The sequence below is a fragment of the Macaca fascicularis genome, chromosome 1, assembly GCF_037993035.2.
Source record: "Macaca fascicularis isolate 582-1 chromosome 1, T2T-MFA8v1.1".
Classification (NCBI taxonomy): Eukaryota; Metazoa; Chordata; class Mammalia; order Primates; family Cercopithecidae; genus Macaca; species Macaca fascicularis.
This window is the reverse complement of record NC_088375.1, coordinates 202,971,302-203,094,077: the sequence shown is the minus strand read 5'-3', so window position 1 is coordinate 203,094,077 and position 122,776 is coordinate 202,971,302. Positions and strand designations below refer to the sequence as shown.

The window sequence follows — 122,776 nt, the reverse complement described above, 5'->3', positions numbered from 1 at the left end:
GTAGTGCGATCTCGGCTCACTGCAAGCTCCACCTCCTGGGTTTACACCATTCTCCTGCCTCAGCCTCCCGAGTGGCTGGGACTACAGGCGCCCGCCACCACACCCGGCTAATTTTTTGTATTTTTAGTAGAGACGGGGTTTTACCGTGTTAGCCAGGATGGTCTCGATCTCCTGACCTCGTGATCAGTCTGCTCAGCCACCAAAAGTGCTGGGATTACAGGCGTGAGCCACTGCACCCAGCCTTTCTTTTTTTTTTTTTTTTAAGACAGGGTCTCACTTTGTCACCCAGGAGGGAATGCAATAGTGCAAACATGGCTCACTGCAGCCTCAACCTCCTAGGCTCAAGCAATCCTCCCACCTCAGCCTCCCAAGTAGGTGGGACCATGGGCCTATGCCACCATGCCCAGCTAATTATTTTTTTATTTTTGTAGAGATGGAGGTCTTGCCATGTTGCCTAGAACTCCTGGGTTCAAGCAATATTCCCACCTTGGCCTCCCAAAGTGTTGGGATTATAGGCATGAACCACTACACCCAGCCATTGTTACCTTTTATTAAGCATCTACTCTTTTCCAAGTCCTGACTGAAATGTTTTCAAATGTTATCAAGGCCCAACACAGTGGCTCATGCCTGTAATCCCAACACTTTGGGAGGCCGAGGCAGGTGGATCACCTGAGGTCAGGAGTTTGAGACCAGCCTGGCCAACATGGTAAAACCCCATCTCTACTAAAAATATAAAAATTAGCCCAGGGTAGTGGTAGGCGTCTATAATCCCAGGTACTCAGGAGGCTAAGGCAGGAGAATCACTTGAACCCAGAAGGCGGAGGTTGCAGTGAGGTGAGATCGCGCCACTTCACTCTAGCCTGGGCAACAAGAGCAAAACTCTATCTCAAAATAAATAAATAATAAAATAAAATCTATTATCAAGTTTATGATTCAAAATTACCCTATTAGGAAGGTACTATTACCCCCATTAAAAAAGAGAATCGGTCAGGCGTGGTGGCTCACACCTGTAATCCCAGCACTTTGGGAGGCCAAGGCAGGCGGATCACGAGGTCAGGAGTTTGAGACCAGCCTGGCCAACATAGTGAAAACCCATCTCTACTAAAAATACAAAAATTAGCCGGAAATGGTGGCACCCGCCTGTAGTCCCAGCTACGTGGGAGGTTGAGGCAGGAGAATCACTTGAACTTGGGAGGCAGAGGTTGTGGTGAACCGAGACACTGCATTCCAGCCTGGGCAACAGAGCCAGACTCTGTCTCAGAAAAAGAAGGCCAGCTGCAGTGGCTCATGCTTGTATCCCAGCACTTTGGGAGGCCAAGGCAGGTGGATCACGAGGTCAGGAGTTCGAGAACAGCCTGACCAACATGGTGAAACCTCGTTTCCACTAAAAATACAAAAATTAGCCAGGCGTGGTGGTGTGCACCTGTAAACGCAGCTACTTAGGAGGCTGAGGCAAGAGAATCACTTGAACCTGGGAGGCGGAGATTGCAGTGAGCCGAGCTGAGATCATGCCACTGCACTCCAGCCTGGGCAACAGAGTGAGACGCTGTCAAAAAAAAAAAAAAAGAAAGAAAGAAAGAAAGAAAGAAAGAAAGAAAGAAAGAAAGAAAGAAAGAAAGAAAGAAAGAAAGAAAGAAAGAAAGAAAGAAAGAAAGAAAGAAAGAAAGAAAGAAAGAAAAAAGGAACCAGAGGCTCAGAGAGACGAAATGACAGAAACAGGATTCAGCCCAGGTTTGTTTGCCTCTGAAGCCCAAATAATCATGATATTCGTTTCTGACTTCAGTCAATAACTGGTGTCCTCAGGATAAGCTGGAACCCCTTGTGAAATATCTGCCTCTGAGACAGAAAGGTCCTAAACCATGACACCACTGCCACATTCTCTTACCCCCTCTCCCCCCGACAGCAGAGAGATGCTCTCACCCCTGACATCCAAATGGCTTCCCACAGAGGCTGTAACGTGGTCTTACTCCCTCCACACCTCAAACAGATCAGAAACTGGGCTGCAGGTGCCTTATTACAGCAGGAACCACCCCTAGCAGTGAGTTTCACGCATAAGTGCTCTGAGTTTATCCAGTGCTTTTGCTGAAGCATTCCAAGTGCCATTCACTGATTAATCTTCCCAGTGCCCCTGTGGGGGCAAGCTGGCAGTACTCTTGGCTGATTTTACAGAGCGTTAGCTCCTTGAGAGCAGGAGCTATGTAGGCCCACTACACACAGGGGTTAGAAAAACAAGTAATGGTCTGCCGGGCACAGTGGCTTATGCCTGTAATCCCAGCACTTTGGGAGGCCAAGGCAGGCGGATCACCTGAGGCCAGGAGTTCAAGACCAGCTTGGCCAACATGGCGAAACCCCATCTCTGCTAAAAGTACAAAAAAAAATTCGCTGGGTGTGGTGGTGAACCCCTGTAATCCCAGCTACTCGGGAGGCTGAGTCGGAAGAATCGCTTGAACCGGGGAGTCAGAGGTTGCAGTGAGCTGAGATTGCACCATTGCACTCCAGCCTGGGTGACAGGCAAGACTCTGTCTCAAAAAAGAAAAGAAAAAAAGTCATGATCGTAATGGCCGGGCGCGGTGGCTCAAGCCTGTAATCCCAGCACTTTGGGAGGCTGAGACGGGCGGATCACGAGGTCAGGAGATCGAGACCATCCTTGCTAACCCGGTGAAACCCCGTCTCTACTAAAAAATACAAAAAAACTAGCCGGGCGAGGTGGCGGGTGCCTGTAGTCCCAGCTGCTTGGGAGGCTGAGGCAGGAGAATGGCGTGAACCCGGGAGGCGGAGCTTGCAGTGAGCGAGATCCGGCCACTGCACTGCAGCCTGGGCAACAGAGCGAGACTCCGTCTCAAAAAAAAAAAAAAAAAAAAAAAAAGTCATGATCCTGTGGCAAAGAAACTGAAGCCCTCGGAAAAGTGGTTTAGACAGAGGTTGGGAACAGGTGACTGGTTCCCACCCTGGGATTTTACACTAATTCATCTGGCATCTTTGCATTGCCATTTTGTTGTTGTGTACGTAGACTTGGGGAGTTATTTCATCTGCCTGAGTCTCTATTTCCCCATCTGTAAAATGGAAAAGGTAAACCTCAAAAAAAAAAGGTTTTTTAAGCCAGGCATGGTAGCTCACTCCTGTAATCCCAGCACTTTGAGAGGCGGAGGCGGGCGGATCACAAGTTTGGGAGTTCGAGACCAGCCTGGCCTATATGGTGAAACCCCGTCTCTACTAAAAATACAAAATTAGCTGGGCGTGGTGGCGCATGCCTGTAATCTCAGCTACTCGGGAGGCTGAGGGAGGCGAATTGCTTGAATCTGGGAGACAGAGGTTGCAGTGAGCCAAGTCGTGCCACTGCACTCCAGCCTGGGTGACAGACCGAGACTCCATCTCAAAAAAAAAAAAAAAAAGGTTTTTTGAGGACTAAAGGACTTAGTGTGTATAACTCATGTATTAAACACATGTTAAGTATTCAATAAATGTTAGCTAGTATTATTTAGGTTGGTACTTGGCACCATGCAATGAATAAATGAAAAGAGCCTTGATACCACCAGTTCTGCAGTTGATTTCAAAATTACGGTTTCTGCAACTTACCATTAGCTTTGTGACCTTGAACAGATGTTGTAACTTCACAAATGAACCTTTCTCTTCATCTATGAAATAGGATGATAGCTCTAAAATGAAGACCTTGAAAATACTTTGCTTTGTAAACTGTCAAGCACTATGCAGACATTAACTATGGTTTTAGAAAGAGCACAGGCCTTGCAATATGACTGTACAGGAATCCCTGCTCTGGCGCTTAAACTTCTCACCTCTAAAGTTTTCCTCATCTGTAATATGGGCATGGTGATCACATCTGTCTTGAAGTGTTGTGACAAATTAAGTGATTAAAGACAACATATTTAAAGTAAGCTGGCACAGTGGGAGGTGGTCCATAAATGTTACTTCCCTACCCCCTAACAAATAAGTCTTGCCTTTTAAAGACCTGAAACAAAGGAAGCAGCAGGATGTGATGGGAAATGTATGGAACCAATCGCTGAGTTGATTCCTGGCTCTGCCATTGTGTGGCCTTGAGGTTTCACAGCCTGTCTGAACCTTCAGGTTCCTTCCCTCTAACACTAAATAAAGTACGCCTCCATTGCAAAGTTCGCTCAATAAATAGGAACTACTAACAAACGCACAGACAGGCCTATGAAGCACTCTTATGGAAAAGACCCAGTTGAAAAGACCCAGTTGCAAGTAACAACCAAAATTTCCGAGCCCGAAACCAGATGGAGTCATGAGCTGCGAAATAAGCGACCCAGGCTCCACAAAGTTCAGACGAGCATGGGAGGTTTCAAGCCCCATGTCTGGACGCTGCCAGTGCACCGGCCAAGAGAAGGCAAGAGACGACTCAACCCTCCCAGAGTGATAACCCGGTAGGAGGAGGCAGGGGGAGGAAGGAATGTACTATTCGCCGCCCCACCCATCCCCTGCCTCTAATCTCTCTTCCGGAATTTTACAGCCCTCTTTTGCAGGGGCGGGGCGGAGGGGGCAGGGCGTCGGTTCCAGCTGTTTGCAGGAATCCCCCGCCCCTGGCCTATCCGCTTGTGCAGGAAGCCCTGGTGTCGTACCCTGAGACGCTCCAGTTTGCACTCTATGGCCTCCTCAGGCACTAGAGCTTCCCCTGCGTCCGCCTTTGGGGGAGGGGAGGGAGTGAAGCTGTGAATTCCGGGAGAAGTCAAGGCTCGCTCAGGGCGTAGGTCCGCGGGCGGAGGGGTTCGCTGTCCCGGTGCCGGCGGGAGCTGGAAAGCTTCGGCTGGGGCCTGAGTGGACGGGAAGGCGGCTGCCTCCGCGGGATCCTTCCCGGGCCGATCCACAGTCAGAATCCCCAGCTCCACCGCCGTCAAGTGGGACTGGATTTCGGCCAGAGAAGAAAACGACTTCGGGAACTGGCAACGAGGGAGAGGGAAAAGTTGAGAAACGTGGCTCAGCCTCCTTAGTTCATCTTTCACATGGGGCAGCGGAGGCCGGCGGGGACGGGGAGCTCCTCGGGGCCTCGCTGAGCATCAGCGGGGGAACTGCAGGCCGGTAGGTCATTCCCTATCCGTAGGGGATTGACTGGTTCCAGGACCCCTGCGGATCCCAAAATCTGCGAATAATCAAGTCCCTGTTATAAAGTATAAAATGGCCCGGGCGCTGTGGTTCACGCCTGTAATCCCAGCACTTTGGGGGGCCGAGGCGGGAGGATCACTTGAAGTCAGGAGTTCGAGACCAGCCTGGCCAAGTTGATGAAACTCACGTGTCTACAAAAAAAAATACAAAAATTAGCCGGGCATGGTGGCGGGCACCTGTAATCCCAGGTACTCGGGAGGCTGAGGCACTGGAATCTTAGCTTGAACCCGGGAGGCAGAGGTTGCAGTGAGCCAAGATCGTGCCACTGCACTCCAGCCTGGACGATAGAGCTAGACTCAGTCTAAAAAATAAAATAAAAAATATAATATGGTATAGTATTTGCGTATAACCTACACACATCCTCTCTCTCGTATACTTTAAATCGTCTGTAGATTATACCTAATACAGTGTAAATGTTATGTAGTTGTTACACTGTATTGTTTACGGAATGATGACAAGAAAAAAGTACATGTTTAGTGCAGATGCTATTTTTTTTTTTCCTGAATATTTTTGATCCCTGGTTGGTTGAATTCAGAAATATGGAGGGCCTACTACACTTGAACCTCTGGCGCTGCCCTGCCATCTGGGTTCACTTCACAGCATTCTCTAATACCCCGTGACTCAGCTTCCCCATTTGGCAGTTGGAAAATAGAAAAGGAGTTATTAATAACTGAAGCTAGAGCTGTTGGAAGTGAAGCAGCAAGTCTACCTACACAATAAAGGGATTAGGAGGTAATGATGTTCATAGCTGACATTGAGCACTTACTATGTGTCAGACACTGTTTTTGTTTTTGTTTTGTTTTGTTTTGTTTTTTTGAGACAGAGTTTCGCTCTTATTGCCCAGGCTGAAGTGCAATGGCGCGATCTCAGCTCACCGCAACTGCTGCCTCCCGGGTTCAAGCGATTCTCCTGCCTCAGCCTCCCGAGTGTCTGGGATTACAGGCATGCGCCACCAGGCCCAGCTAATTTTGTATTTTTAGGAGAGACGGGGTTTCTCCATGTTGGTCATGCTGGTCTCGAACTCCCAATCTCAGGTGATCCACCCACCTCGGCCTCCCAAAGTGCTGGGATTACAGGCGTGAACCACCATGCCCGGCTGTGCTAGGCACTGTTCTAAGCACTTGATATGTTTTAACTAATTTAACTTTCGTAATCCTGAGGGTTGGGAATTGTCATTATCCCCATTTTACATCACTATTCCTAGTATTACCGTGTTATTCCCATTTCGTGGAGAAACTGAGATAAATAACAGTGAAGCCACTTAACCAAGGTCACCCAATTGGTAGTATATGACAGAGCCAGGAGGATTTGAACCCAGCAAATATATTTCCAGGGCCCCACTTCCTCAACCACTGTGTGTCTGCCTCTCCTAATAAGAATGTGGTTACAATCCACCACATTCTGGATGTTGGTCTAACAGTGTGAACTCTTTTCATTTTATCAACCTCTTCTGGAGTAACTTAGATTATCTGTGCCTGTATAAATGTTTAATATATGCTATCTGACCGGTGATAATGTTTCTACACACTGAAACTTCAAAGTACTAGCTTAAACGGGGCAATTAAGGTCATATGTGAAATTGAGAGGACTGCTTCCCCAATGGTCCACAGCTTTCTTAATTCTGCCAATTGCGATGGCCAAAATTTTGACTTTCCCACCCATAGTGGGTCCCATTTTACCTAGTGGCAACCTTGAGTACCTTCCTATCTCCACATCAATGATCCAAACTTCCTATCTGCTGCTGTGTTTTCAAGGATGCTGAAAAGGTTGTCCTGCCCACTCAAACATATCCCTTACCCCTATATGTGTAGAAACTGCACAGTTGGAGGTTTCCGTCTTGGTTTGAAGCCAAAAATGATAGTTCATCTTTTGTTAAAATGCAAACATCACAAGAGAGAAAAATAAACTGGGCCTCATCAGCTATTTTCATGTAATGAGAATGAGATTACCAGATCCTGGCCAAGCATGGTGGCTCATACCTGTAATCTCAGCACTTTGGGAGGCCGAGGCAAGAGGATCACCAGAGGTCAGGAGTTCGAGACCAGCCTGGCCAATGTGGTGAACCCCCGTCTCTACTAATAATACAAAAAATAAAAAAATAAAAAATAAAATTACCAGATCCTTCCTAAGAACAAGTTTTAGTAGGAGAGAGACCAGGACTATCAACTCACCCCAATTAGTACCTGAAAGAACCTTAGAAGTCATCTAGTGGAACCCCTCCTTTTATAGGCACACATAAAAAAAAAAGAGGTGGTGTTTTTGTTTTTGTTTTTTGTTTTTTGTTTTTACACAGTGTTTTGTTCTTGTCTCCCAGGGCTAGAGTAAAATGGCGTGATCTCAGTTTACTGCAACCTCCGCCTCCCAGGTTCAAGCGATTCTCCCAACTCAGCCTCCCCAGTAGCTGAGATTACAGGTGCCTGCCACCACGCCCAGCTAATTTTTGTGTTTTTAGCAGAGATGGGGTTTTGCCATTTTGGCCAGCCTCGTCTCAAATTCCTGAACTCAGGTGATCTGCCTGCCTCAGCCTCCCGAAGTGCTAGGATTACAGGCATGAGCCGCTGTGCCTGGCCTAGAAAAAGAGTTTTTAGGCCACTCAGGGATATTGAGGGTCTGAGAAGGGGCTGAGGGAAAACCATTATGGGGAAAGAAACAGAAGGGCAGGCAAAGGGACAAAAGATTAGATTAGCCTCAATGTCAGAACCCTTTCCTTCTCAAACTCCTGGGCTCAAGCAATCCTCCCACTTTGGCTTCTCAAAGTGCTGGGATTACAGGCGTGAGCTACCATGCTTGCCTAGAAACCTTTCCTTCTGGCTGGGCCCAGTGGCTCACGCCTATAATCCCAGTACTTTGGGAGGCCAAGGCAGGTGGATCACGAAGTCAGAAGTTCGAGACCAGCCTGGCCAAGATGATGAAACCCATCTCTACTAAAAATACAAAATTTAGTGGAGCATGGTGGCAGGCACCTGTAATCCCAGCTACTTGGGAGGCTAAGGCAGAGAATTGCTTGAACCCAGGAGGCAGAGGCTGCAGCGAGCCGAAATCATGCCACTGCACTCCAGCCTGGGCAACAGAGCGAGACTCCATCTCAAAAAGAAAAAAAAAAAAAAGAAAGAAAGAAAGAAAGAAAATAAACCTTTCCTTCTATTTGTGTTTTTTAAAATCTGACCCTGGCCAGGCACTGTGGCTCATGCCTATAATCCCAGCACTTTGGGAAGCCGAGGTGGGTGGATTGCTTGAGGCCAGGAGCTAGAGACCAACCTGGCCAACATAGCAAAACCCCGTCTCTACTAAAACTACAAAAATTAGCCGGACGTTGTGGTGATTTGCCTGTAATTCCAGCCTCTTGGGAGGCTGAGTCACAAGAATCACTTGAACCCTGGAGGTTGCAGTGAGCGGAGATCACGCCACTGCACTTGAGCCTGAGCAACAGAGCAAGACTGTCTTAAATAAATAAATAAATAAATAAATAAATAATCTGTCCACCACCACTGTAAAGATGATACATGCATTTTATGGCATGTAAATTATACTTTAATAAAACTGCTAAAAAATAAGACACGCTTCTCACACAGTTTTTAAATTACAGAGATGGATGCTTAATAAAGCAAAAGTCTTCTGTATTCCTATCCAGAAAAAGAACCACTTTTTTTTTTTTTTTTGAGAAGGAGTTTCACTCTTGTTGCCCAGGCTGGAGTGCAGTGGCACAATCTCCGCTCACCACAACCTCCACCTCCTGGGTTCAAACAATTCTCCTTCCTTAGCCTCCTGAGTAGCTGGGATTACAGGCATGCACCACCACATCTGGCTAATTTTTGTATTTTTAGTAGAGGCGGGGTTTTGCCATGTTGGCCAGGCTGGTCGCGAACTCTCCCAACCTCAGGTGATCCACCCTCCTCGGCCTCCCAAGGTGCTGGGATTACAGGCATGAGCTACCATGCCCGGCCAAAGAACCACTATTAACAATTTGGATTATATTGTTCTTCCAGATTTTTTCTGTACATTCACATTTTTTCTGTGTACTTAAATGTATGTGTGTGTTTAACAGAAGTAGAATTATTTCCCTTAACAGTATGTCTTGGACAGTTTTCCATGTCAGTACGTTTAAATCTACCTTGTTCTTTTTAAAGGCTACCTACACAGTATGACTGAACTGTTATCCTTTTTTTCTTTTTTCCCAGACAGAGTCTTGCTGTGTCGCCCAGAGCTGGAATGCAATGGTGTGATCTCAGCTCACTGCAACCTCTGCCTCCCGAGTTCAAGCGATTCTACTGCCACAGCCTCCCGAGTAGCTGGGATTACAGGCACACGCCACCATGCCTGGCTAATTTTTGTATTTTTAGTAGAGGTGGGGTTTCACCATGTTGGCCAGGCTGGTCTCAAACTCCTGACCTCATGATCCACCCACCTTGGCCTCCCAAAGTACTGGGATTACAGGCCTGAGCCACTGTGCCCAGCCAACTGAACTATAATTTAACAGGTTCCCTGTTGGTAAATATCCTGGTTGTTTCCAATTTTTTGCTATTGGAAGCAGTACTGCAGTGGACATTTTTGCACATACATCCTAATACATCTTGGAGCACTTTTAGGGAAATTCTGTAGGATAAATTCCCAGAGAAACTTTCTTTTAAAACAATATGCTTCATCAACTATAATTTTCATCTTATTCCAAATGTCCTGACATAAAAGCCTGTTCCTGATCAAACTTGAATAAAATGCTTAGCATATAGTACACATGAAACAAATATCAATTTCATGGCCATTGTTACCATTGTTTCATGATATCATTAATTCAGTGGATAGAAGCTCATTCCTTCAGTCAACAATTATTGATGAGCTTCTGCCATATAATAGGTCTGAGGCCCCAACAGTGAACAGACATAGACCCTGCCCTCAAGAAGTTGACAGTCTAGAAACTGATGGATGTCTCAACCAGCAATTACAACATCATGAGATGAGTACTACAAAAATGCTAACTAGCCAAGCGCTGTGGCTCACACCTTGGTCTCAGCTACTTAGGAGGTAGAGGTGGCAGGACTGCTTGAGCCCAGGAGATGGAGGTTGCAATGTGCTATGATTGTACCACTGTACTCCAACCTTGGTGACAGAGTGAGACTCCATCTCTGAAATAAATAAATAAATTAATTAATTAATTAATAATGTGGTAACTGCCTGCAGGGGAAATAAGGGAACACATAAAAGGGACATCTAACCCGCCTGAAGAAGGAAAGGAAAGGAAAGGGAAGGGAAGGGAAGGGGGAAGGGGAAGGGGAAGGGGGAAGGGGAAGGGGAAGGGGAAGGGGAAGGGGAAGGGCTACGAGAAAGAAGTAATAGCTTGAGGCCGGGCGTGGTGGCTCACACCTGTAATCCCAGCACTTAGGGAGACTGAGGTGGGCAGATCATGAGGTCAGTAGATCGAGACCATCCTGGCCAACATGGTAAAACCCCATCTGTACTAAAATACAAAAGAAAAAAGAAAAATTAGCCAGGCATGGTGGCTCGCACCTGTAGTCCCAGCTACTCAGGAGGCTGAGGCAGGGGAATGGCTTGAACCCGGGAGGTGGAGGTTGCAGTGAGCCGAGATCGTGCCACTGCACTCCAGCCTGGCAACAGAGCAAGACTCCATCTCAAAAAAAGTAATAGCTTGGCCGGGCGCGGTGGCTCAAGCTTGTAATCCCAGCACTTTGGGAGGCCGAGACGGGCGGATCACGAGGTCGGGAGATCGAGACCATCCCGGCTAACATGGTGAAACCCCGTCTCTACTAAAAAATACAAAAAACTAGCCGGGCGAGGTGGCGGGCGCCTGTAGTCCCAGCTACTGGGGAGGCTGAGGCAGGAGAATGGCGGGAACCCAGGAGGCGGAGCTTGCAGTGAGCTGAGATTGCACCACTGCACTCCAGCCTGGGTGGCAGAGCGAGACTCCGTCTCAAAAAAAAAAAAAAAGTAATAGCTTGAACTATCCAAAGAGGGAAGGTAGTGAGTGCTCCAACTACCAAAGGTATCCAAGCAGAGGCCAAAATACCATCTCCAAGAAATACTGGCAGGGATAGTAAACAAGATGAATGGTTCTCAAACGTCTATTCTCAGACTGGTGCTATTATGTGGAAAAAAGAAAAAAATATGTATAAAGGGGTGAATTATTTACTAAATGTATTAAGGAACAGTATTTTATTCTAAGAATGTATACGATTCCTTCCTACCTTTTTTAATATTAAAATGTGCTTTCTTTTATGAAACAGTGGTGGTACTACATGATAGTTGTGTTTCTTCTAATGTCCTTATTTAACCAAACTAAAAGCTAGCAACCATATCTGAGTCTCGCTTCTCATTTTTAAAACTTTTAACAGTTGATGACATCCAAAAGTCTGGGGACTTCTGAGCCAGATGACATCTAAGATTCTTTCCATCTCTGTGATTATAAAATTCTCTGCTCAATGGTGATTAAGGCCTGAAGCTAAATTAAGTTCAGAATCTGTGAGCCAAATCCTTTTCAACAGACCCAGGGTAAAAATAAATACATAAGTCCATGAGTAAGTAACAGAAAGACAACAATCTGATAGCCTTGAAAACACTTTTATTTTTTGGTTCCCAAACCACATAAGAGTACCTCAAGTTTCCATATAGATTTGCTCCCCTGCTCCGGGGAAATGTAGCAATGAAGAAGAGAGACCACAGAAATAACAGATAGAAGTGATATGGGAAAAAATCAATTTGGTGCAGTTTTCACAAACCTTTAAAATAGAGCAATTTAAGTGATGATGGGGTTTCATGACCAGCGGCAGCAGAACCTCTGATGGGAATGCTGGTGTTTTTCGGGCATTTCTCTGAGTGGGTGGGAAAGGAAGGAAAATGGTTTTTTTTCTCCCCTTCCACTTATAAGAAAATGGAGGCAATGAAAAGCAAAAGTCTCCCATAATGTCCCATTAAGAAAAATGAATGAAATGCAGCTCCCCTGTAGCCAGATAGCACAAACCCTCAGACAGGCACTGGGCAGGCCTTGCCTGTGGATGCTACAGAAACAAAGTATTCACCAACACACCTGCCACTGTGGTTACCATGGTGACTCCTCACCTTTTGCATTCCTTAACTTCAGGGTTGAGACTGGTTCAGGGCACATTTGAGTTTTCATGTTTCTCTTTGGCTTCTGAAAAAGGAAAGGGGAGGGGAAGGATTCTAAATCAGCTCGCATGCTGCCTTGCCCCAGCTTTTCAGCCTGCACATCTAGGCGTCTCTAGGGGAGGGAGGCCAACAGCAGGCGGGGGAAGTGGAAATGGCTCAGGTGGAGCCCAACAGACCTAGGTTCAAATCTCAATTCCTCAAGGAATCCCTTTTTATTTTTTTCATTGAAACAACCCCTGGAGGCCAGTGGCTCACGCCTGTAATCCCAACACTTTGGGAGGCCGAGGCAGGTGAATCCCTTGAGGCCAGGAGTTTAAGACCAGCCTGGCCATCATGGTGAAACCCTGTCTCTACTAAAAATACAAAAATTATCCTGGCATGGTGGTGCATGCCTGTAAGTCCAGCTACTCGGGAGGCTGAAGCATGAGACTCGCTTGAACCTGGGAGGTGGAGGTTGCAGTGAGCTATGATCACTATGATTGCGCCACTGCACTCCAGCCTGGCTGAGAGTGTTAATGTTCTCATTTAGCCAGAATAAAAGCTAGCAACCATATCTGGGTCTCCCTCCTCATTTTTAAAACTTTTAACTGTTGATGACATCCAGAAGTCTGGGACTTCTGAGCCTCTTAGCTTTTCAGCCTGCACACCTTGTGGGCGAGACTCTGTCTCAAAAACAAACACACAAACAAAACAACAACCCCTGTTCTGGGTCAGGCACTAGCAGATACACACAGATGACTATGAAGAGCTGGAATTGGCCCCCAGAGAGCCAGCAGTACAGAGGGAAGGTTGGTTCAGGAGGTGATCACAAGCTAAGACGAGAAGTGACTTCACTGAGGCAGGTGCTGGTTCTGTCACCTCGTGGGGAGCTGGGAAACTGTGTGAAGTCTCAGCTGTGTTGAGAAGGACTCTTACAAACATTCTGGCAAGCCCATAAGAGCTCGACATAAGGGCATCAAAATTAAAGGTGAGACGTGTTGAGACTTACTCTAACCTCAGGCAAGTCTGCTTACTTTCCCAAGCCTCAATTTCCCCATCGGTAAGTCAAAGCTAATAGTAACTGCATTGCTGTTATTGAGAAAATGATATTCATTAATACATAATGATGAAGCAAAGAGAAGACAGACCTAGATCCACCACACCCTAATTCTCCAATACCCAGCTGAGTGACTGGGAGAATTCTGAACTTTCATGTCTCTGAGTCTCAGTTTCCTTACTTTGTAAAAGGGTAATCACAACTCATAAGGGTGTTTCTAGACTTAGATAAGAGAATATATATATGTAAACCGCATAGCACCAGCATACAATAAAATGATAGCTGCTTTTGTTTTTGTTTTGTTTTGTTTTGTTTTTGAGACAGAATCTCACTCTCTCACCCAGGCTGGAGTGCAGTGGCATGATCTCGGCTCACTGAAACCTCCACTTCCCAGGTTCAAGTGATTCTCCAATATCAGCCTCTTGAGTAGCTGGGACTATAGGCACGGGCTACCGCATCTGGTTAATTTTTGTATTTTTAGTAGAGATGGGGTTTCATTATCTTGGCCAGGCTGGTCTTGAACTCCTGACCTCAGGTGATCTCCCCACCTCAGCCTCCCAAAGTGTTGAGATTACAGGCGTGAGCCACTGCGACAGGCCGGTAACCGGTAGCTGCTTTTTTGTTTGTTTGTTTTTGAGACACAGTTTCACTCTTGTTGCCCAAGCTGGAGTACAATGGCACGAGCTCGGCTCACTGCAACCTTTGCCTCCCGGGTTCAAGTGATTCTCCTGCCTCAACCTCCCTAGCAGCTGGGATTACAGGCACCCACCATAATGCCTGGCTAATTTTTTGTATTTTTAGTAGAGACGGGGTTTCACCATGTTGGCCAGGCTGGTCTCAAACTCCTGACCTCAGGTGATCCACCTACCTAAGCCTCCAAAGTGCTGGGATTACAGGTGTGAGCCACTGCACCCGGCCTTTTGCAAGCTCTGCCTCCCAGGCTCAAGCAATTCTCAAGCCTCAGCCTCCTGAGTAGCTGGGACTACAGGCACGTGCCACCACGCCCGGCTAATTTTTTGTATTTTTAGTAGAAATGGGGTTTCACCATGTTGGCCAGGATGGTCTCGAACTCCTGACCTCAGGTGATTCACCCACCTCGGCCTCCTAAAGTGCTGGGATTACAGGCATGAGCCACCATGCCTGGCCCCTATGGTAGTTGCTTTTAAGTATAGAAATGGAATTCCTGATCGAGAGCCTCATAGTCAGATATTATTATTGTTATTATTATTTTTTTAATTTCCCTCTTTTTTTCTTTCCAGGCTGGTATCAAACTCCTGGCCTCAAGCCATCCTCCCACCTCTGCCTCCCTAAGTGCTGGGATTACAGATGTTGGCCAACCTATTGTTAATAGTGCTACATGTATAGAGAGCCTGGCACTTGGTTGATGCTCCAAAAACTTTACCTCCCAGCCTTTTCAGACCCTTTCCTCAGGCCACCCCACCTTTGCCTTCTCTTCAGTTTTCAAATGTGTTGGCTACTTCCCTTTCAGGCCAAGGAGGTGCTGCTGGAGGTCTGTGTTCCTTCCATAGCATCTCCCTTTTCCCCTCAGCCGAATGAAGGGGAGAGGGCTTGGGCCTGACCCAATGGCCTGCCCACGTGGCTCCCCTGGAGACCGAGGTAGGGGAAAAGGCAGAGAGTGCGTCAGTCCTGATGCAATCACAGGCTTAGTGCTTGGCCCACTTCCTCCTCTTTGGGTGTTTACGGGAGCCTGGATTCCACAGGAACCCTTGGAAGTGTGCACTGACAACAGAGTTGGGGGCAGGCAGCGCACAAAATTATCCCCGCTTCAGGGACAGTTCAGGAAGAAAGTGATACTGTGCCTGCCTGGGCCTCACGTGCCCTGAGCTCGGGGACACTGGAAAGAGATACCAGGTGTCGAATCAGGGGCAGGGGAGGCGGGCAGGGGAGGCAGGCAGGGAGGAAGGAGGCAGGACAGGGGGCAAACTCCTGGCTGCTGCCAGGGCCAGCTTCCAGACACAGCTCAGGGAGGCTGTGAATAGGCCCTTTATCTAAGCTGAAATGGGGGAAAGGAGTCACAGAAGGGGGTCTCAGGTGATAAGGAGCCCCAGAACAAGCTCAGGGGATCTTGTCCCTTCCTTCTCAGCAGAAATCCTAGCAGGGGAGAAGCTTCTTTTCTAAGGACTTTGTTTTCCAGCCATTTGCCCAGGATCTTCATTTGGGAGGCCCCTCCTCAATCCCACAGGCCTTGCTGGATCACCTACAGAGGTCCTAAGAGGTGCGGTGTTGCACAGTGGTTACGGACATGGGCTTTTGGCAGTCAAGTCTCAGCCCTTCCAGTGACTGGCTGGATGCCCCAGGCAAGTCATTTCACCTAACTCTCAGCTCCCTATGTCAAACAAGGATAATAACAAGTAGTCAATCCCAGAGATAAAGCCAGGAGGCCCATAGAGCATTGCCTGGCAATGGTACAAGCACTCAATAACTGTTAGATATTGTTATTTTTATTAAGAATAAAGGAGCTGGGGCATGGTGGCTCATGCCCTGTAATCCCAGCACTTTGGGAGGCTGAGGTGGGAGGATCACCTGAGGTCGGGAGTTCAAGACCAGCCTGACCAACATGGAGAAACCCTGTCTCTACTAAAAATACAAAATTAGCCGGGTATGGTGACACATGCCTGTAATCCCAGCTATTTAGGAGGCTGAGGCAGGAGAATCACTGGAACCGGGGAGGCAGAGGTTGCCGTGAGCCGAGATCGTGCCATTGTACTCCAGCCTGGACAACAAGAACAAAACTCCATCTCAAAAATAAATAAATAAATAAATAAATAAAGGCTTGGAGAGCCTTTTTTTTTTTTTTTTCCCCTGAAGCTGGGGCCCAATTATCCTTCTTCCTTCAATATCTAATGACTGTTTCCCAGCTATTAGAAAGGAATCCAACTTCCCCTCCCCCAGAGCTGTGAAACTGAGTAGCAAAGCTTGCTCAAGCTCCTGAGTCATTCAGCAAAACCAGCCCAAGATAATCAGTGGATCAAGGAAACTAGATGCAGAGTGGGGAAAACCCAGCCGCAAAGCTGGGGCCTTCTCAAAGGGCAGTTCCCTCTGCTGGCCCCTCTGGTGAGCTTTCACTTCAGGTTGGCAAACAAGACAGCATCTTCCCAGGCCCTCCTGAACCCAGAAAGGCCTTCGCTACTCCTGAGTCTCTCGACAACAGCCAGGCGTTTCTCTGGAGTCTTGTTTGACACAAATTTTTTTCCTTTGGACAAACTCTCTCCTTTCCTCCCTATCCCAGGCCTCAGGAGAGTCGAAACCCTGTCTCCCATTCTCACTGTCCACTCATTTCTCAGTCCCCGTCATTTGACTTCTGCCTGGTCACTGAACTGTCTCTCATCACACTCAGTGATGATCTCTTCATCACCAAATCCAAAGACTTTTTCCAAGCCTTTCCTACTTGCCTTCTCTAAACAGTCAGCGCTGTTGACCACTCTCTTTTTTATTTTTATTTTCTTCTGAGATGGAGTTTCACTCTTGTGGTCCAGGCTGGAGCGCAATGGCGCAGTCTCGGCTCACTGCAACCTCTGCCTTCTGGGGGGTTCAAGCGATTCTCCTGCCTCAGCCTCCTGAATAGCTGGGATTATAGGTGCATGCACCACTATGCCTGGCTAATTTTTGTATTTTTAGTAGAGATGGGGTTTCACCATGCTGGCCAGGCTGGTCTCAAACTCCCGACCTCAGGTAATCCACCCACCTCAGCCTCTCAAAGTGCTGGGATTATAGGCATGAGCCAACGTGCCCAGCCTGTTTGTTTTTTGAGAGAGAGTCTTGCTCTGTTGCCCAGGCTGGAGTGCAGTGGCGAGATCACAGCTCGCTGCAACCTCTGCCTCCCAGGTTCAAGCAATTCTCCTGTCTCAGCCTCCCGGGTAGCTGAAATTACAGGCACCCACCACCACACGGGCTAATTTTTGTACTTTTAGTAGAGACGATGTTGCACCAGGTCGGCCAGGCTAGTCTCAAACTCCTGACCTCAAGTGATCCACCTGCCTCGGCCTCCCAAAGTGCTGGGATTACAGGCTTGAGCCACCATGCCCAGCTTCTTTTCTTTCATATTTAATTATTATTATTACTTTTTTTTTTTTTTTTTTTTTTGAGACGGAGTCTCGCTCTGTCACCCAGGCTGGAGTGCAGTGGCCGGATCTCAGCTCACTGCAAGCTCCGCCTCCCGGGTTTACACCATTCTCCTGCCTCAGCCTCCCGAGTAGCTGGGACTACAGGCGCCCGCCACCTCGCCTGGCTAGTTTTTTGTATTTTTAGTAGAGACGGGGTTTCACCATGTTAGCCAGGATGGTCTCGATCTCCTGACCTTGTGATCCGCCCGTCTCGGCCTCCCAAAGTGCTGGGATTACAGGCTTGAGCCACCGCGCCCGGCCTATTATTATTATTTTTGAGATGACATTTCACTCTTGTTACCCAGACTGGAGTGCAATGGCGTGATCTCGGCTCACTGCAACCTCTGCCTCCTGGGTTCGAGTGATTCTCCTGCCTCGGCCTCCTGAGTAACTGGGATTACAGGCACATGCCACCACCCCTGGTTAATTTTGTATTTTTAGTAGAGACAGGGTTTCTCCATGTTAGTCAGGCTGATCTCGAACTCCTGACCTCAGATGATCTGCCCGTCTTGGCCTCCCAAAGTGCTGGGATTACAAGCATGAGCCACTGTGCCCCACCCTGACCACATTCTTTCTTAACTCTCCTTCCTGAGCTTCTGTGAGGCCACAGACCCCTGGTTCTCCTCCTCCTTCTCTCTTCTTTGGTTGCTGGCCACACTCCAGCCCTTAAATATCACTTCTCATGGTTCTGCTCTTAGCCCTCTTCCCTTCCTACCCCTCATGCTCCCTCCCACTTTTAAGCTGTGCCTGTGTCTTCAACCTCTACTTCTTTGCTGGTGACTTCCCAGACTGTATCTCAACCACAGATCTTCCCCCTAAGAGCCACCCACCTGTCAAGCAGCTTCACTTGCAACCTGCCGTGTACAGCAAGCTCAACGAGGCCAAAACTGAACTCTTTATCTTCCCCCAAACCTGCTCCTCCTAGGTTCCCAATCTTGATGAATGACACCACCTTTTACCCTGTTACCCAAGCCAGAAGCTCAAATGTCACTCTTGCTTCTGCCCAGCCCCGCTCACCAATCACCATGCTCTTAATAATATCTTATAAATAAACCTCCCCTCTTCCCTCTGTCTCCACTGTTTCTTTCTCTCTCTTTCTTTCTTTTTTTTTTTTTTTATTTTTCTTTTTAATAGGGTCTTGCTCTGTCACCCAGGCTGGAGTGCAGTGGCACAATCACAGCTCACTGCAGCCTCAGCCTCCTGGGCTCAGGTGATCCTCCCACCTCAGCCCTGCAAGCAGCTGGGACTACAGGTACTTGCCACCATTCCTGGCTAATTTTTGCTTATTTTTAGAAAGATGGGTTTTCACCATGTTGCCCAGGCTAGTCCAGAACTCCTGGTCTTGAACTCCTGGGCGTAAGTGATCGTCCTGCCTCAGTTTCCCAAAGTGATTGGATTACAGGCGTGAGCCACCACACCTGGCCTGTCTCCACTGTTTCTGCTTCAGTTTAGGCTCTCATCATGACCTGAAGCCTGGATTGATACATTTTTTGGTGTTTTTTTTTTTTAAAGACAGAATCTTGCTGTGTCGCCCAGGCTGTAGTGCACTGGCGTGATCTCGGCTCACCACAACCTCTGCCTCCTGGGTTCAAGCCATTCTTGTGTCTCAGCCACCCAACTAGCTGGAATTACAGATGTGCGCTCCCATGCCTGGCTAATTTCTGTATTTTTAGTAGAGACAAGGTTTCGCCATGTTGGCCAGGCTAGTCCAGAACTCCCGACCTCAGGTCATCTGCCCACCTCGACCCCCCAAGTGCTGGGATTAGAGGCATGGTCACTGTGTCCAGCCTCTTTTTTGTTTCTCTTGAGACAGGGTCTCACTCCCGTCGCCCAGGCTGGAGTGCAGTGGCACGATTATGCCTCACTGTAGCCTTGACTTCTCAGGCTCAGATGATTCTCCCACCTCAGCCAACCAACCAGCTGGGACTACAGGCATGTGCCACTATGCCTGGCTAATTTTTGTATTTTTTGTAGAGGTGGGGTTTCACCCTGTTGCCCAGGCTGGTCTTGATCTCTTGGACTTCAGCAATCCTCCTACCTCAGCCTCCCAAACTACTGGGATAACAGGCGTGAGCCACCACACAGGCCTATTATTACATGTCTCATAAGGGGGTTCTCAGCCTCAACCTCTTTCCCCCTTGCACTAAACTCCTTTTCAAGTGTCTGCCCATCCAGACTCCCTTTCCTGAGACCCCACCATCGCCACGGGCCTTGCTGAAGAAGTCCCCCTACACTCTCGCTGACCTTGCTGATGCCTGCCCTGCTATTGCCACAGTGTTTTGAACCAGAGGTGCCCAACCTACCCACACTGGGGCTGAATTATATCTCCTGGGACTCTGAAACTGGGACATAGTGACTCTAGTTCAAACACCCCCAGGGGCCACAACAGTAATGACAATGAGTGAAACAGCCCAGTAAGAGACAACGGGGAGCCGGGCGCGGTGGCTCAAGCCTGTAATCCCAGCACTTTGGGAGGCCGAGACGGGCGGATCACGAGGTCAGGAGATCGAGACCATCCTGGCTAACACGGTGAAACCCCGTCTCTAATAAAAAATACAAAAAAAACCTAGCCGGGCGAGGTGGCGGGTGCCTGTAGTCCCAGCTACTCGGGAGGCTGAGGCAGGAGAATGGCGTGAACCCGGGAGGCGGAGCTTGCAGTGAGCTGAGATCTGGCCATTGCACTCCAGCCTGGGTGACACAGCAAGACTCCGTCTCAAAAAAAAAAAAAAAAGAGACAACGGGGAATGGCGGCAATTGTGGCAAATGGAAAGTGTGTGTCTTGGCTAAAGGTAGCAGCTGCGTCTCTGCTCTAGCAGATGGTTGCCATGGGAATATGGGCCCAGACTTGTCAGATATTCTGATTTTCCAGATTTTTGTGTGAGATTTCCCAATTTTTGAATTTGGGGCACTAATTCATTTTTGTAAATGCCACAGGCTAAGAATATTTTTTTTACATCATATTTGTCCTATAGGGCTGCCAGTTTGCAGATGGTGCCAGAGAGTCAGGTTTGGGCACAGGACTCAAAGCTGGAGACGGCCACTTTCTGCCGTGTGTATGGAGAAGCAGAGAAAGCCCTCTGCGGAGCAAGAAGAACAAAACCTGTTCCTGCTGACTGCTTGGCCCCTGGATACACCACATGTCCACGTTTCCTGGCCCAACACCTCCTGCCCTTCTTTCCAGGCCCAAGATTATGTAATAGCTAAAAGTGATGGGCGCTGAGGCCAGACAAACCAAGGTTCAGCTGCTGAGTCTGCAGCTCCCCAGCTGTGTGCTCTTTAAGCAAGTCACTTTTCTTCTCTGAGCTTCAGTTCCTTCCTTACTCTGTAAAATGGGCTACTTACCTCATAGGGTTGTTATTAGGATAAAATGAGATGCTGCTCAGAAAACTCTTAGCACAGTGCCTGGCACCCAGTAAGCACTGAATGGATGTCAGCCACTTTTATTATTACTGCCATTAGCAGCAGTATTCCTCCTCATTCCAGCCCTCTCTCCCAAAACATTTGTATAACTGCGGGCATTTACCATTTATTATTATTATTTATTTATTTATTTATTTTTTTTTTTTAGATGGAGTCTCACTCTGTCACCCAGGCTGGAGTACAGTGGTGCAATCTTGACTCACTGCAACCTCTGCCTCCCGGGTTCACGCCATTCTCCTACCTCAGCCTCCCTAGTAGCTGGGACTACAGGTGCCTGCCACCACGCCTGGCTAATTTTTTTTTTTTTTTGTATTTTTAACAGAAATGGGGTTTCACCGTGTTAGCTAGGATGGTCTCGATCTCCTGACCTCGTGATCCGCCCGCCTTGGCCTCCCGAGTAGCTGGGACTACAGGCTCCCGCCACCTCGCCCGGCTAGTTTTTTTGTATTTTTTTAGTAGAGACGGGGTTTCACCGTGTTAGCCAGGATGGTCTCGATCTCCTGACCTCGTGATCCGCCCGTCTCGGCCTCTCAAAGTGCTGGGATTACAGGCTTGAGCCACCGCGCCTGGCCCATTATTATTTTTTGAGACAAGGTTTCACTCTGTTGCCCAGGCTGGAGTGCAATGGCACAAATCAGCTCACTGCAGCCTTGACCTCCTGGGCTCAAGCAATCCTCCCACCTCAGCCTACCAAGTAGCTGGAATCACAGCCATGCACTACCACACTCAGCTAACTTTTTTATTTTTTGTAGAGATGGGGGTCTTACTATGTAGCCCAGGCTGGTCTCAAACTCCTGAGCTCAAGCGATCCTTCTCACCTCAGCCTGCCAAAGGCTATTATTTACTACTATTTTATCTGCCTTGGTATATTTTAAACTTCTCGAGTGAAAGGCCACATTTTATTTCTCTTTATATGGGCAAAGGGGAAGAAATGGGGTTGGAACATTGTTTTGTCCATAGTAGGTATTCAAGAAACATTTATTTCTTGGCACGCTCCTTGGAAGTTAAGCTCCGTGAGAGCAAGGACCTTTGTCTGTCTGATTCCCTCTTTTATCCCTGAGCCAAGCATGCTGAGTACACGTAGAACTCTCAATAATGTGTGTAGAATACAAGAATGAAAGGCATCTCTTCACCCTCCACCATGACCTTTAACATATCCTTGGATGTTATTGGTACAAATCTCAATCCACTGTTTCATAGGTTCTGGAGTCTCTGTTAATGTCCCTCCTCTACTCAATGTGGCTGACCCACCTCAGCTTGGGAATGGTCATCTGACCAAGGGCTCACCAGTCAGAGACACCTATCCCCTGGCCTTAGTGACAGGTTCAGGATGGACTTATGACTCGATCAAGGACAATCGGAGCTGGAACTATTGGAACAGGGAAATTTGCTTTCCACTGAGGAAGCCAAGTCATGAGAACATAAGCCCAGATAGAGCTGCTAATAGCAATTTACCACCATGAGGCAAAGGCCTACCTAGGAATGAAGCAAACACAAAAAGGTGTGAGAGACAGAAAGAGCTAGACAGGTTCCTTATAGGCTTTTGTTGTTGTCATTGTTTGAGACAGGGTCTCACTCTGTCGCCCAGGCTGGAGTGCAGTAGCGCAAGCTCAGCTCACTGCAACCTCCACCTCCTGGGTTCAAGCGATTTTCCTGCCTCAGCCTCCCGAGTGTCTGGGACTACAGGCACGCACCACCACGCTCTGCTAATTTTTGTATTTTTTGGTAGATACAGGGTAGAGAATGACGAAGACGCACTTATAGAAGCAGAGGCTGGAGGCCATGATTTCCCAGACAGAAAGAAACAGAGAGAGAGAGAGTGCAGCTTCCTCATTCCTCATGAGACTAATTACTTCTCCTCTTGGGTTCAATGAGATTTCTCTGGGTTTCTATAATTCCTTCTCACCATTATCCTCCACCCTATTTTTTTTTTTAAACTTAAAATAGCTCTAGTGGTTTTTTGATCTTTTGTTTTTGCTTGTAACCAAAAGGTTTTTAGACCTTTTTTTTGTAGGAACAGGTCTGCAGCTAAGCAGTTTTGTTCACTGTGCTGACAAAGACCCTGGGTCCCTGAATCGAGACCCAAACATATATTTGTTAGCTGTGTCACCTTGGCCAGAACACCTGGATTCACTGGACTGGCTTGGCCCTCTGTAAAAAAAGAATAATAGCGCCTATCTTATCAGACTGAATGACAGAAGGTGGAAATCAGAGCTTAGCAGAGTGCTGGGCACAGAGAATCCATATCACCTGTGTGTGCTGAACACAAAAGAGGGGCTATGTCCAAGCCCAGAGCATCCCCTGGTTGGTCCCAGCCGGGAGAACAGAAAAGAGGCTTAAAGGGACAACCCCTCTCCCCATCAGCAATATTTCATCTCATTTGTGCCAATATATATATATTTTTGAGACAGTCTCACTCTGTCACCCAGGCTGGAGGGCAGTGGCAGGATCACGGCTCACTGCAACCTTTGCCCCATGGGTTCAAGGGATTCTCCCACCTCAGTCTTTGGAGTAGCTGGAACTGCAGGTGCTTGCCACCATGCCTGGCTAACTTTTGTGTTATTAGTAGAGACAGGGTTTCACCATGTTGGCCAGGCTGGTTTAGAACTCCTGGCCTCAAATGATCCACCCACCTCAGCCTCCCAAAATGCTGGGATTACAGGCATGAGCCACTATGCCTGGCCTTGTACCAATGTTTTAAAAGCATTGAGGGGGAAAGAAATGGCTTTATTTTTAAAGAAGCCCGTTCTGGAACTCTATTCTAATGATATAATCAAACAAGAGAAAATACATATGCATAGGATGCTCTCTGCAATAGTGTTTACATTAGAGAAAAACTGGAAGTGACTTAAATGGCCAACATTCTGTTTTGCTTATTAAACGATGATACCTTCATACAACAGACAGTTATAAAGATTTGGAGGAGAAAGGACAGAATATTTTTAATTGAAAACAACTATTGAGCAGAATTCAAAATGTTATGGGGTACGCTGCAGAATTTGTCTGAATGTTTAAGGCGAAAGTCCAATATTTCAAAGAAGTTTCTGTTGCTCTCTTATATTCCAGACCCCACACACAGTCTCACGCACTACCTGTCTGGCACAGCATTCATCTTCTCGGCCTCCGGGGTTACTGGGTGGAAAAACTTAAGAAGCATTTATGCAAGTACAAGTTCTGAGGCCTCTAACATTAAAGGTATTTACAAAGATAGATATCCACAACATTTTCCAAGTACAAAACGCAGGTTTCAAAAATATTGCCCAAAACAGGGCAACCCACTTGGATCTCCCGTCTACGCTGTGGAAGCTTTGTCCTTTCACTCTTCACAATAAACCTTGCTACCGCTCAAAAAAAAAAAACTACCAAAAAACTCCAAAAAACAAAAATATTGCCAAAAATTTGAACAGTGGTTATTTCAGGCCACACTTCAGGAGATCTTTCTCTTCTTTTTGGTTTTTGTATTTTTGAGATGGAGTCTCGCTCTGTTGCCCAGGCTGGAGTGCAATGGTGCGATGTCAGCTCACTGCAACCTCCGCCTCCCAGGTTCAAGTGATTCTCCTGCCTCAGCCTCCTGAGAAGCTGGGACTACAGGTGCGCACCACTATGCCCGGCTAATATTTGTATTTTTAGTAGAAACGGTGTTTCACCTTGTTAGCCAGGATAGTCTTGATCTCCTAACCTCGTGATCCTCCGGCCTCGGCCCCCCAAAGTGCTAGGATTACAGGCAGGAGCCACTGCACCTGGCCTCTTGGTACTTTTATGTATTATTTGAAGTTTTTATAATCTGCATACATTATATTTATGAGAAAAAAATGAAGCTATTTTCATGAGGAGTCCACCTTGATTTTACTTTCTCCTATATTGTCCTCAAATCACATTCGACCAGATTTCCTCTAACATACCTTCCTTCTTCAGGAAGAGGAGAATTTACCTGGCTGCCCAGTCCTCTGGGGACCTACTCCAGACACTCCCTGTGCAGGAAGGGCCTTCCATGAGTCTGGCAGAAACGCTAGGCAGCTCACTACTGTCCTCTTGTGGTCAGAATAGGTCAGAGCTTGATCTAGCGAAACAGCTCACCCAGTCTACTCTGAAAGCCAAGGTCATCCCCAGAAGTGTGACCTTTGGCTAGCCCTGCGGTTAATGCGATGCACACCAGCATCAGTAGCCCAGCACCCCATCCCAAAACGGGCCATAATCAGGGCTTAGCAGCCTAAGTCTAAAGACTGCAAACGTATCTGAACAACGCTGTCTACTCCAAGCCAGTGACTTTCAGGACACACTTTTCTGACAGCTAGAGCAAGGGATGGAGAGCTTGCCTGTCCACTAGAGAGAGCACTCATGGTCTGAACTTGGGGTTTAAGACTGCAGAGAAGGCAAAGTTTCAGGAAAACAACAACAATCATCCTAATCATAAAAGCCCTTGCCCTTGTATGGTTCTTTTTACTTTTCGAAGTATTTCCCAAGGCAGTTTGGCATGTCCAAAGAAATTAACACAAGGATGCTTGCTACAGCAAACGAGAATTTAGGCTGGGCACCTGTAATCCCAGCATTTTGGGAGATCGAGGCAGGCGCATCACCTGAGGTTGGGAGTTTGAGACCAGCCTGACCAACAGGGTAAAACTCTGTTTCTACTAAAAATACAAAAAAATGGCCAGGGGTGGTGGCTCACGCCTGTATTCCCAGCACTTTGGGAGGCCAAACCGGGTGGATCATGAAGTCAGAAGATCAAGACCATCCTGCCTAACAAGGTGAAAGCCCGTCTCTACTAAAAATACAAATATTAGCCAGGTATAGTGGCAGGTGGCTGTAGTCCCAACTACTCAGGAGGCTGAGACAGGAGAATGGTGTGAACCTGGGAGGTGGAGCTTGCAGTGAGCCGAGATTGCGCCACTGCACTCCAGCCTGGGCAACAGAGTGAGACTCTGTCTCAAAAAAAAAAAAAAAAAAAAAAAATGAGGCCGGGTGCAGTGGTCCCGCCTGTAATCCCAGCACTTTGGGAGGCCAAAGCAGGCAGATCACTTGAGCTCAAGAGATCGAGACCAGCCTGGCCAACATGGTGAAACCCCATCTCGACTAAAAATAAGAAACTTAGCCGGGCATGGTGATGGGCGCCTGTACTCCCAGATACTCGGGAGGCCGAGGCAGAAGAATTGCTTGAACCTGGGAGGCGGAGGTGGCAGTGAGCCAAGATCATGCCATTGCACTCCAGCCTGGGCAACAAGAACGAAACTCCCTCTCAAAAGAAAAAAAAAAAAAAGATAAATCTATCTGGATGTGTTGGTATGGAATAATCTTCAAGATTCATTGTTAAGATTGTTTTTAAAAGAAGAAAAAAATAAGTGTTTATGTGTCTGTTTAAAATAAGAATTTGTATAACTGTAGATGTATGTATTTAGGTATGTATAGAATACATTGTAAGGAAACACCTCCAATAATGACTGCCTCTAAGAATGGAGGAAAGAGGGCATGGCAGTAGGAAGGAGAACTACTTCCTACTGGATATCCTTATGTACTATTAAATTCTTTATCATGCACATTATTACATTTTCAAGGTAAAATTTATTTAAAATTTAAAATGTACTTTCAAAAGACCGTGGGATATAATGGAATTAGAAAGACTTGGGTTCAAATCTAGACTCTGAGACTTACCAACTATATGACCTTAAGTAAATCACTTAACTACTTTGAACTCCAATTTTCTCATTCCTAAAATAGGATTAGTGGCCAAGTGTGGTGTAATCCCAGTACTTTGGGAGGCCGAGGCAGGTAGATCACGAGGTCAGGAGTTCGAGACCAGTCTGGCCAACATACTGAAACCACATCTCTACTAAAAATACAAAAATTAGCCAGACATGGCGGTACACCCAAAGTGCTGGGATTACAGGCTTGAGCCACCACGCCCAGCCGAGAAAATAATTTTTATTTACAATAGCATCAAGAAGAATAATATACTTGGGAGTAAATTTAACAAAAGAAGTATTACACAAGACTTGGACAGGCATGGTGACTCATGTCTGTAACTCCAACCCTTTGGGAGGCCGAGCTGGGCAGACCACTTGAGGCCAGGAGTTCAAAATCAGCATGGGTGATACAGTGAAACCTCGTAGCTACAAAAAAAAGTTTAAAAATTAGCTGGGCGTGGGTCAGGTGCAGTGGCTCATGCCTGTAATCCCAGCACTTTGGGAGGCCAAGGCGGGCAGATCACGAGGTCAGGAGATCAAGACCAGCCTGGCTAACATGGTGAAACTCCATCTCTACTAAAAATACAAAAAATTAGCCAGGCATGGTGGCGGGCACCCGTAGTCCCAGCTACTCAGGAGGCTGAGGCAGGAGAATGAAACCCGGGAGGCAGAGCTTTCAGCGAGCCGAGATTGTGCCACTGCACTCCAGCCTGGGTAATAGAGAGAGACTCTGTCTCAAAAAAAAAAAAAAAAAAAAAAAATTAGCTGGGCACGCACTCCTCTAGTTTCAGCTACTTGGGAGGCTGCGGCGGAGAATGGCTTGAACCTGGGAAGTTGAGGCTGCAGTGAGCCAAGATTGCACCACTGCACCCCAGCCGGGGTGACAGAGCAAGGCTGTGTCTCAAAAATAAACAAATAGATAACAAGATTCAGGCCGGACTCGGTGCCTCACTCCTATAATCCCAGCACTTTGGGAGGCCAAGGCGGGCGGATCACAAGGTCAGGAGATCGAGACCACGGTGAAACCCCTGAAATCCCGTCTCTACCAGAAATACAGAAAATTAGCCGGGCAAGGTGGCGGGCACCTGTAGTCCCAGCTACTCAGGAGGCTGAGGCAGGAGAATGGCGTGAACCCAGGAAGTGGAGCTTGCGGTGAGCCGAGATTGCGCCACTACACTCCAGCCTGGGTAACAGAGCGAGACTCCGTCTCGGAAAAAAAAAAAAAACAAGATTCAGACACTGAAAACTATAAACATGTTAAGACTTTGTGTCTGTTTTGTTTGTTTGTTTGTTTGTTTGGTTGGTTGGTTGGTTGGTTGGTTGGTTTTACAGACAGAGTCTCACTCTGTTGCCCTGACAGGAGTGCAGTGGTGCTATCACGGCTCACTGCAGCCTCTACCTCCCAGGCTCAAGAGATTGTCCAGCCTCAGCCTTGCAAGTAGCTGGGACTACACGTGTATACCACTAATACATACCTGGCTAATTTTTTTCATTTTTTGTAGAGACAAAGTCTCACTATGTTGCCCAGGCTGGTCTTAAACTCCTGAGTTCAAATGCTCCTCTCACCTCCACCTCCCGAAGTGCTAGGATTAGAGGCATGAGCCTCTGCTCCTGGCCTGTTGAAAGAAATTTAATAAGACCTAAATAAATGGGATGACATCCCATGTTCCTATACTGGAATGAACAGATGGCATTCTGGGGAGTAAGATGGCAATACTCCCCAACCTGATCTACATTTTCAGTGAAATTCCTATCAAAATTTCAGCTGGTGTTTTTTTGCTTTTTGTTTTGTTTTGTTTTGTTTTGTTTCTTATGCAGAAATTACCGAGCTGATCCTAAAATTCATATAGATATGCAAAGGACACAGAATAGTCAAAATAATCTTGAAAAAAAAATAGTTGGAGGACTCACTGATTTCAAAATTTATACGTAGCTAAAGTGATAAAGACAATATGGTACTGACATAAGAATAAATATTATAGGCCAAGTGTGGTGGCTCACGCCTATAATCCCAGCACTTTGGGAGGCTTTGGATCACCTGAGGTCAGGAGTTTGACACCAGCCGGACCAACATGGTAAAACCCCATCTCTACTAAAAATACAAAAATTTGCCAGGTGTGGTGGCACGTGCCTGTAATCCCAGCTATTCATGAAGCTGAGGAGGGAGAATCACTTGAACGCAGGAGGTGGAGGTTGCAGTGAGCCGAGATCATACTATTGCACTCCATCCTGGGCAACAGAATAAGACTCTGTCTCAAGAAAAGAAAAAAAAAAGAATAAATATATAGATTAATGGAATAGAACTGAAAGTCCAGAAATAAACCCTTACATTTATGGTCAATTTTGAACAAATGTGTGAAAACAATAACTGGATGTTCGCATGCAAAAAAAAAAAAATTAAAATTAACCCCATTTACACTATATAAACAATTTAATCAAAAATATAACATAGACCTAAATATAAGAGCTAAAAAAAAAATAATACTCTTAGACCAAAACATAAGAATCAATCTTCACAACACTGGGTTAAACAATAGTTCCTTAGATATGATACCCAAAAGCACAGACAAAACAAAACGAATAGATAAATTGGACTTTGTAAACATTAAAAACTTTTGTGTTTCAAAGGACACCGTCTCTTTCTGTCTCTCTCTTTTTTTTTTTTTTTTTTTTTGAGACAGAGTCTTGCTCTGTCACCCAGGCTGGATGGAGTGCAATGGTGTGATCTTGCCTCCCTGCAACCTCCACCTCCCAGGTTCAAGCAATTCTCATGCCTCAGCTTCCCAAGTAACTGGGATTATAGGCGCCCGCCACCATGCCCAGCTAATTTTTGTACTTTTAGTAGAGACGGGGTTTCACCATGTTGGTCAGGTTGGTCTCGAACTCCTGACCTCAGGTGATCCACCTGCCTCGGCCTCCCACAGTGCTGGGATTACAGGCGTGAGCCAGTGTGCCCGGCCCATCTCTTGTTTTTAATTTAATTTTTATTTTAAGTTCGGGGTACATGTGCAGGTTTGTTGAATAGGTAAACTTGTGTCATGGGGGTTTGTTGTACAAATTATTTCATCACCCAGGTATTAAGCCTAGTACCCGTTAGTTATTTTTCCTGATCCTCTTTCTCCTCCCAACCTCCACTTTCCACTAGGCCCCAACATGTGTTGTTCCACTTTATCAGGACACTATCTCCTGATTGTCAAAAGATAACCTACAGAATGGGAGAAAATATTTACAAATCATATATCAGATAAGGGACTTGTATTCAGAATAAAGAAGAACAACAACAAAAAAACCCCACTGACCTGTATGCTTTAAAAGTGGATTTTATAGTATGTGAATCACATATCACTAAAGCTGTTATTTTTATTTTTATTTATTTATTTATTTTTAGACAGAGTCTGTCTCTGTCGCCCAGGCTGGAGTGCAGTGGCACGATCTCGGCTCACTGCAAGTTCCGCCTCCTGGGTTCACGCCATTCTCCTGCCTCAGCCTCCCGAGTAGCTGGGACTACAGGTGCCCGCCACTATGCCCGGCTAATTTTTTGTATTTTTAGTAGAGATGGGGTTTCACCGTGTTAGCCAGGATGGTCTCGATCTACTGACCTTGTGATCCGCCCGCCTCGGCCTCCCAAAATGCTGGGATTACAGGCATGAGCCACTGTGCCTGGCTTTTTTTTTTTTTTTTTTTTTTTTGACACAGGGTGTCACTCTCACCTAGGCTGGAGTGCAGTGGCAGGATCTCAGCCCACTGCAACCTCCACCTCCTGGGTTCAAGCGATCCTCCCGCCTCAGCCTCCTGACTAGCTGGGCCTGCAGGCTGTGCCCCCACACCTGGCAAATTTTTGTATTTTTTACAGAGATGAGGTTTCATTATGTTGCCTGGGCTGATCTCAAACTACTGAGCTCAAATGATCCACCCGCCTCCGCCTCCCAAGGTGCTGGGATTACAGGTATGAGCCATCACACCTAGCCAATAAAGCTGTTTTTGTTTGTTTGTTTGTTTTTGTTTTGTTTTGTTTTAAGAGTTGCAGATTGTTAGACAGAAAATACTCCTATCTTTCCCTTCCATGGGAAAGGCATCCGTAGTGTAACACTCCTGGCTTCTCTCTGCTTCCCCTGAAAGAGGCAAGTAACTGAATCCATCCATGAGTTTGTGATAAAGAACGGGTATAGGCCGGGTGCAGTGACTCACGCCTGTAATCCCAACACTTTGGGAGGCCAAGATGGGCGGATCACCTGAGATTGGGAGTTTGAGACTAGCCTGACCCACATGGAGAAACCCCATCTGTACTAAAAATACAAAATTGGCTGGGCTTGGTGGTGCATGCCTATAACCCCAGCTATTTGGGAAGGCTGAGGCAGGAGAATTGCTTGAACCTGGGAGGTAGAGGTTGTGGTGAGCCGAGATGGCGCCATTGCACTCCAGTCTGGGCAACAAGAGCAAAACTCCGTCTCAAAAAAAATTAATTAATTAAAGAAATAATTGGTATATGCAGCTCTGCACACTCCTGTCCTAAAGGATGCATTCTGCCTGTCTCTGTATGCCTTAAGTTCTACTTCATCGGGCACTGCCTGTAAATCCATGGTTAAGCCGATGCAATTCTGGGGTCAGTACTTGAATGCGCACCTATCGTCAGACATAGGTCACTCTCTCTAATATCAGCTTTATCAATAATAAGGTTGCAATTTTGGTCTTCATATTCCTTATTTTTTATTTTTTATTTTTTTCCTAAGATGGAGTCTCGCTCTGTCTGGAGTGCAGTGGCTGGATCTCAGCTCACTGCAAGCTCCGCTTCCTGGGTTTATGCCATTCTCCTGCCTCAGCCTCCCGAGTAGCTGGGACTACAGGCGCCCGCCACCTCGCCCGGCTAGTTTTTTGTTTTTTTGTAGAGACGGGGTTTCACCGTGTTAGCCAGGATGGTCTTGATCTCCTGACCTCGTGATCCGCCCGTCTCGGCCTCCCAAAGTGCTGGGATTACAGGCTTGAGCCACCACACCCAGCCACCTTATTTCTTAATCTTATTTCTCAAATCGTTCAGAGCTTTTTCAAGCAAAGAGAGTACTATTTATAGACTGCTCTTCCAAGAACCCCTACAGCACTGAGAGCCTGATATGAGTGCCACCAAGTAGCCACAGGTGTATCACAGACACTTAGTTTGGAGAAGTAGCATGGAGCAATTAAATGAGTCAACAGACCTCATTTCTTCTTCTAAATTCATTTATTCAACAAATGTGAATCAAGCACCAAGGATGTGCCAGTCGTTGTTAAAGGAGCTGGAGATTCAGCCATGAACAAAACTGATCAAAATCCGCCATAGCGGGGCATACATTTTAGTGGGACTGACAATAAGCCAGGATATATGGTATTTTAGGAGGTAATACATCCTAAGGAGAAATAAATAGCACAGGGAAGGAAAATAGGAAACATCAGTGGAGGGTGTGAAATGTTAGGTAAGGTGTCCAGGAAAAGCCTCATTAAGAAGACGGCATTAAAGACCTGAAAGATATGGAAGCAATCAATGGGTATTTGGAAATAAAAAATTCCAGGCCAAATAAGTGCCACATGTAAAGGCTCTGAAGTGAGAGTATGTGGTCTGAAGAAAAGTTTGTGTAGCAGAGTGACGGCAGGTGGAGAGGCTAGAAAATGAGGGAAGAGATGTCTCAAGAAGCCAGCTTAGTCTGGGCGTGGTGGCTCACGCCTATAATCCCGGCACTTTGGGAGGCCAAGGCGGGTGGATCACTTGAGGTCAGGAGTTCAAGACCAGCCTGGCCAACAAGATGAAACCCCGTCTCTACTAAAAATATAAAAATTAGCTGGGCGTGGTGGCATGTACCTGTAGTCCCAGCTAGTCAGGAGGCTGAGGCAGGAGAATCACTTGAACCCGGGAGGTGGAGTTCACAGTGAGCTGAGATCACGCCACTGCACTCCAGCCTGGGTGACAGAGGGAGACTCCATCTCAAAAAAGAAGAAGACAGCGCTCAGCTGGGCACAGTGGCTCAAACCTGTAATCCCAGCACTTTGGGAGCCCAAGGTGAGAGGATCACTTGAGCCCAGGGATTCAAGACCACCCTAGGTAACATAGCGCAGCCTTGTTTCTATAAACACATTTAAAAAATTAGCTTGATGGCACGCATCTGTTTTCCCAGGAGGCTGAGGTGGGAGAATTGTTTGAGCCCAGCCAGTCTAGACTGCAGTGAGCTGTGATTCCACCACTGCACCCCAATCTGGGTGACAGAGTGAGACTCCATCTCAAAAAAAAAGCCAGTTCAGACAACACTTTGTAGCTCAGGGTAGGCACTTTGACTTTTACTCATCCATTTACCCGCTGCGGTGCTCAGGCAGAAGGGTGACACATCTGAATCTGTTGAGAGCAGATTGGGGGAAGCAAAGGCAGAAACCTGAAGAGCAGCCAGGAGGTTGTTGGTGGCTTAGGCCAGAATGGGAACAGTGGAGAGAGTTGGAAGGGGTCAATTCTAGAGATATTTTGAAGGTAGACCTTACTAAGTGTGTTGATGCATTGAAGCTAAGGTGTATGACAAAGAGAAGATAAGGATAGCTCAAGATTTTTGACCTGAGCAATTGAAAGATGCAGTGGCAATTAACTGAACAGTTTAGGGGTCAAGGGAGCAGATACCAGGAACTTGGTCCTGGACATGTTAAGTTTGAGGTGCCCATTGCACATTTAAGGGGACGTGACAAATAGGCAGTTGGTCATATGTCTCGAGTTTAAGAGAGAGGTCCAAGCTGCTTTTTAGCTTACCATTTAGCCACTTGCTAGCCCCATGACCTTACACCAGTCATACTTCCCTCTTATATTAAGCAGAAAGAAAAACAGTAGCTATGATACAAGGTTGTTGTGAGGATTAAACTTGATGATTAGTTAAGTCAGTGGTTTACCGGAGGCTCTGAAAAAATTATGACTATTACTAAGTTCAATTAAACATACAGACTGGGCTGGATGGCTGATGCCTGTAATCCCAGCACTTTGAGAAGCCGAGGCAGGTGGATAACTTGAGGCCAGGAGTTTGAGACCAGCCTGGCCAACATGGCAAAACCTCGTCTCCACTAAAAATATAAAAACTACCCAGGTGTGGTGGCACGCACCTGTAATCCCAGCTACTCAGGAAAGTGAGGCACAAGAATCGTGTGAACCCGGGAGGTGGGAGGTTGCAGTGAGTCAGGACTGCGCTACTGCACTCCAGCCTGGGTGATACAGAGAGACTCTGTCTCAAAACAAAACAAAACCAAAAAAAAAAAAAACCAAAAAACCATACAGGCTGGGTGCAGTGTGTAATCCCAGCACATTTTGGGAAGCTGAAATGGGAGGACTGCTTGAGCCCAGGGGTTTGAGACCAACCTGGGCAACATAGTGAGACCTTGTCTCTACAAAAAATTGTCCGGGCATGGTGGCTCACGTCTGTAATCCCAACACTCTGGGAGGCCAAGGCGGGTGGATCCCGAGGTCAGGAGTTCAAGACCAGCTTGACCAACATGGTGAAACCCCATCTCTTCTAAAAATACAAAAATTAGCCGGGTATGGTGGTGTGTGCCTGTAATCCCAGCTATTCAGGAGGCTGAGGCAGGAGAATTGCTTGAACCAGGGAGGCAGAGGTTGCAGCGAGCCGAGATCGTGCCGTTACACTCCAGCCTGGGCGACCGAGAGAGTCTCCATCTAAAAAAAAAAAAATTAAAAAAAAAATTATCTGAGCATGGTGGTGCATGCTTGTAATCCCAGTTATTCGGGAGGCTGAGGTGGGAGGATTGCTTGAGCCCAGAAGGTGGAGTTTGCAATGAGCTGAGATCACGGCACTGAACTTCAGTCTGGGAGACAGAGACTCTGTCTCTCAAACAAAATAAAACAAAACAAGGCCGGGCGCAGTGGCTCAAGCCTGTAATCCCAGCACTTTGGGAGGCCGAGACGGGTGGGTCACGAGGTCAGGAGATCGAGACCATCCTGGCTAACATGGTGAAACCCCGTCTCTACTAAAAAAATACAAAAAACTAGCCGGGCGAGGTGGCGGGCGCCTGTAGTCCCAGCTACTCGGGAGGCTGAGGCAGGAGAATGGCGTGAACCTGGGAGGCGGAGCTTGCAGTGAGCTGAGATCTGGCCACTGCACTCCAGCCTGGGCGACACAGCCAGACTCTGTCTCAAAAAAAAAAAAAAGGCAAAACAAAACATGCGTTTGGTTGCTGGAAACCCGAAAATGAAAGATTCTGTACCTACCCTCACTCCCAATGCAGAAAACTTAGTCAAAGCTTTCAACAAACTCTCGGGTAACAGCAACAATTTGGGAGAATCAGTAGGTCCTGATATCCAACTGGACAATAAAGGAAGAGTCAAAGACAATGGACAGTTGGTCTCAGTATGGAAACCATCCAGGAGATTAGGAGACAAACCAGAAGGTGTACCTGGTCCTCAGGCCAGCTTGCCAGGCAACATTGGACTCATGACCCTTCCACCCCCTGCCCCCTGCTAGCCTCTCACTTCCCTAGTAGGGTGAATCCCAGTGCCCTGGAGATGTTTTTGTTTTTGTTTTTGTTTTCTCCAAGACAGAGTCTCACTCTGTCTCCCAGGCTGGAGGGCAGTGGTGCGATCTCAGCTCACTGCAACCTCCGCCTCCCAGGTTCAAGCAATTCTTCTGCCTCAGCCTCCCGAGTAGCTGGGACTACAAGCACCCGCCACCACACCGGGCTAATTTTTTGTAATTTTAGTTGAGATGGGGTTTCACCATGTTGTCCAGGATGGTCTCACTCTCCTGACCTTGTGATCTGCGCGCTTCAGCCTCCCAAAGTGCTGGGATTACAGGCGTGAGCCACCGCGCCTGGCTGAGATGTTTTTAAAATGTCCAAAGTTGCTCAGGGCTAAAACACCTGATGCTGTGATAATCACATCACCTCCCCAGGCCCGTTTTCCCACCTGCTTTCCTCTCACTGAGCCCTTTCTCCCCATAATGACCTCTCCAGGCACAAGGGCCATGACCCTGATTCTTCCCAGCTTCTAGGCAGCAGGAGAAACAGCTCAGGGACCCTGTGCAACACTGAACAATGAAAACTCTGAAAAAATGCTGGAACCAACATGAAGAGAAAAGTCAGGCAGCATAAAAGGAGAGAAGCTACCACTGAGTTCCTATTGGGTGAGGGGCTGTGCTAGATGTTTTCAAGACTGAGAAATTATTGCAAGATTTAAACATGTGTCCACACAACATTTGGCTTAGGGGCTGGCATACAGTATGTGCACAAAGAGAACAATAAATTTTTGCTGTGCTATTTGTATTATATCTCTTTTAACCCTCACAATACCCTGCAAGCTAGGCTCCAACTGAGAAGCAGTTTGGTAGAGAGGTATGTGTTCTTCTGTTAAACAAATCTGGGTTCAAATTCTAACTCTGCCATGTCTAGGCTTCTGTGGCCCCGAGAAAGCCTCATGTCTTGTCTTGTCTTGTCTTGTCTTTTTTTTTTCTTTTCTTTTCTTCACAGAGTCATGCTGTCTCACCAGGCTGGAGTGTGGTGGCGCCATCTCGGCTCACTGCAACCTCTGACTCCCTGGTTCAAGTGATTGTCCTGCCTCAGCCCCCCAGGTAGCTGGGATTACAGGCACGCACCACCACACCCAGCTAATTTTTGTATTTTTAGTAGAGATGGGGTCTCACCATGTTGGCCAGGATGGTCTTGATCTCCTGACCTTGTGATCCTCCCACCTCGGCCTCCCAAAGTGCTGGGATTACAGGCATGAGCCACCATGTCTGGCCTTTTTTTTTTTTTTTTTTTTGACAGAGTCTCACTCTTGTCATCCAGGCTGGAGTGCAGTGGCACGATATCGGCTCACTGCAACCTCCACCTCCCGGGTTCAAGCGATTCTCCTGCCTCAGCCTCCTGAGTAGCTGGGATTACAGACACCCGCCACCATGCCCATCTAATTTTTGTACTTTTAGTAGAGATGGGGTTTCGCCATGTTGGCCAGGCTGGTCTCGAACTCCTGACATCAGGTGATCCGCCCACCTCGGCCTCCCAAAGTGCCAGGATTACAGGCATGAGCCACCGCGCCTGGCTCACTTTACTATTCTGAGTCTTGGTTTGCACATCTATAAAGAGGGAGAAACAATGATACCTACCAAACAAAGATTAATCTGAAACCCTCAGTGTAGGTCCTGGCGCACAGTAACTGCTCAGTAATCATTATTATTAGTAGTATTGGAAGAAAGAACACAGAAGTTCCAGAGGTTAGGTCGTTTATCCAAGTTCACACAGCCAAGTAGAATACACTCATGGAAACCAGGCTCGGTGGCTCACGCTTGTAATCCCAGCACTTTGGGAAGCTGAGGTGGCGGATCTCTTGAGGTCAGGAGTTTGAGACCAGCCTGGCCAACATGGTGAACACCATCTCTACAAAAAATACAAAAATTAGCCGGATGTGGTGGCAGGCACCTGTAGTCCCAGCTTCTTGGGAGACTGAGACATGAGAATTGCTTGAACCTGGGAGGTAGAGGTTGCAGTGAGCCAAGATTACGCCACTGTGCTCCAGGCTGGGCGACAGAATGAGACTTTGTCTTAAAAAACAACAACCACCAAAAAAAACAGATTCACTGGGCCTACTCAGCATCTGCGCCTTTCCTTCTGGTGAGAAAACCTTGACTTTTTTTTTTTTTTTTTTTTGAGACAGAGTCTTGCTCTGTCGCCCAGGCTGGAGTGCTGTGGCCAGATCTCAGCTCACTGCAAGCTCCGCCTCCCAGGTTTACGCCATTCTCCTGCCTCAGCCTCCCGAGTAGCTGGGACCATAGGCGCCCGCCACCTCGCCCGGCTAGTTTTTTGTATTTTTGAGTAGAGATGGGGTTTCACCGGGTTAGCCAGGATGGTCTCGATCTCCTGACCTCGTGATCCGCCCGTCTCGGCCTCCCAAAGTGCTGGGATTACAGGCTTGAGCCACCGCGCCCGGCGAGAAAACCTTGACTTTTGGGAATTGCCTGTCCCTACTATCAGGCCTGTTGACTTAGGTGGGATTAACACACCTTTTCCAAGCTCTAGAGGTAAGACATGACCCACATCTGGCCAATGACGTATTCTATCCCTCTGGTACCAGTGACTGGTTTGAGGGTGGCCTTATGACTCATGCCAAGTCCACGAGAACACTGAAACTTTGTCAGATCCATTGGGATGGAGATGAACCTTTCTTTTTTGTTTGTTTTTGTTGTTGTTGTTGTTGGAGGGGGTTGTTTGGTTGTCTGTTTGCTTTTTTTTCTTTTTAAGGCGGAGTTACCCAGGCTTGAGTGCAGTGGTGTGATCTCAGCTCACTGCAACCTCCGCCTCCCAGGTGCAAGCGATTCTCCTGCCTCAGCTTCCTGAGTAGCTGGGACTACATGCACCCACCACCGCACCCAGCTAATTTTTGTATTTTTAGTAGAGATGAGGTTTCACCATGTTGGCAGGCTGGGCTTGAACTCCTGACCTCAGGTAATCCACCCATCTCGGCCTCCAAAGTGCTGGGATTACAGGCGTGAGCCACCTCACCTGACCATCTTTGTTTGCTTTTTGAGACAGGGTCTCCCTCTGTCACCCAGGCTGGAATGCAGTGGTGCAATCACATCTCACTGCTGCCTCAACCTCCCAGGCTCAGGTGATCCTCCCACCTCAGCTTCCCAAGTAGCTGGAACTACAGACATGTGCCATTACACCTGGCTAACTTTTGTATTTATTGTAGAGATGGGTTTTCACCATGTTGCCCAGGCTGATCTCGAGCTCCAGTACTCAAGCAATCCACCCACCTTGGCCTCCCAAAGTGCTAGAATTACAGGTGTGAGCCACTGCACCCGGCCTGAAATGAACCTTTCTTTGGACTTGACATTGGGAGGATATAAACTTGGAGTTGCTGGAAGTTGCTAGGTAGAAAGAGTGCCCAAATGCAAAGCACACCCAGAGGAACTAGAGCTGAAGGAGAGAAAGAGACTGAAGCTGCCAACTCTAAGTAAGCTCTTGCCTAAACTCTTGAACAAACATGTCTAATGTCTGTACATCAAGTTTTGAGTACATGAAGCAATAACAAGGCAATAATTCTCTCTCTCTTTCCCTTAAGACAACCGAAAGAATCCTTATTTGGCAAATGTATCAGTCAGGGTCCCAAGTGAAAACAGATGACACACTAAAATTAGAATAATTTGAAGAGGGTTTATTTATGATGGTATGAGTGGGTGCAGAGAAACCATAGGGATAGCACAGTGACCCGGGGCTAGCGACACTTGAGGAACTGCCACCACCCTTAGGCCTGAAGGGACAGGGGAGAGCGTTTCCTGAAGGAGGGAATTTTGGAAAAGAGGCCTCCGTAAGAAGAGCTGTGACTGCCCATCAAGGACACCCTGTCAACCTGTGGAGGGAGCAAGGGAATAACTACCCAACTTCTCTCCCTTCTGGCCCCTCAGCCCCAGGGTCCCCAGTGGCTGAGCCCAAGAAGGAGCTGGAAGGCAAAGGAGCCTGCTGATGTGTCCAGATAAGGCAGACACAGAACAGGACAGAGAAGAGAGAAGCATGAGTCTGGAGGTGCAGACAGGAGATGGCTGGCTCGCCCAGAAAGCAGCACAGCCTGGTCTGACTCTCTGTCCTACAGCCCCATGATGGCTGGTGACAATTTGGAATCTCAGGCCAGAGGGGTTTTGTTGTTTTGTTTGTCTGTTGTTTGCTTGTTTTTGATACGGGGTCTCACTGTCACCAGGTTGGAGTGCAGTGGCACAATCTCCGCACACTGCAACCTCCACCTCCTGGGTTCAAGCGATTCTTCCGCCTCAGCCTCCCGAGTAGCTGGGACTACAGGCATGCGTTACCACGCCCAGCTAATGTTTATATTTCTAGTAGAGACAGGGTTTCATCATGTTGACCAGGATGGCCTCTAACTCCTGACCTTGTGATCCGCCCGCCTCGGCCTCCCAAAGTGCTGGGATTACAGGCGTGAGGCACTGTGCCTGGCCTGTTTGTTTGTTTTTAAAGGGACAGAGTCAGGGCTGGGCACTGTGGCTCACGCCTGTAATCCCAGCACCTTGGGAGGCTGAGTAAGGTGGATCACTTGAGGTCAGGAATTTGAGACCAGCCTGGGCAACATGGTGAAACCCCATCTCTACTAAAAAATATACATATATTATATATATCTATAAATATATATATATATACACACACACACACATACATATAAGCTGGTGGTGCATGCCTGTAATCCCAGCTACTCCGGGTGGCTGAGGGTTGAACCTGGTAAGCGGAGGTTGTAGTGAGCTGAGATTGCACCGCTGCATTTCAGTCTAGGTAACAGAGAGAGACTGTCACTAAATAAATTAATTGATAAACAAACGAACAAAGGAATGGGGTCTTGCTTTGTTGTCCAGGCTGGTCTTGAACTCCTAGACTCAAATGATCCTCCCACCTCGACCCCCCAAAGTGCTGGGATTACAGGCATGAATCACTGAGCCTGGCCAGATCAGAGTTTTAAAACTCTCATTGTTCCCTTTAGTCTTTTCTATATATCCGTGTCCCTCCTTCCCTACAGAAGACCCTATAGAGGTTGGAATTCTGAGAATCTGGGAAGAATCCACTGACCAGCCCAGCTTCCCTTGTAGTAGAAGCCTCTAGCTCAGCCTCCCAGTGACCAGAATCCTGGGCCGACCCTCAGGCCTCATCCTGCCAGCTCCCTTGCCCCACAGACATCTCTCTGCTTGCCACTGTGGCCCCAGTCACCACCAGACAGCAGCTCCGTGACTTTCCTTTCTCTCTGTAGGAGATGTCTGTTTCCTTCTGCAGCCAAGCCGGAGAAGGTTCTGGGATTCCCCACTACTGGCAGAAGCCCAAAAGTGCCCCGAGGACGGGGCTGAGTTGCATCCAAGTATCTCATTTTGGTCACACAGACACCTGTTCCCTCTTTTTTTTCTTCCCAAGACACTCACCCTAATCTTCTTTGCCAAAATGAGTTCCTCCCCACTTTCAAATCCAGTTTAAACCTTAGAATCTTTCAGTTTCAACACCAGAGGACATACAATTTTAAAAATTTTTAAAAATAAAAAACCTGGCCCGGCGCGGTGGCTCACACCTGTAATCCCAGCACTTTGGGAGGCCGAGGCGGGCGGATCACGAGGTCAGGAGATCGAGACCATCCTGGCTAACACGGTGAAATCCTATCTCTATTAAAAATACAAAAAATTAGCCGGGCGTGGTGGCAGACGCCTGTAGTCCCAGCTACTCAGGAGGCTGAGGCAGGAGAATGGCGTGAACCCAGGAGGCAGAGCTTGCAGTGAGACGAGATCATGCCACTGCACTCCAGCCTGGGTGAGAGTGAGACTCCATCTGAAAATAAATAAATAAATAAATAAATATAAAACAACCTTAGAATTTCCTCAAAAAGCCTTCCTCATCAGTTCTCCTGACTCCACTCTTGCTATTATGACGATTATTATCAGAAGGACTTCTGCACATGAATACCTAATAATAGCAACTAACATGTACTAAGATGTACTAAGTGCTATCAGCCCATTGCTGAGCTGTTTGCTGTACAGAAACCATCTCATTTAATCCTCACAGCCACCTTGTAAGGTATGTGCTACTGATATATAGAATATGTTGTGATTGGTAGCCCTGGACTGTACCATGAGGTGACCTTAGGAGCAATTACTTTATCCATTTCTATGGGGAAAAATGAGGCTCAGAAAGGATAAATTACTAACTTAAGTTCACACAAGCAAGCAAAAGGCAGAGATGAAACCTAAACCCAGGTATGACCAACCCCAAAGTCTATGTTCTCTCTCTCTCCCTCTTTTTTTTTTTTTTTTTTTTGAGACAGAGTCTTGCTCCATTGCCTGAGCTGGAGTGCAGTGGCGCAATCTTGGCTCACTGCAACCTCCGCCTCCCAGGTTCAAGTAATTCTGTTGCCTCAGCTTCCCAAGTAACTGGGACTACAGGTGCCCATCACCATGCCCAGATAATTTTTGTATTTTTAGTAGAGACGGGGTTTCACCATGTTGGCCAGGCTAGTCTCAAACTCCTGACCTCAGGTGATCTACCCACCTCGGCCTCCCAAAGTCCTGGCATAAGCCACCTCGCCTGGCCAAAGTCTATATTCTTAAGATTGCAATATTTTACTGTGTCCCAGGTATGTGCAGTTCCAGAGTTAGGTAGTAGCTGGAGGAGTTTCTGAATTTTCTCTGTAACATGGTTATATATGTGCTAGAATCGCAGTCAGCGAACTTAATATGCAAATGAAATAAATACTCTGTACACTGTAAACAATGTTATCTCTCAAGTTTTTGCAGCAAACACCACCATTATCCCTTTGTAGTTAAGCCCACTTGGCTACACTCTTGCTCTCAAACCCCCATGAGATGCCATACACTTGAAAAGGGTTTCATCAGAGACGTCAGTGTAAGATTAAGAACACACAACAGATGAAACAGAGAAAACGAGGGAACTCACTAGCAGTTACGGGTAAGACACTCAGGCTATTTGCCTATTGCACTCCCCATTGCCAGCAAAGCCATCTTTAGTTACTTGGAAACCTGGCCTTGCTTTCACTTTCTTTGTGAAATGTCCCAGGTAGTATTTTCCCCACAGTGTAAACAAGTCTTTTTACAATAATCAATGTATTTAATTTTCACAAAAACACTATAAAGTAAGTACTGTTATCATCTCCATTTTACAGATGATGTAACTGAGGCACAGAAAGTCTAAGTAGTTCGCTCAAAGTCACATGCGACATATGGTAGTGCTAGATTCAAACCCTTGAGTTACTGCAGCATTTGTGCTCTCAAAAACTACTACTTAGGCTGGGCACAGTAGCTCACGGCTATAAACCCAGCACTTTGGGAGGCTGAGGCAGGCGGATCACCTGAGGTCAGCAGTTCGAGACCAGCCTGGCCAACATGCCAAAATCCTGTCTCTACTAAAAATAGAAAAAAAATTAGCTGGGCATGGTGGTGCACGCCTAAAATTCCAGCTACTCAGGAGGCTGAGACAGGAGAATCTCTTGACCTGGGAGGCAGAGGTTGCAGTGAGGTGAGATCACACCACTACACTCCAGCCTGGGCGACAAAGTGAGACTCCGTGTCAAAAAAATAAAAAAATAAAACACACACACACACACACACACACACACACAAACTCCTACTACTCTGTAGTTTGACAACAGAGCTAAATGAAGATAATTAGAAAATCCGCTGTTGCACCAGAATTGCAAAAGGGCTGTGGAGATATGCTTTTTTGTAGAATCTATGTGCTCTAGTAATGTGGAAGGGAGATCTCCCACCTAAAATGTGTGGTGGGGGAGGCCTGTGTCACTCCCCAGACCAGAATTCCCAGGCTCCAGGCTTTCATATTAGCCCTGTAGTAATCCCCTTAGAAAAAGAATGCTTCTTTCCCATTTGTTCCAACAAAAGTCCTAAGATTGCTCTGATCAACTACCTTGGTTCTGTGCTTAACATTGACCCAGTTACAGAACTAAAGGATAGAATATGCTGACTTGTCGGGCCTGGGTGATATGCACACCCTTCTCTGCAACCACACCCAAACACATGGAGCAAGAATGGAGAGATGGCTCCTAGCAAAAACTAGAGTACTGAGAAGAGGGGAGAGAATGCTGAGCAGGCAAAACAACACATGATCCAGGGATTCAGGCATTGACACTGGTAATTACAAGCCAGTGTGATAAATGACTTGACAGGAAGGAACTGGCACTGGAAGACAGCAGAGGAAACACCTAAACTAGAGGAAGTGACATGTAAGTTGAGACCCAAGGAGGAGGTATCCAGAGCAAGGAGGGTGTGGGGTTGGGAAAGGAAACACGCTGTGCACATTTTTTTCCTTCTTTCTTTCCCTTCCTTCCTTCCTTCCTTTTTTAGAGACAGAGTCTCACTCTGTCACCCAGGCTGGTGTGCAATGGCATGATCTCGGCTCACTGCAACCTTCGCCTCCCAGGTCAAGGGATTCTCCTGCCTCAGCCTCCCAAGGAGCTAGGATTACAGGCGCCTGCCACCACCCCCGCCTAATTTTTGTATTTTTAGTAGAGACAGGGTTTCACCATGTTGTCCAGGCTAGTCTCGAACTCCTAACCTCCAGTGATCCACCTGCCCCAGCCTCCCAAAGTGCTGAGATTACAGGTGTGAGCCACCACGCCCAGCCACATTTCTTGAAATGTGTGAGATCGGGGCCTAAACATTCACAGAGTCCGTGAGGATGAAGATGATGGGCCAGTCTGGGTGCCCTGAAGTGGGCCTGAGCAGAAAGGAAGGAAAATGGATTGGGGGCTGAAGGGGAGATGAAGCTTTCAGTTTGGATACTGATCCTGAGGGGCACATGGGTCATCCTGTTAGATATGTCAAAGAGACAGCTGAATATGTGGGTATGGCTTTTGGGAGCAGGATCTCTGGACAGAGATTTGGGTGTGATCAGCACAAGGATGACCATTGAATGATCATCAATTAAGGTCACCAAATGGTTACTGAGTATAGGAAAGACATCCTTGGGTGAGGGGACCAAGGGGGAACAGACTCTTCAACAAAGACATCCAGATGGCCAAATAGCACAAGAAACAAGCATGTAAAAACATTATTACTGGTCGGGCTTGATGGCTCATGCCTGTAATTCCAGCACTTTGGGAGGCCGAGGCGGGCAGATCACTTGAGGCCAGGAGTTCAAGACCAGCCTGGGCAACATAGCCCAACCTCATCTCTACAAAAAATTTAAAAATTAGCCAGGTGTGTCGGCATGCACTTGTAGTGCTAGCTACTCAGGGGGCTGAGGCAGGAGGATCGCTTGAGCCTGGGAGGTTGAGGCTACAATGAGCCATGATCATGCCACTGCACCCCAACCTGGGCAACAGAACGAGACCCTGTCTCAAAACAAAAAACATTATTACTTATTACTATATGGGTAGACACATTAAAACAGTGAGATACCACTACGCACCTATCAGAATGGCTGAAATTTGAAATTAAAAGGACAATATCAACAACTAGACTTCTCATATGCCACTGAAAGGAGTGTAAACTGGTATAACCACTTCGGAAAACTGGCAGTATTTACTAAAACTAAACATATGTATCCCCTCTGACCTAGAAGTTTCACTCAAATATATGTAGCCAAGAAAAATAAATGGTTGAGTCTACCAAAAAGGCGTACATAAAAGCACATTTATAACAGCACCATTCACAATAGCAAAAAGCTAGAAACAACCCAAATGTCTCCATTGTTATATGTTCATTTAACAGAATACTACACCACATACATAAAAAACTAAGTACTAAGTACTAACATGGATGAATTTTATAGCTATGAGGTTGAGTGAAAGAAGCCAGAACAAAAATAATGTACACCATGCAATTCCATTTAGAAAAATCTCAAAAACAGGTATAGTTAGTTGATGATAATGGAGGTCAGAAATAGTGGTTCCTATTGTGAGAGGGGGTATGTCTGAAAGGGGGCCAAGAGAACCCTCTGGGGTCCTGGAAATAATCCATATCTTGATCTGGTTGATGGTTATACAGCGTATACATGTATAAAACTTCAAGCTGGGTGTGGTGGTATGTGCCTGCAGTCCCAGCTACTCAGGAGGCTGAGGCAAGAGGATTACTTGACCCAAGGAGTTTGAGGCTGCAGTGAGCTATGACTGCACCTGTGAATAGCCACTATACTCTAGCCTGGGTAACACAGCAAGACCCTGTCTCTAAAAACTAAAAAAAAACCAACAACTTTTTTTTTAATTAAAAAAATCAGAAAGTAGGCCGGGCGTGGTGGGTCAGGTCTGTAATCCTAGCACTTTAGGAGGCCAAGGCGGGCAGACTGCCTGAGGTCAGGAGTTCGAGACCAGCCTGGCCAACATGGTGAAACCCCGTCCCTACTAAAAATACAAAAAATAGCCGGGTGTGGTGGCAGGTGCCTGTAATACCAGCTACTTGGGAGGCTGAGGCAGGAGAATCACTTGAACCTGGGAGGTGGAGGTTGCAGTGAGCCGAGATCACGCCATTGCACTCCAGCCTGGGCGACAAGAGCAACACTTCGTCTCAAAAAAAAAAAAAAAAAAATCAGAAAGTACTCATCCAGTTGTTCATTTAAGGTTTGTACACATTACCAGATCTGTTTTATACCTAAAGGTGGGGGTGAGGGAAAGTTTATCCCCTCTTCCCAAAAGCTAAAAGTACCAAAGTTAGCACTGATTCAGGGACTGTGGATGTTTTACAATTCGTGATATGATGTGACAGTCTCATGAGGCCCATCTTGATAGTGAAGTTCCCCAGGGCAAGAGCCTCTCTTGTGATTGTCTTCTTTACTGTTCCAAAGCATCTATATTGGGGCTCAGATCACAGCAGGCCCACAATATCTATGACTCAGTATCTGCTCAGAACAGCACACCCAGCCCTTCAGTGTTCAACTCAACACTCACTTCCTGAGTGTCTGCTCTATGCCAGGCATTGTGCTGAGAGCTAGATGTACAAACACAGGTAAGAGACCATCCCTACACTTGAAAAGCGGCCAAGCAAGAGGTGGGTACCCCGGGATGAAGGACAGGACCTTACAGCTGCCAACCCATCCACCAACACATGTAAAATAATATTAGTAACAAATAACCACCATTTATGAACTGCCAGGTGCTTTATGGTGTAACAGATTTTTTTTTTCTTAATTGCTATTTTAAACCACAACTGTTTGCAGCTACTTTTGTCTAGTAGGGGAGTGGCACAATTTTTCTCTGGGTAGAGGGTTCTTTGTTTGGGAAAATACTTAATAAGTTGCTTTGGCATGAAGAATGAAGCTCTCCAGGGCTAGGGCAAGACAAAGACAGCTGAACTGCTTTGCAAATTAGAGTGAGAAAAATGTGGCAGCAGAGAGAGCGAGGGGGGGGCCCTGAACACAGAAGGAAGGGAGACATTAGGAGGTATAGTTAGAAAGATCTATGTTGCTTTTGTTTTCCCAGGCTCGGTGCTTTAGAGAACCATCCCTTTGCCTTGCTAATCTTACTTATTCTTCAGGTTTTACCCTTCAAAAATCACTTCCTCATACCACACAGCCACCAAAAAGAATGAAGTAAAGCTCGCTGTACTGACATGGAAAGAAATGCCCTGGCTATATTGTGAAGTGGAGGCAGGGGAAGTCACCAGCTGGATAGGTGCATAGTAACAACCGGTTTTTAAAGAGGACTTTATTTTATTTTATTTTTTTTTTGAGACGGAGTCTCGCTCTGTTGCCCAGGCTGGAGTGCAGTGGCGTGATCTCGGCTCACTGCAAGCTCCGCCTCCCGGGTTCACGCCATTCTCCTGCCTCAGCCTAAAGAGGACTTTAAAAACACTTTATTGCACTTGAATACATTTGGAAAGTCCCCTAGAAAAGTACGTAACACTGTGTTAACAGCTGTTACCACCAGGGAGGATGGTGGGGAGTACTTTGGAGCTTCTGTTTTCAATTTTTATCCTTTATCTTTAAATATTTTACCATGAGATTTTATCTCTATTTATTTATTTTATTTATTTGTTTTTGAGACAGGATCTTGCTCTGTTACCCAGGCTGGAGTGCAGTGGCACGAACACAGCTCACTGCAGCCTCAACCTCCTGGGCTGTAAGTGATCCTCCTGCCTCAGCCTCCCAAGTAACTGGAACCACAGGTGTACCACACCATGCCCAAATCATTTTTTTAAACTTTTTTTTGTAGAGACTAGCCACTACACTACAAAGTGCTGGGATTACAGGCATAAGCCACCTTACCCAGCCTGAGACTCTTAAAAACGGAGTAGGCTTGGTGCAGTGGCTCACGCCTGAAATTCCAGCACTTTGGGAGGCAAGGCGGGAGGACTGCTTGAGGCCAAGACCAGCCTGGGCAACATGGTGAGACCCTTGTCTCTCCGAAAAATTTAAAAATTAGCCAGGCATGGTGGAGCATATCTGTAGTCCCAAATACTCTACAGGATGAGGCAGGAGGCTCACTTACAGCCCAGGAGGTAAAAGCTGCAGTGAGCCCTGTTCATGCTATTGCATTTCAGTCTGGTCAACAAAGCGAGACCCTTTTTCTAAAAAAAGAAAGAAAGAGAGAGAGATAGAGAGAGAAAGAAAGAAAGAGAGAGAGGGAGGGAGGGAGGGAGGGAGGAAGGAAGGAACGAAGAAAGAAAGAAAGAAAGAAAGAAAGAAAGAAAGAAAGAAAGAAAGAAAGAAAGAAAGAAAGAAAGAAAGAAAGAAAGAAAGAAAGAAAGAAAGAAAAGGCTGGATGTGGTTGGTCACTCACACCTGTAATCCCAGCACCTGGGGAAGCTAAGAAGGGAGGATTGCTTGAGCCCAGGAGTTCAAGACTAGCCTGGGCAACACAGTGAAACCTCATCTCTATGACAATACATTTAAAAATTAAGAAAAAAAAAAAACCCCAAAACCTAATCTTCTATTGTAGGTCAGGTCCCCGTGGTATCCTGCCATCCTCCTTTGTGACATTCAGTACCTCTGGAATCGCCTGCCCGTTGACTTCCCCACCCCTCCACCTCCTGCACCCACCCTATTCCCCTTGGCTCCAAGACTACAGGGACCAGGAACGCCTAGCAAAGTGCTTGGCTTAGGAGTTGACCAAATGAATGAGTTCTCCCACCTTCCAATGACTTTTCTCTTGCCAGGGTTTTGAATCTTCCAGAGAAAGGAGAGAACAGCTCAGCCCCATCTGTGTGTGCCGCCCAGGCCTGGCTCACACTGTTCCTGCACATTCCCCACTCAGGGCAGGGTGAAGATGCCCTCTTTCTTGTCCTGGAGAGAGATATAAAAGCAGTCGCTCCTGCTGTCTTCACTGCCTCGGCCCTGGGGGACACCAAAATGCCTGAGACCACTGAGAGGTGTGAGCAGGTGGCAGAGCCAATTACAGGAGCAGGCCCGGGCATTCTGGCTGACCTTGGCAGAGGCTTCCCTTCCATCTTCCTTTTCTTTCTAGCAGCTGGGGGAGGAGGGAATGAAGCCCTAATTGCTTTCACCTTGAGAAAAATCTGCTGCTGACCATGTGCAAAGAGAAGCATTCTGTCATACGGCGGGGGGGAGGAAATTAGATCAGATCGGGAAGGCTGGCGTTTCCCCTGAGGCTCTCGACTAAGGGGAAGAGAGGCGCTTGGCCTAACGCCCCTCCTCACTCTGCCCTACCAGTCACATAGTGTTAGCTGAGCTCTTCTCTTCCTTCTGCCCAGAACCCCACAGGGAACTCCCCATGCCTGCCCCCTTCCCACCCAGGCTGCTGTGACTAACGTGTGCCTTCACTAGGTCTTGCCCAGGCCACAACTCAGGCTGCTGGGTGAGAACTAGATCTATTCTCACAGGCCCCCAACTGCCAGGTAGATGCCTCTGTCGACACAGCCAGCCTGTCCCTGCCGAGTTCAGACAGGAAGGCGAGGCCGGCCCCTGGAACTACCAGGGAGAGACATCGGCCAGCCACATGTGCCCGATTCTGCCCAGACACTTCTAACAATTGAGGCAGTGGGTGAACTCGCACGCTTTCTCCATCACTGATGAAAAGCAAGTTCAAAAGCCACATACTGTCCTCCAGCCCTGGGGGAAGCCAGGGCCCTGACAAAGAGGAGGCATTGTAACTCGATAGGGCGGTCTTGAGTGATACTGATGCAGTAGAGTCAACCACCATACGCTCAGCATTGGAGCCACCAAGAACCACCCAGAGCGCATGTGATACTGACGTTAAGCAATTAATGGCACACAAAGCTTCAGAGCACTAGCTGGTCACCTACTGGATCCCAAGTAGAAATTTCCTGTAAGAAATTCTGGGGAAGGCCAGGCACAGCGGCTCACACCTGTAATCCCAGCGCTTTGGCAGGCTAAGGCGGGGGAATCACTTTTGCCCAGGAGTTTGAGACCAGCCTGGGTAACAAAGCAAGACCCCATCTCTACAAAAAAAAAAATTAGCCAGGTGTGGGGCCACATGCCTGTGGTCCCAGCTACTTGGGGGCCGAGGTGAGAGGATAGCTTGAGCCCAGGAGGTCAAGGCTGTGGTAAGCTGTGATTACACCACTGCACTCCAGCCTGGAGCAAGCAAGAATTTCATTCTAAAAAAAAAAAAATCTGAGGAGGCAATAGAAACCCATAGCTTCATAAATAGCCCACTGCAACAAGTTTCTAGCTGTGTGACTTCAATGGTGTCTCTTCAATTTTCTCATCTGCAAAATGAGATTAATAATACCTACCTCAAAGGGCTGCCATGAGAATGAAATTAGTATATGTAAACTATTTAGTGCAGCATGGTGCCCGGGAAGTGCTCACTAAATGGTCACTGTCCATACTATTATTGTTATTTTTTATTTTATTTTATTTTATTTTATTTTATTTATTTGTTTTTGAGACGGAGTCTCGCCCTCTCACCCTGGTTGGAGTGCAGTGGCGCAATCTCAGCTCACGGCAAGCTCCGCCAACTGGGTTCACACTGTTCTCCTGCCTCAGCCTCCAGAGCAGCTGGGACTACAGGCGCCTGCCACCACGCCCGGCTAATTTCTTTTTTTTTTTTTTTTTTATATTTTTAGTAGAGACAGGTTTTCACCGTGTTAGCCAGGATGGTCTCGATCTCCTGACCTCGTGATCCACCCTCAGCCTCCCAAAGTGCTGGGATTAGAGGCTTGAGCCACCGCACCCGGCCTTTTTTTTTTTTTTTTGAGACGGAGTCTCGCTTTGTCACCAGGTTGGAGTGCAGTGGGCCGATGTCAGCTCACTGCAACCTCTGCCTCCCTGGTTCAAGCGATTTTCCTGCCTCAGCCTCCCGAGTAGCTGAAATTATAGGCACACGCCACCACACCCAGCTAATATTTGTATTTTTAGTAGAGACGGAGTTTCACCATGTTGGTCAGGATGGTCTCGATCTCCTGACCTTGTGATCCTCCTGCCTCGGCCTCCCAAAGTGCTGGGATTTTAGGCGTGAGTCACCACACCCCACCCATATTATTATTATGGAGCTACCAGTGCACACTGCAGTATGGACACTGCGGAGAGATGGAGTGTGGTGGGGACTTTAGGACCATGCAGACCTGGTATGAAACCCTGTGTTCATTATTTCTGCCTTATGTGACCTTAGGAGAGTTAATTAATTTCTTTCGGTTTCAGTTTCCCTCTGTAGAAAGGTATTGATAACAACTACCTTGTCAGCAGGATAAAGTCCAGTTATTACCAGGGCCCAAGCATGCAGAAGACGCTCAGAAAATATTAGCTGCTGTCAGTACTGAATCATCACCTTCTTTCTGGCATCCTTCACCTTTATCGTTTGGTAGTTTTTACAGAGACATGACAGTCTGCTTAAAGTGATTAACTGTGGAGGAGCATACTGATTTTTTTTTCAAAGCCAGTTGTCTCTTTCCTGTCCTTATTCTTCTTGTCATCTCTACTATTTGACCCTGGTGGCCACCTCTGAGACCTCCTCCCCCTTGGTGTTCTTGACTCCAATACCGCAATCTTTGCTTCTCTCTCTCTCCTCCCTTCTTCACAGTATCTTCAGCCTCCCTGGCTTATTCCACAGTCCTGTGGCCCCCAAATTCTATCTGTTCTCCCCAAAAGAAAGACTATGTGGTCACCGAAACCAAGCTCAGCCTGCCATTCCTCCTGATCTTATTGTCCTGGCCACCCCAACATAAAATCTCAGATACTTTTCTTTTTACTTTCCTCTCTTTCTGAATCCAGTCAATTGCCCTTCTGTTTTTTCCTTCAAAATACATTTTTCATGTCCATCTCCTTCTTTTCCATTTTCCCTCTTGCCAATGTCAACTCAGGCCTGATCTAGTTTAAACGTCCAATTCCCATCCATTCTGAATATTGCAACCTTCCCAAAAATATCACTTGAAGCTCACCATCAGATATTCTTTTTCTACCACCCTTTCATCTCTATTCAAAATCCTATTAAGGCTTTTTCCTTCCTACAGTAGATTCAAGAGCATTCAAGGCCTTCCATACCTAGATTTTCTAGAGTTGGCTTTCCATCAGGCCCCAGTCCAGACCCTCCATTCTAAGTACGTCCCTTATCCACCATGTCCATCTCCTCTCCTTCGCATTTGTATCCTCCTCTGCTTGGAATTTCTTCCCTCCATTTCCTCTCCTATTCAAATTTCCATCCTTCATCCTTCAAGGCCTGGCTCAAAACTCAACTCCTTCCTGAAGCCTTCCCTGACCACTCTGGTCAACAGTGGTCACTTCCTCTGAGTTCCCTGTGATGGTGTTGGGGGTGTAGGGGTGGTGGTGGTGAAGAGCTGACTGTCTGAGGAACTCGTCAGTGCCTGCTGGATCACCTGCCTGTGCCTTCAATGTATACCTGAAGGCAGAGATGGTCTCTCCCACATCCTCCTGGATGACACAGCACAGTGGTTTCGAGTTGAACAGACTTGTGTTCAAATCTTAATCTGTCACTTTCCCACTGGTTGTAAGACCTCGGCAAGCAACCCACCTTCTCTAAGTCTCATTTTTCTCATCCAAAATATAGGAGTCATAAAGGCCTTATACAGTGGTGAAGATTAAATGATAATGTAAGCAAACAACATGGCACAATGCTTGGCATACAACCTAGAAAGGTAGGAATTATTACAGTTCCTGGCACCCTGCAGTCTAAACATTATTCTTGCAGCCTTGCTCATTTGCATAGCCAAATGGTAATTTATATAGACTGTGATATTTCACTATAGGTATATCTGCTTCCCAAACCACTTGCTTTTTCCAATTTTCCATTTTTATAAATGCTACCACTGTTCCAAGGCTCCTGGGATCAAACCTTGGCTATGTACTCAGCTTTTTCTGCTCTTTCATGGGCCAAACCCATTGGCACTTAATCATGAGCTGTCTCTAACTGTTCTGAGATGTCTTAACTCCCCATTGGGACTGTGCATGTTTTGAGAGCAGGAACTATGACCTGCACTGCCTTGGTATCTGTTACACTGGCATAGAGCAGGGACTCAATACAGATTTGTTTTCTAAAAAAAAAAATTCTATCAACAAACTACAGGGGCAGCCGTGAATGAGGTATGACAGCAATCTAAAAACAGAATAAGATATTCTGTAATTATGTTTTATCCTCTCCTCTTTCTCTAATTCATATTCCTCCTACTCATTCGTTTTTTTGTTTGTCTTTTTTTTTTTTAGGCAGTGTTTCACTCCTGTCATCCAGGCTTGGAGTGCAATGGTATGAACTCGGCTCACTGCAACCTCTGCCTCCCAGCTCAAGCAATTCTCCTGCCTCCACCTCCCAAGTAGCTGGGACTCCAGGTGCATGCCACCATGCCCAGCTAATTTTTGTATTTTTTGTAGAGATGGGGTTTCACCATGTTGGCCAGGCTGGTCTCAGAACTCCTAAGCTCAAGCAATCAGCCCGCCTTAGCCTCCCAAAGTGCTGGGATTACAGGTATGAGCCACAGCGCCCAGCAATTCCTCCTACTCATTCTTTTTTTTTTTTTTTTTTTTTTTTTTAGACAGTCTCGCCCAGGCTGGAGTGCAGTGGCACGATCTCAGCTCACTGCATGCAACCTCTGCCTCCTGGGTTCAAGTGATTCTCCTGCCTCAGCCTCCAGAGTAGCTGGGATTACAGGCAGCCACCACCACACTCGGCAAATTTTGTATTTTTAGTGGAGATGGAGTTTCACTATGTTAGCCAGGCTGGGCTTGAACTCCTGACCTCAGATGATCTGCCCGCCTCGGCCTTCCACAGTGCTGGGATTACAGGCGTGAGCTGCCACACCTGCCCTCCTACTCGTTCTTTAAGGCCCAAATCAATATTCTCCCCTCCAAGATCTGCCATAAGCATTATTTCCTTTTCTTCCTTTATTTATACTACATATTTAGTTGCATAGGGATTTTCCCAAGTTTTTTAAAATTAAAAATTGAAAAAAATTAAAATAATGTAGAACTATGTAAAGTGATTATAAAGCTTTTTATTTTCTTCCCCGTTCTCAAAGGTAACAACTGGGAACACTTTGGTGGGTTTCCCTCCAAATCTTTTTTCTGTTACGCTGGAAATTAATATATTAAGATAGAATATGAAAATAATATTTTAAAAATAATTATGTTTATCGTAGATTTTATGTGCCCAAAATTGGCTATTTTGAGGTCAGGGGAAACTAAAATAAATCCAATATGTGAAATAAATGAAAAAACTTCAAATCTGTTCCATAGCACCTTAATAACTCTATTAGAGAGTCCTTACCATACTGTGCACCTTATGTACACATCTGTATCCCAGTTGACTTGTATGATAGGCAGCAACTACTGTTAATTTTTATATCCCAAATACCTAATTTGCACATAGTAACTGCTCAATAAATTTATTTTATTTTTACATTAAAAAATTATTTTTTTGACTGGGTACAGTGGCTCACGCCTGTAATCCCAGCACTTTGGGGGACCGAGGCAGGTAGATCACTATGTCAGGAGATCGAGACCAGCTTGGCCAACATAGTGAAACCCTGTCTCTACTAAAAATACAAAAATTAGCCTGGTGTAGTGGCATGCACCTGTAGTCCCACCTACTCAGGAGGCTGAGGCAGGAGAATCACTTGAACCTGGGAAGAGAGGGTTGCAGTAAGCCAAGATGGCGCCACCGAACTCCAGCCTGGGCAACAAAAAAAATGTTTTGAGGCGGAGTCTCGCTCTGTCACCCAGTGGCATGATCATAGCTCACTGTAACCTTGAACTCTTGCCTCAAGACTACGGAGGCATGACACCATGCTGGGCTACAAGTGATTCTCCTGGCCTCAAGTGATCCTCCCACCTCAATCTCCCAAAGTTCACAGGATCTCATGCTATTGCCCAGGCTCCAGTACAGTGGAACAATCATGGTTCAGCAACCTCCACCTCCTGGGCTCAATCAATCCTCCCACCTCAGCCTCCCTCAATCCCTCTTAATATGTTTTATGACTTTTTTATTTTATTTTATTTTATTTTTTTGAGATGGAGTCTTGCTCTGTCGCCCAGGCTGGAGTATAGTGGTCCCATCTCAGCTCACTGCAAACTCTGCCTCCCAGGTTCAAGTGATTCTTCTGCCTCAGCCTCCCGAGTAGCTGGGACTACAGGTGCACACCACGACGCCCGGCTAATTTTTGTATGTTTAGTAGAGATGGGGTTTGACCATGTTGGCCAGGCTGGTCTCGAACTCCTGACCTCAGGTGATCCACCCCGCCCCCAGCCTCCCAAAGTGCTGGGATTACAGGCATGAGCCACCACACCTGGCACAATTAATTTATTTTTAATAATAAACTCAAGTTTATTTCAGTAATTTTGCAATTCACCATTAAATGATTGATCTATCATTCAGGGTCTTAGCAAGAAATTGAACTAAACTCAGAAAATTCAAGAAACTTTAATGAAGGGAATATTCAAGAGATATGGGTAGAGTTATGGGAGCCAAAATGGGAGGTTGAGGCAGCCACAGGCTAGCAATAGCAGGAAGCCACCACGACTGCACTTGCTTAAAAAGGCAAGGGGAGGAAATGCAGTTTCCTTGAACCCAATGGCAAGCCAAGCCATGGAAGAGTGGCCACAGACAGGAGCTATTATGTTGGACAGAAGTAATCATTGCCAGAAAAAATTTAAAATGTGGCTGGGTGTGGTGGCTCATATCTGTAATCCTAGCCTTTGGGAGGCCAAGGAGGGCGGATCACCTGAAGTCAAGAGTTTGAGACCAGCCTGGCCTACATGGCGAAACCCTGTCTCTACTAAAAATATAAAAATTAGCTGGGCGAGGTGGTGCGCACCTGTAGTCCCAGCTACTCAGGAGGCTGAGGCAGAAGAATCACTTGAACCCGGAAGTGGAGGTTGCAGTGAGCTGAGTTTGCACCACTGCACTTCAGCCTGGGCAACAGAGCAAGACTCCATCTCAAAAACAAAACAAAACAAAACAAAACAAAACAAAAAGCATCCACTGTAGCTACAGACCCTGCCACAGTGAGATGGTCATGAGGCTGAGCTGGTCCTCAGAGCTGCCTTCTTCCGCTCTCTAGTCCATGTTCCCCTCACCCTTTGCCAACATGTTGGCCAGAGGAAATTCTTTACTCAGTGGAATGAACCAAACCTTCATTTCCACAGGATTCAAGCCATAAGTGGTCCTGTCTTTATTATTTTGCTATAGTTTTACATTGATAGTTATTCGGTATGGGAGTACTAAGACCCTAGTGAATCCACTGGGAATAAACACAAGTATTCTTGCCCCTGTTGGTAGCAGCAACCTAATTTCCATGCAGGATTAATCACCCTAGCCAATAGTATAAATTCCTTATCTGCCACTGGTTCAGTAGTATGAAGAGTCCAAAATGACCACTGGAAAGTCTCAGCTTCCAAATTAATAGAACCAATGTAATGTCTGTGTTCCCTGGAGGAAGCATTCCTCCCTTGGGAAATAGGACTTGCAAATCTACTGAACCCAGAGTTACAGGAACAAAAAGAAAAAAAATAATCTGAGTTATTAAGTAGAAATGTGAGAAAGATCAGTCCCACTCCCACCCTGAATACAGACGGCACTGTATACTGGTGACTTGCTTAACGCATATGCCACATCCTTTGACATCACCTCAAAACTTGTTTTTCTTTTTTGTTTTCTTTTTGTGGAAACAGGGTCTCACTATGTTGCCCAGGCTGTTCTCAAATTCCCAGCCTCCAGCTATCTTCCTGCCTTTGCCTCCCTAAGTGTTGGGATTACAGGTGTGAGCCATCATGCCCAACTGACATCACCTCAACTTTCAGGTTGCTGTCTCCTTGATGGCATTCCCAGGAATCAGCTGGCTGTGACTTCCTAAGCCATTCCTACACTATCCAGAGTTCTTAAGGTGTGACATCTGAATTGGAAATTTTCGCTGGTGATTTTACCACCTCTCTATGAAAGTGTTCAAGGGATATTCTGGTTATTTGAGAACACTTTATATTCTCATCACCAAAAACAAAACCAAGAAAACCACAATCACCCTTATTTTGTAATTTTCTTTTTACGTTATACAGGGCAGACCCCTACCTCAGATACTTGGGTTTTGCCATGCAATTGATGCCTAATTATCGCTCATATCCCTGCTCTCATGGCTTCACCCCACACAGAGGACAGTATGTCTACTAGGCCTATTTCAGCATTTTTCACAGAGATGTTTTAAATTTGCTCAATTGCAAATGACAATGTGGTAAGTATTTCTGTGGCATTCATAAACCGTGATATGCTCTGTAACACATCAACAAAGTGTCAAGTGGGTTTTGTGTTGGTCAAGAAAAAAAGATAATAAGGCCAGGTGCAGTGGCTATCGCCTGCGCATTTTGGGAGGCCAAGGTGGGCAGATCACTTGAGGCCAGGAGTTCGAGACCAGCCTAGCCAACACGGAGAAACCCCATCTCTACTAAAAATACAAAAAATTAGCCAGGTGTGGTGGCACATGCCTGTAGACCCAGTGAGGCGTGAGAATCACTTGAACCCGGGAGGCGGAGGTTGCAGAGAGCCAAGTTCACGCCACTGCACTCCAGTCTGGGTGATAGTGACTCTGCCCTGCCCTGCTTCCCTCGACAAAAAAGAAAAGAAAAGAAAAGAAAAAAGGACAATGGCCCCTAATGCTTCCCATTTCATAATTTGATCTGATATCTATGATTAAACTGAGTAGCAGTGTGTGATGAAAGAAAGAGTCTGACTTCATGTTCAAAATTCTGGGAGAAACACCCTCATTATAGTAATCAACCTCATGCATTTAAATAAGTGTTTCGTAGAGCAAATCTCCACAATTATTTGGGAGCTATGAGCTTGGACTTTGAAATCAGACAGCCCTGGATTTCAAGCTTTAGTTCACCACATACGTGACGTGCGCAGGTTATTTAACCTTTTTGAGCCTCAGTTTCTTCTTCTCTATAAAGTGGGTGTAACTATTGTCCTTTCTCCCAGACTTAAAGGCTTACAAAGAGACTGGCATATACTAAATTATTTTAAAAATATTAGCAATTGTGGTTTCTAATAGTTATTACTCACTAGGCATTATAAGTATTGGGTTCTAAGATGAATGAAAGATTTCAGAAGTCTCTGCTTATAAAACGGAAATTTATCAAGAGGAAAAGACTCCAACTTAAGTTTCCTTTAGGCCATTTTTTAGAAGGTTGGATCATTTCCCTTCCCCCATTAAAAAAAAAAAAAAAAAACCTGATAAACTTTCAGAAAGAAAACACAATTGCTTAATTTAAATTTTATCATAGATATTTAAAATAAAAATAGTTTTAGAATAAAGTTTTCACTTAGGTCAACATGATACAAGGAAATTCTGTTTTAATGAGTTGTAGGTTTATCTTGTAGGACACTGAAACCACTGTATAATCATTGAAGTCAATATAAGTAAACCAAATTTTACAGAACTAGGGGCCAGAATTTGCCAGTTTTAGGGGTTTATGATTAAATGTTTGTCTTTAAATCCCTAAGTAAGTCACACCTATGATATAATGCTTAAAACATTTGGGCTCTCAGCTGGGCACGGTAGCTCACACCTGAAATCCCAGCACTCTGGGAGGCCAAGGCAGGCGGATCACTTGAGATCAGGAGCTCGAGACCAGCCTGGCCAACGTCATGAAACCCTATCTCTACTAAAAATACAAAAATTAGCCGGACATGGTGGTGCACACCTGTAGTCCTAGCTACTCAGTAGGCTGAGGCAGGAGAATTGCTTGAACCTGGGAGGCAGAGGTTGCAGTGAGCCAAGATCATGCTACTGCACTCCAGCTTAAACAACAGAGCAGGACTCCATCTCAAAAAAAAAAAAAAAAAAATTGGGCTCTTGAGTTAGACTACCTGAATTCAAATCTGCAGTAACTTTGCAAGTGACTTAACCTCCTTGTGCTTTTATTTTCTCAGCTGGAAAAAGGGGAATAACAGTATCAGCTTCAGAGGACTGTTGTGAGAATTAAATAACTAAACACATATAGATGTTGGCTATCATTATTTCTTATTCCTGCAATTCCAAGTTCCCAGTAAGTAAATGTAATGTGAAGAGAAGTAGGATCAGCCTATCCTGTCATAAGAAGTATCTCAATCTGGACACAGTGGCTCCCACCTGTAATCCCAGCACTTCAAGAGGCTGAGGTGGGAGGATCACTTGAGCCCACGAGTTTGAGACCAGCCTGGGCAATTTGGCAAAACCCGGTCTCTACAAAAAATACAAAACTTAGCTGGGCATGGTGGCAGGTGCCTATAGTTGTAGCTATTCAGAGGGGCTGAGCTGGGAGGATCACTTGAGCCCAGGAGGTCAAGGCTGCCGTGAACCAAGATTGCACTACTGCACTCCAGCCTGGGGGACAGAGTGAGACCCCATCTCAAAAAAAAAGAAAAAAAAAGTATTTTAGGGCCGGGCGCGGTGGCTCAAGCCTGTAATCCCAGCACTTTGGGAGGTCGAGACGGGCGGATCACGAGGTCAGGAGATTGAGACCATCCTGGATAACACGGTGAAACCCCGTCTCTACTAAAAAATACAAAAAACTAGCCGGGCAAGGTGGCAGGCGCCTGTAGTCCCAGATACTCGGGAGGCTGAGGCAGGAGAATGGTGTAAACCCGGGAGGCGGAGCTTGCAGTGAGCTGAGATCCAGCCACTGCACTCCAGCCTGGGCAACAGAGCGAGACTCCGTCTCAAAAAAAAAAAAAGGTATTTTAGAGTAAAAAGTGCCCTAGTGAGCTTGGCACAGATAGTAAACTGCTATCCCAAGAAATGCAGACCAATCATGTTGATAAGGTATCCATTTTATACACATCCCCCCTAGAGCTTAGGGACAAGCCTAGTGAGTCAGCTTATTGGATCACACAATCAACTGACTGGTCCCAAGCTTTGAAAAATTTGATTTTCCAAAAGTTAATTTAAAAAAACTTAAAGAAAGGCCAGGCTCGGTGGCTCATGCCTGTAACCCCAGCACCTTGGAGGCCGAGGCAGGCGGATCACAAGGTCAGGAGATTGAGACCATCCTGGCTAACACGGTGAAACCCCATCTCTACTAAAAATACAAAAATTAGCCGGGCATGGTAGCAGGTGCCTGTAGTCCCAGCTACTCAGGAGGCTGAGCCAGGAGAATGGCGTGAATCTGGGAGGCAGAGCTTGCAGTGAGCTGAGATTGCACCACTGCACTCCAGCCTGGGCAACAGAGCGAGACTCCGTCTCAAAAAAAAAAAAAAGTTAAAGTAGGCCTCAAGTCTCTTTACTACACTCTATTCCTGGGCTGTGGCCTCACTGATGATAGCATGTAAGTGGTCTCAGGCAGTTTTCCGGGTAGTCCTGTTCCGATACTCAGAGACTAAAAACATCTTGATTTTTCCCTCGTTTGTTCCTTTTCACCTAGGTAGGAAGTGAGCACGGTGGCTCACACCTGAAATCCCAGCACTCTGGGAGGCCAAGGCAGGTGGATCGTTTGAGGTCAGGAGTTTGAGACCAGTCTGGCCAACATGGTGAAACCCCATCTCTACTAAAAATACAAAAATTAGCCAGACATGGTGGTGCACACCTGTAGTCCTAGCTACTCGGTAGGACCAATATGCTCTCCTTTTTTTTTTTTTTTTTTTTTTGAGACGGAGTCTCGCTCTGTCGCCCAGGCTGGAGCGCAAGTGGCCGGATCTCAGCTCACTGCAAGCTCCGCCTCCCGGGTTTACGCCATTCTCCTGCCTCAGCCTCCCGAGTAGCTGGGACTACAGGAGCCTGCCACCTCGCCTGGCTATTTTTTTTTTTTTTTTTTTTTAAGTAGAGATGGGGTTTCACCGTGTTAGCCAGGATGGTCTCGATCTCCTGACCTCGTGATCCGCCCGTCTCAGCCTCCCAAAGTGCTGGGATTACAGGCTTGAGCCAACACACCCGGCCTCTCCTTTTTATCAACACTGAGTGTAGTATCAGGTTCAAAGTTTCAGCTCAGCAGTTGATTGTTAAGACTAACTTGAGATTAGGGAGAAAGGCAGGTGAGAGTTGGGCAGGCCCAACCATGAACCATGTCATTCCGCTGCTGAGAAACCTTTGAATGCCTTTCCTATGCAAACTTAAGAGGCTTATAAGAATAAAATAGGCCAGGCACAGTGGATGGCCAGGTGCAGTGGCTCACGTCTGTAATCCCAGCATTTTGGGAGGCTGAGGCAGGCAGATCACCTGAGATCAGGAGTCCGAGACCAGCCTGGCCAACATGGCAAAACCCTGTCTCTACTAAAATACAAAACTTAGCTGGGCGTGGTGGTGGGTGCCTGTAATCTCAGCTATTTGGGAGGCTGAGGCAGGAGAATCACTTGAACCCAGGAGGTGGAGGTTGCAGGGAGCCGAGATCACGCCATTGCACTCCAGCCTGGATGACAAGAGCCAAACTCTGTCTCAAAAAATAAAAAATAATAAAATAAACTTAGACTGATCTCTTTTTTAACAGGATATAAACCTCTAAGATCCAGCCAGGCTGAACTACAGGTAGGTTCTCAAACAACCAAGTTCTCTCTCCCCTCTACACCCTCTCATGTGCCCGGGTTGCACTTCTCCAGTCCTTTACCTGACTAACACCTGAGGTCCATTAAGTTCAGCCTAGATGACACCTCCTCCAGGAAGCATTCCTTAACCTGAGACTGGGTTAGGTGATCCTCCTCTGTACTCCTATAACACCTTGTATTTAATCTTATTCTTATAATTTTACCCACACTGATCTGCAATTGCCAACTTACTTATCTGTGTTCCCCCCTCCCCGTCATCAGCATCCTGAGGATAGGAACCCACATCTTACTCACCATCATATCCTTAGCCTCTAGCATACTTCTGGCACATAGTAAATGCTCAATAAGTAAATACTTGTTGCATATTTACTGTAGTAGTCTCCTAATTGGTCCTCATGCTTTCGTTTTTCTCCCAATTTCTAGACAACAGCCAGAGAAAGCTCAGCACAGCTTACATGGCCATGCAGCATTCTGACCCTACCTACCACACCCACCTCAATTCTACTTGCTTATGCTCAGTGACTTCTCCAGCCATATGGCCTTTCTTTTTTTCTTAGAATTCACTAAACCAGTACCTGCCTCAGGGCAGCTGCACTTGCTGCACCTTTTGTCCAGAGAGCTCTTCCCCTAGTACGTGCCATGGCTGGCTTCTTCTCCCCCATCAGGAACCCCTGAGAGAGACCTTCCCAGACCATCCTGCTTAAAGTAGCAACCCCATCCCTTCTCAGTCACGCTACCACAGTATCTTATCGTGTTTTTTTTTTTTTTTTTTTTTTTTGAAATGGAGTCTTGTTCTGTCTCCCAAGCTGGAGTGCAGTGGCTCGATCTCAGCTCACTGCAACCTCGCCTCCCGGGTTCAAGCAATTCTCCTGTCTCAGCCTCCTGAGGAGCCGGGATTATAGGCACACACCACCGCGCCCGGCTAAATTTTGTATTTGTAGTAGAGATGGGGTTTCACCATGTTGGCCAGGCTGGTCTCGAACTCCTGACCTTGGGTGATCTGCCTGCCTCGGTCTCCCAAAGTGCTGGGATTATAGGTATGGGCCACTCTGCCCGGCCATTTTATCATCTTTCTAGAAATTATTTCTACCCTGTGTACTTGGTGTTTATCTGTCTCCCCTACGCAGAAAGCAGCACAAAAGCAGGAACCCTGTCTATCTTGTTTACTGCTTACCCCACACCCAGTACAATGGCTGGCAACTATTAGGTAGATATATAATAAATATTCATTGGATGAATGAATGCATGCATGCCTCATGAATGGAACAAATGCTGCCCTTGAAATAGTCACATTGGGCGCTGTGTCTATCCTTGCTCTGACAGTGCCATATTGCTCAAAGGTATTTTGGGACCTCATCTTTTAGAACTGACTTCAGGATCACTTCAAAAGTTACACAAGCTCTTAGACAAGATGGCATGAAGAAAAAAAGTTACAGAAAAAAATCAGATTCACAGCTGGGAATGGTGGCTCACATCTGTAATCCCAGCACTTTGGGAGGCTGAGGCAGAGGGTCGCTTGAGCCCAGGAGTTAAAGATTAGCCTGGTCACGGCAGTGAAACCCCATCTCTACAAAAGAAACAAATTTAAATTAACTGGGCATGATGGTACGTGCCTGTTGTCCCAGCTACTGGGGAGGCTGAAGCAGGAGGATTGCTTGAGCTCAGGAGTTTGGGGCTGTGAGCCATGATTGTGCCACTGTACTCAGCCCGGGCAACAGAGTGAGACCTTGTCTCAAAAATAAAAAATAAATAAAATGTGTCACCTGTGTCAATATTCTGAAGAATACATTTTAGGCTCTATAGGGAATTTGCAAAGAGAAATTCAGGCACCTCTCATTCCGATGTGTAAGTTCTCCAGTGTTATGTTACTTCTAAAAGATCATCTTGTTTTACAGTGAAACTTTTTTATTTTTTTTCTGAGACAGTCTCACTCTGTTGCCCAGGCTGGAATGTAGTGGTGTGATCTTGGCTCACTGCAACTGCCACCTCCTGGGCTTAATTGATTCCCCTGCCCTGGCCTCCCTAGTTGCTGGGATTACAGGTGCACGCCACCATGCCCAACTAATTTTTGTATTTTTAGTAGAGACGGGCTTTCACCATGTTGTTCAGGCTGGTCTCGAACTCTTGACCTCGGGTGATCTGCCTGCCTTGGCTTCCCAAAGTGCTGGGATTACAGGCGTGAGCCACCATGCCTGGCCCACAGTGAAACTTTATACACTAAGAACAGTGTTTTCACTTTTGGACTGCTTTCTCATTTTAGTGATTTTTGAAACAGTTCCATTGTGAATAATTCAATGTGTAGGAAATAAAACAACACAATGGTATTTAGGTTAGAAGGCATGTCAGGGTCTAAATAATTGCTTCCTTCTCTCCTACAAGAATCACTCCAGCCTGACAACTTTGCTATTCCTCAAGCATCTCACAGATTCTCACCAGTTTGTGCCCCTCTTTCTGTTCTTTCCTCTGACAGAATAGACCTTCTATCCTTTACCCCAGTCCCTAGCAAAATTGTATTCTTCCTTCTAGGCCCTGCTCAAATATTTGCCTTCCAGAATTCCCACCCCATGTAAACTTCCTTCAGAATTAATTCCCTTATTTGCTGGGCATGGTGGCTCACGCCTGTAATTCCAACACTTTGAGAGGCCAAAGCGGGTGGATCACTTGAGGTCAGGAGTTCAAGACCAGCCTGGCCAACATGGCAAAACCTTGTCTCTCCTAAAAATACAAAACTTAGCCAGGCGTGGTGGCGCACGCCTGTAATCCCAGCTACTTGGGTGACTGAGGTATGATAATCACCTGAACCTGGGAAGTTAAGGTTGCGGTGAGCTGAGATCATACCACTGCACTCCAGCCTGGGCAACAGAGAGAGACTGTCTCAAAAAAAAAAAGAAAAAAAAAAGAATTAATTCCATCATCCCCTTACTTCCCACACCACCTAGTATAAGCACCATGAGGCCATGAGGGCAGGTGCAATGTCTGTCTTCTTCATGACTATGTCCCCAGGACTGAGCACAGTGTCTGGCATATGGTACATGTTCAAAATATATTTGTCGAATGAATGAATGCTTCTCCATTCTATTATCTTGCATATATTATTTAGGTGTTTTGTTTTTTTTTTTTTTTTTGAGACAGAGTCTCACTCTGTCACCCAGGCTGGAGTGCAGTGGTATGATCTCAGCTCACTGCAACCTCCAGGTCCCAGGTTCAAGCAATTCTCCTGTCTCAGCCTCCTGAGTAGCCGGGCATACAGTGCCTGCCACCATGCCCAGCTAATTTTTTTTTTTTTTTTTTTTTTTTTTTGAGACGGAGTCTCGCTCTGTCACCCGGGCTGGAGTGCAGTGGCCGGATCTCAGCTCACTGCAAGCTCCGCCTCCCAGGTTTACGCCATTCTCCTGCCTCAGCCTCCGGAGTAGCTGGGACTACAGGCGCCTGCCACCTCGCCTGGCTAGTTTTTTGTATTTTTTAGTAGAGACGGGGTTTCACGGTGTTCGCCAGGATGGTCTCGATCTCCTGACCTCGTGATCCGCCCGTCTCGGCCTCCCAAAGTGCTGGGATTACAGGCTTGAGCCACCACGCCCGGCCCATGCCCAGCTAATTTTTGTATTTTTAGTAGAGACGGGGTTTCACCATATTGGTCAGGCTGGTCTCAAACTCCTGACCTCAGGTGATCCACCCACCTCGGCCTCCCAAAGTGCTAGGATTACAGGTGTGAACCACCGCACCCAGCCTATTATTTAGTTCTTTAAATGTCTTCCTTTCCCTCAAGACTGCCAATTTCTTCTATAGTGAGGTCCACAGCTTTATTCATCTTTTATCTCTCTGAGTCATAAAGAAGACAGAGGTGAGCCTGGGCCCAGAAGGTGGCATTTATTTTGCTAAAATTCCAAAGCTTGCTCTCAGCTCAACTAGCATCACAGCAAATTCCTTTGCTTTTATATTATCTTTGACCCCAAACTAAGCTTCTGACGTGAAAGGGTGGCCCTAAGTTCTGAATATTATCCGCCTCCCCGACCCCAGGCCTGAGCCTAACTGAGCCCAAATGTAGTGCCCCTTGGGTTTACATATCTCCAAATTGAGGGTGAACTCCCTTCTCTCCCTGGGCTCCTCTGACTGCCCTTGCAGTCTCGTCTCCCATTCCACCACCGGAATGATCTAGGACAGGATCACTATCTCAATCAAACGCTTAAAGAGGCAGGCTGGTAGCATAAACACCTGGGAAGTTAGAGGTAGTGCCATCTAAAGGCAGAAGCTAGTTATTGCTTGGAGGAGTATGAGCCCAGAGCTCCTGTACGTCCCTAGAACATCTGATGTTTCAAGAAAAACTAGAAATCCAGAGCTTTAAAAAATGTGAAATCTCCCCATGTTTAAGCATTGGCAACTAATTCAATTTTTTCAATTAGGTAGGCCTAATTTTATTTTATTTTTTGAGACAGAGTCTCACTGTGTCACCCAGGCTGGAGTACGATGGCACAATCTTGGCTCACTGCAACCTCTGCCTCCCAGGTTCAAGCAATTCTCTGCCTCAGCCTCCCAATTAGCTGGCATTACAGGTGCCTGCCACCACGCCCGGCTAATTTTTGGATTTTTTTATTAGAGATGGGGTTTCACCATCTTGGCCAGGCTGGTCTTGAACTCCTGACTTTGTGATCTACCCACCTTGGCCTCCCAAAGTGCTGGATTACAGGCGTGAGCCACTGCACCCAGCCTAGATAGGCCTAATTTTAAAACATATGCACAGGCTAAATCTAACCTGTGAGCTGTGGTGTTCTTCACTCCTTTCAGCCTCTGATCACGTTATCTCACTGTTCTCCACTGGCACTCTATTTCCTTATCTAAGCATCAAGATTCAGACTACCTTTTGGCCTTATCTCCTGCCATCTTCCATGAGCCCCTCCCGACTCACCCAAATCTAGATCATATACTGCAACTTGCCATTCCAGGGACCCACACCAAATTTTGTAATGTTTTGTTGTCTTTGCACGTGCTGTTCCTATTGATATTCATTGAGTCAACAAATATTTACTGATTAGCCAATCCAGCCCAGCACTGTGCTGGGGACATAACCTGAAACACCAGAAACAAAGTTCCTGCTCTCATAGAGCTTACATTTGAGTTGTAGAGATGGAGGTTACTCAAATAATCACAAAGAGGTAAATTCTTGTTGGGTTTTTTTTTTTTTTTTTTTTTTTTTTTTTGAGACGGGGTCTCACTCTGTCACCCAGGATGGAGTACAATAGCATGATCTCGGCTCACTGCAACCTCTACCTCCTGGGCTCAAGCAATCCTCCCACCTCAGCAAGTAGCTGGTACCACAGGCTCACATCACTACCCCCAGAGAATTTTTTTGTTTGTTTGTTTTGTTTTGGTAGAGACAGGGTTTCGCCATGTTGCCCAGGCTGGTCTCAAACTCCTGAGCTCAAGTGATCCACCCACTTTGGCCTCCCAAAATGCTGGGATTACAGGCATGAGCCACCACATCCAGTCCCAAAGAGGTAAATTTAAAAGGTGCTGTTTTAGGAAAGAGCCATGAAAGCAGGTAACAAAGGGAACTAAGCCGACCTGCACTAGGGTGCCTGGACACCTTCCCTGAAGAAGTGGCAATTGACTACATCTGAAGAATATATAGGAATTACAGTAGCTAAAGAAAAGAGGAGGAGCTAAAGAAAGAAAAGACGAGGGACTAGACTGGAGTAAGGGGGACAGTGATTGGAGTTTTAGGCTAAGGAACCAGAATGGGTGTGGTCGAGAGGAAGCAGGAGTCTGGCTTATTTGAGGAACTGAAAAAGGCCAGGGCTGCTAAGCACAGGAACCAGGCAGGAGAATGGCATGAGATGAGGTAAGAAAGCCAGGTGTAGCTGGGCACAGTGGCACCTGTAGTCTCAGCTACTTGGGATGCTGAGGAAGGAGGATCATTTGAGGCCAGGAGTTGGAGACGGCAGTGAGCTATGATGGCGCCACTGCATTCCAGCCTGGGCAACACAGTGAGACTCGATCTCTATAAAAAAAAAAAAAGAAAAGAAAGAAAAGAGGCCGGGCGTGGTGGCTTACGCCTGTAATCCCAGCACTTTGGGAGGCTGAGGTGGACGGATCACCTGAGGTCAGGAGTTCGAGACCAGCCTGACCAATATGGAGAAACCCTGTCTTTACTAAAAATACAAAATTGGCCGGGCATGGTGGCACATGTCTATAATCCCAGCTACTAGGGAGGCTGAGGCAGGAGAATCGCTTGAATCTGGGAGGCAGAGGTTGCGGTGAGCCGAGATTGTGCCATTGCACTCCAGCCTGGGCAACAAGAGTGAAACTCCATCTCAAAAAAAGAAAAGAGAAAAGAAAAGAAAAAAAAGAAGAGTCAGGCATGCAGGTAGGGGCAGGTCAAACATGTTAACAGGACTCAGGTCTTTATCCTAAAGGCAATAGGAAAAATATTATTCTGGCTTCTGGGTTGAAAATAGAAAAGGAGAAAAGGAGTGGAAGTAGGGGACCAGGTCAGAGGTGGCAGAAGTTCAAGACAGGCATTATGGCACTTCAGATGGAGGCAGAGGCAGGGGAAACAGAGAAATGTGGATGGGATTTTCAGTATTTATGAGGTAAGCAACAAAGGACTTAAGAATGGTTTGTATGTGGTGGGGGTAGAGCGATGAGGCAGAGGAGGGAAGTCAGAACAAGTCTCAGATATCCAGCGTGTGTAGTGAGTTAGGGATGCTGTTCCCTAAGATACAGACACTGAGAAGGAGCAGGTCAGTGGCGAAGGCAAAGGGTAGAGTGTGAATTTGTTTATTTATTTATGTATTTTGAGACGGTCTTTCTCTGTCGCCCAAGCTGGAGTGCAGTGGCGCTATTTCGGCTCACTGCAACCTCCACCTCCCAGGTTCAAACGATTCTCCTGCCTCAGCATCCTGAGTAGCTGGGATTAAAGGCAGGTGCCACTACACCTGGCTAATTTTTGTATTTTTAGTAGAGACGGGGTTTTGCGATGTTGGCCAGGCTCGACTCAAATTTCTGACCTCAGCTGATCCACCCGCCTCAGCCCCCGCCCAAAGTGCTGAGATCACAGGCATGAGCCACTGTGCCCAGCCTATTTACTTATTTATTTTTGAAATAGAGTTTTGTTCTTGTTGCCCAGGCTGGAGGGCAATGACACGATCTTGGCTCACTGCAACCTCCACCTCCCAGGTTCAAGCAATTCTCCTGCCTCAGCCTCCCAAATAGCTGGGATTACAGGTGCCCGCCACCATGCCTGGGTAATTTTTATTTATTATTATTATTTATTATTTATTATTATTATTTTAAATGGAGTCTCATTCTGTTGCCCAGGCTGGAGTGCAATGATGCAATCTTGGCTCACTGCAACCTCCACCTCTTGGGTTCAAGCGATTCTCCTGCCTTAGCCTCCCGAGTAACTGGGACTACTGGCGCCCACCACCACACCTGGCTAATTTTTGTATTTTTGGCAGATATGGGGTTTCAATATGTTGGCCAGGCTGGTCTAAAAACTCCTGACCTCAGGTGATCTGCTTGCCTTGGCCTTCCAAAGTGCTGGGATTGCAGACGTGACCCACTGCACCTGGCAAGCAGCTCACTTTCTGGTTAGCAGGACAGGCAGAAAAAAAAAAAAAAAAAAGACGATTATAATCCAAACATCACACAAGCCTCAGCAGTCTGTGGATTCAAACAAAGCTACATGAATGCTAATCATCCCAAGTTCCTGTTCTTGCCCCAGCAAAGTCTCCTCCAAGTATTTCTGGGATTTCTCTAGGGACTTTTCACACAAGGCTGTCACTGGTCACATCAGCCTTGCTCTGATCCCTTCTACCTCTACCAAAGGTGCCTACTGTGGGAAAGCCTGATGACCCTGTGGGCAGGACTCAGACTATTATGAGGCTGGCAAAGGGCAAGCCTCAAAGTGAACGACTCCTTCAGTTCTGCTGGCCCTGTGTTCTCTCTCTCTCTGTGCTGGAGCAGGCTGGAGAGAGGAAAAGTTCAATGAAAGAGCTGGGTCCAGAGCAGCACTGCTAATGCCTGCAGTTTGGGTTCTACTGGGGACATGTCGAGTTTGAGGAGCCTCTGAGATATCCAAATGAGGATGTTAGGGATGCAATTGGCTTTCTGGATTTGGAATTCAGAAGTTTGAGTTAGAGATCTGAATTCCAGAGCTGTAAACATGGAGGAGGGAGTACCAGCACAGGACCAAGCTTTGCTGAATTCCCAACATTTAAATGCCCTGGCCCTCTCTCCACCTGGCCACTTCCCAAATACCCAGCTTTCCTACCTCATCTGGGCAGTTGGTCAGTCACTCCCTCCTGTGCATGCCCATGTGTGTCTGCAGCCTTCTGTTACAACACCTTTCATTCTACATGGCAACTTGATTTACATATTTGTCTCCTTGAGAGTAGGGACTTTCTCTTAATGTTGAATTTTGGTCTCCCCATCTCCTTCCCCTTCCCTCCACATATGTGGTGCCAAGTGGTGTTTAAAACTGAACAAATGAACTACACTTTTTTTTTTTGAGACAGAGTATTGCTGTGTCACCCAGGCTGGAACGCAACGGTGTGATCTCGGCTCACTGCAATCTCCACCTCGTGTGTTCAAGCAATTCTCTGCCTCAGCCTCCTGAGTAGCTGGGATTACAGACACCCGTCACCACGCCTGACTAATATTTTGTATTTTTAGTAGAGACAGGGTTTTACCATCTTGGCTAGCCTGCTCTTGAACTCCTGACCTTGTGATCCACCCACCTCAGCCTCCCAAAGTGCTGGGATCACAGGCGTGAGCCACCGTGCCGCCTGAACTACACTCTTGGAAGAGAAACTCTCCTGCCCAGGACTGGGGCCTTTTGTCTCCTGGGAACTGGCTGTGATGCAGGAGAGGTAGATGGGGCCTGCAGATCTCCCACCTGCTGAGATCACACAGTTCAGGAGCTCTAGGCAAATTTCAATCCTTTCAGTCATTCCCTTAGTGAGTCATGTGAAAGTGAAAGTCTGCAGTAGGGTACTCAATAAATGTGTGTGGTGATCATAACAATGACCAATATTGCTTATGAAGTACCTACTAATTGCCAGCCTCTGTGCTAAGTGCTTTATAGACACTATCGCCATTAACCCTAACAGCCCTGGGGCAGACATTGTTATCTCCGCTGTTTTTGTTTGTTTGTTTGTTTGTTTTGAGATAGAGTCTTGCTCTGTCACCCAGACTGGAGTGCAGTGGTGAGATCTCGGCTCACTGCAACCTCCGCCTCCGCCTCCAATTCTCCTGCCTCAGGCTCCCCAGTAGCTGGGATTACAGGTGCGTGCCACCATGCCCGGCTAATTTTTTTACTTCTAGTAGAGATGGGGTTTCACCATGTTGGCCAAGCTGGTCTCGAACTCCTGACCTTGTGATCCACCTGCCTTGGCCTCCCAAAGTGATGGGATTACAGGTGTGAGCCACCGTGCCCAGCCATCTCTGTTTCATCAAGGAGAGGGAAAAGGAGTCTGAGCTAGTGTGATAGTTAATTTAGGTGTCAACTTCACTGGATTAAGGTATACCCAGAGAACTGATAAAGCATGATTTCTGGGTGTGTCTGTGAGTGTGTTCCCAGAGGAGAGTGGCCTGTGAGTGGACTGAGTGGTACAGATCCACCCTCCATGTGGGCGGGCACCAGCTAATTGGCTAGGGCCCAGAATGAACACAAAAGGCAAAGAAGGGATTTCCTGTCTCTCTTCCTGGAGCTAGGACACTCTTCTTCTCCCGTCCCTGGACATTAGTTCTCCATGCTCTTCAGCCCTTGGACTCCAGGACTTACACCAGCAGCCCCTGGGTTCTCAGGCCTTCACCCTCTGAGAATCGCACCACTGGCTTCCTTGGTTCTGAGGATCTCAGATTTGGACCGAGCCACATGACCGGCCTTCCAGGGTCTCCAGCTTGCAGAAAGCCTCCAATGGGACTTTTCAGCCTTCATAATCATGTGAACCAATTGTCCTCACAAGTCCCCTCTCAAATGTCTATATCTATCTATATACCGTGTTTATTCTCTCTAAAGAATCCTGACTAATGTAGCAAAGCAAAACACTGTGCACAATCACCCAGTAGGTAAGAGGCAGAGCTACCAACCTCCATCTGAACCATTATGCACTGCTGCTGTACCCTATACCATAGTAACTGGATTAAGGGTAGAAGAAACTTTCTCTTTTTGGAACCTCCTCCTCCCCCGAAAACAAGCCTAGCTATACTCAGTGAAAATGATACAGATCAGAAAGTAGGACTTTCAGATCCACAGCCAACATAAAGCACCCACAAATCTTCATCAGGCACTAAAGGGCATAATAATGATTACTTCTGCTTATAAGCCTTACCATCAGGAGGTTTACACTGGTATTTGTTAATATTCATAACAAGCCTTCAAGGTAGATGTCATTAGCCCACTTTATAAAAGAGGAAACTAAGTTTCAGAGGTCTTCCGAATGATATACAGTGAGGACAAGGCATTGCCGGGTTCTTTGAATTTGCCCCACTCCAACCTCAGTCTTTTCACATGGCTGCTACCTTTCAGGTGGACCTAGGGCAGCATACTGTGGTCAACACAAAATAAACTCCAGACTTCTAGGCTTTCAGGGCAGAAATTACTCTTCCTAATGCCCCGAGAAGGACCCCAAAACAGAAGGCTGCTGCATCACTTAGTGGGTACATACACTGCAACCTCAACCACTCAGGGCCTGAGATTACCTTTAGGGTTCTCACCTGGAAGAAGAGCCCATCTCTCCCGCTCAGCCTACTCTCAGGGAAAGCAACTAAAGATGTGGCAAGCACCCAGAAAGACTGAGGGTTATTTTTTTGTTCTGTTTCCAGTGTTTTTAAAATTGTATATAGTTATGGCTACAACATGTTTTGCTATGCATATGCAGTAACTGTTTATTCTAGTCTAGAAAGGCCATAGATACCACTACTCAGCTCCTTCTCAGACATACCTTTATCAAAGTTTTATTAGACTCAGCCCAAGGGATCTCTATTTGGGCATCTCATTACAGGGCAAGGATGCTTCAGCCATTTGTACCACCACCACTCAAGCAGGATCTTCAAGGGTGGCAGTGGAAATGAGCTGCAAGGGAACTATAAATTCTCCTTGCCCCTTCCCCACTCTTCACGCAGTTGCTCTCTCAATCCACCTATTCCTTCAAGTCTGACACTGGATTACTCCCATTCCCTGAACACATTTCCCACATTCTCATCTCTGCTCATTTATTCCACTTCTCTTCGCCTGGAACTTATTCTCCCTTGGCCAAAATCTATCTTCTGCATTGAACTCCAACAGCACTTAATTTTTTCGCTTCTTTTTTTCTTTTTGACACTGAGTCACTCTGTTGCCCAGGCTGGAGTGCAATGTGGCACGATCTCGGCTCACTGCAACCTTCACCTCCCAGGTTCAAGCGATTCTCCTGCCTCACCCTCCCAAGTAGCTGGGATTACAGGCGCATGCCACTGCGTTCGGCTTTTTTGTGTTTTTAGTAGAGATGGGGTTTCACTGTATTGACTAAGCTGGTCTTGAACTCCTGACCTCAGGTGATCCACACACTTCGGCCTCCCAAAGTGCTGGGATTACAGGAGTGGGCCACTGCACTGGCCCTTTTTTTTTTTTTTTTTTTTTTTGAGACAAGGTCTCACTCTGTCATCCAGGCTGAGTGCAGTGGGGGCAGTAGTGGCTCACTGCAGCCTCAATCTCCCAGGCTCAAGCAGCAATCTTCCCACCTCAGTCTCTCAAGTAGCTGGGACAACGGGTGCCTGCCACCACACCCAGCTAATTTATTTATTATTTGTAAAGATGAGGTCTCACTATGTTGCCCAGCCTGGTCTCGAACTCCTGGATGCAAGAGATCCTCCTGCCTTGGGATTACAGGCATGAGCCACTGCACCTGGCCTGCACTTAATTTTCAACTATCTTTTTGACATTCATCACATTTCATTCATTACAAGCACTCAAAAATATTTTTTTTCCTACTTGACTGAGGACAAGAGTCACTTCTTGGAACCTCAAAGTAAATGTATATATACTTTTTTTTTTTTTTTTTTTGTGAGGAGGAGTCTCCCTCTGTCACCCAGGCTGGAGTGCAGTAGTGTGATCTCGGCTCACTGCAGCCTCCGCCTCCCGGGTTCAAGCGATTCTCCTGCCTCAGCCTCCCGAGTAGCTGGGATTACAGGCGCCCGCCACCACCCCCGGCTAGTTTCTGCATTTTTAGTAGAGGCAGGGTTTTGCCATGTTGGTCACGCTGGTCTCGAACTCCTCACTTCAGGTGATCCGCCCACCTCAGCCTCCCAAAGTGCTTGGATTACAGACATGAGCCACCGCAGCCGGCCTATATTTTATATTACATATATATAATTTATGTGGATATGTGTGTTTTGTTTTCATTTCTGTGGGTGACTTGGTAAATCCCCTCCCTTAACCCAAGAAGGCCTTTAGGTTCTCTAGTTAAAGGGTTCTAAGTTTCACATCCAAAAATCAACAGTTTCCAGGCACTCAGAAGACAATTTCCGAAGAAACTTTTTTTCCTTGTTTTTTTTGTTTGTTTTTTGGTTTTTTGAACGGAGTCTCGCTCTGTTGCCCAGGTTGGAGTGCAGTGGCGCGATCTCGGCTCACTGCTGCCTCCGCCTCCCTGGTTCGAGCAATTCTCCTGCCTCAGCCTCCCAAGTAACTGGGATTACAGGCACGCACCATCACACCCCGTTAATTTTTATATTTTTAGTAGAGACGGGGTTTCACCATGTTGGCCAGGCTGGTCTCCACCTGGCCTCAGGTGATTCGCCCACCTCGGCCTCCCAAAGTGCTGAGATCACAGGCGTGAGCCACCGAACCCGGTGGAAACTTTTTTATTGTTAGAGATGAGGTCTCATTACATTGTCCAGACTGCTCTCGAACTCCTAGCCTCAAGTAATCCTCCCATCTAGGCCTCCCAAAGTGCTGGGATTACAGGCATAAGCCACCGCACGAGGCCCCAAAGACTTTTGAAAAGTGTGGGCTCATTAGGAGAACTGATCCAGAAGAAAAAGAGATGGGAGTGAGTGCTTTAAATGGAAGAAGAAAAAAATCTGTGGAGGGAACGAAAAGTTAGAGACAGCACTAAGCTTTTGATGGTTTATGGGACAAGTAGGGACCTAACGCTCCACCTGCATATAGCACTCCAGGATGTGGAGAACGCCGTGGGAGACTGGCCATCTGGCCTTTGAGAGTAGTGGCAAGGGTCTCTTTGAGCAAGTCTGGAGTGGTAGAAGGAGCCACCCTAATGATGCAAGCAACGTGGATTAAGGATCTGGTCTCTACTCCACTTTTTGGCAGAAGAATCACTTAATTGGCAATGACAACGGCAAAACAAAACACAATTCAGAGAAAGCAGTAAAATATATAAAAAGAGCTAAAATGCTGCTTAAGATTTCCCTGACCAACAACGGCAACCGTTTTAGAACCGACTGGAAGAGATCTAATACTGGAAATACATACACTGGAAACGACTTCTTGTGTTCCCTATGTCTGGGGCCCTTTTCTTTGCTAGACTTCAGATCTCTGATCCGAGCCATCCCTCTTAGCTCATGTCCTCCAGTAGCCTTCAGAGTTTCCACCGAGCCGTCCTTTCTCAATTTCTCCCTCCAGGTTTCCCTTCCCCAACTTCCCCTCCTGCATCGGACTCTCCCTTAGCCTTCCTTTCTCCCTCCTGTCTTCCTCCCCCGGCGGTCTCAATTCTCTCTCCCTCCCCTTTCCGTGTCCCTCACGGCAGTCTCCTTTTATTTCCTTACTTCGGTGACCGCCCCCCACCCCACTTCCATCCCCACCCCACTCCCCACCCCACTCCCCACAGCCTCCCTCCGCTGCTCAGCCGTTGGAGAGGGCGTGGCCCCGCGAGTAACAGGTCTCCCGCCCCACACTCCGCGGGCCCGCGCGCAGACAAAGACATTCCACAGCTCCCGCCCCCTCCACGCAGTAGGCCAGAAGAGGGAGGAGACACGTGTCCCGCTAGCGCCGAGTCACGTGGAAAAGGAAACGAACGGAGCCTGCGGCCTCCCGCGCATGCGCGTCAAGCTCTGGCCTGGCGGGCGCGGAGGGAAAGCCAGAGTCAGGAGGCGACTTCTTCGGACGCCGCGGCGGTGCGCAGGCGCCGTGGCCGGACTGGGGACTTTGTTCTCCGCGGAGAAACCCAAGGGCGGTGCCGGTGACTGGCTGCGCACGCGCGCCGCCTCATTTCCGGTGCTCTCTCTCGCTGGGTCGCTCGGGTCGGCTTCGGTCGCTACTGCTCCCGCTCTCCCACCCCCGCCAACCGCCGCTTGGGCCTCCGTCGCTGCCGCGTCGCTCTCTCGCTCCTTGGTTTCGCACATCCTCCCCGATGCAGCGCCGGGACGACCCCGCCGCGCGCATGAGCCGGTCCTCGGGCCGCAGCGGCTCCATGGACCCCTCCGGTGCCCACCCCTCGGTGCGTCAGACGCCGTCTCGGCAGCCGCCGCTGCCTCACCGGTCCCGGGGAGGCGGAGGGGGGTCCCGCGGGGGCGCCCGGGCCTCGCCCGCTACGCAGCCGCCACCGCTGCTGCCGCCCTCGGCCACGGGTCCCGACGCGACAGTGGGCGGGCCAGCGCCGACCCCGCTGCTGCCCCCCTCGGCCACAGCCTCCGTGAAGATGGAGCCGGAGAACAAGTACCTGCCAGAACTCATGGCCGAGAAGGACTCGCTCGACCCGTCCTTCACTCACGCCATGCAGCTGCTGACGGCAGGTAAGGGGGCCTCCTGGGTCCCTCGGCCATCCTGGGGCATGAGTGGCCCTGGCTTTGTTCCTCTCGCTTCCCGCCCCCTCGGGACCGAGGCAGTCGGGAGCTCCGGTGTCATCCTCATCTTTGGGAGCCTGGATTCCACATTCCCACCTCAACCCGGAGTGCGTGGGAGAATTTCTAGGCTGCAGTGGAGGCCCAAAGGCGACTTTGCGATCTCCTAGCGCTAACGTCTTGATGGATGGTGCTGAGCTCCCCGCCCCTTTCCCGACTCTTCCCTCCTCCCTCCTCTTGCGGCTGCCGGGCGCACAGATTCTTCCAGAAATTAACCTGTATTTCCCCCTTTCCCGAAGGGAAACCCTTTTTGATCGCGGGTGGCGATGAGCGCTTCGTCCGAGGTGTAGGAAGTGAAGACAGCCGGAGCGGGGAGGGACCGTGGGAGGAAGGGCCGAGGTGAGGTGGGGTGAGGCTGGAATACCCTGTCCAGCGCCTCGCTGTCGCTGGGGCCGAGCCGGACTTAGCGGTAACCGCAGCTTAAGTTGCTGGGAGGAAGGAGCGATTTATGGGATCGGAACTTGAGGTTTCCGAATCAGATTTCCGACTAAGGCTGATAAAGTAAGAATTGCTACTGAGCCTGAAGGTTGTCCTCTTTCATTTTACACTGTGTGTTCACTATCATGGAAGAAGGAGTGAAATAACCCTAGAGACAGTGAAATGGGACGATAGGGTCTCCCGCGTAGTTCACATAACGTTTCCCAACGAGATGGACAGAAGTTGAGAGAAGTGGCATGATGCTTGTACTGAAAGACTTAGTCTTTTTGTTGCTGTTTTTTTACATTTTTGATTCAGTAGTGAAATAAATTAGAAATGAGAGTCTTTGTTCTGTAGATTAGCGCTCTTTTCTTGATCAGCACTAGCCAATCACCTAATCGCTCTGATTTTTCCCTAAAGCTGTGTGACCTTCGCTTCAAGTTAAAACATTATTTTAATAAATATTTCTTATGATACCTAAATTTTAGTAAGCAAGTAAAAATTCACATCCTTCAACACTGAATGAGTAGTTGGACTCTTTGGGAAGGTTAATATAATGGGCAGTTCATTATGAAAATATTATCTCCCTCTCTTTGTTCTCTGTCTCCCAACACTGTAAGGTAAGGGATCTTTACCAGTGTGGTGTTCATCTTTTATATGCTTTCTTAAGATAACTGTCAAAAACTATTGATCCTTAAAAGTTACTTAGAATTTTCAGCCTTCCCTCACTGCTTAACTAAGAGAGGAGTGCTCTTTATTTTTAACCTGGGCTTTCTGGATGTATTTTTTTTTAAACCCAACTGAAATTGGAGAAGTGTGGTTGAGGTAATGTTGGTTTGGGATGTATGAATTCTTTTTAGCATGGGTAAGTGTTAGTATATGTTGAGCCTGGCTTTTAAGGTATTTCTGAATTATCTTGCGAGGGGATTGCAGTGAAGTCGCAACCCATTGTGAGGAAGTGAGACTTTGAGAAGATAGAATAGTAGTATTTAAGCTCTGGTAAGATCACATGGAAGGGGCGGGCGCGGTGGCTCATGCCTGTAATCCCAGCACTTTGGGAGGCCCAGACGGGCGGATCACGAGGCCAGGAGTTCGAAACCAGCCTGACCAACATGGTGAAACCCCCGTCTGTACTAAAAATACAAAATTAGCCTGGCGTGGTGGCGCATGCCTGTAATCCCAGCTACTTTGGAGGCTGAGGCAGGAGAATCGCTTGAACCTGGGAATCGAAGGTTGCAGGGAGCCCAGATTGCACCATTGCACTCCATTCTGGACAACAAGAGCTAAACTCCATCGCAAAAAAGGAGAGGAAAAAAGAACACATGGAAGAAAAATATAGCTAAGACTTCATGTTTGAGGTCTGAGCACTTTACATTAAATATTTAACCTATGAAATGAGAACTTTTATTATCCTCATTTTTACAGATGAGGAAACCAAGGCACCCAGAGATTAATAATTTGCCTAAGGTAACAAAATTAGTAAGCAGCATAACCAGGGTTTTAAGTCAGTCTACACACCTTCCCCGTTCCCTCACTGTAGTGCCTGCTGCAAATTATACTTTAAAAGTAAGCTATAATTGGACAAAATATTAAAATCTAGCTGGGGTGATAGGTGACCCAAAAAAAAAGTGTATTTGAAAGTATAAAAAAAAAAAAGACAAAACTTTGAGGGATGTAGATTTTGAATATAGACTTCTGTGTTAAGCAGATTGATATTCAGCAGCGAGGACAGTCGAATGTATTTGCAGACATAAAGATTCAGTCATCCATCTTTGTTTTCTGGAAGAGAAATAATTTACCTTATTGTGTTAATGTATTTATATACTAAGTAAAATGCTGTTATATATGTCAGTGTTCTTTTTCTTTTTTTTTTTTTTTTTTTGAGACGGAGTTTCGCTCTTGTTGCCCAGGCTGGAGTGCAGTGGCGCAATCTCGGCTCACCGCAACCTCTGCCTCCCAGGTTCAAGCGATTCTCCTACCTCAGCCTCCCTAGTAGCTGGGATTACAGGCATGTGCCACCACACCCGGCTAATTTTGTATTTTTAGCAGAGACGGGGTTTCTCCATGTTGGTCAGGCTGGTCTCAAACTCCCGACTTCAGATGATCCGCCCATCTGGGCCTCCCAAAGTGCTGGGATTACAGGCATGAGCCACTGCGCCCGGCCTCTTTTTCTACTTTCTACAACTAGTAAAATATAAGTTAGTGTAAGTGACTCAAGAATAAACATTTTGAATAGATTAGCAATCTGCAAAAGATCTTGGAGGGATAATCAAAAATCCATCCTTCAGAAGGATGGAAAAAGTGGAAAACATTTTACAAAGTCTGTTGAAACTTCAAAATAGTTAATTCCTTTATTTACAATATTCTCTAGAAATACATTAAGACCTTCCCAGTTCATTCCACAGGGCTAGCAAAACCTGCTATTAAAACTGGAAAATAAGGGCCGGGCCAGTGGCTCACGCCTGTAATCCCAGCACTTTGGGAGGCTGAGGTGGGCAAATCACGAGGTCAGGAGTTCAAGACCAGCCTGGTCAACTTGGTGAAACCCCTTCTCTACTAAAAATACAAAAAATTTCCCCGGGCGTGGTAGTGGGTGCCTGTAATCCTAGCTACTTCGGAGGCTGAGGCAGGAGAATCATTTGAACTCAGTAGGCAGAGGTTGCAGTGAGCCCAGATCGCACCACTGCACTCCAGCCTGGGCAAAAGAGCGAGACTCTGTCTGAAAAAAAAAAAAACAAAACCGAGAACACCTCTCCTAGGAATGTGCTCAAAGAAACTTATACGTGAGTACTTGATTCATAAAATGGTGTGCCTTGTTCACAAAATGTTGCAACTTGTGTCACCATTCATTGGCTAATGTGATAGATTTACAACAGAAAATATTTGGCTGGGCACAGTTTCTCATGCCTGTAATCCCAGCATTTTGGGAGGCCTAGGCGGGTGGATTACCTGAGGTCAGGAGTTCGAGACCAGCCTGACCAACATGGTGAAACCCTGTCTTTACAAAAAATACAAAAATTAGCTGGGTGTGGTGGCAGGTGCCTGTAATCCTGGCTACTTGGGAGGCTGAGGCAGGAGAATCGCTGGAGGCAGAGGTTGCAGTGAGCTGAGATATAGCCAACAAGTGAAACTCAATCTCAAAAAAAAAAAAAAAAAAGAGAAAAGAAAGTATTTGTACAGCAGTGAAAATGGATGAACTACAGGCAACAACATGGAGAAATCTCCAAAATCTAATGTTATATGAAGAAAGTACATCCCATAAGACTACGTATGGTATAATACTATTTCTGTAAAACAAAGCCTAGTAAGATTAAGCAGAATATCATTAAGTATACATTTGTCTGTGATAATGCAGTTTTGTTTTTGTTTTTGTTTTTGAGACGGAGTCTTGCTCTGTCACTCAGACTGGAGTGCAGTGGCGCGATCTCGGCTCACTGCAACCTCCACCTTTCGGTTTCAAGCAATTCTGCCTCAGCCTCCCGAGTAGCTGGGATTACAGGCGCCCGCCACCATGCCCGGCTGCTTTTTGTATTTTTAGTAGAGATGGGGTTTCACCATGTTGGCCAAGCTGGTCTCGAATTCCTGACCTGGTGATCCTCCCGCTTTGGCCTCCCACTGTACTAACACTCAGACTACCCGTGTTGCAGGTGTGAGCCACCACGCCCAGACCAATGCAGGTTTTGTTTGTTTGTTTGTTTGTCTTTAACGAAACTAAATGTGCTTATTGGCTGGGTCTGGTGGCTCATGCCTGTAATCCCAGGACTTTGGGAGGCCAAGGTGAGAGGATTGCTTGAGTCCCAGTGAGAGCTTGTCTCTACAGAAAATTTAAAAATTAGCTGAGAATGGCGGCACACACCCGTAGTCCCAGCTATTCGGTAGTCTGAGGCAGAAGGATTGCTTGAACCCAGGAGATTGGTCTTAGACTGAGGTGGAAGAATTGCTTGAACCCAGGAGGTCGAGGCTGCCTTGAGCTGAGATCATGCCACTGCACTACAGCCTGGGCAACAGTGAGACCCTGTGTCAAAAATAAATAAATAAATGTGCTTACCATATAGTTCAACAGTTGCATTCTTGGGTATTTATTTCAGGGAAATTAAAACTCAGGTTAACACAAAACCTGTACATGAATGTTCACAGCAGCTTTATTTGTAGTAGCCAAAAACTGGAAACAAACCAAATGCCTCCAGTAGGTAAATAAACTGGCACACCCATACCATGGAATGGTGCTCTGCAGTTTAAGAAAAAAAAAAAGGAACTGTTAATAAATGTAGCAACTTGATTGATCACAAGAGAATTAAGCTGAGTAAAGAAAGCCAGTCTCAAAAGGTTATGTACTATATGATTTCATGAATATAACATTCTTGAAGAAATGAAATAGTGGAGATGAAGACTAGATTAGTGGTAGCCAATGGTGAGAGATGAGGGAAGACGGTGACTGGCTATCAAAGGGTAAGGATCCTCACGATGGAACTGTTCTGTATCTTGACTGTGGTGGTGGTCACATGAATCTGATTAAATTGCATAGAACTAAGCAAACAAATAAGTGCATGTAAAGTTGGTGAAATCCTAATAAAGTCAATTAATTCTTAATTTATTTTGTTTTTTTTTTAATGAAACCTGTACAACAAATTTTCTTATTTTAATGTTAATTTTCTGATTGTGATACAGGTATGCAAAATGTTAGGGGGAAAACTGAAGTATACAGGATCACTGTTATTTCTTACAACTGCACATAAATCTACAGTTGCCTTAAAATTAAAAAAAAAAAAAAAAACTTTTTTCAAAGATGGATGCGAAGCTCTAAGCTCTAAATTGTGCACTAAGGAAAAGATTTGGGAGACCATAGTCGGTGTGGCAGAGTATTCTACTGTCCTGGAATGTAAACATTGAGCCCCTATGAAAGGGCTCTTAACAGGCCTTTGGGGGATTTTTTTTCTTAAACCAATACCCAAGCTTTCTATACCCATAGCCAATATTGTATATAATATATTGTAAATTTGTATTTTTTTCTGGGTTGCTAATCAGTAGCTTCCATCAAATTCTCAAAGGGACCCATGATTCCAAAAAAGGTAAAGAGCCTGTTGGCCTTGTGCTCTTGCTCGAAACAGTAATTTGTTAAATAGAACGAATGAAGTTGTTTCGTAATAGTAAGCTTACCGGACTTCTGATTCTAAAAGATGATACCAACAGAAACGGTGAGAATTACAAATTTGGGGATGATAAAGTTATGTGAGTTGTTTAAGGGAAGTTGAGGGTGTTAACAGTACTTCTTTTTTTTTTTTTTTTTGAGACAGGTTCTTACTCTGTCACTCAGACTGGACTGCAGTAATGCAATCTTGGCTCACTGCAACCTCTGCCTCCCGGATTCAAGCGATTCTTCTGTCTCAGCCTCCTGAGTAGCTGGGACGACAGGCAAACGCTGGCACACGCCAGCACGCCCAATTTTTAGATTTAGCTAGAGTAAATCTTTAAATCTTTAAAGGGTTTAACTAAACCCCAACAGGGTTTCACCATGTTGGCCACAATGGTCTCGATCTCCTGACCTCGTGATCTACCCACCTTGGCCTCCCAAAGTGCTGGGATTACAGGTGTGAGCCACCGCGCCCCAGCCAGTACATTTCTTTAATTTGGTTAATGATTATAGATCCCTATTGTGTATCAAGCATTGTTCTGTACTAAGAATTATAGATACTCAGCAATGGAAGGAATCCAGAGATTGTTAAACAACAGGCAAAGGAGAAGTGCTGTGTTTAGAAGTGTAGAACCAAGTATATTGGGTGGTCTAGAGGTGGGTATGAAATGAACCCTGACCTTTTAGATCAATTCTGCTGAGAATCTTGCTGTCCTAGAAACACTTGCTCTGGACACCTTAGAAAATCTTGACCATTATCTTATTCCTTATGTAAGCCATATCAAACGTTTAGTTGGCCGGGCGCGGTGGCTCACGCTTGTAATCCCAGCCCTTTGGGGGGCCAAGGCGGATTGATCACAAGGTCAGGAGATCGAGACCATCCTAGCTAACGTGGTGAAACCCTGCCTCTACTAAAAATAGAAAAATTAGCCGGATGTGGTGGCACGTGCCTGTAGTCACCAGCTACTTGGGAGGCTAAGACAGGAGAATCACTTGAACCCAGGAGGCAGAGGTTACAGTGAGCTGAAATTGCGCCACTGCACTCAAGCGTGCACTGCACTCAAGTGTGGGTGACAGAGCAAGACCCTGTCTCAAAAAAAAAAAAAGTTCAGTTAATGATATATTTGTAGTAATTTGTTTTTAGTTAACCCAGCCTAGTTGATAAAGTTTGTATGTAATTTTCTCAAACTTCTCTAGTATTAACATTTTTTAATACATTACATCTCTCTCTCGCCCTCTCTCTTTTTTTCTTACTGTTTTTCTTATTAACATTCTCTTTTAAAGTCATACACCAAGCATGTAGGAGAGCTGGGAATCAAACCCGCTTTGTCTAGCTTCAAAACCTGTGTTCTTTCCTCGGAGACGTATTAAGCAACATGGAAGCTTGCAGTCTGGTTGGGAAAAAAAAAAAAAGTAGGGGGTGGGAAAGGTTAAGTTATAGTAAAAGATGAAGGAAATGTCAAAAGGTTAATTCAATTTACTCTCTTTGGTATAAGAAGTGACTTGGGTTTAAGTGTCTGCTATGTCACTAATTAGTTTTGAGATCTTGGACAAGTTATATAACTTTTCTGAGCCTGAGTTTCTTCATCTGTCAAATGAAGATAATACTGGTTACAAAGACGAAGTGAGATAATAAATACAAAATTCCTGACACATAGAAGGCAGTGGATAAGATATGATTATTCTAAGTGGCCAGGAAACAAATGGGTCACCTCTTGTGTAGTTTACACCTCAGCTTTGTTTTCTGTGGCTCTTGGGACATCCAAGGTCTCCAGAGACCCAAGCAGAGATTACTTAAAGGAGTCAGTTCCAAAAGGGTTATCTAGAAAGTACTTTTGCCTGAGGTTGAACCATTTTTAGGAAACTCCTCCTCGATTTTTTTTCTTCCCGTTTCAGTCTACCCTAGCTCTCCGGGGAAAGCAAGGACAAGGAGAGACATACAGAGTTGAAAAAGAAAAGAGAAAGACCATCAGACCACTGAACATCTGAGACACCCATAAAGCCTCTTTATTACCTTTAGGCTACATACCAGTGTCTGAGGGTATAAATTGTACTTCCCAAAATTTTATAAAAATCAGCTCTTCCTTGCTTAAATAAAGTGTGCCCCCACAAACACACACTCATCAAGAGACAATAGGAAAAGCATGAAATTAGAAGAGGCCCAGTGTGGTGGCTGACGCCTGTAATCCCAGCACTTTGGGAGGCCAAGGTGGGCGGATCACCTGAGATCAGGAGTTGAAGACCAGCCTGACCAACATGGTGAACCCTTGTTTCTACTAAAAATACAAAATTTAGCTGGGCATGGTGGCAGACGCCTGTAATCCCAGCTACTCGGGAGGCTGAGGCAGGGAGAATTGCTTGAACCCGGGAAGCAGAGGTGGCAGTGAGCCAAGATTGTGCCACTTCACTCCAGCCTGGGCGACAGAGTGAGACTTCGTTTCAAAAAAAAAAAAAAAAAAGGAGAGAGAAGGCCTGAGTTTTGGGGGTTTTCTAAAGTTTTTTGTTAAATTTTTTTTAGAGACAGGGTCTTGCTCTGTCACCCAAGCTGGAATGCAGTAGCGCCATTATAGCTCACTGTAGCCTCCAACTCCTGGTCTCAAGTGATCATCCTGCCTCAGCCTCTCTAGTAATTGGGACAACAGATACACACCACCACACCGAGCTAATTTAATTTAATTTTTTTTTTTTTTACATTTTAATAAAGATGGGGTCTCACTCTGTTGCCCAGGCAGGTCTCAAGTTCCTGGGCTTAAGCAGTCCTCACACCTCGGCCTCCCAAAGTTCTGGGATTATAGATGTGAGCCCCTGTGCCCAGCCAGGCCTGGGTTTTTAATTCTTAATCTGTTACTTTAACAATTTTATGACCTAGAGATAGTTATTTAACCTCTTCGAGTTTTTATTTCCTCAGATGTAAGTAACTCAGTTCACTGAGTTATTTAACCTCTTTGAGTTTTTGTTTCCTCAGATGTAGGTAACTCAGTTCACTGAGTTATTTTTGAGGATTAGTGAGGTAATAGTTCTATGATATTTGATACATAGTAGGCATCAAATAAATATTCAGCCCCAGTTGGGTCAGGTAGCATGTACCTTTAGTCCTAGCTACTGGGGAGACTGAGGTGGGAGGATCCCTTGAGCTCAGGAGTTCGAGGCTGCAGTGAACTATGATGGTGTCACTGTACTTCAGCCTGGGCAGTAGAGAACCCATCTTTTTAAAAAAAAAAAAAAAAGTGGGCACAGTAGGTCACGCCTATAATCCCAGCACTTTGGGAGGCCGAAGTGGAAGGATCATTTGAGTCCACAAGTTCAAGACCAGCCTGGGCAAATTAGGGAGACCCCCGTCTCTATTAAAAAAAAAAAAATTAGGCATGGTGGCACATGCCTATGGTTGCAGCTACTGGGGGTGCTGAGGTGGGAGGATCGCCTGAACCCAGGAGGTTGAGGCTACAGTGAGCCATGATTGTGCCACTTATTCCAGCCTGGGTGATAAAGTGAGACCCTGTCTTAAAAAAAGAGAACAATGAAGTGGCCCCCCCCCCCCCCCGTTTTTTTTTGTTTCTGTGAGACGGAGTCTTGCTCTGTCACCCAGCCGGAGTGCAGTGGCGCAGTCTCGGCTTACTGTGACCTCCGCCTCCCGGGTTCAAGCAATTCTCTCAGCCTCCCAAGCGTTGGGACTACAGGAGCACACCAACTCGCCCAGCTCGTTTTTATACTTTTAGTAGAGATGGGGTTTCACCATATTGGTCAGGCTGGTCTTGAACTCCTGACCTCAGGTGATCCACCCGCCTCAACCTCCCAAAGTGCTGGGATTACAGGCGTGAGCCACAGCACCTGGCCCCCTCCACCTGTCTTGAAAGCTCAAGTAGCTTCTTAGTCTTCTGCTTGCTTCCTTTTCTTCCCTCTCCCTCTCTCCCTTCATCCCCTCCCTGCCCACTCCCTCGTTCCCCCTCTCTTCCCTTCTTCTTTCCTTTCTCCCTCCTTTCCTCCCTTTCTCCCTTCCTCCCCTCTCCCCTCCCCTCTCCTTCCCTTCTCCTCTCCTGTCTCCCTTCCTCACCCAAACTGGAGTGCAGTTGCACAGTCATCATAGTTCACTGCAGCCTTGAACTCTTGGGCTCAAGCGATCTTCCCCCCACAGCCTCCTGAGTAGCTGGGATTATAGGCATGTACCACTACACCCAGCTAATTAAAAAATATTTATCTATTTATATATTTATTTTTGGTAGTGACAGAGTCTCGCTGTGTTGCCCAGGCTGATCTCAAGCTCCTGGGCCCAAAGCAGTCATCCTGCCTCAGCCTCCCAAAGCACTGGGATTACAATCGCACGTGCTACTGTGCCCAACCAGTGTTTTGCTTTGTAGGTTAAAATTCGGATTCTCTTTTCAACCCTCTGTTTTATTTAAATGATCCTCCTCTGAATTCTCTAAAAATGCTTTGCTTTGCTCTTTTTGAGACAGGGCCTTACTCTTTCACCCAGGCTGGAGAGCAGTGGCATGATCTTGGCTCACTACAGCCTCCAACTCCTTATCTTCCTGTCTCAGCCTCCCAAATAGCTGGGACCACAGGCACATACCACCATGCCTGACTAATTTGTTATTTTTTTGTAGAGAAGGGGTCTCACTATGTTACCTGCCGTGGTCCCAAACTCCTGGGCCCCAGTGATCCTTCTGCCTCAGCTTCCCCGAATGCTGAGATTACAGGTGTGAGCTACCATGCCTGGCCACTGCTGTTCTTTAAAAAGTTGTGAAATCATATGACAGAAGGATTCTAAGATCTGACTAGTTCAAAAATAGAAGAATCCATGCTATAGAAAGGTCTTATATTATCACAGTGGTCTTTAAGAAATGAAAAAATGAAAGGCCTTAAATTCACAGAGTGTATTACATTGCATATAAACACACCTTCCTGTAGGAGTATAACAGATTAACAGACTTTGAGTTGTCTTGCACTGACCAAGATTTCTGGAAAGTGGTATAAAATATAGCCAAAAGTTCTAACTCAATGGTAGCCCTAGGAAGCACAAAGCGACATAGATAAAATGAAGTATCTAGTTTGTTCCACATTTCTTTTGTTGTTGTTGTGATGGAGTATCGCGCTGTTGCCCAGGCTGGAGTGCAGTGGCATGATTTCAGCTTGCTGCAACCTCTGCCTCCTGGGTTCGAGAAATTCTCATGCCCTCAGCCTCTCAGGTAGCTGGGATTACAGGTGTGAGCCACCACCATGCCTGGTTATTGATGTGTGTGTGTATATATGTACACATATATACACACACATATGTACATATATATATACACATATATACACATATATATACACACACACATATATATATTTTTGAGACGGAGTCTCGTTCTGTCGCCCAGGCTGGAGTGCAGTGGTGCGATGTTTGCTCACACTCACTGCAAGCTCTGCCACTTCCTGGGTTCACGCCATTCTCCTGCCTCAGCCTCCCAAGAAACTGGGACAACAGGCGCCCGCCACCACGCCCGGCTAATTTTTTTGTATTTTTAGTAGAGACGGGGTTTCACCGTGTTCGCCAGGATGGTCTCCATCTCCTGACCTCGTAATCCGCCCGCCTCGGCCTCACAAAGTGCTGGGATTACAGGCGTGAGCCACTGCGCCCGGCCTATATGTAATTTTTTGAGATGGAGTCTCGCCCTCTCGCCCAAGCTAGAGTACAATGGCACAATCTCGGCTCACTGCAGCCTCTGCCTCCCGGGTTCCAGCAATTCTCCTCCCTCAGCCTCCTGGGTAGCTGGGATTACAGGCGCATGCCACCACGCCTGGCTAATTTTTGTATTTTTAGCAGAGATAGGGTTTCACCATGTTGACCAGGCTGATCTCGAATTTTTGGCTTCAAGTGATCCGCCCACCTCAGCTTCCCAAAGTGCTGGGATTACAGGTGTGAGCCACCGCGCCTGGCCTATATATATATATATATATATATATATATTTTTTTTTTTTTTTTTTTTTTTTTTTTTTAAGTAGAGACGGGGTTTCACTACGTTGGCCAGGCTGTTCTTGAACTCCTGACCTCAGGTGATCTGCCCACCTTGGCCTCCCAAAGTGCTGGGATTATGCGCGTGAGCTACCACTCCCGGCCTGTTCCACGTTATTAAAAACTCCTTGGCGATGTTCTCAGATCAGAATTATGGCATCTTTGTTCTTCTAGGACTTCGAGGATTGAGTACCTAAGTTTTCCAGTCTGAGAACTTAGAAAGTGGTGTAGTCAAGTACAGTAGGCTCAAAAAGATTGATCAGAAAAAGTTTATATTCACAGCAGGAGAAAAGAGGTAGAGGTCAGGATCTGCCACCAAACAGTAAGGGTTAGGGTTAGGATTACCCTCACAAGTAAAGTGTTGAATGAAGCATTACTCTATTAATTGTAAGGTCAAATTTGTTTTCTATTCCAGGCAGTGAAACATAAGATTGTGAAGAGTACTGTCATTTACAGTTCTTCTTGTAGGATTAAAGGTTTTAATTAAGGATATTTACAGTTCGTCAGCAATTTTAATTGTCAGGAAACCAGAGAGTTATGTGCTCTATTAGTTCATGGTATAGTATAGCATCTGAAATTAGGCTTTTTAACAAATAAGACTTCAGTCTGAAATTCTAAATTCTATATAGCATGTCTGAGTCCATTACTTTGCTTCATCTATATATTTCAGAGCTGCAGCTCTCTCAACATTTATTTTAAAAACTCCCAGTGCGGTGGCTCACACCTGTAATCCCAGCACTTTGGGAGGCTGTGGTGGGTGGATCACTTGAAGTCACACCAGCCCAGCCAACATGGTGAAACCCCATCTCTACTAAAAATACAAAAAAAAAAGTTAGTCGGGCATAGTGGTGCATGCCTGTAGTTCCAGCTACTTGGAAGGCTGAGGCAGGAGAGTCGCTTGAACCCGGGAAGCAGAGGTTCCAGTGAGCAGAGATTGTGCCACTGCACTCCAGTCTGGGTGACAGAGCGAGACCGTGTCTCAAAAAATAATAATAATTAGTAAATAAATAAAAACTGTTAAGGGTATACATTTGCAGAACGTGTTTGAGGTAGGGTATGTTTATACTTTAAGCCAATGATTTTCAAAGTATGGTCCCTGCACCAGCAGTATCAGAATTACCTGGGAACTTGTTGGAATTGCAAATTCCTAACACAAATCCCAGACTGGGTTTGAGGCCCAGCAGTCTAGTTTAATAAGCCCTCTTCTAGGTGATTCTGATGCATGAAGAAGTTTGGGAACCCTAGTCTTAAAATTCTAGAACATGGGAATATTATGTGATATTCTATTACAGAGTATTTTCTGATATTTAGAATGTTCCACTGATTTTAGGGAGTATATGTATTTTAACTATTCTCAGTGAATCATATAAGCTTTCAGTTGCTGCTCATTCCTTGGGCACTTTTCCCTCATCTCTGTTAGAACTCCTGTTATAGCACGTAACTATACTTCATTGCCACCCCTATAGTCTGGGAACTCCAGTATATAAACAGTGAAGACAGAGACCAGTCTGACTCGCTCTGTTGTATCTCCTGTGCTTTGCAAGACAGATGCCTGGCTCTTAGTAAGTCCTCCATAGTGGTTAATGATTGTACCTATTATAGCTCTCCCTTCATCTGCCTCTCCATACCGTAGGAAGCACTCAAACACTTGCAGTCACTCAATGAATGAAGTTCCTTAATGGTAGGAAATCTTTTTTTCTTTTTTTTTTTTTTTTTTTGAGACGGAGTCTTCCTCTGTCACCCAGGCTGGAGTGCTGTGGCCGGATCTCAGCTCACTGCAAGCTCCGCCTCCCGGGTTCCCGCCATTCTCCTGCCTCAGCCTCCCGAGTAGCTGGGACTACAGGCACCCGCCACCTCGCCCGGCTAGTTTTTTGTATTTTTTAGTAGAGACGGGGTTTCACCGTGTTAGTCAGGATGGTCTCGATCTCCTGACCTTGTGATCCGCCCGTCTCGGCCTCCCAAAGTGCTGGGATTACAGGCTTGAGCCACCGCGCCCGGCCAGTAGGAAATCTTTTTGGTATGCCAAGTTTCTATCTAATGAAACTGTCTTAACCTGCGAATTGAAAGTACTTTTGGGTGATGATGGATATGTCTGTGGCCATAATGGTGGTGATAGTTTCATGGGTGTATACTTATCTCCAAACTCATCATGAATTGTATACATTAATTATGTATGGGTTTTTACATATCAGTTATACTTCAATAAAATGTTTTTTTAGAAAGTACCTTGTGGCTGGGCCGGGCGCAGTGGCTCATGCCTGTAATCCCAGCACTTTGGGAGGCTGAGGCAGGTGGATCACCTGAGGTCGGGAGTTCAAGACCAGCCTGACCAACATGGAGAAACCCCGTCTCTACTAAAAATACAAAATTAGCTGGGCATGGTGGCACATGCCTGTAATCCCTGCTACTTGGAAGGCTGAGGCAGGAGAATCGCTTGAACCCAGGAGGCAGAGGTTACGGTGAGCCAAGATTGCACCCAGCCTGGGCAACAGGAGTGAAACTCCGTCTCAAAAAAGTACCTGGTGCATTTTGTATCGTTTAGACATTGGCTGAATTTGGGCTAGATAATGGTGACGATACATTAAGTACTTTATGAAAAATTGCCTTTAGTTAGGCATATCTACATATTTTATTAACTTCTCTTACGTCACACAACTAGTGAGTAGCAGAGTAAGAACAAGGTCTTTCAGACTCTTAAGGACTAGTATCTAGAGTACTAATGTCACTGTGGAACTTTAATGGAACTATCCATTGTATATTTAGATTATTGATTTTTGCTTTTTTCAAGGTAAGATTATATTTTGTCTTGATGCAGATTTTAATTTTTTGTTTGTTTCTTTATTCTCCTTTCCCCATCTCACCCAATTAATTTTGTTAAATCGATTTAAGAAACATTTAAATGTCTCTATTCTCACGTGAGGCTTCAGGTGAGGTTAGAAGAGCACACTACTTTTATTAGAAGCAGGCTTTGGGCTTTCTAATCAACTTCATACAACTTTAGTACTTTCAGCTAGTTTCTTTCTGAAATTGGCACATTCATGTGTACTATTTGGTCTCACTATATGGTACTTCATGTTATTGCTTTAAGCAGACTTCAAAATTTGCTTTTATTTACCAGAGCAAAAATTTAAATTGTTTTTCCTATTCAGAAATTGAGAAGATTCAGAAAGGAGACTCAAAAAAGGACGATGAAGAGAATTACTTGGATTTATTTTCTCATAAGAACATGAAACTGAAAGAGCGAGTGCTGATACCTGTCAAGCAGTATCCCAAGGTAAGGCAAAAAGTGCCTTGCATCTTTGAGTTATCTTTATAGTTACGAGAGAGTCATGGACTCCTGGGGATTGTGATGCTTTAGAAACTTAAGCCTGTGAAGCTTCTCTTTCATGCTTGCAGTACCTGTTTCTGGCAATTGAAATATCTAAGTTCTTAACTAAACATAGTTATAGCCAGGAAGGAAATGTAATAATCTTTTTATTATCAAAAAGTTTCTTTCTCTAATGACTGCTCAGGCTACAAGTTCAAAGAAAAAAAAAAATAAAACCTGAAGAGTTGCTCTCTGTCAAAAGACTAACCTGAAATCTAAATAAAAGGAAATATAATACAAATCCTCAATTGGATGAAGTTAATTTTATTTTCTTACTAAAAGTTTACTTTTAAGTAAATGCTTTTTTTCTTCTTTTTTTTTTTTTTCTTTTTTTAGGAAAGCAATTAGTTACATTTAGTTTATCCAGCGTGCTATCAAAGGGTGCTATATAGTCTCTTCTGTTCTGAGGTCACTGCGTTAACAATGTTTATGTATGTTAAGGCATGCATAAACAGGCACAGTGGCTCATGCCTGTAATGCCAGCACTTTGGGAGGCCAATGCAGGCAGATTACTTGAGCCCAGGAATTCAAGACCAGCCTAAGCAACATAGCAAAACCGTATCTCTACAAAAAATAACAAAAATTAGCCTGATATGGTGATGTGCACCTATAGTCCCAGCTACTCCAGAGGCTGAGGCGGGAGGATCACTTGAGCCCAGGAAGTCGAGGCTGTGGTGAGCCATGATCATGTCACTACACTTTGGCCTGGGCAACAAAGTGAGAGCCTGTCTCAAAATAAAGTAAAAAATAAAATAGTAAAGGTCTTAGTGTATTATGGAAGATGGCCAGAATACATCAGAAAAGCCAAATTCAGGTCTAGGAACTGCCACTTTCTAGTTTCATAATCTTAAACTAATCACTTTATTAATATGGCTTCAGCGTCCTTCAGTAAAACGGGAATGGTATTACTCTACCTTTGCAGGGTTGTTTAAAATCAAATGAGGTAATTTATGTGGAGATGTTTTTATATAGTAGCATGTATATTTAGAAATCCTTTATTTTCTGTCAGTTCAATTTTGTGGGGAAGATTCTTGGACCACAAGGGAATACAATCAAAAGACTGCAGGAAGAGACTGGTGCAAAGATCTCTGTGTTGGGAAAGGGCTCAATGAGAGACAAAGCCAAGGTAAGCTCACATTAGTGAGGCAAGAGGACATCCTAATGCGTTCTACTTGCCCAGAATGCAGTATAGATGCCTTATAGAGGCAAGAATTTTGTGTATGTACAGAATGTGGCTCCTTTAAGTGTGCATTGGGTGCAAGAGATTATACACCAAGTTAATTTACTTGCTTGGCAACCCTGGAAGAGCCTAGGTGTGCCCTGGTGATAGTTTTCTTTTGGACTTTTGACTGCATAGTAATGGACAGAGCAGTAGCATCTTGTGCATTGGTAGGATTGTCTGGGAAAACTTGAAAGGGGAGCTGGATATACTAAAACTTAGTCTAAAGCAGACAAAAGACACTAAAAGGCAAACAGCACACCCCCTTTTTTGTAACCTGGAAAAGTGAGAACAATAGTGTTGTGAGAGCAGAAGAGTTTGAGGATTAGTTGGTTTGTTTTATAGCCGGCTGGAATGTGAGGCTCACTAAAAGAATGTATTCCAAAAGGAGCCATGAGTAATCCTGACTACAGAATCTAATGAGTCTTTTCCCATGCCATAGCCGCATATACTGTGTACTCTGTGACAAGAAACTTCTCACCAAAACAGAATGGTCTTAGCCTTCTGGGGTCACTTTATTTGATGAGATATGCCTGCTACAGTCCGAAAACCTATTCTTTCAATCCTCCTTTTATGTAGCCTAATGGACACGTGTTTGTTTTCTCAGGTCATTTCTTACTAGATGCATATAGTTAGGGCTGAAGTGTGTTGTTCTAGCTAATGAGATTTACATGAGCTTTTCTTCTCTCTGTCCTGACTTCTTTCTTCCCCTAGCACTCCCTAGACCATATAAGCAGATAAGCAGAGCTCGTGGTGATTAACAGCTCTACCTGAGATTTAAAAACAAATGCTTGGCACACAGCTATTATCTGAATAGAGACTAGAATTAAGTTTTTCTTCTTTATGCTTTTAGTAAGAGCTCCAGTGGATATCTCAGGGATTTAAGATGACAATTAACTGTTAGCAGCAGACCATGTGCAAGTTTAGCAGGCTGTGCAAATTACTGTTCTTCAGAGCTTGTTTCACTTTTTTTTTTTTCTTGAGACGGAGCCTTGCTCTTGCCCAGGCTGGAGTGCAGTGGCGCAACCTCCAACTCCCGGGTTCAAGCGATTCTCCTGCCTCAGCCTCCTGAGTAGCTGGGATTACAGGCAAGCACCACCATGCCCGGCTAATTTTTGTATTTTTAGTAGAGGTGAGGCTTCATCACGTTGGTCAGGCTGGTCTGGAACTCCTGACCTAGTGATCCGCCCACCTCGGCCTCCCAAAGTGCTGGGATTACAGGCATGAGCCACCATGCCTGGCTGCTTGTTTTACTTTCTTAAACTTTACTGTTTTTCTTTCTTTTTTTTTTTTTTTAATTCTTCTCAGCTCATACCAATTAAACTTTACTGTTAGTTTAATTAGACATTGGGGATATTTCTTGCTGTTCCTTTGGCTTAGAGGTAAAGGTGTTGTTTTCTCCCTAGTCCATGTGGTGTGACGTTTCTCTGCATTTTTCCATAGGAGGAAGAGCTGCGCAAAGGTGGAGACCCCAAATATGCCCACTTGAATATGGATCTGCATGTCTTCATTGAAGTCTTTGGACCCCCATGTGAGGCTTATGCTCTTATGGCCCATGCCATGGAGGAAGTCAAGAAATTTCTAGTACCGGTAAGGAAATCCATATCCTGTGTCTTCTGAGCAAAAGAGAACTGGGATCTTATGCTGTTGTGAAGGTAGGGTTTCTTAACTAAGGTCTCTGCATAACCTGTATGTATACCAAATTCTGCATTTATGTTCATTTTCCTGCGGTAGTTCATTGCTTGTACCTAGTTCTCCAAGCATTATGCTCCAAGGCCACTCTGTCCCTCCTTGTCTAATGTGGTAGTCATTGTGTACCGGTATCTGTTGTCAGTATCTCGGGTCCACAATGTGCCTGCATTCTGATACTTGGTTAACTACGGTTTAACAGGGTCTTCACCTAGCTGAGTATTTTGGTAGTAGTGTGGAACAAGGAGATTGTATTAAGAAGGTGACTAAGGTGCGTCCCTGCACTCAAGAAGTTTATGCTGTAGAGAGTAGAGGCTAGCAGCAAGAAGCTTATAACATCTAGTGTTACTGAGTTAAATTCTGAGCACACTCAGGGATTTCTTTCCTGGAGGAGTTTGCTGAGGATGAGTTTGGTTTGGAAGAGGTTGACTGTTGATGTTTCACAGATTGGTGAGCAGCTTTTTTCAGACTATAACTGAGGACTAGATAGAGATAGGACAGGCCAGTTTATCTATCTTGCTTATTACTATCTTTAAATACTTGGTTGGAACGTTACTTTGAATAAATAGGAAATGGTACTGTTTTTGCCTTTTAGCAAGGCCAGGTGGTTGTCAGAGTTAACATACTACTGTTGAATATTTAATAACAAGGATGAATCTGGAAGCTTATGAAGGATTTGGAATATTATTCAACTAGAATTGAGTAAGTGTCATGTGTTCATCAGAAAACTGAGAGGTGGTAAGATACAGTCCTTGGTTTTCTTGAATGTTAAATGAGGGAGTTGGAACTAAATGTAGTGTCAGAGGATGTGAAAATTGATAGAGCAAAAATTTATAGGCAGTGTGGGCCGGACACGGTGGGTAACGCCTATAATCCCAACAATTTGGGAGGCCGAGGTGGGCAGATCACCTGAGGTCGAGAGTTCGAGACCAGCCTGACCAACGTGGTGAAACCCCGTCTCTACTAAAAATTAGCTGGGCGTGGTGGCGCCCAGCTACTCAGGAGGCTGAAGCAGGAGAATCGCTTGAACCCAGGAGGCAGAGGTTGCGGTAAGCCAAGATTGTGCCATTGGACTCCAGCCTGGGCAACAAGAGTAAAACTCCTTTTCCAAAGAAAATAAAAATTTCAGGCATTTTGTACCCGTAATGCTGAACTCCAAGGATGCCAACAGTCTCAAATGTCTTCGCAGCTGCTTTGCTTTCAAGTACCTCATCTTCATTAGAATGTTCGACGTGAAACAGACCATTTGACATATCCTAGAGAAAAACACAGCTGGTTAATCTTACTCAAGGGAATTCTTTTTACTCTTTTTGGGGTGTTCTATTGATCACCCAAGCATTCAATTTCCAAAGGACTGCAGAGGGAATACCCATCTTCTCTCTTTATTGTTAGTCTCCCTCATATTCCTCAGAAGGCTTAGGTTTATGAGGCTTCCATGTAAGTGAATCTTTTGAAAAAGATGCCTGCCGGGGAGATGGGGGTTTCCTCAGTGTTGCTGTGGTAGTTGGAGGAGTCTGAGGAATGGTCTGGCATTAGTTACTTGATTCTCCAAGGTGTGAGTCTCAAGCAGCAGTAATGTGTAAGGTAGGAGGAGCCAGACAATTGAGGGGGGCATCAAAGACTAGCATCATCTATGGAAACTGTATACATCTGGGATGTGTAAAAATGCATGAAGTATTAAGACTGAATGGCTCTCAACAGGAAGTGTGAAAAGATTTGCAAATGGCATTTGGCTTGATTTTTCCCTCTTGTGGAGGAAAAAAAAGTGAGATTATTTTTGCATCTGTGACCAGAGCCCTCCATTTTCCCCTTAGAATAATTAATTATACCAGTAATGCCTCACAGTGCAGTAGAAAGAGCACTGGACCATGTATATCTGTCTCTGTATGTCTTCCTGGACAGGTTATCATTTCATTTTTCTGAACTTCAGGTTTTTCATCCAAACATTTCTTAAATATCTGTCAGATGTCTGATACTATGCTTCGGTGTAAAGTTACAAAAATGGCTCCTGAAGAGCTTACAGTTTAGTGACAGACAATTCTAAAATGATGTGGTAAGTGCTTGCATGTAGGGAATTACGTGGTACTTTGAGAAAAGAGGAGTTGTAGGAATGGCATCAAGAGAAGGTTTTTCAAGAGACACTTATTTAGACAAGTCTTACAAGGATGAGTTAAGAATCCCTCAGGTGGACAAAAAAGACAGTATAAGGACAAAAAAGCCTGTTGATCCAACACCTAGATTTTGAGACACGTAATTCTGAATTCACATCTAGAGTCTGCCATTTATTAGCTGTATGTTCTTAAGCTGGTTGATGTATACTCTTTGAGTCTGTTTTCTTAACTGTAAAATGTGGAGATCTGCCTACTTCAGGGACATTTTGAAGATAAAACTGAAAAGTCTATATAAAGTTTATTATATGGAGCCAAGTGCATACAGCTCCATTAATGGTAGTGGCTTTTATTATTCCAGGAAGAGGAAACTATTTGCAAAGAATGGATATGTAAGAGTATGCCAGGCTCTGAACTACAAGTTGTTCAGTCTGGCTTGTGGGGAGGTTATATATATAGAACGAATGGAAGTGATCCAGAGAGCTAGGCAGGGAGCACATTATGAATAATGAGGAGTCTGCCGTCAAGACTTTTCTCGGCCGGGCACGGTGGCTCAAGCCTGTAATCCCAGCACTTTGGGAGGCCGAGACGGGCGGATCACGAGGTCAGGAGATCGAGACCATCCTGGCTAACACGGTGAAACCCCGTCTCTACTAAAAATACAAAAAAAATAAGCCGGGCGAGGTGGCGGGCGCCTGTAGTCCCAGCTGCTCGGGAGGCTGAGGCAGGAGAATGGCGTAAACCTGGGAGGCGGAGCTTGCAGTGAGCGGAGATCTGGCCACTGCACTCCAGCCTGGGCGACAGAGCCAGACTCCGTCTCAAAAAAAAAAAAAAAAAAAAAAAGACTTTTCTCAAAGAGGTGACAGGTAGGGTGCCATTTGACTTCAGATAATGAATGATGTGAGACCTCATCTGGGCTCTCAAAGCTGTTCTTAGAATTCAAGGCTCCCATGGGCCGGATGGTTTCTCAGTGGAAACTGTAGATATTACACAATACTCGTATCTTTCATTCCCAGGACATGATGGATGATATCTGCCAGGAGCAATTTCTAGAGCTGTCCTACTTGAATGGAGTACCTGAACCCTCTCGTGGACGTGGGGTGCCAGTGAGAGGCCGAGGAGCTGCACCTCCTCCACCACCTGTTCCCAGGTAAAAATAATGGAGACACCCAGAAATAAGATGTAAATTTGACTACTAGTATCATCTCTTTTAGTGGTGCTCTTATGTCTCACTTAGGAAGGTTCTCAGGATTTGTACGTTGCATCAAGAATAGAATTCTACAACCAGACATGATGGCTCACGCCTGTAATCCCAGCATTTTGGGAGGCTAAGGCAGGCAGATCACCTGACATTAGGAGTTTGAGACCGGCCTGGTCAATGTGGCGAAACCCAGTCTCTACTAAAAATACAAAAATTAGCCGGGTGTGGTGCTATACACCTGTAATCCCAGCTACTCAGGAGGCTGGGGCAAGAGAATTGCTTGAACCCAGGAGACAGAGGTTGCAGTGAGCCAAGATCATGCCACTGCGCTCCAGCCTGGGTGATAGAGCAAGACTCCATTTCAAAAAAAAAAAAAAAAAAGAGTTCTAGCTCTTGGGCACTTTGACGATAGCCAAGTGCTGCAGTCTAGCTGAAACTTTTGGTCTTCTAATTTTGGACAATCCTAGCATTTTTTAATGGTCTGACTTTAAAATTCTACCTTTTGTGACTGACCTTTATGGAGTATTCAGACTCTCCAGACCTACCCAAGGCAGTGCAGTGATGAACTGGTCCACTGTAGGACCTGGGGGATCTTGCAGTGTGGGTCCTTTACCCTGTACATTCCTCCGTGCTTTAATAATAGTTAACGCTTCATGAAATCTGCTTAACTCCAGAATTTATAAACAAATCAGAACATAAAAGTCTGTTTATAAAAAGCTCCATTTAAAATAAACTTTCATTTTGTAGGGGCCGTGGTGTTGGACCACCTCGGGGGGCTTTGGTACGTGGTACACCAGTAAGGGGAGCCATCACCAGAGGTGCCACTGTGACTCGAGGCGTGCCACCCCCACCTACTGTGAGGGGTGCTCCAGCACCAAGAGCACGGACAGCGGGCATCCAGAGGATACCTTTGCCTCCACCTCCTGCACCAGAAACATATGAAGAATATGTAAGAAATTTGAACAATGTGCCCTTTCCCAATACCTAGAAGGCTGCCAAAGGAAATTGAATGACAGGGCCTCGGTCCTTTTTGTGGGTGTCATGGGCTGCCTGTAAGATTTGCAATCTGCCCTCTTCTCTTGCAGTGAATGTTGAACTATTAGAAGATTTTTCCATTTTACGCATGGTTTTACTATAGGCCTGTAGATTAAACAAGAAATAAGATGTACCTTAATGTAGTGTTTTATAATGAATTTCTTACTACTAGTACTGATAATACTAAAGTTCGATTTTGTACTTCCTGCCCACACTTGTTCTATGGCATATTGTATTTGTTTGGGTTTTCTTTGTTTAGTAACCCTTTCTTTTTTGGCTATCCTACAGTTAGGCATTAACATTTTGGAGGGAAATGTCATGTCCTCTTAATTCAGAAGCCTGCCTACTCCCATGGGATGTAATTACCTTTCCTACTCTATGATTTTGATCTTTTATTTCTTTTTTTTTTTTTTTTTGGTTGGTGTTGTTCTAGGGATATGATGATACATATGCAGAACAAAGTTACGAAGGCTACGAAGGCTATTACAGCCAGAGTCAAGGGTGAGTCAGGCAGTATAAGCACTGTTTTGTGTCCTAAGGATGGATGGAGGGAGTTGGAGGAACAGAGAGATTTAGACAGCACAACCCTGAGGAGCAGAATGGTTCACCTTTTGAGGATATCTCCTGTGCAACCCCCACAACTCTGACTGGTCTTGAACTTGAGTTCAAGCAGTCCTGCCACTTTAGCCTCCCTAGTAGCTGGGGTTACAGGTGCATGCCACCATGCAGTGCTTTCCTCTGCTTTTGACATCTGTGAAGCACACACTTAGATTTGTAAATTTGGATAACTGAACCTTAAATTTTAATTTAGAACCTGAGAGTAACAGATGAAAAATTTCCAAGCTGTGACTACATGGAAACAAGGAGAAATGCCTTTACATTATTTTGATTTATTATTTTAAAATATCAAAACCACATTAAAGTTGATAAAATTTTACAAGAAACTTGAATTCCATTACCATAACTTAGATTCTTTTCTGCATTTCTCTTTAAGACTATTTCCTTGTGTGTCCATATATATAGCTTACCTGTGAATTGATTGAAAAAGAGTCCCAGAATTCTACGGCAGTGATAAGACAGTTCTTTTTTCCTTCTGGTGAGCCCTATGAGTACATGTATATGTATGCTATATTAAAAGGGTCGATTTAGGATTGTGCTTTTTCACTTTATATTCTGTGGTATCCATTTTTCTTTGCAGTAGTTGTCATAATTATTTTATAAGTACATAGTATATACATATATTGGAAATATTTTGTGGTTTAGGGATGGGGCAGAATAAGTATTTTCCTGTATTAATACACATAGTAAAATGACTGAAATGTGGAAGTATTTGAGAGAAAGGTGAAACTAAAACATAGTTACTCTGTAGCTTCCTAACACTCTGTCTTTGGCTTTCAGGGACTCAGAATATTATGACTATGGACATGGGGAGGTTCAGGATTCTTATGAAGCTTATGGTATGTCTTTATCTCTGTGGTGGGGCAGAATGTACAAGTAAGTGCCTGGGAGAATGCTGGTGACTCAAGTATTGAGAGTCAGGCAAACACACCTAAGGATAAACCTTTAGAAGGCCAAGATTTTGCTAGATGTGACAGTGAGAGTTCCACGGTGCTTCAATTTTGCAGTACATGGTAAAAAGAGGGACTGCTAAAGTGAGGTGGGGTATCGCTATTCTTGGAAGGGTAGTGTGTGTCTTAAACGAGGGCTCAAGACCAGCTTGGTCTGATTGGAGCAGCAGACTTATAAGCTAATGTTGATTTTTTTCTACTTTAGGCAGGGAAATAGCTAGACCTGGGTTGTATTTCTGGGCCTTTGCTGCCAATATCTAGGCCACTTTGGTAGATAACAAGAACTTAATCATACACAACTGTACTCATCTACCCCATTTCATTAAAAAAATAAATTTAGATCTAATTGAAAAGAATGTCATTGTAAAGGAGATGTCAGCTGAAAGGGACCTAGATGGCAAGCAGCTAGCCAGACCAGGTTTGGGGGGCAAGAATAGTATTAGGGCCAGGCGTGGTGGCTCATGCCTGTAATCCCAACACTTTGGGAGGCCGAGGTGGGTGGATCACCTGAGGTAAGGAGTTCGAGACCAGCCTGGCCAAGATGGTGAAACCCTGTCTCTACTAAAAATAGCAAAAAATTAGCCGGGCGTGGTGGCAGGCACCTATAATCCCAGCTACTCGCGAGGCTGAGGCATGAGAATCACTTGAAGCTGGGAAGCGGAGGTTGCAGTGAGCTGAGACCGCACCATTGCACTCCTGCCTGGGCAACAAGAACAAAACTCCATCTCAAAAAAAAGAAATAGTGCCTATTGGAATCAGATTAGAGGCTGTAGGGGCAAGAGCCAATTCAGGACAGTACTGGCACCAAGCTCCTTGTTGGCTTGAAGACATCTCAACACAGTCCTTGATCCCAAAAGAGCTATGGAGGCTGCAGCAGCATCAGGACAAGGGTGCGTTCCCTGAGGTTTGGTTAAAAACACATTGCTCATGTGTGTCCTCAAGAGCCAGTTATGGCCCTGTGTTAATAGGCCTCATTGGGAATACTGTGTGGCAGTGGATGCAGCTAGAGCTACCTTTTTAGTGTGAGGTGTTTTCAGCATACCTGAGGGACTTCCAGAGAGTCCTTGGCAGGGGCTCATCAATTGACAATTCACACTAAGATACTGGTTGACAATCTCCCCTTATCCCTAGCTGAAAAAGAGGAGCCCCTTAGGGCCTCCCAGAGACAGACAAGCTGAGCCCAACTCAGCACAGTATGAAGTAGCCAATCAGCTGCTTGCCCAAGGAAACTGTTTTTACCAGTTTTAGCAAAATAGCACTGGACGGTTGCCAATCACTAAGACGGCTTTGCTCTGCTCATATACCACTATTTAGAAGGGCAGTGTGATTGCACCCAAGTATTTCCCACCATCAGTGAGGCAGTACAGTGGGGCCTCTGTATGTGTTTGACTAAATTGCATTTCTGTTTTGCTGGAGAAAAGACCAAACTGAAGAGGCAGGCTTTTATTTGTGCTCCTGATAAGATGTTGCCACAGTTAATCTGTTCTGATCTCTGCTTTGATTAACAGAATTAGAAAAATAAACTGTCCAGGATGATCTGTATACGTCAGGAAAAAAAAAGAAACTGTCTTGTTGATACCCAGAAGCCACTTGGAAAGTGATGGACATATGTGTTACACTAGGGGTATAATTAGGGTTCTGTGTGACTTTAGATCTATATAGGAGTTTGAGGCCTATAAAGATGGAGGGATGGAGGCAGATACTTGTGAATACAGGCAGCTGGAAAAATACTTCAGGATGAACTAGAGTGTGTAAGGTGTGGGAAGAATAAGCTTAAATGCAATTTATTTTCGTAAGAGGTCACCTCTAGAAATATGTGATCATATTCCTCAGGCTTTTCCCTGTTACAAAGGAGAAACATTTGAGGATGTGAACCACATTGTCTGGCTTCTCTCAACTGTCAACTTAAGAAAGGAGATAAGGAATTACCTTTTTTTTTTTTTTTTTTTTTTTTTGAGATGGAGTCTGGCTCTATCGCCCAGGCTGGAGTGGAGTGGCATAATCTCAGCTGACTGCAACCTCTGCCTCCCAGGTTCCAGCGATTCTCCTGCCTCAGCCTCCTGAGTAGCTGGGATTTCAGGCGCGCGCTACCATGCCTGGCTAATTTTTGTATTTTTAATAGAGATGGGGTTTCACCCTGTTGGTCAGGCTGGTCTCGGACCCCTGACCTCGTGATCTGCCTGCCTTGGCCTCCCAAAGTGCTGGGATTACAGGTGTGAGCCATCGTGCCCAGCCTTGGAATTATCTTAAACAGTGCTGTCAGTGCAGCATTTGATTGCACATCCCTCTACCAGAGCGAGCAGTATCAGCTCTGCTGGTGGAGGGCCCCATGGAAAGTGGCCCTTGCTTGCTTTTCCCAGAGAGCTAGAGGACACTTCTCCATAAGGAAACATGACTTACTGTTGCGTGGAAGTGGGGCTGGCTGCCTGCTTCCAATCTGAAAGACTTCGAGAAGTTTTCCCGCCTTACCTGAGCTGCCTGCCAAATTGTTTTCAGAACAGGAAAGGCCATTGCAGACTCATAAAATTGACTTTCTCACTATCTCAAGCAAGGTGTGTTGGGTATCTCCAGGTTTGGGGACTGGAGTATAGATCACGTTTGTCTATGAAGAACCTCGTTGTGGGAGATTACTCTAGAGTCAATGGCAGCCTTTTTGAATTTGTTCCCTTCTGTCCTTCCACTCAAAACTGAAAAATTGCCCAGACTGCCCAATAGGGCCAAGCCAAGTAGAAAGCAAGGAACACCAGGGGAAGTGTCAAGACATTAGAAGAAACGCAGTGTTTTTGGTGATGTTTACTATGTGACCTATCCCTGTTCATCCCTAAGTGCCACATGGTTTATAAACTGTCTTTGTTTTCCCCACAGGCCAGGACGACTGGAATGGGACCAGGCCGTCGCTGAAGGCCCCTCCTGCTAGGCCAGTGAAGGGAGCATACAGAGAGCACCCATATGGACGTTATTAAAAACAAACATGAGGGGAAAATATCAGTTATGAGCAAAGTTGTTACTGATTTCTTGTATCTCCCAGGATTCCTGTTGCTTTACCCACAACAGACAAGTAATTGTCTAAGTGTTTTTCTTCGTGGTCCCCTTCTTCTCCCCACCTTATTCCATTCTTAACTCTGCATTCTGGCTTCTGTACGTAGTATTTTAAAATGAGTTAAAATAGATTTAGGAATATTGAATTAATTTTTTAAGTGTGTAGATGCTTTTTTCTTTGTTGTTTAAATATAAACAGAAGTGTACCTTTTATAATAAAAAAAGAAGTTGAGTAAAAAAAAAAACACAAACCTGTTAGTTTCAAAAGTGACTTTGCTTGCTTAAAGGTTCTGAAGTAAAGGCTTGTTAACTTTCTCTTAGTTTTGATTTGAGGCATCCCGTAAAGTTGTAGTTGCAGAATCCCAAACTAGGCTACATTTCAAAATTCAGGGCTGTTTAAGATTTAAAATCACAAACGTTAACGGCAGTAGGCACCACCATGTAAAAGTGAGCTCAGACGTCTCTAAAAAATGTTTCCTTTATAAAAGCACATGGCGGTTGAATCTTAAGGTTAAATTTTAATACGAAAGATCCTCATGAATTAAATAGTTGATGCAATTTTTAACGTTAATTGATATAAAACAACAACAAAATTAGGCTTGTAAAACTGACTTTTTCATTACGTGGGTTTTGAAATCTAGCCCCAGACATACTGTGTTGAGAGATACTTAGGGGGATGGAGTAGGTTTTGAAGAGGTTGATGGTGGTGGGGAGGGAAGGCCTCCTGAATTGAGTTTGATGCAGAGCTTTTTAGCCATGAAGAATCTTTCAGTCATAGGATTAATAATTAAATTTTCAGTATTTAAAAAGACAAAATATTTTGTCCATTTGAGATTCTGCACTCCATGAAAGGCTCACTTGGACGCTGGGGCCAAAAGCTGATGATTTTCTTAAGTTGACGGTTGTCAATACCGAACTGTTCCCAAGTTAGTCAAGTATGTCTCAACACTAGCATGATATAAAAAGGGACACTGCAGCTGAATGAAAAAGGAATCAAAATCCACTTTGTACATAAGTTAAAGTCCTAATTGGATTTGTACCGTCCTCCCATTTTGTTCTCGGAAGGTTAAATGCTACATGTGTAAGTCTGCCTAAATAGGTAGCTTAAACTTATGTCAAAATGTCTGCAGCAGTTTGTCAATAAAGTTTAGTCCTTTTTTAATCAAAGTAAATGTGATGAATTGTCATTTTTTTTGGGTGGACCATAAAATAGTTTTCTCTTTCAAATAAACTTAAATTAACTCTAAAGTTAATGGGCTTGTTAAAAGTTGGAAACATTCTTAAAAGTGGTGGGGGGGATTTTATTTTAAGTTTACCAAAAAAAAAGTTGATGGAGTTGTTAAGTTTTAGTTTAAAAATAACCAAAGTTTTTTCACCCCCTGGAAGTTGTTGGAAGCAGTTGTATCCAATCCTATCAAAAATTATAATTTATGGAGAGTTTTCAACTCAGCTGAGCTGTAACTTGGATTGGTTTCCATACATAGGTCTCAGTATTTAAAAGTGCGAGCCAGCCTGGTTTGCACCTTCTGTAGAGCCCCTAGGTGGCTCTAAAGTGTGACACCAAATAATTTGTATGAGCTCAGAAGGGGACAGCACCTGCCTTTAGACATGACAGTTCAGCCAACTCTGGGTGCCCTTGAGGGTTTCTCTTTGAATCCCAGAAATGCTGATAACTCAGCTGGGCTGGGGCAGGATTTGGCATGATAGGCTGGCTCTGAACCCCCTCGTAAGAGACCAAGAGAGGAAATGATGGAATTGGTTGGTCCCTCTTCTACTCTATGCTGATTCTCAGGGTTCTCATGGCTTCCCTAAGAGAGCCACCTAAACTGCTCGGGGGTGAAAAATCCTCTTGTATTGAAGTGCCAAGCTGCCTGCAGCAGTGCATGATGGACATTTTTTTTCTTTTTAAAACACACCAACAAAAAAATGTATTTGTAGATTGTGATAAAATGTAAATAACTGAATTTTCAACCATGGTTTGAAGTCAGCTTTCAGGGCATTATGTCTTGTTTTGATGAAAAGAGATCACTCTATACCCCCCTTTTTAAAGGAAAATTATCGCAAGAGAATCAGGATGTGTAAAGCTAACATGCATCGCAAAAAACCAAAGGTAACCTAAATGTCTGATTTTAATAGCACATATTTCTCTTTTACATAAACTGTGACAGCAACTTGCATAAACAATTCTTTAGCTGTTAATTTTAATGTTAAAACTTTGCAAAACTTGTTTAATAAAAATAGCTGTAAAAAGAAAAACCATATGTTGCCGCATAAATTAGCCATAACTCTTAATAATCCTGCCCATCACAAGTGAACTGTAATGTAACCTGGGCACAAAGTCTGACATCTTAAATGACACATTGTAAAATTTCAATGACTGTAGATTAGACCTCCTGCTGCACCCCAAAAGCTTTCTGCTCAGCTATTTAAAACTGTGTAAGGATGAGTCCCTGTAGGTCCCCATATTGATGTTCACAATGAAACTTTACTTAAAATTTCTTAAAAGTTGCATGTTTCTCCTGTAATGTGTAAACTGCATGCAGGATCTCTTTATCTTTTATTTTGTATGTCTTTAAAAAAACTTCCTCTTCAAAAGACTGATCTGTTATTTCTCCATTTTCAGGTGATTGAAAACTCCTGAGGCATTACCTGGACTAGAATGGGTAGTGAAGACCCATGTCAGGTATGTTAAGGTGGCTTTCTATTAAGGACCATGTAACTGTATCATAACTGTAAAACAGTTATGCTAGGAGGTGGACTATAAGGTGGTCAATGGGTTAATCTTTCTTGTGGTCATTTGTACCTTATTTACAACATGACCACACTTACATGTCCATACTGAATTTACATCTAATGGTTGATAAGGCCAGACAATATCAACTTGGATCTGTTGAATCCCACTGTTTATCCTGTTAATAACCCGATGAGGCGGTATTCCACTTGGAGTTCATTGGTTGCAAGCAACGAAGTGGCTAATGTAAATAAAAGAGACTTTATTAGAAAGGTGTTAGGGGCTCAACGTTTAGTGTGAAGGCTAAAAAATCTGGTGTGGGAACTGTAGTGGCTACAGGGAACTGGGACAACAATGGTAGACCAAAGGAACGATCTTGAAACAAAAACTGGCTCCTTGGGCACAGCTGAAACTATGTCGGGTCTCTTTCTGCCTCAAGAGTCAGGTTTTAGAGAAGGAATATCAGACTGGATTAGCTGAGTCACATGTGTAAGAAAAAACCAATTCCTCAGAAGGCAGTTGGGAAGTTATTAGGAAAGGGAAATGGATGCTGGGCAGACCAGAAACAATTGTCCAGTAATACCCGTATTTTTCAGAAGTAACTTAGACCTAATGAAGTTAAGTAACTTCCCAGGGTCACATAATTAGTATGGCTAGTACTCAAGCCCAAGATTTGTGTTGCCAAAACCTGTCATCTTAACCCTGTACTATACTGTCCTTAGTCTAGGGAGACTATACTGTCCTTAGTCTCCTTATTAGGAGATCCTTCATAGGGATAATTGCGGTATAGAAGAAAGGACATGGAGCCTACAGAACACTTTTCCTAAAGTTTAACTCCCTGGTTTGTATAGTTGGGGGCTGTGACAACAGTGAGCTTTCCTGTTAATTGAAGCCATTAAGCAACTAACTGGCTGATTTTTCTCTCTGCTCTGAGTGAGGTGTTAGGATTAGGATGACACTGAGGAGAAAGGCCTAACTAGGTAAGCCAAAGGCACATAGAACCTTTCACAGTGAAATTTGACTTCTTGGAATTTCTTTTTCTTCCAAACCTGCCTCTCAGCCTCTGAGAGATCTGGAAGCTTTAAGGAGGGGTATGTGTGCTGAACAAGTTTCTGGGCACCTGGCAAGTCCTAAGTTTGATGTTGGTCACATGAATGGCTAGGAAATTTAGCAGGGGGGAATCCCTGAATGAAGAGAATTTAGTCTCCACTCTTCCTAGGGTAGTCTGAAGAAGAAAAATGGATTAGAAGTTTGGGGAAACCTTTCATCTGGACTGTGCTTGGAAAGGCGGGTTCTGTTGTTTGTGGACCCAGGCCTGCTGGTGTTCTGCCTGTTCTGGACGTTTAGCTTCGCCCATTGACTCAAGTATTTTCTGTAAAATTCTGTCACTCACTACCTGTGAACTTTATTTATTTATTTATTTATTTATTTATTTATTTATTTTAAGGTGGAGTCTCAACTCTATTGCCCAGGCTGGAGTACAGTGGTGTGATTTCAGCTTACTGCAACCTCTGCCTCCCGGGTTCAAGCGATTCCCCTGCCTCAGCCTCCCGAGTAGCTGGGATTATAGGCACATACCACAACGCCTGGATGATTTTTATATTTTTAGTAGAGATGGGGTTTCACCATGTTGGCCAGGCTAATCTTGAACTCCTGGCTTCAAGTAATCCACCCACCTCAGCCTCCCAAAGTGCTAGGATCATAGGTGTGAGCCACTGCACCCAGCCAACCTGTAAATTTTTATTACAATTCTGTAAGCTTTAGAGACAGGCAAGATCAAGATTGGGTATCTATCCTGGCTCCGCTTCATGTGAGCCTTTGTCACCTTAGAAACAAAACCCTTTCAGTGCCTCATTTATCATCAAATGAAGTTGATAATACCTGACATTTATCACTGTGTGCATCATAATATCCTAACAGAGTTAATAAGTATCTCATTTGGTCCCTTTCTACCTTTGTTTCTGTTTTGAGGAAAAATTCACACAGCATACAATTTACAATTTTGAAGTGTACAATGCAGTAGTTTTAAGTTTATTTGTACTGTGCAACCATTTCCACTATTTAATTCCAGAATATTTTCATCACTCTAAAAAGAAATCTTGTATCTGCTAATAGTCACTCCCAACTCCCCTCTCTCCCCAGCTGTTGGCAGCCACTAATCTTTCTGTGGGTTTGCCTATTCTGACCATTCCATATAAATGGAATTATACAATACATGCTTTTTGGAATTGGCTTCTTTGACTTTGCATAGTGTTTGGTTCATCCAGTTGATAGCATGTAACATAGTACTTCATACTAGTCATAGGAAACATTACTTCCAAAAGCAGCCCATTTCATTAGAGACGGCTCTAAGTATTTTATCTCTCATTTTGAATGAGACCTGTACTCAGTAATTTAAACTGAATCTGATTTGGACCCCTGAAGCAATATCCTTTCAGGTATTTGAAGATCGTTTTCATTGCTGTGTCTTTCCCATCTCTAAAACTTTTCTTGGCTTGGCTGCGGACGGCAGCTCATGCCTGTAATCCCAACACCTGGGGAGGCCGAGGTGGGAGGATCACTTGAGGCCAGGAATTCAAGACCAGCCTGGACAACATAGCAGACTCTGTCTCCAAAAAGTAAAAAAATTAGCTGGGCATGATGGCTTGCACCTCTAATCCTAGCTACTCAGGAGGCAGGGGCAGGAAGATCACTTGAGTCTAGGAGTTCGAGGTTACAGCATACTATGATCACATCACTGTACTCTAGCCTGGGTAGAAAGTTTTTAAAATACTATTGGTCCCAATAAAATACATTTCCTGCATGCCAAATGTGGCCTTTAGCCTACCAGTTTGCAACCTCTGGTTAGCTTCTGTTAGTATAAATTAAAGGTCATGTTAGCTTTTTTTTTTTTTTTTTTTTTTTTGAGACAGAGTCTCGCTCTGTCGCCCAGGCTGGAGTGCAGTGGCGCGATCTCCACTCACTGCAAGCTCCGCTGCCTCCCGGGTTCACGCCATTCTCCTGCCTCAGCCTCCCGAGAAGCTGGGACTACAGGCGCCCGCCACCACGCCCGGCTAATTTTTTTGCGTTTTTAGTAGAGACGGGGTTTCACCGTGTTTGCCAGGATGGTCTCGATCTCCTGACCTCGTGATCCGCCCGCCTCGGCCTCCCAAAGTGCTGGGATTACAGGCCTGAGCCACCGCGCTCGGCCATGTTAGCATTTTTTTTTTTTTTTGAGACGGAGTCTTGTTCTGTCACCCAGGCTGGAGTGCAGTGGCGTGATCTCGGCTCACTACAAGCTCCGCCTCCTGGGTTCACGCCATTCTCCTGCCTCAGCCTCCCAAGTAGCTGGGACTACAGGCGCCCGCTACCACGTCCGGCTAATTTTTTTTGTATTTTTAGTAGAGACGGGGTTTCACTGTGTTAGCCAGGATGGTCTTGATCTCCTGACCTTGTGATCCGCCCGTCTCGGCCTCCCAAAGTGCTGGGATTACAGGCTTGAGCCACCGCGCCCGGCCCATGTTAGCATTTTTAAGTGATTCTTTTTGGACAGACATAACTGTCCTAGTGGCAAAGAAGTTTAGAGTTTTGGGGGAGTTTTAAAATAACAACTTTATTGAGATAGAATTCATATACCATACTGTTCTCTCACTTAAAGTGTACAATTCAGTGGTTTTTAGTATATGCAGAGTCATTCAGTCATCACTATGGTCCGTTTGAAATGTCTCTATCATCCCAAAAAGAAACACCATGCCTTTTGTCTGTCTCCCACCAATTTATCCCTCCAGCCATAGGCTACTACTCTGCTTTCTGTCTCTATAGACTTGCCTGCTGTGGACATGCACTAAAGATGACAAGGGTTTAGCCTCCAGAAGGCTAAGACCAAGGGTTCAACCAGTCACAGAAGACCACTTTCTGTATGATTTCATGCAAATGAAATTTCATACAAATGAAATCGTACAATAAGTGGTCTTTTGTGACTGGCTTCCTTTTTTTTTTTTATTTTTTTTTTTTTTGAGACGGAGTCTTGCTCTGTCACTCAGGCTGGAGTGCAGTGGCATGATCTCAGTTCACTGCAACCTCCGCTTCCCAGGTTCAAGCAATTCTCCTGCCTCAGCCTCCTGAGTAGCTGGGATTATAGGCACATGCCTCCATGCCCGGCTAATTTTTGTATTTTTGGTAGAGGTGGGGTTTCACTGTGTCGGCCAGGCTGGTCTGGAACTCGTGACCTCAGGTGATCCACCTACCTTGGCCTCCAAAGTTTGAGATTACAGATGTGAGCCATCATGCTCAGCCGACTGGTTTCCTTTCACTTAGGATGTTTTCAAGGTTCATCCATGTTGTAGCATGTATCAGTACTTTGTTCTTTTTTTTTTATTTTTTTTTATTTTTTTTTATTTTTTTTTTTTTTATTTTTTATTTATTTTTATTTTTTTGAGACGGAGTCTTGCTCTGTCCCCCAGGCTGGAGTGCAGTGGCCGGATCTCAGCTCACTGCAAGCTCCTTCTCTCGGGTTCACGCCATTCTCCTGCCTCAGCCTCCCGAGTAGCTGGGACTACAGGCACCCGCCACTTCGCCCGGCTAGTTTTTTGTATTTTTTAGTAGAGACGGGGTTTCACCGTGTTAGCCAGGATGGTCTCGATCTCCTGACCTCATGATCCGCCCGTCTCGGCCTCCCAAAGTGCTGGGATTACAGGCTTGAGCCACCGCGCCCGGCCTTTCTTTTTTTTTAGTGTTAAATGCGATTTCACTGTGTGCATATACTACGTTTCATTTATTCATTCATCCATTGACAGGCATTTGGATTGTTTCTACTTTTTGGCTATTACGAATAATACTGCTTTGAATATTTGTATATAAGTTTTTGTGTAGACATGTTTTCAGTTTATTGGGTATATACCTAGAAGAATATCTGGGTTCTGGGTCATACTGGAACTCTGTTTAATTTCTTTCTTTTTTGTGGGGGCGGGGAGACAGAGTCTTACTCTGTCGCCCAGGCTGGAGTGCAGTGGTGCGATCTCAGCTCACTGCAACCTCTGCCTCCTGGGTTCAGGTGATTCTCCTGCCTCAGCCTCCCAAGCAGCTGGGACTACAGGCACGTGCCACCACACCTGGCTAATTTTTTGTATTTTTAGTAGAGACGGGGTTTCACCGTGTTAGCCAGGATGGTCTCAATCTCCTGACCTCATGATCCACCTGCCTCAGCCTCCCAAAGTGCTGGGATTACAGGTGTGAGCCACCATGCCCGGCCTGTTTAATTTTTTTAGGAACTGTCAAATTGTTTTCTGCAGAGCCTGTACCATTCCTACCAGCAATGTATGAGGGTTCCAAATGCTGCATAGCCTCACCAGCATTTACTTTATTAGAGCTATCTTTAGTGGGTGTGAAGTGGTACCTCACTGTGGTTTTGATTTGCATTTCCCTAATGACTAATGTCATTGAGCATATTTTCATGTGCTTGTTAGCCAATTATATATCTTCTGTGGAAAAATGTCTATCTAAATACTTTGCCCACCTTTAAATGGGATAATTTGTCTTTTTATTAGTGAGTTGTAAGTTCGTTCTTTCTTTATTTTTTTGAGATGGAGTCTCGCTGTGTCGCCCAGGCTGTAGTACAGTGGCTGGATCTCAGCTCACTGCAAGCTCCGCCTCCCAGGTTCACGCCGTTCTCCTGCCTCACCCTCCCGAGTAGCTGGGACTACAGGCGCCCGCCACCACACCTAGCTAGTTTTTTGTATTTTTTAGTAAAGACGGGGTTTCACCATGTTAGCCAGGATGGTCTCGATCTCATGACCTCGTGATCTGCCCGTGTCAGCCTCCCAAAGTGCTGGGATTACAGGCTTGAGCCACCGCACCCGGCCAAGTTCTTTATATATTCTGGACGCTAAACCCTTGCCAGATATATGATTTGCAAATATTTTTCCCATTCAGTGGTCTTTTTACTTTCTTTAAATTACCAAAATGTTCCATTTTGATGAAGTCCAGTTTATGTTTTTCTTTTTTGTCATAAATAATAAGAAACTATTGTCTCATTCAAGGTCAGGATTGTACCTGTTTGTGTTTTTCTCCATTTTTTAGTTTTGGTTATTTTTATTTGTTTGTTTTTTGGAGACAGAGTCTCACTCTGTCCCTCAGGCTGGAGTGCGGTGGTATGATCTCAGTTCACTGCAACCTCAAACTCCCAGGTTCAAGCAGTTCTCATGCTTCACCCTCCCAAGTATCTGCTACTACAGGTGCATGCCACCATGCCTGGCGAATTTTCTGTATTTTTTAGTAGAGGTGGAGTTTCACCATGTTGGCCAGGCCAGGCTGGTCTTGAACCCGAGCTCAGGCCATCCACCCACCTTGGCCTCCCAAAGTGCTAAGATTACAGGTGTGAGCCACCATGCTGAGCTTTAATTCTTGCGTTTAGGTCTATGATTCATTTTATGTTAACTTTTGTGCATGGTCTGGGGTGGGGGTTCAAATTCATTCTTTTTTTTTTTTTTTTTTTTTTTTTGGAGACAGAGTCTCGCTGTGTCACCCAGGCTGAAGTACAGTGGCTCAATCTCAGCTCATTGCAACCTCTCCCTCCCAGGTTCAAGCAATTCTCCCTGCCTCAGCCTCCCGAGTAGCTGGGATTACAGGCGCCCGCCATCACGCCCAGCTAATTTTTGTATTTTTAGTAGAGACAGGGTTTTGCCATGTTGGCCAGGCTGGTCTGGAACTCCTAACCTCAGGTGATCTGCCTGCCTCAGCCTCCCAAAGTGCTGGGATTACAGGCGTGAGCCACCGTGCTTGGCCCAAATTCATTCTTTTACATATGGATATCCCATTGTACCATTTGTTGAAAAGACTATTCTTTCTTCATTGAATGGTCTTGTCGCCCTTATCAAAAATCAGTTAACCACAGATGTATGTAGGTCTACTGCCTTTTGAAGTAGTTATTACCTAAAGTGGTAATACAATTTCTGGCAGTTGCTGTTCAATAATAAATAATAGCCGATCAGATTATTTTTACATCACTGAGAGTTTGTAAGTGATAGAGCTAGGATTTGATCCCAAGTATGGGTGACTACAAAGCATGCCTTTATTTTCTGTATTATACTGCAGGCTGCTAAAATGGGAATGAGGCTGTTCTAGCTGCCATGCCTGTCATAGGTGGTTTTCCAGAGGCTCAGAGGCTGTGCTCCAGCATGCCCATCTCCCTCCATCAACTTCCTCCCTTCCTAGCCCTCTCTTCCCCCACCACTGTCTATAGTCTCCAGGGTGGACACTTGGCAATGACAGTTACTACTGAGGGAATACTCTGACCCTTCTTTACCTACAGTATAGATACAGGCTTAGGGTTTGTCCCGCCTTTATACTGTCTTCCACCAAATCTCATCTCCTGTCCCAGGCTAAGAATGAAGTTAGAGATGCATTAACACCTGATAGGACTTTGTGGCCACCAAAGATAAGGGTGTGTTAGGCAACACATGGGCTCACTGTCTTCTTGATATGTTTCTGTACTTTGTATGACCCTACAGAGGCTGCTGTTTGCTGGCGGTACTACTAGTAAGTAGTCATTTTCATTTTTTTCCCTCATTTTGTTCTCAGTTTATGCCATCACTGATCTTGACCACATTTAAAAGAAGAGGAAAGTGAGATAGGGAAAATAGGCAGCTTTGCTTGGCTAAGGGAGAAGAGCCCAATTTGAATGCCTACTGTGTGTCCCTATTTTTATAGATTAGGCAACTGATACTGGAAGAGGTGAGGTAATTTACCCCATGGTTGCATAGCACATTAGGACAGGGTGCATATCAACATTTTTGTACAGCAAAGTCCATTCTCTGTGCTGAAAGCTTGCTGCTTCTGTAATTCCAAATTTCATTGACCCCAAGAGACTGCTTATTGTAAGTTGTGTCTTTAAGTGCTGGAAAGAAAAAGAGAGACAGAGAGACAGACAGAGGAGAGAGGAGAGAGGGGAGAGGGGAGGAGGGGGAGGGAGGGAGGGAAGGAAAAAGACTGCCAATTAAGCTGACATAGTGGTTTCTTTTCACATCAAATACAAGATGCATCCTGAAAAAAAAAAATTGTATTATTATCGTATTTTGTGAATTCAGACATGTATTGACTGTTTACTCTGTGCCATGTAGTTTTCTCTACTGGTGAGGTAAATGTTATTATCCCATTTTTACACATGATGAAACTGAGACCAGAAAATTTTAAATAGGCCAGGCCTGGTGGCTCACCCTGTAACCCCAAGGCAGGAGTATCACTTGAGTCCAGGAGTTCGGCACTAGCCTGGGCAACATAGTGAGACTCCCATCTCTACCAAAAAAAAAAAAAAAGGTAGATGTGGTGGTGCACGCCTGTAGTCCCAGCTACTTGAAAGGCTGAGTCAGGAAGATTGCTTGAGCCCAGGAGGAGGTCAAGGCTGCAGAGAGTCATGATCATGACACTATACTCCAGCCTGGGTGACAGTGAGACTCTGTCTCAAAAAATACTAATATATCTATAAAATAATAAATTAAAAAATATAATAGTAGGCCGGGCGCGGTGGCTCAAGCCTGTAATCCCAGCACTTTGGGAGGCCGAGGCGGGCGGATCACAAGGTCAGGAGATCGAGACCACAGTGAAACCCCGTCTCTACTAAAAATACAAAAAAATTAGCCAGGCGTGGTGGCGGGCGCCTGTAGTCCCAGCTACTCAGGAGGCTGAGGCAGGAGAATGGCGGGAACCCGGGAGGCGGAGCTTGCAGTGAGCCGAGATCGCGCCACTGCACTCCAGCCTGGGCAACAGCGTGAGACTCCGTCTCAAAAAAAAAAAAATATATATATATATAATAGTAGTGTATCCTCATGTTCTCTTGCAGAACTGAATACCAGGGAGCCTGGAGGAGCTGCCTGAGAAAGGCTTAGGGAGGGCCAGAGAAAGGGGATCGCATTTAAGTTGCATCTTAAAGGATAACCAAAATTTGCCAGGCAGACAAATGGATAGTTTAGCATAATAACACTTTATTATAGCTTTAAGCTGACTAATTTAATGAATTAATTAGAGGTGGGGTCTTGCTTTGCCACCCAGGCTGGAGTGCAGTGGTGTGATCATAGCCCACTGCAGCCTTGAACTCCTGGGCTCAAGCTGTCCTCCTGCCTCAGCCTCCCAAGTAGTTGGGACTACAGGCATGGGCCACCATGCCCACTTGACTTTCTTTTTTTTTTATAGAAACAGGTCTCTATGTTGCCCAAGCTGGACTCAAACTCCTGGCCTCAAGCACCTTCCCAGAGTGGTAAGGATTACAGGTATGAGCCATTATACCCTGCCTAAGCAGACTACTTTCAAATTCTGCCTCAGTTTCAAGTCTCAATTTCATCATTTGTAAAATGGGGATAATACATACTTCACAACATCGTTGGGAAGATCGAGTGAGCTAATGCATATAAAATATTCAACAGGCCAGGCACAGTGGCTCACGTGTGTAATCCCAGCACTTTGGGAGGCTGAGGTGGGTGGATCACCTGAGATCAGGAGTTCGAGACCAGCCTGACCAACGTGGAGAAACCCCGTCTCTACTAAAAACACAAAAAATTAGACAGGCATGGTGGCGCATGCCTGTAATCCCAGCTACTCTGGAGGCTGAGGCAGGAGAATCGCTTGAACCTGGGAGGCAGAGGTTGCAGTGAGCCAAGATTGCACCATTGCACATAACAAAAGCGAAACTCCATCTCAAAAAAAAAAATGCATTCAACATGACATGTAGTAAGCACTCAAATATTAGCTATAAATAGAGATTGGAAGAATAAGTTGGTGCTGATTTTGGAAGCTACATATTAGTCAAAGAGTTTGAACTTTATTCTAAAGTTTGAGCTATTTAATGCCTTAAGCATGAGAGTGACTTACATCACATCTGTTTACCAGTGTGCCGGCAAGGTAGGGAAAATAAGGGAAGGAAACTTTCTGTAAAGTGGCGCTACTTCTTTGTGGGAGAGTGAAGGAGATATTCTCCCCTTGTTGTCCTCCCGCCTTCCCTTCTGCCTGAAGGCCTTTTAATTCCTGCCTTTTTCAGAAAGGAGACTCATCTCTCCTGTCTGGTACTTGGGTTGTTTGAGGATGAGATGTCTGGACTGCCCGATGTTACGGGAATCTCTTCATGTCGTATTCCTTTCACCCACCCTGTGAAATGGAAACCAAAACTCCTGAGTGTCTACTAATAGAAACTTTGCTCTTAACAGATTGTTAAAAGTCCTAAATGGATAAGGTCCCTGCCTCCATTTTAAGCTCTTAATTATGTGCTAATTCTGTGCTGGGAGTCTCATATACAGCAAGCTTGTCCAACCTGTGGCCCAGGACAGCTTTGAATGCAGCCTAACACACATTCATAAACTTTCTTGAAACATGATTAGATTTGTCTGCAATTTTTTTCTTAAGCTCATCGGCTGTCGTTAGTGTATTTTATGTGTGCCCCAAGACAGTTACTCCAATGTGGCCCAGGGAAGCCAAAAGATTGGACACCTCTGAATTATACAGTATCTCATTTAACTCTCACAAACAACCCTGTGAAGCAATGATTATCCGTGGCATACAGAGTGAGAAATGTATGTCTAGAAGTTGAGATAACCAGAGTCCAAGAGATGGAGATTAGACTGAAGTCTTTATGCTCCTCCTCAGCTGCTGGTCTTCTCTGTACCTAGGGTGGCCACATGATCAGCTTACACCGAACTAGTTCCTGGCTTTGGTGTATAGGACTGGTACCCCTGGCTTGGTTTCCAGATTCCTGAAGTTAAAAAACTTGGATTCTGGGCCGGGTGCGGGGGCCCACGCCTGTAATCCCAGCACTTTGGGAGGTCAAGGTGGGCAGATCATGAGGTCAGGAGTTTGAGACCACCCTGGCCAACATGGTGAAACCCCACCTCTACTAAAAATACAAAAATTAGTTGGACGTGGTGTTGCACATCTGTAATCCCAGCTACTTGGGAGGCAGAGGCAGGGGAATTGCTTGAACCTGGGAGGCGGAGGTTATGGTGAGCCGCAGTCGCACCATTGCACTCCAGCCTAGGCGACAAGAACAAGACTCCATCTCAAAAAAAAAAAAAAAAAAGACTTGGATCCTTATGAGCCCTCCCCTCTTCTCTTCAGACCCACATGTACCTCCTGCTCCCTGGATTAATAGTCGTTGCATGTTTAAAGCTAGCAAGCATCTGATGAATATTTAATAGCATCAAGCAGACAGGCTGCAAACAGCTGTCTGAGACAGCAGCTGCTTAGGGGGAGGGGAGGAAGTGCACAGCACTGCCTTAACTACCCGTTCTTTTGTTCCCTGGCCTAGAAAATAGACCTGGCTTTTCAAGGCCCCTTAGGAGCATAAGCCTATGGGGGCACTGCGCCCTAGTCCTATTGTAGCCTGATTGCTGCCCTCGGCTCCTAAGGAGGCTGCCTTCAAGCAGGAGACTCAACCCTTTTTGGGAGGTAATGGGGAAGAATGTTCACTGACCTCTAGAATCCATTTTCCAGTCCCAGGGCTGGAGGTCTTCTACTCTATTGTCTATTCTGGCTCTGAAGCTGAGGATGCAGTCTCATCTAGTGTTCTACAAACTGCAGCTCACACTCTCTGGGGTTTTTTTGTTTGTTTGTTTGTTTGTTTTGAATGTAATTTCTGCTTTCGTGTACAGCTCTCTCCTAAAAGGAGAGAGACGTGCATCTGAAAGGGATGTGAATTTCATAGCTGTGCTGCTGAGGTTTAGCTTCTTGGTATACCGTGATCACAGATTCCCTAGCCTCTCACCAGTGACCATACTTCTCATTCCTAGCCGGTACTGTGGTGATTGTATTTGCATCTCAGGCAGGGAATGGGCTGATAGGAGTTCTCATGTACACAAGCTAACCCCATCCTTAGACCTTGGGGAGCTTCTTGCTTCAAGGAGGCCTTGTCACTTTCAGGGCAAATTGGGGGTGGGGGGGGGTCGTCCAGGGACTCATTAAAAAAGACAGCTTAGTTGAGATGTTTCTAGATAGAGTGTGAGGCACAGCCAGTCTATCAGCCCAGATTAATCAGCTAAAAAGGGCACCTTGCCAGAAATTTGGGTACTATTTCTGATCTTAATATTGCATTAAGATGCCTGAATTGACTGTTCCCTTGTCAAACTCAGGGTAGCCAGTCTCTTTCTTCTAGGCACCGTGATGTGTGTGAAAACTTGAGATAGAAGAGTTTGGGTTCAGATACAGGGCTAATTATTCCCAGGGGTCTTCTAACTCCAGCAGCCTTCATGGTTCCTATTCATGGCCTAGCTTTAGGTATAAGATGGTTGTTCCTCAGGTCTCAGGCTCTGGGGTTGGAATGTAGCAAACACATTCTGCATCTGCCTTTGAGAAAGAGAAATATCTTATTCTCTGATGTGATTATTTTTAAGCTTCTCTCCAGAAATCAGTACAAATGTCTCCTTTCATTCTTTTTAAAAATACATTCACTATTATACATTAAACACCTACTATGTGCTAGACACTGGGGATCCAGTGGCTGGTGAACAATATAAAATGGTCCCTGGCTTCGTGGAGTTTATAGTCTATTTGTGGAAATAGACATTAAACAAATAATCTCATAAATAACAAATAATTTCAATTGTGTAAAGTTCTACAAAGAAAAGAACGGTGCGATGAGGGTACTGTGGTTTTCCTTGAGGAAATGATGTTTAAGCCAACATCTGAAGGAAGACTTAGCTAGGCAGAGGGCTTGGGGAAAGGACATAGAGCAGCACTTTATAGGCAGAGGATAGGACTGAAGCAAGTTGAAGCCAAGGTAAGAATCTGGACCTTTTTTATTTTTATTTTTGAGACAGGTCTTGTTCTGTCATCCAGGCTGGAGCACAGTATCAAGATGATGGCTCATTACACCCTCGACTTCCCAGGCTCAAGTGATCCTCCACCTCAGCCTCCCAAGTAACTGGGACTATAGGCAGGTGGCTGATTTTTTCTATTTATTGTAGAGGCAAGATCTCAATATGTTGCCCAGGCTGGTTTCGAACTCCTAGGCAAAATTGATCCTCCTATGTTAACCTCCCAAAGTGTTGCGATTATAGGTGTAAAGTCCACCTAGCTGGACCTTATTCTTTTTTTTTTTTTTTTTTTTTTTTTTTTAAGAGATGGGGTCTCAGGGGCCAGGTGCAATGGCTCACACCTGTAATTCCAGCACTTTGGGAGGCTGAGGCGAGCGGCTCACCTGAGGTCAGGAGTTCAAGACCAGCCTGGCCAACATGGTGAAACCCTGTCTCAACTAAAAATTCAAAAAATTAGCTGGGCATGGTGGCGGGTGCCTGTAATCCCAGCTCCTCAGGAGTCTGAGGCAGGAGAATTGCTTGAACCCGGGAGGTGGAGGTAGCAGTGAGCCAAGATTGTACCACTGTACTCCAGCCTGGGCAATAAGAGCAAAACTCCGTCTCAAAAGAAAAAAAAAACAGATGGGGTCTCACTGCAGTGAACATAGCTCACTGCAGCGATCATAGCTCACTGCAGCTTCTACCTCCTGGGCTCAAGCCATCCTCTCACCTCAGCCTCCAGAGTAGCTGGGACTGTAGGCATGGGCCCAGCTTATTTTTTAATTTTTTGTAGAGATAAAGTATCACTATGTTGCCCAGGCTTGTCTTGAACTTCTGGCCTCAAGCGATCTCCCACCTCAGCATCCCAAAGTGCTAGGATTACAGGTGTGAGCCACTGCACTTGGCTGACTTTAAAAAAGCAAAGTTTCATAGAGTTTTGGTTTCCAATTCACAGGGTGGGTGAAAGGAATAGGATATGAGGAGAGTCCCTTAACACATGGCAGTCCTAACATCCCACTGAAGACAACTAAATGGGAGGAGGGGGGTGTGGAAAATGAAATTATTCAATGTGCTGATGAGTGGAGAATGGTTATGGGGACCTATTAAGAAACTTGCTAGTCTAGGCAAGAAATAAGAAAGGTCTAGCCGGGCATGGTAGTATGTGGCTGTAATCCCAGCTACTCAGGAGGTGGAGGCAGGAGGATCTCTTGAACCCAGGAAGTAGAGGTTGCAGTGAATTGAGATCATGCCACTGCACTGCAGCCTGAGTGACAGAGTGAGACTGTCTTACCAATAACAAAAAAGGGCTATAGTAGAGTAATATTGCAAATGTAGAGAAGGTAAATGAATTCAAGAACTTTTGCCAGGCACAGTGGCTCATGCCTGTAATCCTAGCACTATGGGAGGCAAGGCGGGTGGATCACCTGAGGTAAGGAGTTTTGAGACCAACCTGGCCAACATGGTGAAACCCCATCTCTACTAAAAATACAGAAATTAGCTGAGCGTGGTGACGCATGCCTATGATCCCAGCTACTTGGAAGCCTGAGCGAGGAGAATCACTGGAACCCAGAAGGCAGAGGCTGCAGTACTGGAGCTGAGATTGTGCCACTACACTCCAGCCTGAGCAAAAGAGCAAGACTGTCTCCAAAAAAAAAAAAAAAATACATATATATATATCTTTTAGGAGATAGAATGAACATAGTGAGGTTCCGGGTTACTGACTGGAACAGCTAGGGAGATGGTAGCGCCATTTAAAAGACAGGAAGCACTGGCCAGGCATGGTGGCTCACACCTGTAATCCCAGCACTTTGGGAGGCCATTAGGAGGATCCCAGGAGTTTGAGAACAGTCTTAGCAACATACGGAGACAAAAATTTAAAAGTTAGCCGAGGATGTTGGGGTGTGTGTGTGTGATCGTATTTGGAGGCTGAGGTTGGAGGATCAGTTCAGCCCAGGAGACTAAGGCTGAAGTGAGCCATGATGTTGCCGCTGTACTCCAGCCTGAGTGACAAAGCAAGACTGTCTTTATTTTATTTTATTTTATTTATTTATTTATTTTTTTTTTTTGGAGACGGAGTCTCGCTCTGTCGCCCAGGCTGGAGTGCAGTGGCCGGATCTCAGCTCACTGCAAGCTCCGCCTCCCGGGTCTACGCCATTCTCCTGCCTCAGCCTCCCGAGTAGCTGGGACTACAGGCGCCCGCCACCTCGCCCAGCTAGTTTTTTGTATTTTTTTAGTAGAGACGGGGTTTCACTGTGTTAGCCAGGATGGTCTCGATCTCCTGACCTTGTGATCCGCCCGTCTCGGCCTCCCAAAGTGCTGGGATTACAGGCTTGAGCCACCGCGCCCGGCCAAAGCAAGACTGTCTTTAAAAAAAAAAAGAAGAAGAAGGAGCATTGCTACAGGTTTTAGCATGAGATCAAGCCCCTTCCCTGTGCCCCAGATTTAAGATGTGTCTCCTCTAGTCCACCCTATTTGGTGCTGGGATGAATCCTTCATAACATCCATGGCTCCTTGAGCCTAACATTGAGTTACCAATAATAGTGATAAGAAGATGCCTATTTTCTGATTTCCATTCTTCAACAGACTTTAAAGATTTTTGTTCATCTTTTTCACATCTCTAGGACAGCAGAAAGCATTTTTCCCTTTGTTTATAGAGGCTTCAAAGCTTGGATAGGCCCCCCAAAGGTTTTGTTGATTCTTCCCTGGGTCACTCAGCTGATATATGACCAAGGACAGGAGATACTGAGTGTGAGACTGCATTTTCATTACCTGACAGCAAAAAGAGAATTCATAGGCTGTGGACTTCTGTTTTCTACCCATCTGTGTACCCAAGAAACCTGTGTACTGAATGAAACAACTAGAGTTGTGCTGTGGGATGGGGCAATTGTAAGGGAAGCAGCCTGGTCAGGTGGGAGGCTGGGAAGCCCCCTAATAGGGGAGCTTTCTTAATTTTCTGCCTTGTGTCTTTGCAGCTATCAGAGGACTCGGAAACCTGGAGAGCTACCTGCTGTATAAAGGCTGGCCTGAGGGCATTTGCTGAACACAGAGAAACCCAGGAGAGGAGATCAGCAGTTTTCTTTCACTCTACTTGATCTGTCAGATTTACCCAGAGAAAGCCAGTCAGGATCCCTTAAGAGTCTTTAGGCCCAGAATGGAGTCCTCAGGGCTGCAGGGGACTGTGGTGCTAACAATTAAACTGTTCAAGACTTTAAAGAGTTGAAGGGGACTAATGGGTATCCCTAGCATGGCCTCCTAGATGGGAATGAACTGGCAACTCCGACTGTGCCATTCCCAGTCTATGTGGTTCCCTTTAGCCTCCCAGAGAATTGGCTGAAACACCCTACGACCGTTTTGTTTCCCCACTACCACACCTGCGTTACGGGTATCAGCCTGTGAGTCCTTGAACCCTTCCAGAGGGCTCCCAAAGGAGGGTGATCACTGCCCCTCCATTGAAGACTGAGGAAAGCCAAGTGAGAAGATTCAGTTTATTTGGGCAAGTTATTTAACATCTGAACCTGTTTTTCTCTTCATTGTTTATTACTTACCTTGTCCAAAAAGGTCATAAAGGGTAGTAGGGCTTTTTCTGTTCCACCTCTGTACTATATTTCTCCCCAGCAAGTATCTGCCCCTGAGGAGCTCAATAAAGGTTTGGTCAAGTGATGAATGGCCCCACTCTGGTAGCTTCTATCAACTCTGGGAGAGAGCCAAAGCCCCCGTCTAGCTCTCACTTTCCTTCCAGCTATACTAGGCCAGCTATTTATTCTGACATTTTCTCTTGAAGGATTGGAAAGTCAGCCTTTGATAGGCTTCTGGTTTCCTCTGGCCTATTTCTAGGTTGATTTATACTCAGCTTCCTGAGAGGCTAGGGACCTCTGATACTGCACTCTTCCCTAATGCCTTCTAGTTATTTACCCTAACAAAGGAACAAGGGGAAGAACTGAGTTTAGGGAGAGAATAGAGCTTATCTGCATTTAGCTGTGCCTGGGGCATTCTAGTGAGCTTGGATTGGTCCTTAGCAGGAACAGAAGTATAATGGAAAGGGATTCCTTAAAGTCAATTGATTTACACTGGGCAAGCTATTTAACCTCTGAGCCTGTTTCTGTCTTCATTGTTGATTACTATAAATAACAGCTAATAATTTACTTATTTCTTAGTATGTACCAGGAAAATGAGAAAAACAGACTCAAGGAGAATAAAAAAACTTGCCTATGGTTAGAAAAAGACTTCATGATCTATACTATCAGACTTCATGGCCTATTCTTTTGACCTATTTGTACCTCTCACAGCCACAAGTGCTTTGAAATAGTAAAGCATTTTGTTTGCATAAGGGGTTCGTCTAGGATGACAGATCATCTAGGTTTACCCAAGACAAGAGTTTCTGGGATATGGGACTTTAAGTGCTAAAACTGGAAAAGTCACAGGCCAGCCTCCATGAGTTTGTTACCCTGTGTTTACATTGGATGCTCTGAGTCCAGGGCTGACAAGGGAGGAGTTTGGGGTGGGGAATTAGGGAATCAGATGGCATCCTCATCATATAAATGGAGGCACAGAACCTGAGTCACTGGCTGAGGAGCCAGTGTTAGATTCCTAGACAGGTATACCCTTAGTCTGCTAGGATTTCTACTCGGGAGCCACAGAATTTTATAGGAAAGCTTACAGGGCTGAAGCCAAACAGATCTGAATTCAAATCCCAGCTCATCATTTGTATATTTCCAGAGCCTGTTTAAATTTTTTTTTTTTTTCTTTTTGCTTTAAGAAGAGCTGTAGGGCCTGTTTACTCCATCAAAGTAGGATAAGAATTGCTACC

The 122,776-nt window shown here is 45.6% G+C and overlaps 1 protein-coding gene across 4 annotated transcripts; it reads left to right on the top strand.

Annotated features, from left to right (window-relative positions):
- Positions 1-75,099: 75,099 nt before the first annotated feature.
- Positions 75,100-121,629, top strand: KHDRBS1 (KH RNA binding domain containing, signal transduction associated 1). 4 transcript variants are annotated; one of them, XR_006693218.3, is made up of 13 exons: positions 75,100-75,615; positions 90,413-90,537; positions 91,640-91,756; positions 93,293-93,439; positions 96,663-96,796; positions 97,595-97,796; positions 98,316-98,383; positions 99,281-99,339; positions 102,316-102,508; positions 105,113-105,172; positions 112,708-112,735; positions 114,386-114,462; positions 120,942-121,629. XR_006693218.3 is itself a non-coding variant. In XM_015451164.4 (9 exons), the coding sequence occupies exons 1-9, from the start codon at positions 75,234-75,236 to the stop codon at positions 102,411-102,413; spliced, it is 1,332 nt and encodes a 443-aa protein (XP_015306650.1). In that variant the 5' UTR covers positions 75,100-75,233; the 3' UTR covers positions 102,414-103,656. The 4 variants fall into 4 exon arrangements, 1 of the variants encoding a protein (XP_015306650.1); XR_006693217.3 differs by lacking the exon at positions 112,708-112,735; XR_006693216.3 differs by lacking the exons at positions 112,708-112,735; positions 114,386-114,462.
- Positions 121,630-122,776: the final 1,147 nt, after the last annotated feature.

Coding starts and splice junctions, on each gene's coding strand:
- KHDRBS1 (XM_015451164.4), top strand. CDS start 75,234: ATGCAGCGCCGGGACGACCCCGCCGCGCGCATGAGCCGGTCCTCGGGC. Junction 97,797..98,315: donor CAGAAACATATGAAGAATAT/GTAAGAAATTTG, acceptor GTGTTGTTCTAG/GGATATGATGATACATATGC. Junction 98,384..99,280: donor TATTACAGCCAGAGTCAAGG/GTGAGTCAGGCA, acceptor TTTGGCTTTCAG/GGACTCAGAATATTATGACT.